The sequence below is a fragment of the Theobroma cacao genome, chromosome 4 (genome assembly GCF_053813885.1).
Source record: "Theobroma cacao isolate CCN51 chromosome 4, ASM5381388v1, whole genome shotgun sequence".
Classification (NCBI taxonomy): domain Eukaryota; kingdom Viridiplantae; phylum Streptophyta; class Magnoliopsida; order Malvales; family Malvaceae; genus Theobroma; species Theobroma cacao.
Genome location: NC_142642.1, coordinates 29,866,994 through 29,974,057, shown reverse-complemented (window position 1 = coordinate 29,974,057; position 107,064 = coordinate 29,866,994). Strand labels below are relative to the sequence as shown.

The 107,064-nt window shown below is 33.5% G+C and overlaps 9 protein-coding genes, 1 long non-coding RNA gene and 1 pseudogene across 14 annotated transcripts; 5 read left to right on the top strand and 6 right to left on the bottom strand.

The window, feature by feature from the left end:
- Positions 1-6,381: 6,381 nt before the first annotated feature.
- On the top strand, positions 6,382-11,813 carry TRM22 (DnaA initiator-associating protein). Its single transcript, XM_007033177.3, has 5 exons — positions 6,382-7,267; positions 7,362-7,426; positions 7,548-9,413; positions 10,417-10,546; positions 10,792-11,813. Exons 1-5 carry the CDS (start codon positions 7,111-7,113, stop codon positions 11,511-11,513), a joined length of 2,940 nt encoding a protein of 979 aa, XP_007033239.3. The 5' UTR covers positions 6,382-7,110; the 3' UTR covers positions 11,514-11,813.
- A 341-nt stretch (positions 11,814-12,154) lies between these two features.
- Positions 12,155-13,162, bottom strand: LOC18602034 (homeobox Hox-B3-like protein). The gene has a single exon (XM_007033176.3). The coding sequence runs from the start codon at positions 13,025-13,027 to the stop codon at positions 12,368-12,370; it is 660 nt and encodes a 219-aa protein (XP_007033238.3). The 5' UTR covers positions 13,028-13,162; the 3' UTR covers positions 12,155-12,367.
- A 1,034-nt stretch (positions 13,163-14,196) lies between these two features.
- On the bottom strand, positions 14,197-20,113 carry LOC18602033 (chloroplastic group IIB intron splicing facilitator CRS2-B, chloroplastic-like). The gene is made up of 9 exons (XM_007033174.3): positions 19,975-20,113; positions 19,289-19,496; positions 19,124-19,208; positions 18,903-18,970; positions 16,998-17,048; positions 16,817-16,890; positions 15,185-15,243; positions 14,970-15,046; positions 14,197-14,615 (listed from the first exon to the last, which is right to left on the bottom strand). The coding sequence occupies exons 2-9, from the start codon at positions 19,490-19,492 to the stop codon at positions 14,499-14,501; spliced, it is 735 nt and encodes a 244-aa protein (XP_007033236.3). The 5' UTR covers positions 19,493-19,496; positions 19,975-20,113; the 3' UTR covers positions 14,197-14,498.
- Positions 20,114-22,226: 2,113 nt separating this feature from the next.
- On the bottom strand, positions 22,227-23,185 carry ZFP6 (zinc finger protein 6). Its single transcript, XM_007033172.3, has one exon. The coding sequence runs from the start codon at positions 22,936-22,938 to the stop codon at positions 22,297-22,299; it is 642 nt and encodes a 213-aa protein (XP_007033234.3). The 5' UTR covers positions 22,939-23,185; the 3' UTR covers positions 22,227-22,296.
- A 12,551-nt stretch (positions 23,186-35,736) lies between these two features.
- On the bottom strand, positions 35,737-59,587 carry LOC18602030 (uncharacterized). Of its 2 annotated transcripts, none has more exons than XM_007033170.3 (12): positions 58,548-59,587; positions 50,854-50,912; positions 44,434-45,183; positions 39,016-40,906; positions 38,605-38,639; positions 37,982-38,035; positions 37,778-37,860; positions 37,354-37,450; positions 36,764-36,856; positions 36,546-36,650; positions 36,226-36,458; positions 35,737-36,130 (listed from the first exon to the last, which is right to left on the bottom strand). In XM_007033170.3, exons 1-12 carry the CDS (start codon positions 59,551-59,553, stop codon positions 35,959-35,961), a joined length of 4,578 nt encoding a protein of 1,525 aa, XP_007033232.3. In that variant the 5' UTR covers positions 59,554-59,587; the 3' UTR covers positions 35,737-35,958. The 2 variants fall into 2 exon arrangements, with proteins under 2 accessions (XP_007033232.3, XP_088661232.1); XM_088805106.1 differs by having other exon boundaries at positions 35,987-36,126.
- Positions 56,772-57,704, bottom strand: LOC148763252 (osmotin-like protein; annotated as a pseudogene).
- Positions 59,588-64,820: 5,233 nt separating the features above from the next.
- Positions 64,821-66,499, top strand: LOC148763251 (uncharacterized). Its single transcript, XM_088805764.1, has 4 exons — positions 64,821-65,293; positions 65,740-65,891; positions 66,165-66,196; positions 66,284-66,499. The coding sequence occupies exons 1-4, from the start codon at positions 64,821-64,823 to the stop codon at positions 66,497-66,499; spliced, it is 873 nt and encodes a 290-aa protein (XP_088661890.1).
- Positions 66,500-76,458: 9,959 nt separating this feature from the next.
- On the top strand, positions 76,459-85,765 carry PGLCT (plastidic GLC translocator). Of its 3 annotated transcripts, none has more exons than XM_088805501.1 (14): positions 76,459-76,556; positions 77,088-77,356; positions 78,414-78,534; positions 78,960-79,027; positions 79,417-79,549; positions 79,627-79,726; positions 79,798-79,910; positions 80,878-80,971; positions 81,076-81,229; positions 81,822-81,968; positions 82,087-82,160; positions 83,334-83,422; positions 84,950-85,064; positions 85,357-85,765. In XM_088805501.1, the coding sequence occupies exons 2-14, from the start codon at positions 77,098-77,100 to the stop codon at positions 85,537-85,539; spliced, it is 1,650 nt and encodes a 549-aa protein (XP_088661627.1). In that variant the 5' UTR covers positions 76,459-76,556; positions 77,088-77,097; the 3' UTR covers positions 85,540-85,765. The 3 variants fall into 3 exon arrangements, with proteins under 3 accessions (XP_088661627.1, XP_007033227.3, XP_017975387.2); XM_007033165.3 differs by lacking the exon at positions 76,459-76,556 and adding an exon at positions 76,623-76,922 and having other exon boundaries at positions 78,420-78,534; XM_018119898.2 differs by lacking the exon at positions 76,459-76,556 and adding an exon at positions 76,623-76,922.
- Positions 85,766-86,040: 275 nt separating this feature from the next.
- On the bottom strand, positions 86,041-88,777 carry LOC18602024 (uncharacterized). Of its 2 annotated transcripts, none has more exons than XM_088805502.1 (4): positions 88,518-88,777; positions 86,832-86,892; positions 86,554-86,716; positions 86,041-86,339 (listed from the first exon to the last, which is right to left on the bottom strand). In XM_088805502.1, exons 1-4 carry the CDS (start codon positions 88,641-88,643, stop codon positions 86,297-86,299), a joined length of 393 nt encoding a protein of 130 aa, XP_088661628.1. In that variant the 5' UTR covers positions 88,644-88,777; the 3' UTR covers positions 86,041-86,296. The 2 variants fall into 2 exon arrangements, with proteins under 2 accessions (XP_088661628.1, XP_007033225.1); XM_007033163.3 differs by having other exon boundaries at positions 86,554-86,743; positions 88,518-88,774.
- Positions 88,778-93,182: 4,405 nt separating this feature from the next.
- On the top strand, positions 93,183-94,634 carry LOC18602023 (Core-2/I-branching beta-1,6-N-acetylglucosaminyltransferase family protein). The gene is made up of 2 exons (XM_007033162.3): positions 93,183-93,803; positions 93,985-94,634. Exons 1-2 carry the CDS (start codon positions 93,183-93,185, stop codon positions 94,627-94,629), a joined length of 1,266 nt encoding a protein of 421 aa, XP_007033224.3. The 3' UTR covers positions 94,630-94,634.
- Positions 94,635-102,112: 7,478 nt separating this feature from the next.
- Positions 102,113-103,946, top strand: LOC148763250 (uncharacterized). The gene is made up of 2 exons (XR_016025745.1): positions 102,113-102,569; positions 103,403-103,946. It is a non-coding gene; the product is annotated as an uncharacterized LOC148763250 (long non-coding RNA).
- The last annotated feature ends 3,118 nt before the right edge of the window (positions 103,947-107,064 follow it).

Here is a 107,064-nt window from a genome sequence, read left to right as displayed (position 1 = left end):
TTACCAAGCTCTATATTACCGCCTTGTCAATTTCTTCTGAATTTCTCGAAATGATTGAGGAAAATGGCTAAAACTAGTATATTCTCTTTCAATCTTTTTTTCCCCCCTCAATATTACACGCACAAACACAAAAATAAAAGAATAACTCTAAATATATATGACATAATTATTTCATCTTGTAGAAGAAACTAAAAAAAACAAATAAATAAAAATCAATGTGAAGTTAGATCAAATCTACATTTAAAAGAATTCTATTTCAATTTAAAATTTTCAAAATCTTTCCATGAATAGAAGAGAAATTTTATATTTTAAATTGTATATTTCACGAAGAGACTAATGAGCTTGTACGTGTAACATTGTCATAATTGTTTCATAATCCAATAATATCGTAATTCTACTGATTTAGTTTATAATTTTGTATAATTACAATAATTACGTAAAAGCCCCTTCAAACTTAAGGGGGTATGGTAGATGTTATCTTAGTTTGTAAAACTAATTTTTAAAATCAGCTAGAAAGATGAGGTTTTTGTTTGATTTAAAGAGAATATAAAAGTCAAATGAAGAGTCCATTCGGTCACATAATGACACACAAAACAATAATCAATTTCAATATATTTTGTGCGTTTATGAAACACACCATTGTGAGTAATCTGGATAGCATTGTAATAATCATAGTGAAAGACAATGGCAGAAGATTGGACGATATCCATATCCTTCAACAATTGACAAAGTTAAAGTAACTCTGAAGTACCATCCACGAGAACACAATATGTAGGCTCAATATTAAAGCCGGTAGTTACAATTTGATTCTTGTTTCATCAAGAAGTGAGAGAATCATCCAAAGAGAAACAGCAACTAGTGGTTGAATGATAATTTATAGGATCACTTGTCTAGTCAAAATCAGAATATAATCAGATAGAAAATGAAGTCCATGAAAGAGTGTGCTTTTGATATAACAAATAATATGAAAGGTAGCTTGAAAATGAGATGAACGAGGAGCAGTCATAAATTGGTTGACTAAACAAAGGCCATGAGTATTATCAGGTGATGTCGCTATGAGATAAAGCGAACTCTCAAACAGTTGGCGATATAAAGTAAGATTACGAAGAGGAGTACTGCCCATGTGAATAAGTTTAGCATTAAATTCCAAGGGACTGAAGACAATCTTGTCGTCGGTAATACCAACTCGAGAATGCAAGTCATATGCATACTTAGCTTGAGAGAGCTAGTAGCCATTAGAGTTATATTAAAAAGACTTCAAGTCCTAAAAAAAAAAAAAAAAAAACTAAGAGAGCCAAGATCCTTCATTTCAAATTGTTGACTCAGATATTATTGTAATTAGAATATGTCCATGCGACTCACTCATGTGATATAGGTAAAATAATGTTTGTTTAAATATATCTACATTTCAATAATCATAAAGTATTCACTTTACATAAACAATTATAAAGTTATTTGTCAATTGTAATGTGTATAAAAAAGGTTAAAAGTTGCATAATTGTTTAAGTGATAATCCATTTTAAGAGTTGTGAATGTAGACTGCACTATACAACTTAGGAACATATAAAATACATGATAAGTGACTAACATTTCAACGACTTTAACATTTGACTCATTGGTTTAATTATGAAAATAATAAAAATTGGATAAACAAAAAATTATGGAATTAATTTTCATTTATTATTTTTTTATTCTTATGCAGTTGAGCATTTAGTTTATTGGTTAGTACACGATCTTCTTGTTTAGAGAACAGGTTTGAATCTGTGCTCCCCAATTAAAATAATTATTTTTTTTATTCTTATCATTTTTTAAACTAATTTCATAAATTTGAATTAAAGCATAAATTAAAACTAAATAAATAAAATAAATAATTAAAAGGTAAAACAATGGGCAGGGAAATAAGATGAAAAATAAAAGAGAAAAATAAGAGAGAAGACGGTTTATCTCTATCTAATATGTTCAATCAATTAAAAAATCACAAATTTAAATTTGTATTTATTTCTGTTCTCTTTGTTCATACCCTTAACTCTCTCTCATGCTTGATCTCTCCTCTTTTCTCACCCCATACTTATATTGTTTCTCCAAATTTTTCCTCTATCCAAGAGAGAAAGCAAGAGAACACTCCAATGAAGAGAAGAAAATTTTGAAACCATGGCATTAGGAGAAGACGGAAATGGCATGGGCTCAAAAACACAAAAATTTAGAAAAAAAAACCTTCACTTTTTCAAAAAGAGCAAGCATGTCCAAAGACTCAATTGGCCATATCATGTGGCAAACAATTAGACCTTCAATTATCTGTTGGGGCAACTTTTAATGTATGTATGTGTAAATTCTACAATACAAGTCTTATCATGAGAAGTTATAATCATGTCATCCATATAGAGACGAAGAAAAACAATACCATGATTAGTATGGTGAATAAATAATGCATAATCATAAGGGTTAGAATTAAAACCAAATTGAGTAATAATGGAATTATATGTTACAAACCAAGTTTTAGGTGCTTGTTTCAAAACCATATAAGACTCATTGAAATTTACTGACTTTATGAGGAGGATGGTAGTAACCATATAAGATTCATTGAAACTTCTTCATGTACATTTTAATTTCGATTATTATTTGTACTGTTTATCTTATTTCAAAAATTAATAAGTTAATCGTTGACATAATACTAAAAAAAACCTTTAAATTATTTAAGAAATTTTTAAAAAGTTATCATTCTTTTATTGCATTTAATCATATTTTTTGTATTTTTATTTTGAATTAAATAAGCTTTTACCAACGAATGTTTTTACTGATAAAGTAATAACATTGTCGACGAAATATATCGATCAAATGACAATACCCACAACTGCTTTCTTGACCGCTTTAATGACGAAAGTAATCCATTGGTAAAGCTCAATATCGATGAAATTTAGAGCATTATCGACAGAATATTTCGTTGATAATAATTAATTTTTTTGTAGTGTTAGTTTATAATCTATACAATTACAATAATTATGTTAATATATATTTTTTTTTACAAAAAAGAGGGTGTAAAGAAGAACAAAGATTCAAATTTTAAACTTTAATTTTCTTTAAAAGCGTAAAATTCATTGGTTGAATATAAGTTTTCAGAACTTTGTCTTATGAGGTATGATTTCATAGGCTGCTATGTTGGTTCAACGGAGACGCCCTTTTATTGATCAAGCTGGCTTCGTAACTACTTAGTCCACCGATCCTAACGTCATTCTTACTCTTTTACCTCCTACTTCCTTTAATTTTTCATTAAAAGACTTACCTGCATTTTTAAAATAATTGTCACTAGAATTGATGTCTCAAAACCGAAATTAAAGGGAGTTGTCATTTAACTGAATACAAATTCATTGTTGTTGCCACCACAGATTAAATTCATTACAACATTTATGTTTATAGGATTAATTTTTTTTTTTTTGAGATTTGAGAAAGGTAGATTCGAATCTTACTTTTTAAATAAAAAATCTTTTTAAATAAAAAATCATATAACAATTAATAAACCGAATACTCGAATGCTGGTTATACGACTAAATTAGTTTCATTTTTGTTCACTACATTATATAAATTTAGAACTTGGAGAGAAAATTTTTGAAGGGTAGGTTTCCCATCCAAAAAAAAAAATCAAATTAGGTAAGATATTGTAAGAGATGTAATTAAATACAAAATCAATTTAACCCTATGTCACCGATGAAATGTTATTGAATTTTTAGCAAGAGTTATGTTGAGGACAATTATTGTTATTATTTATTATGTAGAGGGTGATGATCAAATGCAAACCATTTTGTGCATGGCTAATATAAAGTTGTTAGTGGCAAAATTCAGACATAAAAATGGCACATGGATTATTGAAATTAACTAAAGTGTGTGTTCCTCGTTATTTACGAAAGTTGAAACTTCAAACTGATTTCAAGTCCATGCCAGGCCAAGACAAATCAATGGTCAAACCAGCTTAATTACCCAATACTTAAGGATCTAAGTTAGAATACTTTTTGTCTCTTAGGAGACATCCAAACAACCTACGAAATACTAAAATCATTCAATTAAAAAAATTGTCACCTTACTCCTTTCAATTGCTTCCTCAACGTTGCTATCTCAATTTGGTTAGACTTTAATATATTATGGATTCATAATTAAGTTGGATTCCTCATTTATTGTCAAATAATTTTTGGTTGGGTATTTAATATTTAATATATTAATTATAATAGTATTAATACTTTTTTTATTGGTAAAATTTAGAATAAGATAGACGTAAGCTGCTTAACCAGTCAAATTAAGATACAAATTTGTAGTTTTATTTTGCTAGTTTTCTATAAATGATTATATTATGAGTAGATAATATTATTTTATTGGTATAATACTTTATAAAAAATTTTAAATTATTCAAGAATATTTAAGTAAATTTTTATCTTTTTATTGCTTTCAATTAAATTTTTATATTTTTATTTTGAGTCAAATAAACTTTTATAACTAATTATCGATTAAAAAATTACTTATTATTTTACACCTAAGCAACGTTAACATGACACTGCTCTATATGAAAAGTGAAAATGTTACGTCATCATACTATTATACTATTTTAGTATATCATATGATATAAAATGATAATTGATATTTTAATTAATAATAATTAATTAATTATAAAAAATTATTTTATTTAGAATAAAAGTACAAAAACTTAATTGAATATAATAAAATAATAAGTGTTTATGTGAACTTTCTTAAAAAATTAAAATTTTTTATAAATATTATGTTTATTTTATTTAAATAATTAAATGATCCAAATGCTCATAAATAACATAATAATAATTACACAATCAAATTATCAACCGCTTTAATATTTTATTTAAGTCTTATCATAAATAATATTAATGAAATGCCATAAAAGTAGTGAAATGAATTAATCAATGAAATCAATGCTTCCTCCATATATATACATATAATAATAATAATAATAATAATATTTTGATGTCACCCAAAAGAAGCCTTTTTTATCATATTCATATATTCAAATGTAGATAGCAATTCAGCATAAACTTGGACGTCGGTTCTTTTAAGACCATTGCCGAGGAACATGGAAACTCACGTGCGTATTTTAATATTATCATTATCACAACAGCTTAAGCAAAAGCTAAACTGTTTTGCTTTGTTTTCACGATAAACCCACCGCTTCGACCCCAGCCACTCTGGCTTTGAGGATATTCAGATAATTCAAAAAGCTTAATTTTGTCCACGTGGTTGCGTTGTAGGGCGAGTATATGAACTTGTTGTACCTGTAAGAGTAGGGTATGACAGATTTGGCGATTTTTTTTCTACTTTTTGGGTTTTTGCAGAGTTGAAAAGAGAGTTTGAAGCTGAAGCTGAAGCTAAAGCTGAGCTACGGGTAGTGACAGCTCAAGGTGGCAGACAGACATAGACTCGAGGGCACAAGACAGCCAGCCCCTTGTCTGTTTTCACTCTTGTCTCTACTTCCATTTTCTTTTTATTTATTTATTTTTTAAGTCTAAATCTAATGTAGTTATGTTCGGGTGCAATAGGGAAGAAGCTGTTGCTCGTGGTTACTGCAGCCAAAAATCGTGCTGTTGTTGTCGCTGTCTCCGAGTTAACTTGGATCTAATCACTACTTTCTGAGTTAAGCGTTACAATTTTATTTGCTCCTTTCAGGTTATTGCGACAACCTATGATTGTGTTAAAACCCAATTTATCTGTAATAAGTTGTTGTCTCTTATATTTACTTGTAATGTTAAAGAAGATCACTCTTCATCATACGTACTAATTACATCGATAATTTAAGTTTAGAATATAATTTTACTATCTTCCATTATATTTTAGAGTTTGGCTATATAATAAAACCAAGATTACGCATAACTCGAAGTAAAAAAAAAAAAAAAACCAGAGAGCAATGACTTCGTATAAGGTCCATTTAGTTCCTGGTGTTCATTGTTGGACACTTAAATGGAGTGGCTCATTCTACTACTTATAGATAAACCTAAAAAGGTAGCCATAATTGAACGAGGAATTATGAGAAGAAGTCAAACATCTTTACTTTCTGTAAACCTAGCTTTTTTTTCTGCTTAGAAATCTCTACTATTTTTGGCTAAGCCTAAAGAAGCGGCCATTATCGAAGAGCAATTGCGTATTGAAGTCAGAAATTTTTTTTTTCTTTTGGGAGAACCTAATTTTTCCTCTTCAAGTTTAATTTTTTTATTTGTTAATTGCGGTTGAAAAAAAAAGGGGATATATAATCATAATTCATTGTAATAACAACATACTAAGTAGCATAATTCAAACCACAAGAAATATTTATGTGTCACATTTACGTAAAGGTGTCGTGTGCATTTGATCCCACTATTTATAGAATTTTTATTATTGATTTATATGATTATGTTCTGGGATTCTTGAGCTTAGCTGCAAGAGCGGAAGAAATCTCACAATTTTGTTCATTTGAGAGACCATTTGACCACAGACAAAAGCTTCTGCAATGCGCGTCAAGCTGCTCTGCGCAGCAGCAACAGCTGTAGATTAGTCCCTTCCAAAGCTCCCCCTTTTCACTGCCAAATGCCCACTTCATCCAATCCTTCAAAAAGCCTTTTCTTTTCCTCGATCTTTTCAAACAAAAACATCTCATTTCTCCCTTACATTCTCACTATTTTCGCAGTTACTTTCTCTTCTCCCCTTTCCCTATCTTTCCTTTCGCTTTTGTTCTTCTTTTGGATCCCATCATTCCTTCTTTCTGAAACGAATCATTTTGCCTTTGCGTCAAGACATGTAAATAAAAACTAAAACCCTTACTTCTCTGCTCTGTTCCGTCGCTTTCTTACTCTCCTTCACATTATTGCAAGGCCTTTTCCTCTTCCTAGATTCCTCCTCCTCTCTTGCTACATTGCCCATTTTCATCAGTTTTCAGACCTTTCTTTGCCAAGCAGACTAAAGAGTCTTTCTTTTTTTTTTTTGGGTTCTTTCATGGATTTGTTTTTGTTGTTTTGGGGGGTTTGGATTGTTGAGTGTTTGTGAATATGATTAAAACTTGAGTTTTTTTTGGATTTATTTAAAACTCTTTTTCTGGGTTTTTGTTGTGAAGTGTCGGTGGTAAGAGAAATGAATGAACAGTCCGGTAAAACGGCGTCGACTTTGGCTATAACGGAGAAGAAGCCTCATAGACCTGGTGGCTGTGTTGGCATTTTCTTTCAACTCTTTGATTGGAACAGAAGATTTGCAAAGAAGAAACTTTTCTCCGGAAAATTACTTCCTCCTGGTAACTTTTTTTTTCAATTTATTTATTTTTTAACATGCAAAGTTTTCCTTTTGACTAAAAAAGATTGATTTTTTTGAACTGTGTTGTTTTTCAGCTCGTACAAAAGCTTCAAAAAGATTTGGAGGAGATGAAAAAATGCCTAAATCCAAGCCTCATTTGGTGTGTGTTGGGATCTTTACTTTTCTTTTTTTTTTTGTATTTTTTTGTTTTATTTAATGGATTAGTTACTAATTTTGCTTATTTAAAGAAAATAAATTTCATGTTTATGTGAAATTGATAGATTGCTGATGAGAACAGTGGGGGTTTTCCAAATGTGAAGAAGAATGCTAAGCATGGTAATCGAGAAATGGAGCAAAAGCACGAGATGCGATCTCCGGGTTTGGTTGCTAGGCTAATGGGATTAGAATCCATGCCAGCTGTGAATAGGGATGAGTCTAATAGGAAAGCTCCAGTTTCAGGTAGTAATTCTGATGTTAGAGATGAGAAAATGGTGAATATTCAAAGTGTGGTTAATGGGGAGGTTTTGGCTTTGGAGAAAGGTAGTGCCAAAGTTGAGCCAAGGCCTCAGAAGATACAGAAGATAGAGTCCTATGATAGACGGGCTGTTACTAGGTTTGGAGCCGAGGCATTGCAAATTAAGGGTGTTTTGTCACGATCCAAAAAGCATCAACATCAAAAGTTTGTTTCTCCAGTTAAGAGTCCCAGGATTTCTTCTGCAAGGAATGCATCTAGGGCGTCTAGGTTGATTGATGCTGCTGCTAAAATTCTGGAACCTGGGTTGCAAGCTACAAATAGAGCAAAATATGCTCTTGCTTATTCAAGTTCTATGCATTATTCGGCTAAGAATGAGGTTGTAACTGAGGGAATTGGGGTTGTCTCACCAGATGTGTTGAAACAATCTGCTTGTAATGTTGGCACTGCTAAGTCTTTGATGGGCCATACATCTTGCAAAAACTGTGGCAATTTGCTTGATGTAGTGGAGTCTAGAGCAAAGTTGGAGGAGCAGCCATTTGTTTGTCCATCCTTTGCTCCAAATTTGGTAGATGCTTCTTCTCAAGGATTAGAAAAGAATTGGCCAAGGCCTTCCCCATCCTCCTTAAGTCAAGGGAAAGAGGTAATTTTTCAGAGATGCCATGAGCAACCACTATCTTTTACTGGTCAAGAAGAGAAAAGTGTACAGTCCGGCAGTGATTCCAATACATCTAGAAAGCCTTTATCTCAAGAAGTTAAAGCTCAATGGCATTTGTCAAACCAACCCGGCAAACCTCAAAAGAATGAAAAGTCTCCTATTGCTTTCAAGCCCAGGAATCAAACTCAAAATCATATATCTCTAGACAGGGATAGAATCCCAGCAAGGGCTAAATTAAATAATATTCAAAGTAGGAGAGCTGTTTCTGCTGCAAATGCTGTTAGTGGAGCCAAGGATTTTGTTTCCCTGAACAGAAGTTTAAGTAGTCGCACCAGACTTAGAGTGCCAACCAAAGTGGATAGTTCTCTGATTGAAATTGAGAGAAAACCTTCTAGCCATCGAGATGATTCCTTGTCACAGTTAAGGTCTCCAGTAAGAAAGAGGAGAACAATTAGTGTTAATGGGCAAGCTGAAAGTGCAGGTTTCATCAATTCAGCAATTGGAAAAGAAAGAAATGCTAAATGTAATCCAGTGACTAGAAGAGAAATAGTGCGTGGTGCTCGCTCCTTGGACCAGACATGTGTTGAAAGCAGACCAACAAGCCAGGAAACTGGTAATGGAGCCAATGACAAAAATGAAACTGATATTATTTCTTTCACATTTAATTCCCCATTAAAGCAAAACCATGGCATTTCCACGGAAGTGAAGGACAAAAGAAAGGATCAAAATCACATTCATTATGGAAGCACTTCCCTCCAGCGAAAAGAAATATTGGAAGACAATTATGGAGAAACTTCTTTGCAGAAGAACATGCCACTGACAGGAGATGCTCTAAGTGTTCTTTTGGAACAAAAATTGAGGGAATTGACTTCTCAAGAGGAGGATGAACTGAAAACAGGTTGTAATCTACCAAAGAGATCAACTGCCATGATTCTCCAGGAGTTAATTTCTGCTTTAACTTCAGAGCAGACTATCACTCAGAATGGTTACCTGTTTAATTCAGATATGGCTTTCCAGGTTGGTATTTGTATTCTGATGCACTTAAATCTCCGTTCTTCCTTTGGTTTTTTCAGTTCTTGATTAAATATTTAATCTCTTATATATGGTCTTTTTTGAATTTGATGTTGTTGCCGTTGGTCCCAACTTGCATTTTTAGTTCTCTGACAATGACAGCTACCTCAGTTATTTTGAAGTACTCTTTATCAGGGATAAGATGCGTGTAGAAAGATATAAGAATGCCTTTTTCACCAACCCATTACCTGGGTGTGGCCCAGCAGTTTTTGTTCCCTGAGTGGGATCAGGATTCAGGGTTCAACACCCCCTCCCACCTGAAGGAATGAGAAAAAAAAGAAAAGAAAGTCTAGTCTTGTACTGATCACTGGAAGGTTTGAAGGACCTTTTCCACATTATTGCAATTGGACAATTAAACTGCCTAATTGCTTCTGAAGTACTAAATTAATTGAATTGAAGAATTCACACTGCCATTAGGTATTAGATTTATTGGATTTCATAAAATATGCAATTTAACACAAAATAGGGCCCCAGATTCAACCCAATTGAATAGAAACAAAATTGGTGTACCTTAGCATAAGTTGTTTTACATTGAAGTTCAAAACTTGAACCCTTCTTTTTACCTTTGTGGATGTTGTTCTTAGTTGGTTGCAAGGGTGGAACTGTCAAAGAGTTATCAATGTATATTTTTTGTTTACTTTTACTGGGAAGAGAAATTGTTCCCATAAACATGATGGCCCCTGATTTATTACCATTTTGTATATTTTATGTTGCTTTTACATTCTTTTTCTTGCAACTTTGTTCATTCTAGTTTGATTGGCTTTTCTTTGGCAAATATTAACTAGGATGCAATTCTTTTGGCTGTTAGTATGTTTATCAATGTCCATCTGGCCTATATGGCTGTATGCCTCTTATTAATCCTTTTAAATTTTGTGCTGTGCTTAAGGTTTTGTGCCTAAGACAACAGCTATTCCTGGCATTTGTAAGTTTTGACCTTTTTATTTCTTAGACTGAAACGAAGGGTGAAGCAACCTCGGTTGGATTTGCGAGTCACGGTGATCATTTTAGCCCAGGTTCTGTTCTTGAAGCTTCATTTTCAAATGATAGTTGTGTTTCCAGCAGCCTGGATGAGAGCTTAGGTAAAGAACTTAAATCCTAAGCCTCAAACAATGCCCTTTAATTTTCCTGTGTGTGCTACTCAATTCTTGGTATTGTTGTAGTAGAAAGTGCAAATTAGATGAAGTCATGCACAGCTCTTATTAGATCGGCTTAGGAATATTCTGCACCACCTCAATTTATTATGCTTTTTCAAATCTCCTTTCCTTCCTCACAAAAAAGAATGGATGATTCATTGTAGATTTTGCATATATACTTCTTGTTCCAGGACATAGGTTGCATCTGGATTCCATGGACTACTCATATGATGAGCCACAACCAACAGAACTTGATGCAGATCTTCTGGATTCTGCAACTTCATTGGACAAAGATATGAATGGTAATGAGATGGTGACTGATCTTGTCAACCGAATTTCTGCTATGTTGCGTGTCATCAGTAATGTCGGTCTCGGATTATCTGGAGACAAGCTTATCCATGTAAAGGAGGCTATCTTGAAAGCAGAACTGTTGTTTGGAAATGTGACTCCCCGTGATTCAGATGGGACAGATGATTTTCTCTTGGGGCCCTATATACATGATGAAGTTGAAACTCTTGCTGGTGCTATGTGGGTAGATTTTAGTTCTCTTCTTGGTGTTGATCAGAGTCAGACCAAAGAAAATAATCAGCTTAGAGTATTTCTGTTTGACTGTGCAATAGAGTGCTTAGATTCCAAATATGGTCGATACTGTAACTCTGGATTCAGAGCATGGAGAAGTCTGCCATTTTGCATGAACTCAGGAAAGCTAATTCGAGATGTTGCGGGGGAAGTTAGAAGGTGGACAAAGTTGGCTGGGATGGTTCCTGATGAAATAATAGAATGGGAGATGAGTTATTCACTGGGTAAATGGACAGATTTTGATATCGAGGCATTTGAAACTGGTGCTGAACTGGACTGGGATATTCTTCAAAATTTAGTGTTGGAAATTGTGGTAGACCTGGTTTCCCCTTGAATTACATAAGCCCTGTGATTTGTGGGTATCTGTTGTAAATCATGTTGACATGCAACCACTTAATTCTCCTTGTGATCAAATCAAGATGGTAATTATTTGTACAAATGAGTTATGGGTGAGTTGGTGGTATTGCTGTCTGGAGCTAATTGATTTTGTAGATGAGCATTGTACCTGTATAATCTTTTTTCTTTGATGTAACTTGTTCTGAATAGCTGAACAGCTTGAAACGGTCTGATGATTAATGTTTGCCTACTGAAGTTGGAAGGTAAAGATCCTTTCATTTGATGTTTTCTTCTGCAACTGTTTTGCCTTTCATGTTAGTGAGTATTTGATCAGTTACTTCCTGGTTCAAAAAAATTACAAAAAGTAAAAATAGAAGGAAAAAAAAAAAAAACTCTCCTTATTCATTTTGGTCTTTTTCTTCCTAATGATTTCAGCAGCAAAGTTAAAGGAAATGACATACAGCCATACACAAATTAATTGGGAAGTGGACTGTACATATTGAATAATGCTTGGCCTGTCTATATTCAATCTTGAATATATTGAATAAGTCAAGTTAGTACTTCCCATTTTTGTCAAAGAAAGATCAACAAACCCCATTACAAACAACACATTTTCAAATTGCAGATGGACAAAAAACCTTCAATAGAATCCTCTAGTTATATTACTAATCATATATGTTAAAAACATGATTTCATCCAGAGCTTTACAATAGAAAACGAACTTAGCAAGAAAAGAATTCATAGCCTCGAATCTCTCTGACGTGGTAATAGGTAATCAAATCCTTGTAAAAAAACAAATCCAATCAAGAAACTCAAGAAAAACCAAAATGAAATGAAATTCAAAGCTTTTTCTCAAAACTGTCTATACCCCAAAACAGTTTTGTTGTTACCGACAACTCTGCCACTACTCTTCCCTCCCCTGTTTTCACCACAAATAGCATTCGCTGCAGCCATTGAAATCCCTCTCAATTCTACAACACTAGCATAACTCTTCCTAGCCATCATCAACCCTCCTTTCTTCTCCCCTGCATTTGCAGACTTACTCCCCCGTGAATTTGACAACGGAACCCCATTCCCTTTCGACCAATTCTTCGATGTTGGTGGTGTCAATTCGATCCCACTGGTAGCCGGCTTTCTGTTCTCTTTCCTCAAAGTTGCTGAAAAATCAGGCACTGATTGAGCCAAAATGGAGGACCCTTTCCTAGAACTCCCCAAACTTGGACAAAACTTCACTTGTTTCTTCGTTGGAGTTCGTTTAAATTCAATTTCTTCACTTTCTTGTTGCTTTGCACTCTTCATCCTCAGCTTTGTTTCTCTCAACTCTGCATATGCTCTGTATCTTGGGCCTCTTTCCATGATATAACTCTCCGTTGTAAGCCTCAAAGGAATTGGGTTACTGGGGCTTGAATTTTGAGAAAGAATGAGAGAAATAGGGTCAAGGGCATGAAAAAGAGACTGCAAAGCAGGATTTGGCTGGTGGATTTGCCGCAGAGAGTCACTTGTCTCTGCCATTTTTTAATAAAAGCTTGAAGGTTTCCTCGACTTTCTGGCTCTGTTTTTGCAGAGAAAGAGAGAGAGTTGAATCAGAAAAAATGGGATTCTTCTTTGTAGATTTGATATTAGAAGGGATTGGAGTTTGCAACGGTCTAATAAAGAGAGAGAGGGAAAGTCTAAAGACTAGTTTTTCCTCTTTTTACCCTTTTTTTTTTTCTTTGTTTTTGTTTATTTATTATTTAAATTTGTTTTTCTTTTTGTTTCCAACGTTCTTATTTAGAAGTGGGTCCCAATGCAAAAAAGGAAAATAAAACAAAAAGGGTTGGGGGAACACATTGGATGCCCTGATCAGCCGTTGATCAGAATCACATTGATCGGCATATTTCTATGATGGGCTTTCGCTTTGTGAAAATGCGGGAAGGTTCCTCGGCTTGGGCTACAGCAATGTGCAAAATAAAATTAGGGTTTATGAAAAGGACTTTTTTGTCGTTGATTTTGACAAAAACCTCTTTCACCATAGCGGCAATGCCAAGGCTGTACATTTGGATCCAAATCATGTGTCCTCCCCCCCTTATCCATCCAATTCCACCTCATTTTCCTTTTCCTTTATTATTATTATTTTTTTCATAATATCACATATTGAACAATAACAATTATATAATATAAACGTATAAAATTTTTAATCTCCACAAATGGGTTTTCCAATTAGTAAATATTTGTTTAGATAAAATTAGGTACAATGAAGAGTTAGACAAGCGTGCAAGTAGAGAATGATTTTAATGATGGTTAAAGCTAAACAAAAGATGAGAGTGAAAAATGGGGATTTTTCAACTTTGATAGCAATAATTAATTACCATTTTTATCTTTATTTTAGGGTTCAATAATGGAGTGCAACTCAATGTGATTAAATGAGGCTCTTCCCCTCCTCCTCTTACAGGTAAAAGGTAATGCCTTGTCAATCAGCTGTCTCCTACTAGTATTCAAAGCCTCACCAAACCCATGAATAAAGGGAGATGTAAGAATACCACCGCATTTCAGACATGATCTTTAACCTTTTTATATTGGGGTAACAGCCACCCACAAAAAGCAAATTTAGGTATGGGGACTGGATTTTGTATCTTTCTGTTTTCTGCCACCAGGATGATCAACTCCATGCTGTTGCAAGTGTAGGAAATGGAAGCAATGGCTTTCAGAAGCAGATATGATAATAGACCATTTCTGGTAATCATTCAGCTCTATACCACCACCTTACTATTTCGTTAAGACTACAAGAAAACTTTTTAACACATTATCACCTTTTAAAATTTTCAAATAAGGGGAAAATGGGGGCTTTCTGGATGCTACTAGTACGATTTAAATGGTTACACTTACTACACCAATACGGCTGTTAGTGCGAGGAAAGGCAATGGAAACTTCATCTCTTCATCCATCGGTATGTAACATGTAACTTTTGATATAGTCAAACAAGTTGAATTTTGTTTCTGCATGATCAAACTTTGTGATACTTATACTTCTGTCCTAAATTAAATCTTGTGATTTTGTGGCTGAATCCATTGAGCACTATGGTCCTCACAGCCTCAACTCCTTGTTCCAATGCTGCATCAATCTGTCAAAATAGTGAACGACAGTTCACATTATCAGAGAGAGAGAGATACAAACTTAGAGATTAAAACAGCCAACTAAACTGCCTAACACATCTCATCCAAGTTTGACTTATTTTACTTTTTAAAATTCAATTGAATCAGATATAACACACTTAATAGAAAATGTATTGCATTAATTCTGAATAGGAACTATGAAGGGACAGCCAGAATAATTATGAAGAGCTAAGTTTCCATTTGAGCTTATAATTCATTATACATGCTCAGGGAATACACCAATGCAACCCAACATCGCTTTTCCAAGAGATAGGCAAGAGGCTACTAAACCTTACAGAATAGTTGAATCAGTAATAGTATACCTGATTTCGCTCCACTGAACTGAACTTCTGCAGAAGATAAGCTTTCATGTCCATACTGCCGGGTGGATTTCCAATGCCTGAAGCATAAATAACTCTTTGAGAAATATGGAACTGTGAATTAGTGTAGGCAGCTAATCTACCTTTAAAAGGAACTTCTGTTTATGATGCAAAAACTTCATCGTTAAGAAAAAGGTGATGGTATTCCAAGAGCCCACCTATGCACAATCGAGGAAATTCACGACAACCATCCAAATGGCCCATCACACTCTTCACTCTGCAACAAGAGAACACTAGTTCATGTTTTTGAATCTACATTGTTTAAGGGGGGAGATAGGTGAAGATGCACTTTAAGAAACAAAATTTGAGATTTATTCATTAGTCCTTCACATAAAGATGTAAATACAAACTAATATTACTCAAATCCATAAGATCCAGATAGCTAAACGAAAATTTGGAATGATACCAAGGAAGAAATGTTTTGGCCATAACTGAGCTATGTCAAAGCAACCAAGGCCTTAATTACTTAGATTACCAAGAATACAAGTTAGAATGAAACAATATCTACCCTAACCAGACTTAAAACTCCTGACCGCATGGAAGGCAATGAGGCATAATATAAACCAAAAATGACTCAAACTATCAACTGCAAATGACTGTAAGCCTTATCTTAAATTTGGCTTCTAATTTCAGAATCAAAAGCATTTGCAAGTTCACTCAAACCACGGAAAGTATCAAATACATGGAGCCAAGTTACGATTATTAGATCAGATAAAATACAACCAATTATGCCAAGTCTTGGACCTGTGCTTGGTATTCACATATGGTTTCTTGATTTAGTACTGCTTAGGTCTCAACTCTAGTTAGACCATCACTGTTATATTTTTCTGGCCAAGACAGTAAGGCCATTGTTAGTCAGTAAATAACATGCTTTCATGCCATATTTAATCAATGGGAAATGACAGAACAATCTGATGGAAGCAAAATGGATATTGAAGATCCCAAACTCGTTACGTGCTAGTTTGTCACTGGATTGAAGGTTAAAAAGCAAAAAAAGCCATGGCATCCCAGGATACAACATTCTTAGAGAACAAATATTACAGACAAAGTAAGCCATCTACAAAGTCATATAGCAACTCATTATCTACTATTGAAAGAAATTTAAGGGTATCCTAAGCCTCTAATAATTGGAAAATTACATGTCCCTCGAACTACAGTTTCTTTCAAAAGGGGAGAGGGCCGAAAGAGACCAAAAAGGTGGATTCTGACATAATTTTACACTTCTCTCCTCTCTTCGTCTCCCCACTAGAAAAGACATAAGATCAAGATTCCTTTTTTTTATAATAAAAAAAGGCTATATAGGAGAAGCAGTATTCTATTTTCATCACCATAAAGGCTAGTAGTCTATCTTTATCACCATAGGACAGACACAGACACTAGAATATGATGGAAAAATAACACAGCACATAGGAATGTTTTACAGATCAGGAGAAAGCGCCTTGAGCTCAAAAAATGCAACTGCTTGAGCAGCAAATTAATCTCAGGATAGACATCTCATCCACTAGGCATTTTTCTCATAAACGTTATCTAAGTGATCTCATCTTATAGCTGTTTGGTTTCAGAAAGGTAAAGGTTCATGAATTAGACAGATGAACTCCAAATGCTGCTTCAGAAGTTCTTGAATGAAAAAGAAGTTTCTTAAACAACACAGTTAGGTTCATGAGTTAGACAGATAAACTTATATGCTGCTTGAGAAGTTATTGAATAAAAAAAGGCTTTTTAAAATATCCAGCTTGGTGCAAAGGGAGACTTATAGAGATTCTGTCGCTGGTAATATCTATGGAACATACCCATTATGATGACCATGTCCTCCCTTCGGCTGAAGCCTGAGAACACCATTTGGCAAGCTCATCTCATCATATATCTACATGGGAAAGCTCAAAGTCAAAGTGTTCTGAATATTTGTAATAATAATGATAAAAATATATATATTAAACTTCTTCTGCTTGATGGGTATGTAAGACTGCCTACCAATAAAATGTGACGCAAGGGTACTTGATAATAAGCAGCAAGAGGCCCAACCTTAACAATAGTACGAAGAAAGGAAAAGTCAGAGATAGAAATGATTAGAAGGTGACTTAAATATATTATGAAAATCTCACTTACAAAAATGAAAAAGGATGGGGGAGAAGCTATTTATATATTTATATTGATATGAGAGAGAGAGAGAGAGAGAGAGAGAGAGAGAGAGAGACATCACCATACATTTGCACACACATTCCTTATTAATCGTCATACAAACATCTTAAATCAGCATTGTGATATGCTTATTTAGCTGCCTAGATGCCACTACAGACGTTTGATCACAAAGATGTAAAAACTTGAAAAATGATATACCCTGTAGCCACACAAAAACTGTGCCACTGTTTGAAAAATACCCCTCCAGTAAACCACATGAATTTGGCCGTTGAAGGGTTGCCTAGCAGGTAGAGTCCATAATACAGGATTAACCATTACATAAAAACCTCTATCATTGTTTGAAAAAACCCCTCAAGTAAAACATTAGTTAATAAAAATGAATTCGGGTGTTTCAGTGTAGTCTGGCAGCATATAGAAGTTCAGAATACAGGATTAACCAGAAATACAAAGTGGAAGGTCCAAAACAATAACTACAAAATGAAACAGGGTAATTTACCTATCAATCAGATTTAAGTAGGTGCATGGCTTGACATTCAGCACAACTTAATTATAAAATGATTCTCAAGGCCTAAAATTATCTAGTAGCATCTAGCAGAATCTATCACCTATTTATCCCTAATTCAAACATACATGATTTGAAATTCAGGACACATGTTAAAGGGAACAGCTTAGACCTTATACACTCATTGCAAGCTGCAAGTTTCCAATCGCTTTTCTGCTGCTTCTGATAGAGATGAGGCTAATTCATTTGCCTTTTCAAGATCAGGAGGTTGCTTAACTACTTAAATTATAGACCAAAAGTTGACTGTCTAGAGTAAGTTTTGAAGTGACAATTTTCTCGTCCAAAATGTCACTTGTGAACTACTTAAACACTCACTCTAAGCAGTAAAGTTCCAATTACATTTTAGCTGCAGCTAATCCATGAGAATGCAACCACTTGCCAAAGAGACTTTCCAAGTGTATCACCTCATTTTGTAGCCTTGATGGTCAGCCAGCAATTGGTAAAATAAGATAGAAAAAAAGAACTGTTACATGAACCGTGAGAGTTGCTGCAATACTTCTCCATACAATATAAATTCAACATTGCAGGCCTATTTCTACCAAATTTCAAGAAGAACTTTCCATTTCTGTAATTTTCTTTCCAAACACTCCCCTATTCATAACAAAGCTTAATTAAGGAGAAAAACAGGGATCGGAATAGAATCTCACTAGCACTACTGGAGTGCTTTTGGTATCAGGAATTGAGGTGATATATCCATTTTCATTGCTGGCATTGATGAAACAACCAATTTTGCTTGCAAGATACGCAATTCATTGATATGCCATTAGCTTTCAATAAATAAGTGGCATTGAAGACACTACACAGTAGTTTGTCTTTAAACTCCTAAATTATATAATGAGAATAAAATGAGTTCGAGTTTTATTCAGAGTCATAATATGACCCCTGTTCCATTTCATGAGGCATCTAAGAAAAGGTTTCTTGTCCACGAATCACTGTCATCAAGCTATCTGGTGGAAAATGTGCAGCTGATTCAAGAAAAAAGACATGACTACAAACTGTTTGCAGCCATGTTACAAACAAGTGCAGATGTCTTTGTTTTGCTAACCAAAATTATGGGGAGCTTCTTCAAAAGGACATATAAGTACAGCTGTCTTGATACTTCATAAGCAAAACTTATACCCTGCTTTATATAACTGAGACGATATAAGGGGAAAGCAAAAGATACGAGGACTAACCGACTCCCCACAGAAATTCATGTATGCCTGAGGCTTTGCCAACAAAATTGGTACTTCCCCAATGGCACCTGTGCTGATCACACAAGGAATCTAAGTAAACCATCAATCATAACTGTGACTCTGGAAAGACAAAAATGCACTGAATTGCAGGCACCAAAAAAAAAAAAAAAAACAGAAGGAAAAGAAAAGACCTTAGCAACACAAATGCTAAATATATATACCTAATCCAATTAGAGCTTTTGACTGTATAGTATTCAACGCAATCCCCTCCACTTGAGAAATTTGATCAATCATCTCAAAACCAACCTGATGTATTTAACAAAATCAATAACATATAACCCAAAAGAAAATATAAGCTATCTGCTTCATAATTTGTAATTGATTACATTGTGCCGAGTTCCATGGTACTTATTTCCAGGGTTACCCAATCCAACAATCAACCAAGGTGTATACTCCACTTTAAATCCATCATTATTATCTGGCAACGAAGCACGCACACAGAGCCTTGTTGAGCCTCGGTTCCTTTGACTAAAACACCGGCTTCTTGGATACGGAATGCAAGTGTTTGGGACAGAGATTGCATGCAACATTGACCTAAAAACGCACAGTACAAACTATTTATTCATAAAGAAATAAAAGGAATATTTGGTCTTCTGTTACTTGTTTTTCCTTTATCTAAAAATTCAATCATAAATTCTAGTTTTTTGTAAATCATAATAGCAAAAAGGAAATTGACAATTCATTATTTCGTTTCATTTCAGTTAAATTTCTACATTGTTTTCAATAGCCAAATTAAGCTTGAACCCGATAATGATAAAGAACGACTACTACTACAGAATAGAACATACAGTAAATTAAGCAAACTAAACAAGAAATACCCAACAAAGAAGAAAACTTCAGAACTTAAATGCGGAATAACTAAGATAAAGTCACTGCTCTCTAGTTGGTACCTAAATACCTCAAAAAATATCTCAAAAATGGAAGAAAAAAAAAACACAAGAGCAAAAACATTAAATAAGGAAAACTGATGTATAGAAATTAGAAGTGAATGGAAAAAAGTTAAGGAACTGACCTGTTTGTCTATTGGGTACTTCAATTCAATAATAATAATAATAATAAAGAAGAGCTGACAGAGAGAACAGGAGAGGGAAGAGCTAAGTTCAGTTTGAGGCTTTGGTCGTTTCTTTTACCTTCGGTGGTTAGATATTTCATGTTCGGATGATTGACATAAAAAACATTAATATTATGAACAATCTGGGCCGCCTATAGATAATTTGGGCTTAGCCCAAATTCATAAATTTGGTTCAATATTTATAGAATAAAGTACAATGTTTATAATTAAAATTTTTAATTATAAAAAAGTTAGTTGATTCTTATTAAAAAAAATAATATTTCAGGCTTTAGTAGAACTGAAATTTGTGACATGACATAGTCGGACAATATGTAATTGTAATTAAGCGAATTAAAATTTTACACTACTGTATCCATATCATAATTGCTATGCAATAAATGAAAAATATATTAAGATTTTAATAAAAAATATTACTCCAATAATATTCATATTTATTTGATTATGACACAAAAACATTTTTGTCTGACGTGAGTTGATGCGATGAAAGATAAAAATATATAGAAAACCCAAAGGTATAATAATTTGTTCATAATGATCCTTTAAATTCAACATTTTTTTCCTTAAATTTTGGGGAAAATAGAAAAAAATATAATAATTTTTTCTCCACTTCGTTTATCAAAAGAAATTTCCCATCTTTGTAATAGCTATATAAAACTTCACGATTTTAATTTATGAGTTCCAATTGGAATCTTAAATTGGAAAATGAATTAAGTTTATAGATTAAATTATGTAATTAGTCCTTATATTTTGCCATAGTGATGGATTTAATTTTTATATAATTTGTAAAAATTGAATCTTTATACTTGAAAAAAAAACAATGGCAGTCAAATGGTTAACGATATTAAAATTTTTTTGTAATCTATGCTAATATAGTGTTTGGTTGTATTTATATGACATTTTCTTGTTGATACAACATTAAATTTGATGACATAGCATGATCATGAAACATTTCATAAATAATGCAATGGTAGTATTGACATGACATGATCAAGTATTGACATAAATTTTATACAAGTGCTGATGAGAGATTATTCAATGTGAGGTTGCTATTTAGATTATATTATTGTCAAATGGAAAGAAAGCCTAAATTACCCAAACACATTGTAAATAAATCTTTTTTCAACTTGACAAGTTAGTATTTAGGTAGTTTATACTTTATGTTTAGATTGATATTTTTAATTTTAAAAAATATAATAATTAATTTTTATAAATTAGTATATAAAGATTAAATCTATCACTTTGACAAAACACATGAACTAATTACATTATGAAATAGAAAATGAGGAGCATTGCCTATTATAGTTTAATACTCAATAAGTATATATATTTATATACCGAAAAGCAAAAAGTTAAATATATTATACATGATGGTGTGTCCAAGAAATTAATAATAAACTAATTCACTATAAAATGCATAAAAAACCTAAGATCAAATCTTGCATTCATACATATTTTGGAAGTAGATTGGCCGGAATTATTTGGAGACAGAGGATCTTAAACCCTCATGATCCATATGGTATTATTGCCTAAGTAATTAAAAATTGGCGTATTTGGTAGGAACCTTGGGAAGGAAACAAAAACTCATATCCCAAAAGTACTTACAAAGTTAAAAAAGAGGTGGTATAATTACGCATTGGATTAAAATATTCTTCATTATATTAATCCCACCGGCCACCTTTTTCCTTCCTACCAAAGCATAGGTGCAGTTGGAAAAACCAACATATGTGATGATGTCCCAATAATTAATGTGCCAACATACTAAACATGTAAATTGTCACTTGGGATTGCAAAATTATTCTATGAATTCGGAAAAACAGTTCATTACAAAACAACAATATATGATACATCAGGCTAATAATCAAAGAAGAACAATCCCTCTATATATGGAAGATCATCCGTACTAGAGAGATGGAATAAATTCAACTGAGTTGCTATTTAGTTGTTGTCGTATTGACTTTCCTGTGTACATAGATAAACTCAATTTTTTTTTTTCAAAATACTTAATTAATACTCGCTGCTGTTATATCTCATACATGAGATTATAATAGATTAAACTAAGGGAAACAAGGCTGAAAATTAAAAAATAGAGCAAAATCCATAGATATATATATATATATATATAATATAATTGCGTTACTTAGAAATTAAGTTCACAGAGATGATTATCATAAAAAATTAGAATACCAAAAAAATTTACATGTCCAAAGCAGTCCAATTTTATAAATTTGAAGTTTGATCAAGCCCCGTGTACTGTATATTTAATCATGGCACAGCCGGGCCAAGACTCAGATGCAAATCCAAACCTAATCCCTTATCAATCTTAGGCCCACCATCTTCTCCGGTGAACCGCATCACCGCCGGTAAAACTCCGGCATGAGCTCGGACATCACCGGACATCGCCGTCACCATGGTCTCTCCTTCTTCTCCTGTATATACACGCCGTCCAAACCCAGCAGCCGGCCCGCAAAGGTACGTGCCACCATGCAACATATGCAATGGGGCCGCTGCTGCGGCTCCTCCTCCTCCATGTGACATGTAAAATGAAGAATGATACTGCGGCGACTCAACCGCCGGAACAACGGCCGGGGCAAGGAGGTGTGGGGGAGGTGCAAAAGCCGATAGCATGGAGTTGTGCAGGTGTGGAGATGAGAAACTTCGACTAGCCTGCAACTGTGCACGCTTTAGTAGCTGCCTTTCCTTCTTGTGAGCATTTTGGTGACCCCCTAAGGCTTGGGAGTTAGCAAATTCCCTGCAACAATATTGACACTCGTATTTACGGGCATCGGCTTCGAGTTCCGGTGATCCCGTCGGAGATTTGCTCGAATCATTGACGGTGTTTTCCACTATGTTGAAGCCAAAGAGCTTCAAGGGTTTTGCGTGGTAATCAACATCATTATCAGCCATGGGAAAAAAATGATGAGTAATTAGAATTCCAAGGCAGTTTGAAGCTCTGTCAAGTTTCAGCCAAGAACTGATACAAAGCAATAATCAGCTGGTGGGGTTTCATGAGCTAAAGTTATATAAGGGTAATTTACTTGAAAGGGAGAGAAGACAGGCAAGAAAAAGGAGAGAGTTGGTTGTGACTTGTGAAAATAATCCCAAGAAGAGGAAAGCAAGATTAATGCCCAGAGCAAGAAAACTAAATTAGGTCCCTTGGGGGTTTTATACTTGAAAAAGCCCTTGTCATGACTCTAATCTTATTGTTGATTAATTAAACCTGTATTTCTATATATTTTATTTGTATCCAACTGTTGGGAGTTTATAGTTTCAAGCTGGATACGATTATAAATTAATTAATTACCTCTCACATCAAAGCTCCATGATGCACGTGTAATCACTGTGTTCTCCACGTTTAATTTCTCAATCTGACATTATAATCCGGATCAGATATCCATTAATTAATTAAGAATGTAATAGGTTAAGGATAGAGAGATGTTAAGGAAATTAAGTTAGCTTGATGAATCAAGTATTGCGCCGGCGGGGCCACCGTGACGCACAGCGTTAGATATTATAAATCGAACATGTTTGCGTGATTGACGTTGAAATCTAAGCTTTATTTATTAAGGGAAGATCTTTACGAATCTTACTAACCACCACAAATTGGGGGAGGGTTTAAAGTAAGCCTCTCCGTCTCTTTCCCTTTCTCCCCCAAAGTCTTCACCTTAACTTCCATGACTTTGAGTCATCACCATAAATTATTTAGTCTTGTCTACTAGTGCTCTGCAAAATTAATTATGAAAATAGTTATGATGTTCCATAAAGGAATTGTTCATCAATTTGTTTCAAGTTGAATATGAACATATTTTCGCTTAATTTGAAAATTACAAACAATACTTTAATTTTAATGTATCTAACTTTTTTTAGAAAAACAAATTTTATAACATTGATATAATTTTGAAAATATTAAAAATTAATACAAAATTTAATTAAAGATGTCCAATTGCTGAAGAAATTGGCATGGAAAGTTACTTTTTGTGTTAATAGTGGCATTATTGGATATTTTCAAATTATTTTACTATATATTTAACCCTTTTTGGTTGAAGTTGTCCCAGGCATGTGTAAGAAAAAACTGTTACTGTCCACTTCTTTATGTTGCACGGTATCATGATTGCAACAGAATTTATAGAAATTCCATTTTAAGAAATGGATCAAAAGTCATAGCCATAATTGATATCAACATACAAACTTGGATTTGTAGATCAAGTGGCCGAGATTCGAAACTGAAACTCGTTAGGTTCATGCACCTCCCTTTAATACGTACCATGGGATTCATCCATCATGTTTTAAATACTAACGAAGCACACTGATTTCTAATAGCAAATTTAAAATCTTCTCTTTATGATGTAGGTTAAAACAGTACTCAAATCTTACTGTATTTTTCCAAATTTCTCAAAAAATTTATATCCTTTTATTGTACTTGGCTGAACTTTTAAAATACTATTTTTATTTTACATAAAAACTACTGAAAAAATGGGTTAATTTTGTCACCTCATTTTTTTGTGTGGGCTTTATCTTTACCAAATTGATGTCCACATGGCAAAATATAAATATTCATGTTGAGTTAGCACTTACATGGCATCTAACACTAACTTACGTGGCATGCCACATCAACGTTTAGAGTCTTTTTTGTCACAAATGGGTCATGTAGATTTTTATGGGGTAAAGATAACAGATACTAATTTCTTCAATATAACAATCACAACAAAAATAATGGATTTTAGGAATTTTCATTTAAAATAAGGATTTAATTAAATAAAATTATATTTCAAAGATTTAATATAGTACAATAAAAAAAGGATTTAAGTGAAAATTTAAAAAATGTACAGGAGGTTTAATAACATTTTACCCTGAGGTATAGAATAAACTTTTATATATCCCATATGTCATAATGTACTCACTCTATGCATAAATATTCAAAAAGACATTTATCATAAGTATATTTTTTATTATCAAGTGCATATATATATATATAAAGAGAGAGAGAGAGAGAGAGATGATAAAGTTAATAAACATGCAACAACGAGCATATATATCTCAAAGAAAATCAAAAGATCTGCTTATAATCAATCTGATGTGTCTTTAATAATTTTAACTTGCAATATGTAATTTAGTTGTTTGTCTGCATGCCTTGTGACAGTACTCTTCAATCTATCATCTTGATTGCGGAATGAGGATATAAGAAAATATATATTTGACTAAAAGCAATGCTCATTTTGGCCATGAGGGAGAATAGTTAATAAGGATGTTATGATTATAGCAAAATCGATTTTGGGAACTAAAATTTAAGAAAAGCCAATGGTGTAAAGAGAGTTGAACAAATTAAATATTTTTAAATACTATCTTCTGTTCCTGTCTCTAGCTTACATATATTTCTAATTTCATTATAATTAATCATGACATCATGAGTTAATTCATTATCTTTTTTTTTTTGTTTTTGTTGGGAACAAATTTCTTCAACTCTTTTGACATTGTTGTTTCTTGCTCTTTTCAAATGGTTCCCTGAACTTACCCAACAATTCACTCTCTGGTCAATAGGGAGACAGAAAGAGTAGAGAAAAAAAAAAAAGAAATGACATAAGAATGCACACTTTTGACATGCTTCATATTGGATTTCACTTTGGCCATTTGTTTCATTTCCACTAAGTAAACACTTGGGTTTTTCCCTCCTTTTTTTATTTTTATCAATCCTTTGTGTGCATCCAAGCAAAGATACATAGTCTCCTTAAATAATCTTTGTCATAAGTTTTATGACATTGTGTTCCAAATCTCGAACCAAATCAAGTTATTGTGTTTGTTACTTAGGTGATTTTCTTTCCACATAATTTTTGTATTGGTAAATAAATATTTAAAGCAAATCGTATTTTATTAAAACCAACCAATAACTGCACTATATATGGTATATATTGAATAATATACCTTTTCATTTGCTTATCTCTAATTTTGAGATCTTAATTTTTCAAAATATTTTTTTTACTTTCAAGTACTCTTATCATTTTTCTTTTCTTTTCATTTTTATCAAATTAATGAACAATAAAAAAAACAACAAAATGATCCTTAAACTGCACTTGAACATCATATGTCTTATAATGTTCAAAGAGTTGTGTTCTAATTCCCCACTTTTTCAAAAAATGAAAAAAAATTGAAACCTTCAAACATTTTAAAATTGTATGGACTTGCTCATCAGTTAAACTATATATAATTAGATATGCCTAATCCATTTTACTCACATGAAATTTGGTACTTTCTCTTCCTCTCTCTCTCAGAAAATTTATAATTTATTTAAACACCAGGATTGAGTCTAAGCAGCAAAAGCCTGTACTGTTTATTGTCCATCTAGAATGATATGACCTTGTCCCTACTCCCTACCTTCAAACCATTCACATCATCTAAGCTAATGTGGTCCCATGCCAAAACCAGTTATTGAATTTACTTGGACAAAAGGAATATCCCAAATTATATACACATACGATATATTCATACATAAATAAATACATATATATATATATATATATATATATATATTATTTATGGAGTTATCTTTCCATGCATGCGTGGATGAAACTTATATGAATGGAATAACCCGCATCCGCTCTTTCTTGCAATCATTGAATTATATGGTCTCTTTTCCACATTGTTAGTTCATCAGCAGCTATTACCTGACAAAGTCTTTTTCTTGTAATAATGCCTCCCACCTAATATGAACACTCTTTAATTAATTAGTTAATTAAGATCCAGGTTTCGTGCTTTTCTTGTATAATTTGATTGAAGCAGACGCTTACACTTAGAATTATTTAAATCACCAAACATGGCCCACACCAAGTTGCACTTCAAGATGGAAAGTTAATATAGAAGTAATTAATATTCACTTTAACATAAGATTTATACTTTGGGCATGTCTTTTGTTTCTTTCTTGATGCTTAGCATATGTACATCACATTGACTTTAAGTATGATTTGTGCTTTCCATGGATGAATTCAAGGTACCTTTTATATCTCGCATTTATTGTGATTAAGCTCTAACCTAACTTCATTTCATGTCATTTAAGATATATCAATTCAAATCTCACTCTCTAGTTTAACCAATACCTCCCTTGGATCATGCAACTTGTTGACTCATAGTCTTCAAACTAATAAAAATCATATGTACTTTGGACGGTTCATTTTTCTTTCCACATACAAGACTTCAAACCAACCTTTTGTTCAATAGTAGACTAACTAATAATAGGGGTAACTTTCTCACTTAGTAGAGTAAAATTCACCATAGGTCCTTAGCATTTCAATAAAGTTTCATTTTGATCTCTAACTTTTCAATTGTTCCATTTGTATCTAAAGTTTCTTCAAATTGTTCGAATAATATATTTCCATTAAATCACTCTATTTAAAAATAACGAAAATGTTCTGGTATCAAATACTTAATTGCCCTCATCCATTTTAAGCAAACCATTCATATCCGATTGAAGAATCAAATTGTAATGATTTGAATAAAAAATTTGAGGTTATATATGGATCAAAACAAAAGATTATTCAAAGGTTAAGGACCAATAATGCATTTTACTCAACTTTTTTATATAACCCTTGACCTTAACTTTTAGGTAAAGTGGGATTTGAATCTCCTAAGCTACATTAATGAAAAAAAAAAAGAAGAATATTGAGTACAAGAAATACGTAACAGGTTCACCTAATCACTAAGACCAGTTAGAATTAATTTAGAATCCGTGTTGAAATTCAAAACTGAATGCATTGTAGCTTGTTCACGAGCTGGAGTTTGGTCTAGAATGTGATGACCTAGAAACTTGAGATAATTAAAGTCAAGTTGGTTTAGAGTTTAGACAAAGGACTTAGTCATCATGGCATAATTTTCGTTAATTTCTTAATCGAGAGAATTAGGTTTGCTTAAACTATGAGAATTAGTTGATGAATACCGCATAATTGGTCAGGTTTGTGAACAAAGCGAAACCCTTGGACGGCTATGAACGCACATGGATGAAGACAAGGTAGCCAAAGACATGTGTTAAGAGGCTGATTAAACAAAGAATTAATAGTTTGGTTAATAAGTAGCATTAGTTAATTAGCTAAATTATATTGATTCGTATGCATGAATTATTAATTAATATTGGTACCGCCGGGCGACTGCTATAAGTACAAGGTATATTAATTATTTGAGGGTAAGAGCTTAGATAAGCCATCTTGGAAAATTGGAGGTTCTTGTCTTTGAAGTATTAACAATGGTAGATGCTAAGGTCTTAACAATGCGCAAGACAAATATAAACAAAAGAAGAGAAGTTTTCCAAGTTTCAAAGATTACATTAAGAAGCTTCTTAACCAATGAGTGGAGTATGATTTTAGCTAATCATTTAAGTTGAAACTTATATAGATGAGACAAAAGATATTTTTCAAACGGACGGGCTAAGCTGAAGATAGTTTAATTGATCAGATTACTAATTAGAAACTAATTGGCAGAAGCTAAAGATGACAGCAGATTGGCTCCATCTGTAAGATTGTTGGCCTTGATGTGAGTAGTTCTGGGTTTCAGACTTTTTTTTTAAGTAAATTTTATTATCATCCCTCTAACTAGTATTCCAACTCAAGTCTTGAACGTTGAAAGTGAAAGACTTCTAGTGGCATAGGACTTCTAGCCTTGGGGTAACTGGAACCAGTACAGTTACAAAATAAACCAGCTGCTCAAGAGGCGATCGACAGCATTTACCTAAAATATTGCTTCTCTACATTAGTAGCAACAGTTTGCCCTGTAACAAAAATTCTGAACTTACAAATATCAAATGACCGGAAATCTTATTGAAATAATAATAATAAAAACCTTGAGATTTTACCTAACAATGAGGTCTCTCTTGCTGCTCTCCGTAAAACCTCATGGCATCACATTTGTCACTAGCAAGCATTAGCCTCATAAGGCATCCTTCTCCCTTTCCTACCTCCACCTAAAAACCTACTTCCTAATTAACACAAGCACTCACTCCTGCCTCATCTTAAGTGCCTTTTAGTGATATCTCATAAGGTTTCTATCCCACATTATTTGAGTACAAAAGATATTAGTGCTTCATATAAACAAATTTATTATGAGGATGTTGAAAGTTAGAAAAGAAAGTAATTTTGCGCAAACACGAAATCGAGCCAAGCCTTGAGAGAATGTGGATTTTCTTCACCGCTTAGAAATTGTCTATTGAATCTTGGGAGATAACCATTTTAATCCTTTTGCTATCAAGTCTTTTATAGTTTTGCAAACTAATTAGAAAAAGTCTTTTATAGTTTGTGCAAACTAATCAAAAAGGGTATTTTATAGTTTGTGCAAACTAATCAGAAAGAGCCTGTTGAATCTTGAATGCAAACTAATTAGAAAGAGTCTTTTATAGTTTGTGCAAACTAATCAGAAAGAGTCTGTTGAATTGGCTTGATCAAGCCTTTTATAGTTTGTGCAAACTAATTAGAAAGAGTTTTTTTATAGTTTGTGCAAACTAATCAGAATGAGTTTGTTAAATTTTGGAGGATAACCACTTTAATCTTTTTGCATCGAGTTTCATACTTCGAAAGGTTAAAAGGTTAAAAATTATCCTTAAGATAGTTTGTGTAAACTAATCAAAAAGAGTCTGTTGAATCTTGAGGATAACCACTTTAATCCTTTTGTACCGAGTTTTATACTCCGAAAGGTTAAAAGGCACAAACTAATCAGAAAGAGTTTGTTGAATTTTAGGGGATAACCACTTTAATCCTTTGTGCAAACTAATAAGAAAGAGTCTTTTATAGTTTGTGCAAATTAATTAAAAAGAGTCTGTTGAATCTTGGGGGATAACCACTTTAATCCTTTTGCACAGAGTTTCATCCTCCGAAAGGTTAAAAGGTTAAAAATTATCCTTAAGATAGTTTGTGCAAACAAATCAAAAAGAGTTTGTTGAATCTTGGAGGATAACCACTTTAATCCTTTTGCACTGAGTTTCATACCTCGAAAGGTTAAAAGGCACAAACTAATCAGAAAGAGTCTATTGAATCTTGAGGGATAACCACTTTAATCCTTTTGCACCGAGTTTCATACTCCGAAAGGTTGAAAGGTTAAAAATTATCCTTAAGATAGTTTGTGTACACTAATCAGAAAGAGTTTGTTGAATTTTGAAGGATAACCACTTTAATCCTTTTGCACCGAGTTTCATACTCTGAAAGGTTGAAAGGTTAAAAATTATCCTTAAGATAGTTTGTGCAAACTAATTAGAAAGAGTTTGTTGAATTTTGGAGGATAACCACTTTAATCCTTTTGCACCTAGTTTCATACTCCGAAAGGTTACAAGGTTAAAAATAATCCTTAAGGACACTACATCATGCCTCAAACTTATTCAAATTGTTTTCCTGCTTTAATTTTTGCCAACACTTTTAAGGATAATTTGGGATAAGTTTTATTTTTTTATTACTTCCTTTCGATGTTATCAATTTTATTTTTTCAATGATTTTTATGTCAATTCCCAAGTGCAATTATTTCATAAGTTTTTTTTTTTTTGTAATCCTTATAAGTTGATTTTAAGTGTGTAGATTTCTCGGTAGAAAGATTATTGTTGATTATCTTTGAGATCATATTTTTTATCTTTCAAAAAAGCAAATGGGAATCTCTGTTAAATTCTGAAGAATTCATTTTTGAAAGTTTGTTCCCGTCAACTCTTCCTCGATAATAATGGCGTTAATTGTGATGACCCCTCTTCCATCCTGATGGCTTACTTCATTCTTCCCCTTCTCTACCAATTGTTCATCCATCTTACCATCACTTTTGGTCTCCCACGTTGACTGCTTAGTTGGCTTTGTGCTCCATTCACTTGTAATCTTAACTGAAGCATTCTTTCTTCTGTGCATAATTCCATTCCCTAAGACAACATCCTTGAAAGACTTGCTAACAATGGCCCGGACCCTATCTTTTTCTGTGTCTCTGTTATCCACTATACTTGCCTTACGTCCCTCTTTTGCCATCTTCTTTATTGGCACAACCCTTCTAACCATTACCCATTTTTAGTCTAGCCACTAATGCCCTTACCACTTCAACACTTTCTCCATCTTGAACCTCTCTTTATACCTTATGAAAGCAAAGCCTATAATTCTCTCATCTTGATAACTCTTCCTCGAAATATAGATGTCTGCCACTCTACCGAAGGCCCCTTTGATCACTGACCAGGTGTAGACACTAAAATTGTAACAAAATGAGAAACAAAAAAACAAATAAGAATAAAAGATTAAAAAAATGAATGATGAAAAAAGAAAAGGGGAGAGGGTACGACTGGTCCGCACCCTGCCAGACACCTCCCTCACCCTGCCAGACGCGAAAAATTCATGTCTGGCAGGGTAGTGGAGCGTGCCCCCCCTAGTGCCCAAGAACTGGGTATAAAGGGGAGGGGGCACTATAGCATTCAAAAAAGGGGGGGAACCTGCAAAAAAAAAAAAATCCACAGAAAAAAATTCTAGCAGCCAAGAAACCACAACAAAAAATTCCTAAGTTCTCTAGCAGCCCGAGGAATCCACAGAAAAAAAATCAAAACAAACAATACCCAAATATATGTGTGTAGTGAGAATGGGTGCTGTCGGTTAGGGAGTAAATTAGGGAGAGAAATTTGGGTCTTTGGGTTGGTTTAATCGGTGCCGAAGATAGAGAGGAAAGAGAGAAAGAGCTGTCGGCTGCTTGGTAGAGAGGAAGGGCCCGATCGACGGTAAAGGAAAGCTTTAGGTGAGAGGGTTTTGGCGCCGGCGGTAGAGAGGGCAAAGAGAGAGCAGATCTAGGTGCTGGCAGAGGTAGATCCAGTGGGCTAGGTGGCTGGCAGTGGGAAGAGAGAAGGGAGAGAGTTTGGGTTTAGAGAGAGAAGTTGAAGAGAGAAAATGAAAAAAGGTGAAGAAGAAAGCCTTTTTATACTTAAGGTTAGGGCCTTAAAACGGCGTAGTTTTGGCACTTGGAGGTTGCTGGGCAGGAGACTAGGCAGTGGGCTTTGGAGTGGGCCACGGGTCAGATCCAGCGGTAGTCTGGGCTAGCCAAGCCTGATCAGGTAAAGGGTTTTATTTTTGTATGGATTTGTGATGGACTGTTTGTTTTGAGGGCAAGCCCATTTTTTTAGTTTGATTAAGCTTTGTATTTAGTAAAATTAAATGGTTGGAGCATGATATTTAAAAACCTTTTAATAATATTTTAGAGGGTTTTAAAGGATTTAAATTGACAGAATAATGTGAAACAATAATATTAATAGTAGAAGGTCGCAAAAAAGGGTTTAATTATTTTTTTAGTCAACACAACAAATCCTTTGTTTTAGAACAATATTAATAGTTTTAATAGTATATTAAGTGAGCCTTAAGGTACCATAATATTAATCATGGAAAGAATACAAAATTATACCGATGATGGAATGATTGGTCGGAGATGCGAGGAGTCGCAATCCCGGGCCGATATTCCCTAGGTTCAGAATCCGAATCAAGACTCCACCAATACTATGGGAGGGCTTCGATTTCAAGATTCTGAAATTCTTAATAAATAAAGAGTTTGATTATACCAAAAAAATTACTTGATAAAAATAATGATAAAAAATAATAATAATTCAAACATATAATAAATAATTAATTTGTGAAAATACAATATACATGACATTAAATAAATAAATAAATAATAAAAAAACAACTAATTTAAAATTAAGCATTGAATATTAGGTGGTATAAACTATATTATAAAAAATGTGAAGATAAAGATAAAAAAAATAATAAATATATATATAAAATAAGATCTTAGGCATTAGGTTTGAATAAAAGATTGCTTATAAAAAATATAATAGTAATAAAAATATAAAAAATATACAAAATAAAAATAGTATAATAAAAAATATAAAATTTTTGTTCATTAGAATAACATAGAATTATAAACAATTTGTCTCATTATAAATGAAAAACATAAGAACTTAGAACAAAAAATGTAAATTATAAAAAAAAAATAATAAGAAAAAAGAATAGAAAATATGATAATAAAAAATATAATAAAATAAAAATAATAATTAAAAAATATAGATAATTGCATTAGCATAGCATATATATATTGCATCATACATATCATTGCATATAAATATTTCTGTTTTCGAGTTTAAGCCCCGATGATAGGATCTTCCGAGGATCTTGTGAAGGCAGGTATTCCTCGAAAAGTTCCTTAGGTGAAAATGTGTCCCCGGGTCCCACTAATATGATAGGAGGGCTCGAGAGACATCTTTAATAAAAGACTTTCGCTCGAATTAGGTTCATTATGCACGAAAACATTATTTTAAAAGAAAAACGTATGATAACTCCGATGATAGGAATTATTCGTCAAATTTACGAAGGCGAATTTCTCGGATAATTCCCTAAGTGAGAGAATACCCCGAGTCCCACCAGTATGATAGGCGGATTCGAGAAAATATCCTTGATAAAAAGTAATTCGTCCGGTATTTTTTTCACGCCATGCATCTTACCCCGCATTTGCATTCCATTTTAGGTCAAATAGGAGATAAAAATAAGTGAATAATAACTAAGAAAATATAGCTAATTTAAAAATTAAAGCCTAATAGGATAATTTAAGAATGGTACCGTTCATGGAACGAGCGTCCCGGGGGTGCTAATCCTTCCCCGGGCGTAACCGTACTCTAGAGCCTAGATCTAGAAAACCGTAGATCAGTTTAAGGTTCTTTTCGGTGGGCTTAAAATTAATTTAAGTTTTCATCGATTAGAATCGAGTCAATAGGTGACCAATCGCACCTAGTAAAAAAAGATTGGTGGCGAATCTTAGTTTAATTTTTTTTAGTGAGTTTTCACATACGCGTCTGGCGATCGGGTTTTCGGACCCGCACGTTACGACACCATGTCACCTTTTTGTTAAGATTATGAACAAACACCGAGTACAAACTATCCAACCACGCCTTCGCTTTCCCATGTTTTTAACATATAACTAGCTAGCTACATAGTGAATTACTTGGCATAGTAGAATCACTTGCCTTGGTTTGAGACTTATTAGTGACATGTCTTGATGCTATTTAGTAAAGGAGGTCATTCAATTGTAGAAGGAAAAAATCCGGCCAATTGTCACATGTCTTTTGAAATTTACCTTAGATTTTATATGGTTATCCATTAAAGTTTTTTTAAAATTAATTAGATATTTGGTAATTGAATTATAATGAAACTATTAATTTTGTAGCTAAGAAAAATTCGTAATTAGGTATTTTTCATATTTCCTTCCGTCAAGTAGATTGCACATCTCATTAACTTTGTTAGTTAAATTTAAATATAATATCTAAAAAAGCTTCTAAACTATTTGAAAAAAAATTCAAATAAGCTCTTATACTTTTATTACATTTAATAAAGTCTTTATATTTTTATTTTAAATCAAATGAACCTCATCTTATTTGTATTTATAATATATATAAAAGTACAAATGTTAAAAAATCTTTTAATTAACTAAAACATATATTTTTATTTATTATATCTTTAAATTAGCATTAGCCATTTTAAACAATTTTAATTTATTGTATAAATAATACTTAAAATTGAACATAGTAGTATCATAATTGAAATTCAAATTTTGAAGTAAGCACAGTTTCTAAATGAGATAAAATGCAATCTTATTTCTAAAATCGTCATTTTAAATTCTAATTGCATTGAATTACTTTCATTAAAAATGTTTTTCTTAATTCTAATATATTGAATAGTTTATAAATTAATATTAAAAAATTTGAATTATTTATACTTTAAAAAAATTATATTTAAATAAAATTATTATTAAAAATAAATAAAAAATATTCACGTACAATACATGTGATAACAAATACTAATTATTATGAATATGCGCGATGTGCATATTTTTTTTTGAATGAAGAAGCTGTAATATTAAGCTGAAATCATCATAAGAAAACATATTCACATTATATCATATAATAATAAGTTTTTAACTCCTACAGCAGGAGTATTATGAGCAACATAAGAAACATCAAAAGAGAATCCCAAATTGGCTAAGAAATCAGAAACCGTATTGGCTTCACAATATACGTGGGTGACTTTGACTTCCCATTGTCTCTGTAACATCTCCTGAATTGCTGTGAGTAAGTCCATCTTGTTATCCACTTGATGCCAAAGTTTACGAATCCTTGACTCCCAAGCCAATTTCAACCCATAGTTTTCTCCCCACAATTCCACTCTATAAGAAGGATGTAAACCCAAATTTATTACAAATCCATTTATCCAAAAGCCTTCATGACACCGAATAACCCCACTAGTAGTGGCTTTACGGATTGAGTGTTGGAACGCCCCATTTGTGTTTAGAGTTACCCATCCTGAAAGGGGAGTTTGCCAGCCAACAAGAGTCTCTTTCTTATGTACCAAAGATCCAATTAAACTGTCCAGCTCAGTAAAAGAGATACGTGTTGAAATCGACATACTTTGAATCAAATGCAAACGATTCACAGAAACGGCTTTGGCTTTAAAAATAAAAACATTGCGCCACTTCGACGTAAGCCAACAAGTAATGCCAAAGATGGTGACCCACGAACAAACAAACAGTTGTCATTTAAATTTGCAGACAACCAGTGCGTTAATGACAATGTAAAAAAGCACTTTTTGTCTCTGGAAGGAACAAGCCGAGACCACACCATCAATCTATATCATTTCCACTTAGGGAATTTCACTTAAATCTTACCCATTTTTTATAAGTAACAATCCCCTAATATCTCTGCAAGAAATTTAATATATCTTCGGTAGAAAAATTTCTTTTAGAAATAGTTTTGGTGTTGCAAAATATTTATCTTTTTTCACAACATAAAAGGTATTTTGCCACAACAAGCGATTACAAACTCCATATTGTAGTAAGAATGGACACATAAATTGTGTCACAAATACTTTTGATTGAACAATACTGACTGCAGTAAAAGGTTACAACAACTGTACCTTACTTTACCGTCTGTTTTGCTCTAAATTCCGGTTGAAAAAGACTTCCCTCGTAAATGTCAAGTAAGGTACGATGTCGAAAATGAGCCATGTCTTTTGGGGAGAAAGGAAAACAATCACCATGTGTAAGGCAATCCGCATACTTCATCACAAAGAGGGCACAATCTACCTGACTATCATATTCAGGAAAAGATCGATTGTTAGAATAAGATACCAAAAGAAAAAGTGGCATGTTCTAAAATTTGGAAAAAAGAAAAAAAATGCTTACTTCTCTTGCATAGGAATATCAGTTGGCACTTGAAATTGCCATTCATTTGCATTATCATAACCCAAAAATGGCAGCAGAGATCCTTTAAACCACCTTGAGATTTTGTCCACTACATCTTTAGTGAACATTTGTATCCAAAAAGAGCGATATGAATCTAACCATACTAATTTCTGCTTCTTGGTATCCACATAAAAAAGAATCCAATGGCTCAAAAAACACAAGGGTAGAAACAGCTACAACCACGAAAAGTACGAGCATATAACTACATATACAATTATACATAGCCAAAGAACTTAACTATGCTCAAACATGAAGCTCACCTTCTCTGCATCTTTTAACTCTACAATCTTGTCTTGTTTCTTTTCGACCGAGGATTTCAACTTGTCTAGTAGTACGGAATCTGTTTTGCTTTCTTTGATTAAGCGCTTCGGATGCGTGCATAAGAGATCGGTTGTTTATTCAGTACTAACCATAATAATACGTAATACCAATTTCAATTCAAAAAGTAATCTAATTCAAGATCAATGAAGGTCCTTACTGCTATAGAAGAGTCAAATGAATAGTGCTTCACGTACATATCAGGAAACCTCTCAGTCCTCCTCTTAAGCAATTCAAAGAATTCATTAACAACCTTGAGACATATCAAAAGCATAGTTAATTATTACTTTTTCTGTCCCATTTAACTTACCATAATTGTTTTGACTTTTTGTGATTATAGAATTTTCAATGTGACGTTTATTGCATATCTAAAAACTACTTCATTTAAATTTATTTAAAATATAGGGGGACTTGAATTTTGACCATATAATTTGGACAAAAGTGGGAACAAGTGAAAGAAGGGGACAATCAATATATCTGCAACCATCTTTAATTAGGCATAACTATAGGTACTATAGGAAGAGGAGTATAAATTGGTGCCTGCAAAAAAATGGGGCATACCAAATATTTTGAATGAAATCTAATTCATTTTACCACCCTTCACCCCTAAAGACTCAAGTCTATAACATTGTCTAGTTACAAGCATCCTCAGTCTTGACAGCCAAGCTAAGAGCCCTTTTCTGGTTGATGATTTGGCTACCACATGTCAAATATTTGCTTAATGTTATACTATAGCAAGTATTCACTTACCGAATCATCAATATAGTATTTATGTCGAAATTCTTTGTCATGAGGGATAATGAGTAATGGTTCCACGTTGATCATCTTATCTCGTACAACCGAATCCCTTTAAGAAACAAATTTTGTAAGTAAGTTGTTCAATAAAAATTACCCTAAAGGTATCATAACAATCGTGCCATATTTAGCCTTCATAGGGCTCCTTTTCACTCTTACTTCACCATCTTTATTATTTTTATCTCTCTATTTACTTATTGATTTGATCTTTGGTGAGTATTTCCAAGAACAAACTCTCGTTATTCTCTAATTGTTTCTATTTTACATACAAGTCATTCGACTAAGTGCCACTGTGAACAATTACAATAATAATTTGACTTTAAAATAAATGATAATCACATTGTATGTCATATTAAAGCTAATAATAATAATAACTTACCCACTCAATCCGGAACTTTCCCATCTCCTTATTTGTTTTTCCTCGTCTGGTGTAAAAGGTGAAACTAAATATGCCCGAATATCCTTTAGAAAGAATTTGTCAACAGGCCACAACGATTACGTAATAATTAATGTATTGGTATATTTTGCAAGTGTTTTTTTTCCTTAAATAACAAATATATATAGTATAAAATAGAGTACAAACCTCCTCAGACCACGGTCTTGGCTCTGTTTTTCTCCATGTTGCTTTATCATCAGGCTTGAAAGAAGACCATGGTAAAAGATTAACAATATGACTGAATATCGTTTGTCAGTTATAAATAAGGAAAATTATGTACCATAAAAAGTATAAATAGCCAAAAATTATAGTTCAACTACCATTTCTAACATGAAAATAATATATATTATTACATGCGTTCAAGTAAAGTTGTAAAAACCTAATCGTAGTTTAATACTTGCATACCATTTATCATTTTCAAACTATAAAAAACGTGAAGTAAATGTTATATTATGTTTCCCACATCAATAGAATTTTGAAAATCCACTTACTAACCTAGGAAATTGAGAAACCAAATTATCTTATTTGAGAAGGAAAAATTGTTGCGAGACAAACAAAACAGCTGGTATAAAATAAACATATGGCTAAAAAATCAAGGCAAGTAATAAACAACTAAACAAATGAAAGCACTAAAGCTTCCCAAAACAGGCCTAAAGAGAAAGGGGGTAACGGGCAGCTAGCCAGTTGAAACAAATTAGGGGCAAACATTGTTGTGGTGGCAGTTTGTCTCAAAAATTTACTATTGTTCCCAAATTCACAAATGTACCTACCATGATTTGCACATTTGCATGATTTGATTTGTTATCTGCAACAAAAAGTATGAAGGTCAAAACTATTGTCTCAAAATTGTTTTCTCCAGATCTAAACAAAAATGTATTGTTGCAACATTTTATGCTACAATGACTATGCGACATCATGAGAGTATCTAATATCTTGAAGTTGAGAAAGAAAATTAATCCTGTCGGTCTACAAACTAATATGTTGTTAATTGGGAAAAAAATGAAAAAGATTTAAAATACGAAGTAATATTCCTAATACATAATTGTTAATGGGATCCTCATAAAAAGATGATTTCACAAAAATATATGCCATTGAGGACAATTTCGAAAAGATCTTATTCTTAGATATTTAATCAAACATTAGATGATAAGAGGATTTAAACAAATTTAAATTGGACATACCTGTTTGAGGTGTCTCTAACCAATCCTGGCCGCATACAAATGCTTCTATGATCTCAGGACCCAAGTCACTATTCTTTGGATTTGTTATCAGAGTGCTAAAAGAAGAATGAGGTGGAGCGGTAGATACTCGAATTGCTAGGATATCACGAGCCATCCTACCAAGTCTAGGAAACTTTAGGGTATTGCTGCGCCACCAATCTAATATATCAAAGAACTCATCATTGTTATCTAAGGGAACTAATAAAGGCTCTTCTAAGTAACAATCAAGCTCTGACTTCCATGAGGCCACATCATCAAATTTTTTCTTTGATGCATATCTCCAGAAGGACTTCAAGATAGAATCATCAGCACTTTGTGTTGTTGAGCAGCTAGAATCACCAAATATGGCAGTAGGTGATATTTGGTTGTCAAGTTCATTGGCATAATTATCATAAACATCCATTAGAAGTTTATGAAATTTGTTCAACTCCATCTTGCTATTACGACCATAAATCTCACCATACATAACCTCCACAAATTTAAATTTTAACCGTGGGTCAAGAACAGTTGCAATAGCAAAAACCAAATGATGGGTGGTCCAATAGTTATCAAATTTCATCTTCATCAACTTCATACGCGGATAATTGGTTTTCTCCAACTGAAGAAACTTCCTATACATACCACAGAGCTTGGGAAAGTACACATTTGCAGTAAGAGATTGATCAATTCCCCCAAAACAACTTAAACTTTCCTTCAAACAACTGTGCATCAATAGTGCCTTATCCCATTCCTCCTTGGACAAGATTATTCCGAAATTATCATCACTTTGCTCTACTTGAAAAAATACTTCTCTTGATTCCAAAGCCCAATCAAGCATTTCAAAGCCTGAATCCAACCTTAAAGGACAATCATCCCTTGATTTGCCACCTAGCAACTTTAGTTGATTTACTGCATCTTGAAACTTCAATCTCTCCGATGGCTTTTCACTGACATATTCAATCAATTTCCTTATTTTTAAAAGTAAATCATCTATCTCATGTAATCCGTCCTCAATGAGAGTGCAACTATTGTAACAACCACCGGAAGGAAGGGAAGCTTGGCCAACCGCCGGAAGACAATTTTCTTTTATTTGTTCAACTATATCATCACTCAAACCTAAGCTATTGACAGTTATGGAGCATATTTTCTTACTGATATTCCACTCTAAAAGTGAGCTTCGAATGATTCCACTGACAGTCTGACTATCATAGACACGGTCTAAAAGTTTGAAGGCAATAATGTTCTTTTTCAATTCCCAATCATCATTAATAAAGTATGCTACCAAACAACAATACACATTCTTCTTAAGATTGTCTTCCCCAAATCTAATCGCTAAACTGTAGTTGCAACCAAGCTGATCAAAATATTGGCGAAGTTTCTTTTTCTCTTCCTTGTAGATGCGATCTATGTCAGATAGAATACTTTCTCGTGATTGAAGTTCAAACATTGGCTGTAAAGTCCTCAAAAAGTTTTTGTAACATTCATCTTCAACCACATCCAATAGACATTGATTCTTGATGATTGTTGTAGCAAATTCAAGGCGAGTCCTTTCTGGATCAAAAATTGAGTTTCCTTCATTAGCACCTGGACTTGTTAAATCACTACTAATTTGTGTTGGAAATTTGATTTTCTTAATTGGACATCTCTCCAAATGATTTTTCAAGTGTGTGGTTCCACTCTTGCTTGACCCTGTAAACTTCTTATTACAATATTTACATTCAGCCCATTGTAATGCATTTTCTTCAAACTTAGTGAAGTGTTCCCAAACCTTAGATACTAGTTTTCTTCGTTTGGTGTGTGGGACTGTCAAAGTACCCCTGTTTTCTTTCACCATCTCGGGGTTAATATCCCTGCGATTCTTTTTTTTGGCTCCCTTTCAACAAGTAGAGTAGACAAAGTGAAAAATAAGATGTCTAGCCAAACACAAAAATCAGATTACTACCAGAATTACAAAACAATGAACTTGTTAAACCATTCTTGCTAATTGAAAGTCAAAAGTACTTAATTACAATTTGTTAAAATTGTTGATGAGTAATGTGCTGTCATATTTATTGAAGTTAGCTTTAGTTAATGTGACTTGAATAAATGAATGAAAAACTAGAGTTAAGTGTGTAGTTCAATTAAGTTGGGTTTCCTAGTAGGTTAAGAGTCATTTTTGTAAAGTAAAAATAGGAGTATTATGTGTTGGAACATTAAGCGAAGTTTTTGAATGAAGGTTTAAGACACCATTCTCTATTTTATCCTCTCCTTACTGCAGAAAATTTCAGCGAACAAAAATCCACCAAATCCAATATAATATCGTGTGTTTAGATAAAAAAAAAAAAATCATCTCATCAGAGTAAAGAAAAGTGAAGAATAGAAGAGAAGTAGTTTGAAGACGGATAGTCATGGCCACCACAAGTAGTCCATCAATCATCAATAGCACAGTCTATTGCAACGTACATGTTCCTTTGTTTGAAGTAGAAAATTATGATTTTCGGGTCATAAAAAAGGAGATTTTGTTCTTATCTTTGGATGTCCTAGATTTAATTAAAAATGGGTATGAAGAATCCTGCATCGACTGCACATCTGTTTTAGATAAACAACTTCATGAATTGAAGAAGCAAAAAATCACAGATGCTGGAGTTCTTGGGATAATTCAAATGGGAGACTCTCCAACTATATTTCCATGGATTAGGAGAGCAAAGAAATCCAAGGAAGCATGGGAAATTCTTCAACAAGAATTTGAGGGACATTCAAAGGTGAGAATTTTAAACTCTAATCTCTTAAGAGAGATGATTTGGAGAATTAAAAATGAAAGAGAATGAAAGCTTGAATGATTATCATAATAGATTGTGTGACTTGGTGAATCAAATGAAATCACATGGGGACACGATTGAAAAACGTAGAGTTGTTGATAAAATTCTTATTAGCTTGATTAAAAAATTCGACCCTATAGTGGCTGTTATTGAAGAAACTAAAGATTTATCAACCACGATTGTTCAAGGGTTGATGGGTTCTTTGAGATCCTATGAGCAAAGGCTGTTATGTCGATTCGAAAACTTTGTTGAGACTGCATTTCAATCTAAGCTCACTATTCATTCCAAGAATATTGTGAATAAACATTCAACCCAAAATAAAAGTGAGTCTGCTAGAGGTGGCAGATTTGGAAGAGGTAGAGGAAGAGGAAGAAATTCACGTGGAAGAGGTAGAGGAAGAGGAAGAAATTCACGAGGAAGAGGTAGAAGCAATTATGGGGGACAAGGTAGCGATGAAGGATCCAAAAAATGGTGTGGAATTTGTAAGAAGAACAATCATGAAGAGAAAGATTGTTGGAACAAAGGAAAGGCACAGTGATATGATTGCAAGAAGTTCGATCTTATGCAGAAAGATTGTCAGTTTGGCAATCAACAACAAGCTGCGTTTACAGAAGAATAAAAAGATGATGGGAATATATTCTTTGCTTGTCAAAAGGCTTTTGAGGAGCAGAAAAATGTATGGTATATGGACAGTGGCTGTAGTAATCACATGACAGAAGACAAAGAAGCTTTTCTTGACATGGATTCATCATTCAGCTCAAAGGTGAAATTGGGCAATGGTGAAAATGTTGAAGTTAAAGGCAAGGGGAGCATTGGAGTTGAAGCAAAGCCATTCAAGATACTCTTTATGTGCCAAAGTCGGAAGAAAATTTCTGAACATTGGATAACTTTTGAAGCATGAGTGTTCTCTTCAATTTGAGAATTGGGAGTGCAAAATTTTTTATTCAAAAGGAAAAATTGTTATTGTCATTAAAATGACCAAGAATAGAAGCTTTCCACTTACTGTCAAGTATGCGAAGAATGTTAGCTTGATGGCTAGAGAGGTTAATGACTCTTGGTTGTGACATAAGAGGCTTGGGAACTTAAACTACAATAGTCTTAAGTTGCTTTCTCAAAAGAACTTGCTGTATGGGTTGCCAACAATTGAAGAAAAAATCTGTTGTGTGTGAAGTTTGTGTGCTTGGCAAACACCACCGCCAACCATTTCCAAAGGAGGGTGCATGGAGAGCTAAACAAGTGTTGGAATTGGTACACACTGACGTGTGTGGTCCCATGAACAGCTTGTATCATGCTCAAAACAAGTATTGTTTATTGGTGACTATTCTCACATGACATGGGTTTATTTCATGAGACAAAGATATGAAGTATTTGTCATTTTTAAGAGGTTTAAAGCACTTGTTGTGCGACAAAGTGGTGGTTTATAAAAGTGTTGAAAAGTGATAGGAAAAAAAGTACACCTCCAATGAATTTGATAAATATTGTGATGAAGAAGAAAGTGTGGAAGGCAACTGACTGTTGGGTATACATCACAACCAAATGGTGTATCTGAAAGAAAGAATCAAATCATGATGGAGATGGCTAAGTCCATGTTGTTCGAGAAAGGGATACCCAAAAGTGTTTGGCTTGAGGCTATTAATAGAGCTGTGTATTTGCTGAATAGATGTCCAACAAGAGCTTTGTGGAATATGACTCCAATTGAAGTAGGGTGTGGAAGAAAACCTTCGAAGAACCACCTTAAAATTTTTGGTTGTGTTTCCTATGCTTAAGTTCCCAAAAGAAGAGAGCAAAGCTCGATGGAACTAGTGACAAATGTATCTGTATTGGCTATAGCTCCATGTAAAAGAGCTATAGTGTATGGAACTTGAAGACTAGCAAAGTGATAATTAGTCGGGATGTGATATTTGATGAGAAAGCTTTGTTGAGTGGTTGTGGTATTTGCCCTGCTACTGAGCATTCACTGATATGTAGCAAGATTATCAAATTTTTATAAGATTTTTTTATAATAAAATGAAGATGAAATCTGTAGAATATTAAAAAAGGAAAGAAAGATTGTTATGCGTTGTCATCTATGATCTTTTGAATAAGAGAAAAGTCTATTTATAGGTATAGGTAATTGTTCTTAACAAATACAATTGACTTATTTCAAACAAATATAATTATCTATATCCAATAGCCATAACCATTGATTTTACAACCGACATGTCTGTTTATTTTTAATAAATATAATTGTCTATTTTTAATGATCATAATAATTAGTTGCATAAAAACTTTCGACAACAATTAAAAAATAAATTAAAATAAATAAATGCAATTTATTATTTAATCACTTACAAGTGTGAAGTGTCAAATTAAATATTTATTAATTTTATTAATTTCAAGACCAACTACAGGTTAGAAAGCTCATTCCACTTTGGTCCAATTAGTATTAATTCATTCTCCTATTCATTTAAAGAAATTTTTTTTATCCAACGTGAGATTGTGTCTCACATTTATTATTGTTGAAAATGTTCATCAGATTTTACTGTCATTGATTAAAAATATGGGTGCTAATCTAAGATTAAGAATCAAATGATAACGTCAACACAAAATTTAAAAAGTGTACCTGCTTAGCTTGAAGATTCTCTGTTCCTACGTGATGATGGTCCTTTGCGTCAGTTGTATTCAGTGATCTTGTTTCATTTGAATTGAACAAATTATGACAAGTAGCTGAAGCTGGAACTGGAAGAGAGGTTCTTGTAGCCAATGTCACTACCGGAATACTGTTTGAAATGGTTTGTTTCCGGACACCCACTGATCCAGTACCATTAACTACTCTTGGTGCTACAAACTTTTTCTTCATATTTTCCAAGTTGTGTAAGATACGGTCTTTCAACAATTCTTTGTCCTCTAAATTCTTCTTAGAGGAAGGGAAATAGAATTCTAGCACATAAACATCATCACCAACATAACGGTTGCAAAAACTGATCGCGAGAGCAGCTCGAGAACCAAATTCCCTTGCAGCAGCAGCAAATGGGTACTCACTTCCATCAAGCTCCGTAATATCTTGAATGAAAAGGCTCTCATTTGATTGAAGCAGTTTTCCAGCAATAGCTTGCCCTTCTACCAACTCATGTGCGTCACATGTATCCATGAACTTTTGAGAAGCCTGATCATCACTATCATGAAAAGCATGATATGGGATGAATAGAGTACCTTTCTTGTATGAGTCAGGCATAATTTCTGTTGGGAGTGGCTTTATATTAGCCCAAGAAGTCCACGTTAAGCCCAGTGGCAGCTCATATTCCAAACATACATATTCCAGTATGTCATACATCTCAGCAACAGCAGCAACCCGGTTCAATGTAAAACATTGCTAATAAGTTATTAGAATGGATATCTTTAAAAATAATAAAAGAAAATATCGTTTAGGAAAAGCATATCCTATCCTCAAGTTAACACTTTTTCCTCATCTAATTTCACATCCAATTTCTAATTTGCAGTATGCAATACCTCCCGATATATATATATATATATGGGATATACACAATTTAAAAGGAAAATAAAATACTTTTTGCTAGGTTAATATTTTCTTTAGAACTGTTAAAGATTATGCTTCTATCAAGAAACCTTGCAGATAATCTAGATAAGTCATTGTCTTAGATAAGTGACATAGTCTAGATAAATTAGATAGCTTCATGTTTAGCCATAGTTTTTTTGTATTTGAAATATGTTTTATCAACAAAGTTTGTATATATATCAACAAAATGCCTATCGACATAACAATATAAATAACCCTTGTATAGCTTTGAAGTGAATAAGACTGAACAATCAGATTTTTTTCATTCTTAAACTCTTAACCTTTTCACATGATATCAGAGTTAGGCTTTGCCTCAGAGATGGAAAAATCTTCTGCCTCAAAGTTAGTGAACTGACCTTCTACAGACCCACTGTCACCTTACTCTCTTCATCACTCTGATCATCATGGATCAGTAGTGATAAATCCAAAACTAACTTCAACCAATTATGTCCCTTGGAGCTAGTCCTTTCAATTAGCTCTATCCATTAGAAATAAGTCTGGTTTTATTGATGGCACCATATCAGAACCAGCCAAAGATGATGAATCATATGTGCCATGGACAAAATGCAACAATTTGATTGTTGCCTGGTTACTAGAATCCATTTCGCCTCCTATTGCTTTAACAATCTTTTACATGAAGTCTGCATCAGATATTTGAGAAACTTTAAAAAAGAGATTTTCCCAGTCAGATGATGCACGGGTATGTAATTTACAATTCACACTTTCAAATATATCACAAGGCACAAGGTCTGTAGATGAATATTTTACAGAACTTAATGGGGTTTGGGAAGAACTTAGAAATTTTAGGCCAATGCCTCGTTGTTCTTGTGGTGAATGCAATCAAGAGTGTTTTCAAAAATATGTTCAACAATGTCAAAAGGATAATGTCTTTAAATTTTTGAATGGACTTAACGAGAGTTATGCAGGTTTAAGATCTCAAATTGTGATGATCAAGCCTTTTCCTTCACTAGATGAGGCTTATAACTTGATCTTAAGAAAGGAATCTTAGAGGAGCATCCATATACAATCACAGCCCCTTATTCAGACATCTGTTATGACAAGTACTTATATTGATGGGAAAAAGAAAAATAAAGGTGATCTATCATGCAATCATTGTGGTAAAAATGGCCATACAAAAGATAATTGTTATAAGCTGATCGGTTTTCCTCCTGACTTCAAGTTTACAAAAGGTAAAAATAATCTTAGGAAATCTGTCAACAATGTTGTTCAAGATTCACACACAAAACAGGGTGAACATGATACTGTTAGTGCTATGTCTCAATTGTCATTAATCAAGGATCAAGTTCGAACACTCATGTCAACTCTCAATGAGAATGGTGAAACTAGTATTAATAATGATAACTTTACCTTAACCAGTGAACAACCAAAGGCCTTATTAGTCAATTGCACAATTGCAGGTTTGATTTCTAACTGTATCAGTTATATGGATCAAAATGAAAAGGTAAATAACTCATCGAAAATCATTGCTTCTATCATAAAATCAGACTCTTGGATCATTGACACTAGTGCATCAGATCATATAACCTATTCTTTAAGTTCTTTTACACAAGCCAAACCTATTCATAATGCATTTGTGCAAATGCCAGACAATTCTAGAGCCTTAGTGAGTCATATAAGAGCAGTCAAAATAACATCTTCCTTGACACTAAAAAATGTTCTTTATGTTCCATCATTTAGATTCAGTTTGATATCTGTCAGTAAATTGACAGAGAATGAACAAAATTGTTTGATATTTACTGATTTTCACTGCATAATTCAGGAAATCAAATCATGGACTATGATTGGTCTTGCTAAGATGGAAGCTGGACTTTATTTTTTGCAAGGAAAGCCTCAATCAAATGGATTTGTCCAAGCCATGAAAATATTAGCAGATTTGCCTCTAAGCAGTTTTCACCAATTTCTTTAGATCATTCTTCAAATTTTTCTGGTATTTATAATTTTGTAGTTGAAAAGTTTGATATTTGGCATTTGAGGTTGGGACATGCTCCTCCAGCTATAATAAGAAAAATTCAAATGATTTATCCCTCCATTTCATTTGTTGAAAATAATTTTTGTTCAATCTGTCCATTGGCAAAATAGAAAAAACTTAAGTTTCCTATTCATTTTAAAAACACTGTCATGCCATTTGAACTATTACACATGGATATATGGGGACCATATGCAGTATCCACTATCAAAAATCAACACTATTTTTTAACTATAGTGGATGATTATTCAAAATTTACCGGGATATATCGTATGAAAGCCAAGTCAGATGTTTTGACCATTGTCCCTGCCTTTTACAATTTGATAAATACACAATTCAATGTTAAGATCAAGCAAATCAGATCAGATCATGGAACTGAATTTAATTTGAAAGATTTTTTATTTCCCATGGCATACTGCATCAAACATCCTATGTTGAGACACCTCAACAAAATGGGGTGGTTCAGAGAAAACATAAACATTTACTCAATATTGCTAGATCTCTCATGTTTCAAGTTTCTTTACCTTTAAAATTTTAGGGAGATTTTGTTTTAGTAGCAGCACATACTATAAACAGAATACCTTTTCCAGTTTTGCAAAATAAATCTCCTTATGAAATGTTATTTAACAAAAAACTAGATTATTCTCATTGTAGGGTGTTTGGATATTTATGTTTTGCCTCAACACTTGTTCATCAAAGGAAGAAATTTTATCATAGGGCAAGAAAATGCATCATGATAGGCTACCTTGTGGGAATCAAAGGTTACAAGTTGTATGATCTGCAAACTCATAATATTTTTGTTTCTAGGAATGTTAGTTTCTTTGAACACATTTTTCCTTTCAAGAATGTTGATTTTGCACCTAATAGTCATGAATATATTCAATTCTTTTCAAAAATAAAACCTGGTTCTAACATTCCATTTCCAATTTCTCATCCAGATTCATCTTGCTATATGGATTATGACATTTCTATGCATTTTCCTTTTAATGCATCTTTATCTGATCAGCATGTTCATCACACTTCCCCTATGCATTTTGATCGTATAACTCGATAGATAGACTCTACTAATAATGATGCAGTTGTTGATAATCACCAAATCATTGTTTCTGATCATTTTAAAAATATGGACCAAAATGCCCCTGATCAACCAATAACTATTCTTTCTGATGATCCTACTTCTCCTTTGGATTCTAATCACCCCCCATCATCGAGAAGAAGCACAAGGCCAAAACACTTACCCAAATACTTAGAAGCTTACCAGCACACTCTTCCCTCACACACAAACACAGTGACAACACATCCTATTACCAAATTCATTTCCACTAATCAGTTATCTCAACCACATAAGGCCTTCACAACATCTCTCACTCATATTCATGAACCTAAAAACTTCCATCAAGCTAGTCAACATTCTCAATGGCAAATTGCTATGAAGGAAGAGCTTAATGCCTTAGAAGATAATGGGACATGGTCTATAGTACCATTACCTACTGGTGCTCACACTGTTGGTTACAAATGGATTTATAAGGTTAAGTTACATCTTGATGGTACTGTGAAGAGATACAAAGCAAGACTGGTTGTTAAGGGATACAGTCAAAAGGAGGGGTTTGACTTTAATGAAACTTTCAGCCCTGTTGCAAAGCAGACTACAGTGAGAACACTCTTGGCCATAGCTGCAATTCGACAATGGCATTTGTTTCAGTTGGACATTGATAATGCTTTTCTCAATGGAGATTTAGATGAAATTGTATACATGGACATTCTAGAAGGGTACAACCTAAAAAGGAATATCCTCAAACCTCTAAATTGGTTTGCAAATTAAACAAGTCCTTATATGGACTGAAACAGGCTTCCAAGCAGTGGAATTGCAAATTTACTGAGGTTGTGCTCTGATATGGTTTTCAGCAGTCAAGGTTAGACTACAGCTTGTTCACCAAAGCAACCGATAATGGTGAGTTCTTAGCTCTTTTGGTATATGTTGATGATATTTTGATAACTAGTTCTTCGATGAATTTAGCTGATGATGTGAAATCTTTCCTACAAAGCAAGTTTAAACTAAAGGAGTTGGGAAATCCTAAATACTTCCTTGGCCTATAAGTTGCTACATCAGATGCTAGAATTACTGTGTGCCAAAGAAAATATACACTTGACTTACTATATGACTATGGATTTCTTGGTGCAAAACCACTCTTAACACTTATTGATTACAACCATAAGTTGGTTAGAGATGATGGTAATTTGGTCTTGGCAGACTGTACATTGTACAGGCAGCTCATTGGCAAACTAGTCTATCTTACCTTCACCAAACCTGACATTACTTTGTACAAGTATTGTCACAATTTATGGATAGGCCAACTATTGATCATTTGCAGGCTACATTTAGGGTTCTTAAATACTTAAAGAATGCCCCAAGACAGGGCATTTTATTTTCATCTAAATCTACCTTACACTTGACAGCATTCACAGATAGTGATTAAGCAGGCTGCAAAGATACTAGGAGATCAGTGATAGGCTTTGGAGTATTTCTTGGAGACTCACTTATCAGTTGGAAGTCTAAGAAACAGGCTGTGGTTACTAGAAGCTCCACAAATGCAGAATATAGAGCTATGGCAGTTGCTGCTTGTGAAGTTATTTGGCTACTTTGTTTATTAAAAGACTTTGGAATTCATCACAACAAAGCTGTTGACTTATTTTGTGACAATCAATCAGCTTTGCATATCTGTAAGAATCCAACGTTTCATAAGAGGACAAAGCACATAGAGATTGATTGTCACTTCATAAGAGACAAAGTTCAACAAAAGATCATATTACCTCTCCACATTTCTATAGTCAACCAAGTTGCAAACCTATTCACTAAAGCTTTCCCACCAGCACAGTTCTATGGTTTATTGAGCAAGTTGAGCATCATTGACATCCGTGCTCCAATTGAGGGGGGTGTTAAAGATTATGCTTCTATCAAGAAACTTTGCAGATAATCTAGATAGGTCATTGTCTTAGATAAGTGACATAATCTAGATAAATCAGATAGCTTCATGTTTAGCCATAGTTTTTTCGTATTTGAAATATGTTTTATCAATAAAGTTTGCATATATCAGCAGAATGCCTATCGGCATAACAATATAAATAACCCTTTTATATCTTTGAAGTGAATAAGACAGAACAATCAGATGTTTTCCATTCTTAAACTCCTAACCTTTTCACAAGAACAGGACAGTTGAAGCATCAAGTGAGTAAGTTCTAATTTGTTTTATATTTTATTATATATCATTGGAAGAAATTGCAAATAATATACATATAGTACTTAATTATGAGTATAGAAGGAAAAACATATAGCAATTTTTCAATCTCATTTTAAATTATAGTAATATAATTAAAAAATATTACTAGTTTTGCTTTTTAAAGTCAATTTGAAAGTTTGGGCAAGTGTCATTCTATTTTAGGATTGAAAAAGAAAAACAAATGAGACAAAAAGATAATACCTCGGTTAAAACTTCAAAAGTTTGAAGTACATTGTTGTTCGAAGATTTTTGATGAAAACCTGAAATAGAGGTTAACAAAAAATTTATCACTAGAAGAAAGAAAAATTCTTAATTTGAATAAGCAAAGAAAAGTTTTACGATATTCAAATTTAAATATTAGACAGTAACTTTAAAATTTCAACTTGAAAATCTCAGTTCAGAAGGATTTATATGATAAAATGGCTACCATTAGTACAAAAAATAATATTTTCAAAATTAAATTTCATAACATTTATACTTTGGAGATTTTTAAAGTAAATTTTCAATTAATTTAATAAAAGAATTTTGACTACTTGTGAAATCATTTCAACTACTATATTCTTATGATGGTGTAGATGGATCAATGAACTTCTTATCGCTTTATAACATATTGGTAGTGGTTGAAGCTATTAATTTGGAAAAATATATATCCATTGTAAATAAATGTATCATAGATTTTGTTTTTACTTGTTATTTGTTATTACTATTTTAAGGTAAAGTACTCCTACCTCTTTAGGTTTTGATCATAATTCACTCTTGGTCTATTAATATTAAAAATGGACATTTCACCCCAAAACTCCTGATGTTGTTAATATAGTTTATAAAAAGACTAAAATACCCTTATGTTTGTTCCTTACCTTCAAGGACCAATAGTAAAACCATTAGTGTAAATTTATTGAACTCAAAGACAGAAGTGCCATGTAAGCATATCACCACCATTATTGAACTCAAAGGCAGGACTGCCATGTAAGCATATCACCACCATTCATAACCATGTGCACATGCATGGTTGGAATGTCAACAAGCGTGTACACCACAAGCGACCTTACAGCATCTATGCATGTCTCATCTAGTATCAACATGCTGCTCTTACTTGCATTCGTGGCACTAGTGTTATGAGCCCACATTTTCAATCTAAAAGACATGCCTATTAAATAGAGTAATGTCCATATTTACATACCTAAGATCCACCTATCTCTTATTGATGTGAGATCCGTGACATTTTATCTCACCCAATTGTGCAACATCCTTGTTACATTGGCTTTTTACTCATAGAGGAGAAGGATCCTTATACTAGTTCGAGTCTACCCAATTCTATCTCTCATAGGGCTCACACATCAATGAAGATTTGGATCTGCTCTGATACCACTTGTCACGAGTCTATGTTTTTAACCTAAAAAGCATGCCTGTTACGTGGAGGAAGGTTTATATTTATATAATCAAGACCTACCCCATTTTTTATTGTTATGAAATTAATGACACTAGCATAAAGAAGGGAGACGCAATTGCCATGATCTTCGCCGTTGGTGACGTGGGCCATTTCTTGTGTAAGGTTTAGGGTTCGACAAGAAAGCGAGAGTATAAATTAAAGACTTTCGATTCATTGAAAATGTTCTTGTAATGAGTTATGCTAATAGACAACAAAAGACCAAGTTTTCAAACTGGAGGGAGAGGTAAGAGATTTAGGTATGATTACTTTAGCTTCCATTCAATGATTGAGTTGCCTTATAGCTTGGTATATTATTGTTGAGGAAGTTTTGAGTAAGAAAAGAAAGAGAAAGCGAAAAAAAAGATGAAGACTGTGGACGATAGTAACAATGGCAACAATAATAATTGGTTAGGTTTCTCTCTTTCGCTCCACATGAAAATAGAGGACTTTCTAAGTGATGCAACCATGGAAACTCATCAATATATGGAAGCCACAAAAGTGAGACAATGGCTTTGAGCTTCGACAACATGTACTACCATTAAAATGCAAACAAGAAAATCATTAGGCAACATTCTGTTAACCTTTTTTTTTTTTTTTGAAACAAGCTTTTCACCATTACTTTTGAATGAAAATCAACTCAAGTCTCTCCATTTTATGATCAATACAAATTAAATGCCCATACACAAAATTAAAAAAAAAAAAAAACAACATGCACCTCATTTATACATAGTCCAACAATTACACTTCAACACCATTGATTCTTAAATCCTAACTTATAGACATACATCAGGTACCATATAACACTAGAAATTAACATAACTAAGGTTCCCTCTTTTTTTTTTTTTTTTTTTGCTTAAAATCTCTCAAGAACTCAAGGTAAAGCAAGAAAACTAAGTTAATTATTACAAAATATATGAGTATCCTCAAATCAAAGAGAGAATATCTTGGGAAGAATATTTCCTTATGTAATCTTCTCTTATTTACTATTTACTTTACTTACATACCAAGTAAGCCTTTTGGATAGTTTTTTATTTTCATCAAGCAATTTAATTCCTTACTTAAATCTTATATATTTTCTACATGGCATTAGAGTCTAGTTATTTTTTCTTGTGAAAATTTTTTTATGGCAGAAAAATGAATTAAAACTCTCACTAACAACTTTGTTGGTAAAATATCTAGTTCTCAAAATTGGATTTTGGATAATGGGGCATCTAATCATATTGTATCAAATTCAAAGCTATTCAAATGCAAAAATCTAGAAAAATCTACTATGGAAGTTACACTACTAGATGAAAGAAAGTTACAAGTGAATTGTAGAGATATTCAACTAAATCCCAAAAATGTTTTAAAAAATGTTCCTTTCGTACCAAATTTCACTTGCAATTTAGTTTCAATTAGTAGAATTGCTCAAAATTTAAATTGTTTAATAATATTTTTTCGAATGGATGTATTTTATAAGGTTTTCTCGCCAAGAGACTAATTAGAGCAAGTAGAATGGAAAGGGGGCTCTATTATTTTGAAGTGAAAAAAAAGATTTGGGCAAATGTTGTGATATTAAAGAATCAACTAGAATTGTTACATAAAAAGTTGGGACATATCCCATTTTCTAGATTGAAAGGTTTATTTGATGTTCCATTTGAGATTAAAAGCTTTTTTCCATGCAATGCATGTCACAAGGCTAGACAAACTCAATTATCATTTCTTATTAATAGAAATAAATCAAGAAACTTATTTGAATTAGTCATTGTTGATGCTTAGGGACCATATGAGACTAGCACACATACTAAAGCTAACTATTTTGTTACTATTGTTAGTGATTGTTTGAGAGGTACTTGGATTTACTTAATGAAAACTAAAAGTGAAGCTCCATCGTTGTTTGATTAATTTTTGAAAATGGTGCAAACTCAATTTGGTATGCAAGTGAATTCAATTAATTAGATAATGCACAAGAGATCAAATATGGAGATTTCAAGAAACATGTTTAAAAAAAAAAGGAATTCTACATCAAACTAGCTGTACACACACACCTCAATAAAATGGGGTGGTGGAAAAAAAACACAGGTATATATTGAAAGTTGTAAGAGCATTTCATTTTCAGGCCAATCTACCTTTAAGATATTAGGGAGAATGTGTAATGACAATAGCATATTTGATAAATATCCTACCCTCATCAAGACTTGATGAAAAATCTCATATGAGCTTTTATTTAAAGAAAAACCCTTATATGATCATCTTAGAGTGTTTGGATGCTTATGCTAAGTCTATGTTAAACCTAAACCAAATGATAAGTTTATTGCAAGATCCAAAAAATATATGTTCTTAGGCTATATTGTGGGAAAAAAAGGCTATAAGGTAATAGAACTCAATACTAGAAAGTTCTTCAAATCTCGAGACATAATATTTTATAAGGATTTTTTTCCTTGTAAAATTGTATAACCTTTAGAAACAACAAAAATGCAATCATCAATAAACATGATTGAACCTAAAGAACCAATATGTGCACAAAATCAGCCTGACGATGTAGGAGACTCAATCAAGATAAAGGAAGAAGACATGAGAAAATCTGATCTTGAGATAGAAAATGAATCAATTGAAAGAGAAATAATAGTTGAGAACTCAAGACCACAAAAGGAAAGAAAAATGCCACAAAGATTTGGAGATTATGTAATGACTTGTAAGAAGATTATAGACCTTCCAACCAAGTCTACCACTCTTATCAACCAATTGTATGATAAAGATTCTCAAAATTCATTCATTTCTAAAAATCTCGTACTATCTTTTACTAACAATGCAAGATTGGAAGAAATGAATCTTAAGCTAGATACTGGTGAGAATGCTGTAAAAAATTCAGTGTGAAAAAAAGTAATGAATAAAGAGCTAAAAGTTATTTTTTCTAACAATACATGAAGCCTAGTTCAATTAGAAGAAAATGAGTTTTCAAAATTAAACGAAAAATTGATGGAACAATTGAAAGGTACAAAGCTCGATTAGTTGCAAAAGGTTACAGTCAAGTGGAGGGACTCGATTATAATGAAACATTTGGTCCAGTGGCTAAATTCACTATAGTGCGATGCTTGTTGGCTATTTCAGCAAATAAAGGATGGGAATTATATCAAATGGATATTGACAATGCTTTCTTACATAAGGAACTCAATGAAGAAGTAGCCATGAAACCTCCTTGAGGTATGAAAGTTCCTAATGATTCACTAGTTTGTAAGCTACATAAGTCCTTGTATGGACTCAAACAAGCACTATGATAATGGTTTGGAAAACTCTCCACTTTTCCTCTTAATTATAGTTTTAAACAAAATCCATGGGATCACTCACTATTCACACTTTCAAATGGAGATAGTTTCTTAGCAATATTTATCTACATGAATGATCTTATACTTGCTAGGAATAATGGAGATAAATGTACATAATTTAATAAATATTCCCAAACTTGTTTCAAAATAAAAAACCTAAGACCCTTGCATTATTTTTTAGGTTATAAGTTAAAAAGATCAAGATGGAATCTATGTGAATTAGCATAAATATGTAGGAGATATTATCAAAGAAGTAGGTTTTGAAGATGCAAATGTGGTGCAAACACCAATTCCACAGCAACACAATTTATCCAGTGAGATAAGGGACTTACTTTAGGATGTGACTACATACCGGAGACTTGTAGGGAGATTAATCCATTTGGTAATGACTCGATCGAACATCTCTTATGTTGTACAAGTCTTAAGCCAATCCATGCAGGCGCTAAGAGTTCTTTATCTTGCTATGGCAAAAATATTGGTTCTATATATCAAGAAATCTTCTGACCATGGTTTTTTTTATTCCAATATGAACTCATTTGAATTGAAGGCATACTATGACTCAGATTAAGCTACTTGTCCTACTACCCAACGTCTAGTTTCAAGAATGCTTAATTTTTTGAGAGACATTCTCATTAACTGGAAATCAAAGAAACAACAAACAGTATCTAGATCATCAGCTAAAGCTGAATATCGAACAATGATAGTGACAACTACAAAACTAGTTTAGTTATGTAATGTTTTAAAAGATCTGTCCTTTTCTATTACAAAACCTATTCTTCTATTCTGTGATAACAGTTAGCCATACACATTGCATCCAATCCAGTTTTTCACAAACGAGCTAAACATATTGAGCTTGATTGTCATTTTATTAGAGAACACGTTCAACAAAAGCTCCTAACTATCAATTTTGCTCCCTTACATAATCAAGTTGTAGATTTGTTAATCAAGAGACTCAGTGCTGAAACATTCAACTTATTGTTAAATCAACTCTCCACCAACTTGAGGGAGGCACAAGGCAAATACCCATAATATCAATGGTAAGCTTGATGAAGTTTGAGCTGATCACCCACATCGACTTGAGAAAGGCTATTACGAAATATACAAATATCTTCAAATCAATGAGAGAATATCTTGGGATTCCTTATGTACTTTTTTCTTATTTTCTTTTTACTTTATTTGTATTTCAAAGAAGTTCAAAGTTAGAATACTTCCTTACTTGTTATACTTTACTTATACACCAACTAGGTTTAGAACTAGTTGGTTATTATAAATAGCTTCTTAAGTAGCTTTTTATTTTCATCAAGTAATTTAGTTTTTTGCTTAAATCTTAGGTATTTTCTACATTAATATCCATCTATCCATCTCACTAATGACCAAAAATAACCTTAAGCACACTCGTGCATGAGCAAAGGGTTATCATGAGCATATGTAAACATGACAGGACAAGCATGCTTGAAAAACTCAAAGCCTTACATGTTTGAGGGCTATTGTAATGGTTTCAACAACAAAGCTCTTCTATACCGAAGGCTTCACATCTACTCTTACAATCCACGATTGGACCATAACTTGGCAATAATCGAAGCTGCAATTTTTTGTGACACATGGTGCGTAGATTAGCCTTACAGCTAACGACAAGGCAAAGGCCTTCACCTCTATGTGTGGTCATAGCCATGAGGAGGTTGAAATTGTTGACAAGATTGATAGCATAGGAAGAAAGGTCTTTGTGGCCACCATAATGGAGGTTGAACTGTGTTTGCATGATAGGGGTGGCCTTACCAAGGCCATTACATTCCATGTAGTGGCACAATCTCCTTTGACACAGTAAAAATGATCGTTGGAGTGGGTGAAGCCGATTTTAGCCCAGAGATGGTCAAACTAGTGGGCGATTGGTGCAGGCAAGGAAGAATGGGTCAAGGGTTATAGGGCAAAGGCACCTTATTTAAGGGAAGTTATGAAGTTAGAATAGTTAATTGGGTAATTGGGTACCATGAAGATGATTTTAATAATTTTTTTTATCTAATCGGGTATTTAAACGGCTTAGCGTAATTATAGGGTAGTGGGAATGTATTATGATTAGGGTTAGAGTAGTAATTTTTAAAATTATTCGGGTAGTTATTAGAGTTAGGGTATTTGATTTTTAATAAGGTTAGGGTTCGGGTCTTTCCAAATTAATGGGTATCCTACTCATTAATATCCCTAGTTAGGGGTAATTTACACTACTATTTATAATATATTATAATCTAATCACCAAAAAAGATTCTACTACAATCTTTCAAGAAGGTTAGAGGGGAAATTTATACTTTGAGATGAGTGTTCATTATTCATGCGCTAAGCAAATTAAAGATGAATATTCAGAATAACGACTTATTGAACCTTGAACAATTACAATAAATGGAAAGTTATTAAATCTAAGAGAACTATGAAATTATAGAATATTTTTCATTTTTTCAAAGTTATGTAGTATTTTATTTTATGTAATTACTATATATCATTTAAAAAATGCGAAAGAAGTAAAGTTCCTTTAGCAAGTTCATAAAATTATTTATTAAAATAATAATAATAATGAATATTAAAAATCAAAGCCAATAGATTGACAAACTTTATTAAAAACTTAAATATACAAAATTTTAAATAACTTAGACAAGTTTTAATCCATATTATTATAATCAGCATATTGATTAAAAATTATGATTAAATTTTTAACATCTAATAAAAATTTATAAATTTTTGTTTGTAAATACAATTTTTAATTCATTTTCATATATTTTGATCTAATCATAAAATTCTATTAATGTATCAATTTTGATTTTGACTTTACTTCGTATTTGGAGTAAAATTTTAGGAGGGCTTTTGAAATCAAACTTGTGAGGTTTTTCATTAAAAACAATTGAATAAAAATTATAAAAAAAAAGTACAACAGATTGAAAAAACTTGTTATATGAATTAAGTAAATATGAAATAATTTGAATAAATTTTTATGTTTATTTTATCTAAATATAATTATATTTTGTTTCCAAAAAATTGTGCAAAATTTTTCACAGTTTAATAAAAATCGATTAAATTTTGTGTCTAAATATTATTTTTAATTAATTGTTTATATATTGTTATTTTTCATTAAACTCTGCTAATTAATTGACTTTTAAAAAAATAAAGAAAAATACCTTGCATAGAGATTGAATGGTGTACGGAATCTGTGAATTTCCAAGCCGATATGATCACTGGTGGCCATCTCTCCACGCTAACCACCAAACACCCATTTTCCTTTTGGACAAAGCCGCCAGTTGGCTCTGACTGATTGAGTGGAAATGGAAGAAAACCAGCCGCGTGCAGGAGGGATCGCAACTGAGCCATCTCAACCCCGTTCATGCCATCACACTCAACCGCACACATCGATAGCGAGGTATAATTAATCGTTGAAAGATCTTCAAATTCTTCAAGTAATAATTCCAGGGGATCGACGAAATTAGAGTTATGGTTGGCCTCCTGCTCTACTGTAATCACAAATTCTGGCTTTATCTGCCCCAACTTAAACAATTCTCTCTCCATTGTTCCTGGCTGTGCCAACAATCTCTTCATTTTATACGCATACCTGACGATTACAATCTCATCCTCTGTTCGTCTGAATTCCAGTTCAGATGCGTCCACATCAGCCAAACTATTGGCGATAACCAGCTTAAATTCCCACTTAACGTTGACCCAAAATACCCGTAAAGCAAAACTCGTAATTGCTTCCTCAAAAAATGTTGCATATACATTTTTCAGCAAGGGTGGTGCGATAACACTTAAACGGATTGATGAAGGGCGGTCGGGTCCACGAGATGAGTTTTCAAGTAGGTCTTCCCAATCATCTGGATTTGGCAGAAGGAAGTCAATGATGTGGACTCGCTCCTTTCCCATGATAACACTGAGGATGGCCTTTTCGCAAATTGAACGATGCGGGTGTGGAAAATATACGAAGGGAATATTAGGATACAACCGGTAAGCTCGGCGGACTAAAGCTTCCGCCCAGCGTTTCCTTTTCTTAACGACGCTTTCTGCTTCGAGGGATTCCAGTTCGTTGGATGCAGGATTCCAGATCCTGTCCATGAGCTGATCGGCAAGTTTCAGGTTTCCATCTCGAAATGCTTGAGCGCAGGCCTTTAAGTAGACCAACACAGGAGACCTCATAACTATAAGCAATCCAATTGCCGGTACATCAGATCCGATCAGATAATATATATGAAAGGAAGAAACTTGGGGCTTCCCACAGACTAATGACAGACCAAATTCAAGCCAATTAAAAGGCGTCCAAGCAACATTTTACTTTTATTTTACTTTTAGTTCCACTTGTACATGTAATGTTTGACTCCGTCGTACATATGTTGGATAACATAATACTGTTATATACATTTGTTGAATGTTTACACTGTACAACAATGGATCCTCTCTTTAAGAATGTTTTTGACACAGGAGCTGTCCCACTCCCCCTCCTATTCTTAGACAGCTTTGCTGTCTGCTTTTTGTCTCATTCTCCTTTTACCTCGTGAAATTGAGTTCGATAAAGGGAGACACTGTACGCACCGACTCTGAGTTAAATGTTTGACTTTTTATGTATTTTTAGTTTAATTAAATTGTATTATGACATATTGTAACATCTAATATATATAATTAGGTTTTTATACAATAAATATATATTATTATGTCTTATGACTTTTATAATGAAAAACATAATCATTTAAAAAGGATTTTGTGAATAACTCATTAATTTTTTTTGAATTCATAAATGATAAGGAGAAGAAAACTCATAACATATTATTATAAGAGGAAATTGTAAGAAATGACCTTCATAGTAAGGTGATTTCAAAAATGATCGTCTCTATAATTTTAACCATTTTTAACCTTTTTTTTACACGACTTGATAAGAATACCCTTTAAACCAATCAATTCCAATGAAGGCACGTCTCAGTACCTTTTTTCTGTTCTCTCGCCATTCAACTTAAAATTCTAAAATTAAATCTCGATTTAGGATTAGCTATCCCTTCGTCTAGCTTTCCAACGCTATCGAGGTCTATATCGGCAGCCAACTTTCTCACGATCCCAAAGTGCAGAGATGACATCAAGGTATTTATTATGAGTTCTTGGGTTTATTTCGGGTTATTCATAGAACGAAAAAATTGGGTTTAGAAAATTATATGAGTTTGGAAACTCAAATCTGGCCGGGGGTAACGAAATCAATCAGTTTATAGGCGATGTGTGAATATTTGTTAGGTATTGAGTCACTGGTTATTAGTGTGTGTGACTAGATATTAGGAATCGTTACCTATTTATTTGACATTAGGTGCATGAATATTACGTGACTGAATATTTGTTGAACATTACGTGACTTGTTTATAGGCATTACATGACTGAATATTTGTTGAGCGTTGCATGACAGGCATTACGTGACTGAATGTTATGTGACTGAATATTTGTTGAGCATTGTGTGACTTGTTTATAGGCATTACGTAACTAAATATTTGTTGAGCGTTGCGTGATAGACATTATTTAATTGAATATTTGTTGAGCATTGTGTGACCTATTTGTAGGCATTGCGTGACTTTAGCTACCTAATGCTGAAGGTGCTTATCTACTGATTCAGCCCCTTTAATAACAAATTGTGTAAAATTAGAAGAGAAATAGGCTAAAGCTGTTTGGTAAACTGTTTACCAAATTAAATTATATAAACTGTAATTTCAGTTAAAATTACCATAAAAGATGTTAAGTGTCATCTTCAATAACCTAATAAGCTATAATGTAATGCTTAAAGTTTATATATAATTTCAGATGTTAAAATCAAAGAAATCAATAAAGAAAGGGAACAATTTTCAGACTTGTATAGTAGTAATAGTATAAGATTTTGGTTGGTCTACCAAGCAATCGGACCATGATGCTTGGATTAAGAAAAAAGAAGATCGTTGAGGAAATGATATATATGTAACATTAAAATCCTTTTGATTAGTGAAAAAGAGAGAAAACCTTTAGCTGCTTTTCATTAAGAATCTATTGAAAAATGATGTTTGGCCTAGCTTTTGCTTGCAAGAGGTAGATAAGATGAAATGCCAGGCCAAACAGGTACTTAATAATCAATTCAGCCCCCCTTCATTGCAGTTATATGGGTGTAGAAAATGGAGAGTCAGCATTCATGCCTATAAATAAAGGAAAATTTTGGTTGGTCTACCAAGCAATCGGAGCATGATGCTTAAATTAAGAAGAAAGAAGAAAAAAGAGGAAACGATATATATGTAACATTAAAATCCTTTTGATTAGTGAAAAAGAGAGAAAAGCTTTAAGCTACTTTTTATTAAGAATTTCTTGAAAAATGATGTTTGGCTTGGCTTTTATTTGAAAGAGGTAGATAAGATGAAACGTCAGGCCGAACAGGTACTTAATAATAACCAATTCAGCCCCTCTTCATTGCACTGATATGGGTGTAGAAAATGAAGAGTCAGCATTCATGCTTATAAATAAAGGGAACCATTAACCATTTGAATCAAATTCAATTATCTAAATCAATATCAAATTATTGTAAAATGGCATCCAGAGATCCAAGAGGCGATAATGGGGAAGAGGCGGCCTCCGAAGAGAAGGAGATGCCTCTGAGGGAGAAGCTAGAGATATTCCAACAAGAGATGTACACCCTCATAGAAAAGTTGATGGCCAGGACTTTTGAATTGGAGGCTGACATCTTGAGCAACAACAAGATTCTCGCGGAGATATATGAAATAGTAGATGAACTTAGGAAGAAATGAACTATGGTTCATTTTTTTGTATCATCTTCTTTTATTTAAGAAAATCTAATAAATAAAATTTGAAGAAATTTCATTGAGCATATATTTTCTTATGTCTTTTCTTATTTTTATTTTCTTTGTTTAAGTTATATTATGCTGAATAACTTCGTGAGTGGATGTTAGGCATTACGTGACCTATTATTAGGTATTAGGGTTTAAGGTTATATGCGGTGCGTGAATTGTGCAATGCATATCTTCTGTTGAGACATTGCGTGAGTGATTTATATGTATATGGAATAGAGCACCTATGGTGACGTTGTTATGTATTGTGTGATGTTGGGCCAGTACAGGATTGTTTAAGTTGGCATAACGTGAGTGGATATTAGGCATCGATTGACTTATTATTAGGTATTACGAGACTGGTGGTGCGTGACTTGTGCAATTCACCTCTTGTTTTAAGGCTTATTATTCATTGAGTGACTTATTCTTAGGTGTTGTGAGCCTGACAGTGCGTGACTGACTTGTGCAATTCATGTGTTGTTTTGAGGCTTTTGTTCAGTAGTTTTTTAGGCAGTGCGTGACTGGTTTTTATATATTGCATTACTTGTTGTAGCGAGAGTGGTGGCGCATGACTTGTGTAATTCATGTGTTGTTTTGAGGCTTTTGTTCAGTAGTTTTTTAGGCTTGCTAATTGGTTTTTATATATTGTGTGACCTGTTGTTATGTATTGTGAGAGTGGTGGTGCGTGACTTGTGCAATTCATGTGTTATTTTGAGGCTTTTGTTCAGTAGTTTTTTAGGTTTACGTGATTGATTTTTATATATTGCGTGACCTATTGTTATGTATTGCGAGAGTGGTCGCGCGTGACTTATGCAATTCACCTTTTGTTTTGGGGCTTTTGTTCACTAGTTGTTAGGCATTGCATTAATGTGTATTAGACATTGCGACACTAAATTTCTGTTAAATTTCTGTGGCCAGCCAAATGTGACTTAGGTATTGCATAAGTGGTTTCTATGCATTGAGGGGCAATTTTTGATAAATTGACTGATTGTGACACTTATTTTCTGTTAAATTTTAGCGGCTTGCCAAATGTGAAGCTTATGATTACATACGGTGGTCATTAGGTCGATGACACTTACAAGGGTGCTGAGACACGAGTGAGGGGTGTTGGGAGTGATTTGTCATTTTTGGGACTAGTGAAGCTGGTTGAAGAGGTTGTTGGGGTCAACTCACATAATAATAAAATTGAGCTACATGCATCGCTCAGCCATGCCGCAGGGGTTTCGCGCACAGTTATCAGGGATGATGAAGATATAGCAAGTATTTTGCGAGATGAGAGGGTAGTTGTTATGTTTGTGACAGTTAAGGCAAGAAATGCAAACAATATTCCACATGAGCACGGTATCCAACATAGTAATAACCAAGAACAGAATGTTAATTATTGTGACATACCACACCATTCATTTCCTAACAAACAACTGTGGCAATCACGTTTGACGTATCCTCATGAGTTTCAGTAGCCCGACGCACACATGAGGTGTCTGCAAATGATGTCTGCACAATTTTGATCGGAATGTACATCGAACGAAATACTTGGTACTTTGTAACAAACACAACAGTCGGTCGAAAATGCATTGGGTCCATTGTCATTAGCAAACGACACTGTGAGGGTTATGAATGATAACGATGCATCTGATCAAATTAAAGATGATGTTGAAGAAGATGACACTGCGGATTGGAACGATGAATTGCGTGATGACTGTGAAGATGATTACATTGGCGGACATGAAGAACATTTAGAGGATGACAGGGTTGAGCAGACCGACATTCTTGATTGTAATCATGCAGATGGCGGTAAAGGTCATACTACAACTATTGTGTTAAAAGAGGTTGAGTTGGACGACCATGGCAGAATTGTTGAATTAGAAGATGTTGAAGGTGCGAACCCTATTTACGAGAACGCCATTGCACTTGAGAATGACATTCGTTCGCCTGATGATAGTGATCAATAAAGGGTAAATACAGGGGTATCTCGTCAATGGATTATTCCTGGACTAGATATGATATCCTTCCAAACAGTTGGGAGTGAGGAATCCAACTCAATAGACGACCACTTATATCGCAGAAAAGTGTTTCCATAGAGGGCTGAATTGAAACAAGCTTTGAGCATGTTGGCACTAAAGAGCATTTTGAGGTTAGAGTTAAAAAGTCATGTCACGCTTGTTTTGAGGTTGGTTGTAAGGATAAGGCATGCAAGTTTGCTTTGCGTGCAACGAAGTTGCCTGAAGGAGAACATTGGCAGCTTCAAACGTTTCAGAAGGTACACACATGAACTGTTGATGGTTTGCAATGTGGGTACCGAACTGCAAGCGCGAGGGTAATTGGTGACCTTATCTCCAGTAGGGCGCAAGGAAATTGTGTAACCCCATTGAGATCAAGGAAATAATGGAAGAGATGAATCACAAGTGGGGATTGCAATGCCTATATGGTAAGGCTTGGCAAGCGAATGAGTATGCAGAAAGTCTTGTGTTCGGTTCATCGAAAGAGTCATTCCAACTTCTCTCCTCGTATTTCCATATGTTGGAACGTGAAAATCCTGGTACTGTCACGTGTGCCACTACTGATAGGGAATGATTCAAATATTGTGTTTAAGCATTCGGGTCATGTATTCGGGGGTTTAGTGCTGTAATGCGGCCTGTGGTCGCTATCGCTGCCACACATCTAAAAGACAGATTTAAGGGTATTCTGTTTGTGACGATATGCAAAGATGCGAATGAACAAATATATCCATTTGCATTTGGCATTGGCCACGTCGAAGACGAAGAGTCTTGGTCATGGTTTCTTAACCAATTGCGTCGTGCGATTGGTTGTCTTGAAAATGCAATGTTCATTTCTAATCAGCATCTTGGCATTAAGAATGCGGTTGAGAAAGTGTACAAGGACACTCATCACGGTTTATGTAATTACCACTTATGGAAAAACGTTAAAAACGGGTTCAAATGCGAAGATGTTGCCACGATTTTCACCATGGCTGCCAACTGCTATAGGGTCACCAATTTTGATAGACATATGAATAAGTTGAAACAGCTTTGCAAACCTATTTATGACAGCCTTATGAGATTAAGCCTTGAGAGATGGGCACGTGCACGGTCACCAGTAAGGTGATACAAGCTAACGACATCCAACATTGCGGAGTGTATTAACTTCTGCTTGAGGCATACAAGAAAAATGCCAATAACAGTGTTGATCGAGTACATCAGAGGCATGCTTCAACGTTAGTTCCATGACCGGCACAATGAGACATTGAATTTGATCACGCCCCTCAACCCTTGGGCTATCGATCTGTTGAACAGATAGTTCAATGAAGCATGTCACTTTTCCATACAAGCAATCGATCGGGTGAAGTTTCAAGTTATAGGCGAGACTAAGGACAGAGTAGTGAACCTCTCCACCAAGACGTGTTCATGCGGTGAGTTTCAGACCGATCTACTCCCCTGCACGTATGCCATGGCAGCAATAAGGTATGAACAATCATGTTTTGTTATATTGTGCATGATGAATTGAATTTTTACATTGTTCGCCAACTGTGATTTCATTGCATTGGCAGTAAGTGCAAACATGCAATCATTGAATTATGCTCAGACTATTACAGGACTTGGTCTTGGGATGAGGGATATGCGATTCCCATTCGCCCGGTTGGGCATCCAAGTGAATGGGACATCCTTCATGACGTTCAACAAATTGTTGTCTTGCAACCAAGTTGGTGAGGTCAAGCGGGAAAACCTAGGAGGAAAAGGATTCCATTAGTTGGGGAAAGTAGCGAACGACGTAGATGTTCATAATGCAAGAGCTATGGTCATAATAGAAAAAATTGTAGGACTTTGGTTGCAGCTCCACCGATAAATGAGGAAACATCATCTACTCAACCGACGGCTCGACGACGATGACCCAAGGCATGTGCAATTTACAAACAACTTGGGCACACATGAAACTGCTGTCTAATGCGGACTACAAACTCTGATAACGTTATAGGTGTTGTACCTGAAGATAGTGGCTCTTCAGACGTCAGTTGTTAGGGATTGTTTCAAACTGGCCATTGATAGTTGCATTCAATAATACTATTTCAACTTGATTTTAACAGAGTTTAACAGAGTCTGCAGATGATATTTGCAACAGATGATGTTGCAGCAGCAATGACCAGAACAACGAAGCAAAATGACTGTTGTGATTGGGGGACAAGCAAATCTAAAACACAAAATGTTGTAGCAGCTGTGACCAGTACAATGAAGCAAACTGAGTGGGGTGACTGGGGGACAAGCAAATCTAAAACACAAGATGTCTCTCTCAGAGTGGATGGAACTTTATGAAAGAGCAAACTAAACTGTCTGGTTGAGGAATGAAAAGTTAGATACGCAAGATGTCCATATGGATGACAAAACCTTCAAGTCCAATGGTGGGGACGGTGGAACTAGTTGGGGAACAATGAAGGAAGAATGTGAAAAACCTTATGCTAGTGAAACACTGCCACAGTCTGGTTGGGGAACAGAAGATGTCATTCCTTCGAAAACCTTAGACGATTCTTCCAAATCTAGTGGCTGGGAACAACAAAAGTCACCAGAATGTTATGAAGGTTGGGCCTCTCTTGATGAGCCAAATCAACCATCAAGTTCAAATGGCTAGGATACACCAAATGGTTTGGGTAGCACTCAAAGTGAAAAATAGCATGAGTCATGTGACAGTGTAGGGGCTCACGTCGTTGGGCTTCAGATGCTAGTAAGAAGAATCATCCTTGAAGTCAGCTAGACTCATGAATGATGATTCCAGTATGGTTGCAATGAACACTGCTACAACACAAAGATTAGACATGTTTCCTTCTGATCAAAAAGATATATTATATGGCGTTTTTTAAGTTACCTTACTACAAAGGTTATTTCCCACAATTTTCACTTATAAATATATTGATAGCTACCGTTTCATCTTTGAACAGTTCCAAATTTAGTTTAAGGGTGAGAGAAGTTGAATAGAGAAAGTTAAGGAAAGCTTGAGGGTGACTTATTTTCATTTTTTTACATCCAGCTACTGAGAGAAAGTATTGAGGAAAGACTTTTGAGGATCTTTGAGGTGAAAAAGTGAAAGAACACAAAGAGTCCTATGAAAAAGTGTACCAAAGTATGAGAATTAAAGTTACTTTGACAAAGTTATGGAGGTTTCAAGGGATGGCTTCCATGCAATATGGAAAACGTTTATTGAGGAAGAAGGATGGGAAGAAAAAGAAGAAGCTGCTGGAAGTGAGGAGAAAGTGCTGAAAAAAAATTAGATATTTATCTATAGTTGACTACAGTTCCCTTTATTTACAAAAATGTCATTGCATAGTTGGATCATGAAATTCCAATTACAGTACTTAGCCCATTTGTTGGATAATCAAATTCATTGTATTCCTTCATAATTTGTTTTTCTTTGTAAACCATTAAATAAAGCACAAAATATTTAATAATATTTGCATGGTTGATTTTGGCATCCTGCTTCATATTTTTCCCTAAAAAATAATGTATAATAATAGCATTGTTTGGATAGCTATAGTACAAGGGTTTAGGGTTTTATGGTACTTGCTTTTATGGTAATTGTTCTTAATGTCAACCGTTGTAATCAAAAAACATAAAAGGCATAAGATAAACAAAAGACAATCAATTAAGCGAAACAATCTCACATCAAAGCATGGCAAGCAGCAATAGTTCAATGTACTCGATACATGAAAGATACAAATATTTGTAAATACAACCAAAATCTATCATATGCGGGAATATCTATCCATAGATGATAAATATATCGATAGATGATAAATATAGATAAATATATCGATAGATACCATTTCTTTCATATGCTAGTATTCCCAATATCTATCCATAGCTTATGATATATCGATAGCTGTTGTTTCATCTTCCAATCATTCCAAACTTAGTTTAGGGGTGAAGAGAAGTTGAACCCCACGGAGCTGAACCGTTTTGCACTATCTTAAGCAATAGTCGCATCTTCAAGCAAACCCAATGTCTGTGACAATGGAGACCAAAGTATGGGTGATAATGAATACTCAAGCCTATGATCAAGGAAGAAATGGAAACTAGATCTTCAACTGTCTGTCACATCAATTGGTCTTTCAATTGAACCAGGTAATGATTTGTGCTCTTCCTTATTGTTTAGGGACATATCACATGGTGGTAGGTATTGAGAAATAGAGAATGCCATCATATCGTGCGGGAAAGTGGTAGATTGGGAAAGCTTAAAGGAAAACATATACCTTGAGGGTGACTTATTTTCATTTTTCGACATGGGTAAACTTAAGGGTCTAAATACCTTTCCATAATTTGATTATAGTGTTAAGGAATTTTACTCCAGCATTCGCCAGAGTGAAAATGAATTTGAAAATCCTAGAGATTTTGACCCATTTGTTTTGAACGTGTTTTTAAGAGGAATAGAGTTTACAATTACTCCCTTTAACATTGGGAAGCTCCTGAAAACGGAGTACAGACACGGATAATACAGACCTCCCTCATCATATGACCCGTCCCGCATGTGGGCCTAAGTGACAGGTAGAAAAGAACCATACATTGCAGAGTCATGTTCTGCTCGTCATTTGAAATCTGCACCAGATAAGCTGGTATATAATTTTCTGGCATCCACATTATAGGGAAGGAGCAGTCATTTAAGACATGTTAGCGCTGAGGATCTGTGGATGATGGAAACAATTGGAAGCCAATTTGGCGTGAATATTGCAGAATATATGATCATGAGAATGAGACAAGTTGCCATGCGGGAAAAGATGACCCTTCCATATAGGAACATCATATCGACTATAGTTAAGAAGAAGGGGATATGGAGCAATAGGTAACTAGCTAATTGGACCAGTCGCAGGCCTCATAATCTCTCTTTTAGATGGGTCGTGAAAAAATGATGTGACTTGAGTCTTGATGAGCCATTGAACTCTGTCGAAGGCAGCCCAGTTCATCCTGCCTATGATACTCCATCCAGACAACCGTCTAGAGTTCCTGTTTCCAATAATGTGATGTATAATATGTTTATGAGGATTGATGAGAAACTCAATAATCAAACTGCTAGAATGCAAGCATTGGAATTAAGGATACAGAATGTTGAGAATCTTCTAATGTAAAGAATAGATACAACTATTCAGGCAGCAAAAGCGCAGCAAAATTGACTGTCTATAGATGAGTTTCTCCGACATTAACCTCAGAGACAAAAGGAAGTCAGTTGTCATTAGTTGTGGTTGAGTCAACCATACTAGATGAACATTCATATTTGAGAGTTGTGGGTTAACTGGATTATGGATATGGATACTGTTGTTTGTATTTTTCATAATTGACTTGTGGTATTTTGTTTTCTTTAAATTCTCTCAACATGTGCTTAACTTTCATCTGTTTGAGGGTTTAGGGTGTTCAACTCAATATTTTATTATGATGGTGCCTAGGGTTGAGTTATGGTTTGATATTATCCATGATAATTGGCTTACCCTTATTTGAAGAACATGACACACAATGAGTGAGTCACGCAATGCAAGATCATCTAGTCACGTGATTCAATAAGAATTTGTTATGCCACTCCATATATACTACTCACGCGACTCCATATCAACTAGTAACGCAATTCCATAATAGCCAGTCACGAGACTTAATTTTTTAACTCATGCAATTTTAGAATAAATACTCACGCCATACCATAATAACTAGTAACGCCACTCCACATATATTACTCACGCTAGTCAATATCAACTAGTGACGCGATTCCACAAAAAAGTCGTGTCACGTGCTTCCATATTAACTAGTAACGCCACTTCATAGTTACTACTAACAGGAGTTAATATCAAATACTTACACGATTCTAAATCTTAACAGTTCACGCGATCCATATTTATTACTCACACGATTCCAAGTGGATTAGTGACGCGATTCCATATTAACTACTGACTTGATTCAAAATTTAGTACTCGTGTGACTCCATAACAAATACTCCTGTGAATCAATATCAACTGGTGATACGATTCCATCCTTACCATTCACACAATTCAATAGCAACTGCTTACAACCCTATGTCAAGCAATGCATTCAACATGTCATATAGGCTATAAAGTAAAGAAGTCAAGGGGGGTTGGCATATGCAAACGAATGAACTCTGTCATGTAAATTGTGTAAAATACTAACAGACTTTACTACTTGAATAAGAAAAAAAACAATGTTGTTCTTATTGGACCTGTATGCTTATCACATGAATGAATACAAAGAATAATATGTAAATGATACAACAAAGAATAATATGGAAATGATACAAAATAATGTTAATGTTATTTACAGATTGAAAAAGAATAAACAAATTAAAAAATTTAACAACTTAAGCTATTGGCAAAAATCTCAAGGGAAAACTTTGTTCGAATGCCTTCTATGGCGTTTGCCTTCAGCGTCTGATCCTCCGAGCTGATCAACCATTGCAACGAGGCTATAACCTAATCCTAGCAACTGTGCGAATCTTGCTGTATCGGGGTCTTCTCATTTAACCTATATTTCATCTGCGTCAAAGCTCGTTTTTAATGGTGCGAGCTAACAAAGTACCTCACCTGGTGGCATATAATGATGTTAGTGGACTCATCTGCTTATCACGCAAGTCAAACTTCAGTGCTTCTTTCCAACTGTACGATGAGTCCACTAACATCATAGTCTATTTCAGCAAGTTAACGTGCACTACCACCCTGTGGCAGTCGAAAAAGAACGATACTAGAATTTAGTCAACCTCATGCCATGGCAAACCCCACGGAGGTCTCCCACCCCTTGCATACTCAAGCACATCGTCTGGCATAACCGCCTCACTCGGCTTTAATGTCTTCTCGGTGGGGGAAGGTTGCATTTCTTGGCTCAGATTGAGCAAAATAAGTTGTCAATTACGTTAAGCACAATAGTTATATGCAATTAAGTAACCTTAAACCCCATACATTTGAATGATTACAACTCAGTAAAATATAATATACTTACATAGAATGCGGTCTTAACGATGCATATTCTCTACTTGTAGTGTTGTGGATGGTGCTCGTGTGCCTGCTTACACAACACACTGATGCATGCATCAATTTGTTGGGTGTCCATCAACTCCGTCTGCATCTCTAATTGCCGAAAAAAATCAAGGCCCTTCTGCCCTTCGATGCCCAGAATGTTAACCCTGCATATTTAAAATAGAGTTAAATTAAAATTATTGTGAAGTCACTTTATTACGAAGGTCATTTTTCATAATTTCCATATAATAATACCTATGTCAAAAGGTCTATGTAACAAATACCCTAAAACCGTTAACCCTAATATGGTCTACTGTTTTCATTTTACCTGGCTTGGTCGTTTTTCAAAAAGGACTCATATCTGTCCTTCAAATCATCCTTCACTTTGAGTTGGACTAATAGCGGGTTAATGTATGGGCTTCGCAAGTATTTGCTGGTTAAGATCACAAGTGCATTTTTAGTCTCAGGTTGAGGTGGAGCCTCAACAGAAGGTGTAATCTCACCATGCGGGGGGGCTTCTGCTAGAGTTGGGATAGGACCAAGACGTGCAAAAGTTATAGTTCGACTACTCGCAGGATGAGGTCCCTCTTCGACCTCAGATGGAGGAGGTGGAGCCTCAAGAGAAGGTGTGGGCTGAGAATGCTGGGCTGCCTCTACTGGAGATGGGATAGACGCAAGATGATGTTTAATTGGGCTACCAGGAGGTGAGCTTCGGCCCTAAATGATAAAAAAAATCAAACACATTAGAACACTGTATACATCGTACATGTTATAACTCACGTGATGAATAACATAAAACCTCATATCTCAAAACGGTCGATCAACTGACCGATAATCTGATCCTCCAGCCCTTACAGTGAGCGCTGGATATGCTTATACAGTGACTGCATCTGCATCTGCATAACCCGCTGGATATCCAACTACATTAACGTCTAGATCTCCAAATGCATTGACTGCATCTGCATGTACATATTCGTCTACAATGACTAGAGGTCTTTCTTCCACTGTGTCCATATATTTTGCAGCTCTCACTTAATGCTCGTAGTCATTTATGGATGTAGCACCCGGTTGCATGGCTCAGCATGAGAGGCAGCACCTAAAGTAGGAGGAGGGGCAACAGCAAAAGCAGAAGGAGGAACAGCAGGAGTAGTAGCATGATGAGCAACAAGAGAAGCACCATGAACAGCTACAGGAGGAGAATGAGGTGCCTTAGTAGCACCGAAATCAGAATGGACCTCCTCGTCCGTGGTGCGTCTCAGCTTAACTGCTCATCGTACTGGACTTTTCCTTTTATGGTCCATTATTTTTCTCCTTTGCTAGGGACCGAATTCTGGGTGACCCTCCAACTTCCATAATGGAATGTATTGCTGCCCTTCGGAGATATTGACCTTAATGTCCACCCAGTATGAGGTCAACATCTCTTCTGCCATTGGCTCCAACGTCCTCACTACCTATAACTGCACCAAAACGTACATTGCCATTAGGTATAACCCTCGCTACCCTATGACAATAAAAATAAAATTTAATAAAATAAAAAAATATGGTTCTTTACTCACCTTGCTCTCTCTCTCCAAACTTGCAATATTAGCGTGGAAGTTTGTAGGCTTCTCGTCACATTCCCATTTAAGCATTCTTGGCCAAACCTGTCCAGACTGTCATTGCCTTCTGAACAAGCTTCTGATTTCAGGTATTGCTTCTAATGCCCAAAACTGCACATCAATTGTGTAGCATTTTTACTCACATCATAAATTCTTATGCAAAAACAATAATGATAATGATAAACATTAGGCTATGGCAGACTACCTAAAACGCCTATATGAATCCGTAGAGGTGGTAGCGCTTCTTATCTACTTCACTCGCAATAGGAGGTTCGAAACCCCTCAACAACTAATCCACAATCAGACTCCACATGTATGTGCCCCATGGGAATGCATTCCACTCGTCCATGTTCTCGACCAGCGACAACAACCATGGAATCACAGATCGTCTGTAGTCTTGACCGAATAAAACATTGGTCACGATCAAGACAAGGGTCATCTTGCTCACGTCTCCCTCCTGCTGAAACTGCCCTCCCTTGAACGTATCTAAAACCTGTTGGATCTTCACCTCCTTCCCAAGTCCCCAATATTGTAGGTGAATTCCTCTAAGGAGGGCCTCGTAGGGATTGACAATGAAGGCCGGTAGGGGACCAAACTTCAGTCCTGTCACCAAACAGAACTTCCTCTTAGAAAAGTGGGCCTTCGTTTTTCCTATTGCGAACCATAACTCTGCCTCCGTGGCATCAAGTTCGTTGATTCTACGCAACATTAGATTGTGCAAGAGACTGGCGCAGAATAAACTCTTGTCTGCTTCGACATCCGTCATGTGCCCGAAGCATGTTTTTTTAAAGTTTTCCAGCTCGTTCACTTGACACAGCATCTCACGTATCATGTGCAGATGCGACCACTTACAGTGGATGTTAATGCCCGCATTTAAACCCCACCGGTGCCTCGACACACAAAGCAAAGACTCCACGTCTTCTTGCTCTGTCTTGGCCATCTGTAACATAAAATAGATAACATTCTCATTTTAGTCATGTCAATACCATCATTGTAGATTAACAAAAAAACTACAAAAATTTCTTAGAAATAGCCCTCCTCATAAGCTCACTCAAAAAATAACCTTAACAATATTTTTAACTGTTTTAGACAACCCTGAAACAGAATAATTAATCCAAGTGTGGAGCATGGATTATTAAATAAATCAACATATACACATTAAAGCATTACAATTGACCCAAAATAATACAGAATGAACCCATGCAAATAAATTTCATGCAGTTATGACACTTGTGCAATTTCCTACAACAATAGTCACGCAATGCCTAATCAATTAGTTATGCAAATACTAACATTAAATCACGTAATGATTTATAAACAAGTCACACAATTCTAAAAACAACTAATCGAATCACGCACACATTAACTGACGCCATGCCTACACAATATTCACGTAATAACCTAGAAACCAGTCACGTAATGCAATGACCTAGAAACCAGTCACGCAATGACCTATCAATCAGTCACACAAAGTTAAACCCATTTACAATCACACAAACCCTACATGACCCTATGCCAAAATCCACTTACGTAAAAGGTGCCAACCACCTAAGTACGCCCTCACTCATGCATTATCTAACAAAGGGTCATAACACATACATATCAACCAGTCATGCATGGTTAGTCAACTTTCCACCCTAACAACACCAATAATACCACCTTCATGTTTATATTCAAAAATTTCAAACAATAACAATATCAATATGAACAAGCAATATGTATAGATTTATGCTCAAAAACCTTAACCCTAAACATGAACAATAACCATTATATCAAAAACCTCCACATGGTTCAAAATAAAATAAAAAATTCATAAAAAAATATTATACCTTTCTCAACGTAATGTCAACTTCTTCACACTGCTCAATATGTTAACTACCTTTTTGCGAATAATAACCACTCCAAAAGGCTCCTACCACTGTCAAAATGATCGAAAATTAAACTGTCGAGAAATGCTTTTGACAGACTTGCTTCTGAGGATATGTATGGTCTCTTGATGAAAATCGAAGAGTTGTGGTCCATATAAAGGACATACTTGACCCGTTAACAGGTTTCGGATTGAGGCGCTGCTCCTAGTAAATGGGTCGGTTTCATTAAGGATAATTTTATCCAATTTTTTTTCTTTGCTAAAAACAGATAAAATTATAGGAAGGACCATTCTCAAAAACGCCTTATGCCAGATGCCCATTTATGAAAAATACTTTTATTATAATATTGGTGATTTCAATATTTCATATTCTATTAATTAATTATTTAAAAATAAATTTTAAAAATAAAATAAATTAGTTAATTTTATTTGAAAACCTTTATATATATATATTCTACTAAACACTTAATTTAACTAGAATTGTATGAAAAAGAAAAGTTCTAAAATATTTTCATATTGGCTTCATTCGTTTCATATTCTATTAATTAATAATTTGAAAATTAGCTTTTGATAAAAATGATAGGGATAGGAAAAATTCTAAGACGTTGTCATATTCATTTCAATCCTTTCATATTTCATTAATTAATAATTCAAAAATCAACCTTTGACAAAAGAAAATAAATCGAATTTTATACTCTACTAACTACTGAATTTTATTAAAATAATGAAAAATCATAAGATAAAGATAAGTAGATCAAGGCCCAAAGATAAAGATAAGTAGATCAAAATGAGAATCCAATTGGGTCCTAATAAATTAAAAGATGCGATCTAAATTTTTAAAAAATAAAATTAACTAGGTTAAATGTTTTGTTATCCTTGCTTATCCATCAATAAGCTAAATTGAATCTAAATCTAGCTTAGCTAACATTTAGTTTGATCATGTCAAAATTGAACGTGATATGTACTTAGTGATTAGATGTTCTTATTTACAAGAACTCTTTAATCTTTTTTGGATAAAATACTTTTTATTTGAAGTAGAATAAATTTATCTTAAAAGTTCAAAATTACAATTAATTACTCCACATTTATTTCAATTATCTTTTTACTTAACACCTTTGATTTTAGTTTCAAGAATTTTCAATTTTTATTTTATTATTAAATATTAGTTTAATAAATTAAATAAAATTCTAATCATTTTCAAACTCTTTGATTTTTGAAAACTTTACAATTATGCCTTTTTGAGTAAATTCCATCCATGATCGTTAATATTTATTTTAATTCCATTTTAATCCTTAACTTTTGAATTATTCCATTTGAATCCTTAACCTTTTAAAGCAATTTCATTTTGATCCTTTCATTACATCATTTTATTAACAATTAAAGAAAATGTTCGTGTGAAATGCTAAAAAAAATAATATTCACGTAATGTGCCACATAATCTACAACGTGGACACTACACCAATAGGAATGAAATGATTTGACCAAAGGATTCAAATGGAATAAGCATAATAGGTTAAGTATTTAAATGGAATAATTTAAAGGTTGGGATTTTTTTTAAGAATTAAAGAAAAGGGATTTAAATTTTATTTTTTAAATGAAAAATTATATATTAATTAATAAGTTAAATACTCGACTGTAGAGGTTAAGAATTAAAGTGGAAAGATAATAAAAGATTATGAATCATAGATGTTAATTTATTGAATTTTTTTTCAATGTTATTAAAGATAATAATAGGGGAAAAGAATCAAAGCATTTTGTGGGTAATTTAAAAGGGGAAAACAAAACTTTGTTGCATGTGTCATATATTACGCTTAACGCACGCAGCAGGCATGCGGCGTGGAGGAAGCGGCCCTCACGTGTGCCCACGCCATCTCCAACGCGACTGCAAATCTAATCCAAAATCCCCCAACGTAATCCATTTTTCATTTTTTTTCCCTATCTTTTAATTTTTACTCCTTCGAATCTTCAAGAAATTATTGCTAGTGTGTATAATAATAAATTAAATTTAAATTAATTAATTTCAAATCCTAAAAGGAAAAAGAAAGAGAGAGAGAATAATAGATTTGATTGAATTCTCTACCAACTTGGTTCTTCTGGTAAGCTCTTAGTAAGCAAACAGTCACTCACTTTCTCTCTCAACGGATTATCCGAAGTTTTCCATCAACATTCCACTTCAAATAAAGTTTCGCCTTCCAAACAGCCCCAAAAACTGGCTCATCCTTTCTCTTTCTCGGTCTCTTGGTTTCCTCTCTCTCTCCACTCCGCCTTTGAATTCGGTAAATCTTACTCTCACTTGTCACTCAACCCGTTTTCAATCTCTAAACGGTTACGTTTTGATCTTTAATTCTGGATTTTAATGCTTTCTTTTTTTCTCTTCTTTTTTTTTTACGCTGTTTTGACTTGCGGTTGAATGGACTTTTATTTTATTTTGGGTGAATCAGGTGATTCAAAATGCAGGCGTCAACTCATTTAATCGAAGGAAATTTAGGATTTGATCTTTCAAAACGGAGAGAATTACCTTGTTGTGGTGAAGTTAGGGAACGGAATTTAACTTTGAATCGTAATCTTTGCATTGGAAGTGGTTCCATTTGCAGTGGTTTACGCTCTGGTGCCGTTTCAATGGGAGCTGAGCTCGCACGTGCCAGAAATGGCATCGAAACTGTGGTTCGCTCTTCGGTCAAATCTCGATCGGTCAAAGCTCAAGCTTCTGGTTTCTCTCTTTCTTTTTTTTCCCGCATTTTCTTTAATTTTATTCGGTTAAACTTTTTAGTGAATTAATTTGAGATTTAAAAAAAAAAAATTTTGGATGCCTTTGTTTTCTTTATGTAAGAAAAATTGCTTAATGAATGCGTTGCATGTTAGGTTAGCTTGGTTTTTCTTTGGCTAATGATAGAAAAAGGCACAAAATATTGGTCTTGTTAATTATCTGCATTTTTTTAAAGTTATTACTCACATGTTTCAAATTTTTTGTGTGCAAAAAAGCTTTGGAGGAATTGCACCGCCGGAAAATTGTAAGATCATGTAGAAAAAATGAATCCTTTAGGCTTGGTTTGGTTGTTAATCTGATACTTGCTTTGTTGCTTCTTGAAAAATTGATGGAAAGTAAAATCTTTTTCGAATGAAACTGAAATGTGGCACACACTCAAACACTATCGTTCCCTATCGAAGAAAAATCATGCATTTTGGTGTTTAAAAAGCATATTTTTAATTTTTAATTACTTAGGAATATTACTTGATTTTGTATCAAAACATGCTTTTTGCTTTCTGCTACTAGACACAAAATACAAATAGCAAAACCAAAAGAACCCTTGTTTTTTTGAAGTGATAGAGCAAATTGTACAACTTTTATTTCATGAGGTTGCTGCTGGTATTATATCTTTTATAACACCATGGTGATGATGTAGATGATAACCACTCACTTACTTTATTCTTGCAGGTGTGACAATTTGATGATTTGTTGTGTTAGTTTAATTTGAACAGTACACTCTTTCGGCTAAAATCTATTAACTGGTGCATGGTTTTGTTGGTTATGATGGATGTATGCTAGTCACATGCTTGTACTAGATGTGATTAACTGATGTCATAGTGTATTAGTTTTGTTGGAAGAATGCATTCTTCCTATTCAAGTGTATTGGCCTGCACATAGGTCATTTGCTAAGCATCTGCATCTGAGTCTTGTAATCAATGTAAAAGAAGTTAGTCTTTCTAACCTGCTTTAGTTATTTACTCATGTTTCTATGTTCTTACAAATGGCAATTGGAATTAAGCTGCAGGTGGAGACGTTGAGGACTTGACACCAATCAACCCTCAGGGGAAATCGTCTGGGATTGTTCTGCCATTTGTTGGTGTTGCTTGCTTGGGAGCTATATTATTTGGTTACCATCTAGGGTATGTCCCAGTTCAACTTAGAAGGAACGTGCTCCTATTTTTGGCTCTACATTTGTCTTTAGCGATTTTGACATCTCAATGATATACCTAGGCAATCTGCTGTAGAAACAGATAATTATACTCTCAATATATCAAAGCATTAGAAAGTATCACTATGGTTCATTTATGTGGGTCCCCAAAAATATATGGCGCCTGCAACAAGTGATGATTGTGAATGTTTCCAGTATTTGTAAATATTTAAACACTGGAGCCATTAGTTATATTCTATTTTTAAATTGTTGTGGAAATTTAAGGAAAGAATCCATTATCAATATTTTGGCAGTTGGCATGCTACAATTTTTATCATATGGGTTTTTTATTTGCCATGTTTTTTGATAATGCTACACTTTTCTAATTTTCTCTCCCATTTCTTTTTCTTTCTTCAGGGTGGTAAATGGTGCTCTTGAGTATCTATCTAAGGATCTGGGGATTGCTGAAAATACTGTCTTGCAAGGCATGTATTGTGATCTTTAATTACTATGCAAATTCGATCTCTGCTTTTGTTTCTTTTCCTTTTCCTGTTCATTTTCTTTGTTGTTTGTTTCTAAAATATTTTACAGGCATATTCTGGTGTCTGAAAAACCAAATTTCCATAACATGTTTATTGCTTGAAGATTATTTAGTGAAATTTTACTGAGACAGAGGGTATACAACCACTGTATACTGTGCTTTTCATTTATAAGAGTGAAGTGGCTTAACTTCTAATAATTCAAGCAATGTAAGAAGTTGATGGATTGTTGTTTTTGCTTTTTCTCAATTTGGTTTTATTGTACGCCTAATTTGTTAATCTTTAAATTGCCCGATACTTGCTAACTTATTATTCTGACTTGTTAAATTGAATAGGATGGGTTGTCAGCACACTCCTTGCTGGTGCCACTGTTGGTTCATTTACCGGGGGAGCACTGGCAGACAAGTTTGGCAGGACAAGGACTTTTCAATTAGATGCTATTCCACTTATCATTGGAGCAGTTCTTTCGTATGTATCATTTCATTAACTATTAGCTCGTCAACTGGCATAGTTTTGCTCAAAACTAATGCTTCAAATGTTTTCAGTTCAACAGCCCAGACTATCCAGACTATGATAATTGGTCGCTTACTGGCTGGTATAGGTATCGGTATATCATCTGCTATTGTGCCACTTTACATATCTGAGGTAATATTTTCTGATCTTTGTTCTGCTTCTAGTTTTCTGGAAACATTGCTGACATTCTTTCTATCGGTCAGATCTCGCCAACCGAAATCCGTGGTGCACTTGGATCTGTAAACCAACTTTTTATATGTATTGGAATTCTTGCAGCGTTGGTGGCTGGATTACCTTTAGCAGGGAACCCACTATGGTATATTTTCCTAGCACTTTTTACATTTTGTGTCACATGGTTCATTTACTATGCTAAATTTCATTTTTGCCATTTGTGTGGACACTATTGACCATGCATTCAATCATGCATCTAAAGAGATTGTGCCCTTCTAACTTCTTGTAAGAATTTAGTTCAAAGTTTCTAAACTATGGGCTTCAATTTGGTATAATAATGGGCGGTGCTTAAAAATTCTTTCCTTTTATGATAACTACATTTGGTAGTAAAATTTTTCTGTACAAGTGTTGAAGACCTTTCTTCCTCTCATTGGCACCTGTTCATAGAATTTTTGGGCTGATTTAATCCCTTTTCTGCATTACTTCTTTTTCTTTTTTTCTCTCTTTAAGTTTGCCTGGAAAAGGGTGAGGGTAGACAAATAAGACATGGGTGAAAACTCTAGAAAAATGACCTTGCTTTACTAATCATGTCCAGGAAATGCACAATCATGTAATTTGATTCATGTAGTAAATTCCACATCATGGTGCGGGATTAGGCTTCTTTGTTGTCCATCATTTGCTGTCATTATACCATATTCATTTTGCGACTGTCCTCCCTATGCCCTTGAGCATTTGACTCAATTAGAGGTGCATGCATCCCTTTGCTCAAAGAGCTGGGTTCAAATCCTCCCTTTATAAAAAATTTTGTTATAAAATAAAATTGTGCTCCATCTGACTAGGATTATATGTTTGAACTTGCAATTTCTAACTTTTTGGATTTTGGATTTTTTTCTGTCATAGTGTGATTGAGTGAATAAGTCAGGAAAATGCTTTCATCACTATTTGTTACGTTAAGAACTGGATTTCTTTTGCAGATAAACTGTTGTGTCTACTTAAGCTTTCATCATTGTCATATCACATTAAAAACTGGATTTCTTTTGCAAATAAATTGTTGTGTCTACTTAAGCTTTCACCCTAACTTATTGTATCTTCTTTATATTTCTTTCTATTAGGTGGAGGACAATGTTCGGTATTGCTGCTGTTCCTTCTATTTTATTGGCATTAGGAATGGCTTTTTCACCAGAAAGCCCTCGGTGGCTGTTTCAGGTTTCTAATTGGACTGCTCAATCTCTCTATTTTACATTTATGTTCATCTCACATGGATATACAAAATATTGATTACTTATTGTTTAAACACATCAATTTTGCAGCAAGGGAAGATTCCTGAAGCTGAAAAATCTATAAGAACACTGTATGGAAAAGAAAGAGTCGCTGAGGTTATGTATGAGTTAAGAACTGCAGGTCAGGGTTCTACAGAACAAGAAGCCAGATGGTTTGATCTATTTAGCAGCCGCTACTGGAAAGGTATAGCTCCATTTTGAAAGCTACCATAATTGGACATGAAATTTATAGTGCTATAAGGCCCATTCATAAGCATGCCCTTACTAGAAATGCTATTTGACAATACTAAGAAGGATCAGATGGTGATGTAAAAGATGCAGAATATTCTTGTATTGCTTTTTTATACTGTTGTTCAATGTGAAGTTGAACTTGAAGGTCCAAAATTCAAAAAAAAAAAAAATTCTATTAGTATCTTCCTTTTCTCTGCACCAGTCCATCTAGTGTTTCTTGATTACCACATGAAGACACAGGTACTTAATGTGCAAGGCGCTTAGGTTTTTTGTTCAACCTTTGATCACTGCTTTCCTTGTAGTACCTTATTCGGTGTTGATGTCTTGATGAATAATAGTGATGAGCTCAAAGATCATGGATGTAATATAATTCCTTTTGTTTGAACTCATTTCTTACTTTTAATTAGTATAGCTAATGTTGTATTTCTTCTGTTTAGTAATCAGACTTTTAAACTTATTATTCTGAAAGAACTATGGCTTCAAGTTTATAATGCTTTGTAATGTATCATGGTAATATTCTTTCTTGATTTTATGTCCTGCTGCAGTTGTGAGTGTTGGTGCTGCACTTTTCTTATTCCAACAGTTAGCTGGGATAAATGCTGTGGTATATTATTCTACAGCCGTGTTTCGTAGCGCTGGAATTGCATCTGATGTTGCAGCAAGTGCTCTTGTTGGGGCATCAAATGTCTTTGGTTAGTATTTAGTTATTCTTCAAAAGCAGAAAAAATCCAAAATTTGCATGACATTTAAGGTTCCTGGCTTATGATGTTCTTGCACAGTTAACAATCCTGGCTTGTGATGTTTTTGCAGGCACAGCTATTGCATCCTCTCTGATGGATAGACAAGGAAGGAAAAGTCTTCTAATCACAAGCTTTGCCGGAATGGTAGGCTTGTTATTTGTTTAGAAGTTCATTTTTCCAAAGCAGAGAGTGTGGATTTTATTGTTAAATTTTTTAAAACATCTTCCTGCATTTGCATTTTGGGCTTCATATAAATAAACTAGCATCTCTTATATACTCACTACATAAAATTTCTTACTTTTCCATTTTTTTCCCTATTTTGTATCAAGCTTCTTAGACTGCATGTCTTCATATTGATCTTTAAACCTTGATGGAAAGACTTCATCTGAAAGTTTGAGACAATTTTAGAGATAATAAAATATACTTTATTTTGTTAAGGGTAGCAATTTATTCTGTCACGCAAAACAAAGTGGTGTCTTATTTCACTTAGCTAGGTATGGATTGAAACTCTGACTATGCTCCATTCTATATACCTAAAGGATGTTTCTAGGTCAAGTTCCTCTACTTTCCTTTTTTTCAACTAAAAAATTGTGCTGAAGTATTGAATGTTGAAATTCTCAGCTCATATTCCTAATGTCTCTATTGTTTCAAAAGCATAGCCACTCAAATTATAACAACCATCCTTGTTTATATAATGGCCCTTAATATTACTTGGAAGGCCATATTGGAGAACATTCTTTTATAGCTGGCTTGGAAGTAGTGCACTTAAGTATCTCAGATCAGAGTTCTCATTTGGTTTTAGTAAATGAGTAGTTTATGCAAGCTATATAGCAATCAACTTTTTCTTGCATGTAAAACAACTCCCACAAGAAGCCTTCATTTTGCATCTGCACTATTTTTCTTTTGATTTCTTGGACACTTGAATGGATGATACTTTTCTCAATATATTCAAAATAGCAATGCTACGACTGAAACAGTGGTTTTCTTGATGAGCTAGGATGGTAGGCACCATGTATGGAATGCGTATTTCACAGTGTTGTTATCATTGATATTATTTCTTTCCAATATGATGGCCCTAAATTTTGTTACATGATGGTAGCATTTCTAGAGAGCTGTCAGTTGGGCTGAGAGGAAATGCCAAAGACCTTAACCCTGAAAACTTTGTTAGACCTGCTGCAATCAACGAATGTTTTGTCCTTTGTTGTTACTTATTGCACAGTGATGTCATGCCCAATTTTCTCATCCGATGTTCTTATAACTAATAAATCTTTTCATTTTTGCTTGTCTTATTTTTTTGTTTTCTTTTGGCTTGTGAAGGCTGCTTCAATGTTGGTGCTTTCTTTGTCATTCACTTGGAAGGTCCTGGCTCCCTATTCTGGCACACTAGCCGTTGTTGGGACTGTTCTGTGAGTTAACACTCTATTATATAATTATAACACGTTTGGTTCGTGAAATAGATTGGAATGAAATAAAATAGTTATTGTGTAAAAATAGAATGAGATGAGAATATAATAAAATAAGTATTACGTAATTTGATATGACGAATAAAATAAAATAGGAATGATTATTATGACTTGTTACAGTGTTTGATTGGTAACAATAATTTTAGAACAAGAAAGAAATAAAAATAAAAAGATAAAAATATCTTTTATGATTATTTAATTTTATATTATTTTTTAAATATTAATATTTTATTTATAATTTAATCATTAATATTATAAAATATTAATATTTTATTTATAATTTAAATGTTATTATGATTATTTATTTTTAAATTATTTTATTTTTAAACATTAATAATGTATAATTTATTTTAAATATTAAAAATTGATAGTTTAAATATTAATATTTTATTTATGCTTTAATCATTAATATTAAATGTTATTATGATTATTTATTTTTATTTTATTTTATTTTTTAAATATTAATAATTTATATTTTATTTATAATATTAATAATATATTATTTAAATATTAATATTTTATTTATAAAGGAGTGATTAATTTTTTAAATATAAATATTTTATTTATAATTTAAATTTTATTATTATTATTGTTTATTTTTATTTAATTTTATCTTTTAAATATTAATAATATATATTTTTAAATATTAATGCTTGATTATTTAAGTATTAATATTTTATTTATAATTTAATCATTAATATTATAAAATGTTACTATTTTATTTATAATTTAAATGTTATTATGATTATTTGTTTTTATTTTATTTTTTAAATATTAATAATTTATAATTGATTGAAAATATTAATAATTGGTAATTTAATTTATAATTTAAATATTGTTATGATTAAAATATTAATACTTTTAATTAATTTTTAAATTCAGAATATTTTATAATATATAATTAATAACTTAACCTTTTTATTATAATAAGATTTATTTTTCTCTATTTGTATTTTTCATTTTTTAATTTAAATTTCACATAATAATTTAAAAATTAATATTTTAAAATATTAATTTTTAATTTATAATTTAAAAATTAATATTTTAAAATATTAATTTTTAATTTATAATTTAAAAATATGAAAATATTAATATTTTTTAATTTTAATTTAAAATATTAATTTTATAAGTTTAAATTTGTAATTTTTAAAAATAAATAAGGACATTTTAATCCAAAATGTTTAAAGTTTATTCCCATAAGTGTGGAATAGCTAGTACCATGGGGGAAGGTGGTATTAGCTATTCCAAGTTTTTGCCCAATTTTAAAGAATAGCCATTCTTTTTGGAATGGCTATTCTTTCTCCTAGAGCAAACTAAACAAGAGGATAAAATTTTGTAAGGAAAGCCATTCCCCCAACCAAACATGACCTTAATGAAGCCCCTTAAAGCTTCTTATTTTGATGCCTGCACTTCTTGTCACTTCCTAATGGCCAGGGAGATCTAAACCTAGCTTCTGTTTCTTTTTCACAGCTATGTATTATCCTTTTCACTTGGCGCCGGTCCTGTGCCTGCTCTTCTTCTGCCAGAGATATTTGCTTCCAGAATCAGAGCAAAAGCAGTGGCTTTATCACTTGGTATGCATTGGGTAAGTCACGATAAAGAACCTGCCCAAAGATGTTTGATATGTATGTACATGTGCATGTATATTCCTGCAAGCAAATCCGCATCTAGATACTTTGCTTGGATGTAGTAGTAGTAGTACTATGCCAGTGGTTCTTCCTTAATACGGCTTTCTCTGTTGCATATATTTTCTTTAAAAGAACATGATCTGAAAATTTTTGTTGATTGTTTTCTAGTATTCTTGATGTTATCTTGCACTCTTCCATCGATTGGGTATTTCTTGCTTTGGTGGCTGACTTGTGTTTCTGTTCTAACAGATCTCCAACTTTGTCATCGGCCTGTATTTCTTGAGTGTTGTAAACAAATTTGGGATCAGCTCAGTGTATTTGGGATTCGCCGGGGTCTGTCTTCTTGCTGTCTTATACATAGCTGGTAATGTGGTGGAAACAAAGGGGCGATCATTGGAAGAAATAGAGCTTGCTCTTAACCCGGTGACTTGATTTGTACAAATCTCAAAGGCATCCCGAAATAATCTCTGTATCTTATTTATGTCCATCTGATGATGCGTGGTCACATGGAGCATTCCATTATTAGGCTAAGACTATTTTGCATCTTTTGGTTAAGCCTAGAGCATTTAGTGGAAGTGGAGTGTCCATGTCTGTATAAAATCCAGAATTGTAGCACTTTGTAGAAACTGAACGAGATTTTCCAACGGGATTTTTGTTAGTTTGATCTCTCAGTTGATTTATAAATAACAAGATGCTGCATAAAAAGGGGAGTGGTCCTTTTCAATCATACATGTATCGCTAAGATAAGTGCAACAACAGAATGCGGTACATATTGTGGCTAGAGAAGTGGTTCCTGCTTTTAACTTTGTCATCCCCCTTTTAACTTCAAATGGTTTCACATTCTTTTCTCCCTAAAAATGGTAAACAACCTTTGGATTTGCATGCCATCAAGTGCAATCCTAGTACTCAGGTAAAACACTAAAAGAGACAAAATAATAATAACAAAAGATTATATTGCAAAATAATTAGGACAAAGGATTGCTGGTTCTTCTTCCATTTCCCATCTCTAGCATCCCTTAACTGGCCCGAAGTATACATGAGATACACATTACAGTGATGTAACTTTTGCATGGTGGACATTTCTCAATAAAATTTGTTAGACTGCATGCCCTTGTAGAACTTTCATCCACGCATATGCGATAACAGATCAGAGTTCACTTTGAGAATGCTGTATTTTCTTCTGAAATATCTACATGTTGGCTTTCCTTTCCCACCTTTCCTTTGTATCAAGTCTGCAAACAAACAATAACGTAGGAAGGAAACTATTAAAGATTAGACAAGAGATATCAGATGGAGCAGCAATCCACGACGCAAAACAACCATCAACTGTTGAAGAACATTGAAGCAAAAATGTTGTGACGTATAAGGGCATCAGGTGGAGCAGCAATCCTTTGCTTATAAGTTCATTTTGCATTTATGTTTTAGGAAAGCAAAGGTGAAACATACCCCCAATGCAATTTCTGCCGCTTTTTTGGCGCATCCTGCACAACTACATTGTCTTGCTGTGCAAAGGGATTATCATCCTCACTGTGGCTCTTCAAGTTGGGAACACTTGAATCTTCAACTTTGGTGTTTGAATCTGCTTCTTGAGAATCTATGGTATTGAGGTCTTCAGCATGAAATTTTTTGGTTTGATCTACAATTAGAACAAAAAATTGTGGAGGAATGAGCCAAACATCCCACAATAAAAAGTTATCAATGATAATAGAATCCACGGTAGGTACCTTTTGGCTTCTTATGTATCTTTGATTTTGCTTTTAATTGTAGGCGCCTCCTGTGCAGCTCCTGTTACATACAATATTCAGATAGATAGAGGCAATATGCAGGGGAATTACAGGAAGAAAATGGAGAGTCTTATAAATGGCTCATTCAAAAAAGAGAACCTAAATGACAAAAATAAAAGTTTTGCCTCCAGCAGAGTAAGATGCCTAACAGCAAACAGTGTCACATGACTGCAAAATAGAGATATCCTTCTAAGAAAAGAAAAAAGAAAAAGAAATACAAATATTTCTCAATCAGTATTTTCTTCTGCTACAAGTGAGAGGTTAAGACTAAAGATACTGTTGTCGTCTCGACCCCTGGCCCTTGTGCCTCCTGCTGTTAAGTGCTTAGGCTGGTTTCTACATTCTATAGTAACTATCAAACAATCAATTCGCTAACAGAATCAAAAGGCAAGACCCAGTTCAAGAGACAAACCAAGAACCCAATTAGTAAAGCAGAATCACCCCCACCTCATAGCTCCAATGCCAGTTGCCAGTATAGACCAAAATAATTTTAGTTGTCCTATATATATATATATATATATATATATATATATATTTTAAAAAAGTTGCCTTATACCAATGACAACGAGAAAGAAAACAATCAACACTATAACATGTGACCCTGTAACTATTGACCAACGTCTTCAGCCACTTCATCAAGAACCATTCTAGAGCATTAACCATACAAAGTAAGGTTGCGTGTGTTCCCTTGGAAGCCTGTACTAAAATTGTCTTCAAATCTTCATGACAACCTTTTAGTTCAAAATATCTTCATGACAATCTTTTAGTTTAAAACACTGAACTGAGGAATAGAAAGACACATAAAATGGAAATAGTCCCGTGCCAAAAGGTTGCTGTATTTTGTTCCATGGAGCTTAAGAGCTATGACTTGTCATTGTCATACTAAATCAACTGAATGAAACATGAAACAATCTAATATGCAAAGCAGATATACTATCCATGAGAGACCATATTGCTACACCATCACTGTCAGGCTCGCAAGAATAAGGTGTTAGTAGTGTATGATTCAAATTAAAATATCAACAAACTGGAAACAAGAAAATAGAGACAGAGAAAAGGGAAGAAAAAGAATTAGATTCTCTCATTATGATACAAGAAAAACTGTACCATAATGCCCAAAAATCGAATAAAGTCATGGATGACAACTAGAAGCAACAAAAGGTTTCAGTCTTCCATATATGTAACTGCAAGATGATTTTTCTCAGAAAGAACCTCAACCATCCAAAAGGATGAAAAAGCCTTAAACAAATATATCTCAAAACCAAAATGGAAATAAAACACCAACCTCCATTACCATAATGCCAGTTACCCAGTATGATAAGGGTCAACAAAATGTAGATTTTAAAAGTTTTGAAAATTTTAATCAAGTAGATTTCAGCACAAAAAAAGTTCTCTAACATTGCCAAGTTCAATCCCCAATCTAACATACCAAGTTGACAATTTAAAAAATTTGATAATGTCAAAGATCTTTAATCATAATTAAATAAACCTAAGATTTCACTGCCCATCTCAATTCCCATAAAAAAAAATCTGCTAAAGATGATAAAGGGTTCCAATTCACTCATATAAACATCCATATAAAGCATGAAAATAAGCTTGAAAAAGAAAAGGTGATGAAGATGGTACCCGGAATTTAGAAAGCTGTTGATGACTGACACCAACAGGCTTGAAATTGGGTTGCAAAGAAAGGGTTGAAGCTATTGCCGCTTCTCTTCTATTGTCTTCCTCTTCTTCCTCCTCTTGCTTTCCCATCCCTCTCGCGCTTTTCGGTAGCAACCTCTCTGGTTCTCTTCTTCTGTTCCAGCTGAAACGGTGCGTCTAAAGCGCCCAAAGTTTGAAACACCGAGGCGTTTCGATTGAAGAAAATTGTTAAGAAAATACCGGTATAGTCTATAAACTATATATAAATTATGAATGTTTTTTCATTTTTATTGAAGCCGCGAATAATTATGAATATGTTACTCATCAATAATTATTTATCAACATAAATTATTTTGAATTTTAGTAACATTCAACGTTGTTATTAGAATTACAATATAATACTATCTATAAACTAAATCTATATTTTATATATATATATATATATATATATATATATATATAAAGCACAAATGTTGGTAAAATTATGTTGGTAAAATTTTTTATTGACTAAAAATAAACATATTTTTTCATTATATATCTAAATTATCATTTTAAATATTTATATTATAAATATGAATAAAATTTATCATTTTATAAGTAAGCATTCTAATTGTATAAAATGATTTTCATTAAAATATTTTTTATTATAAATATCAATAAGAGTTATCCAATTTGTAATAAAAAAAATTCTAATTGTATTGAATAGCTTTTGTGAAAAATCCAATTTATAAGAAAAATTCTAATAATAATAAATAATTTTCCTTAAATTTTTTTTCTTAATTTTAAAAATATTGAATAATTTATAGATAAATATTACAAAATTTTCATTATTTAAATTTCAAATTTTACACTTTAAAAATAATTATATTTATATATAATTATTATTTTAAAAAAATAAAAATGAATATTCACGTGTAATACAATAGCAAAAAATATTAATCTATATTTACTTTAGCATTCTTTAAAATTATCTAAAATTGAATCTACTCTCATGTAAGCATCTGCCTTCTGCAACTCTATTCGTCATAGTCCAAGGGTGCTCTGGGCCAAAGGCCCAATACAGTGATCCAATCCAAAAGCTTCTTTAGGGGCCTTTAAAGTATAAGTAAAGTCCAGGATGGACAAAAGCAGCTCTTCTTTCATGCCAATCTAATTACTTTTCTCACTCAACTTGTATTGTAGCTTAGTGGACAATTTTGATACTAATGAGTATCCAACTCTGAGTTCAATTCCACTGGTTTTGGAACTACATATCCACTATCTCCCATCAGTACCATGCAGCCCTCTTTTCCTTCCCTTTAAGAAATTATGTAGACTAAAATAGCATAACATTCATTATAATCTAATCTAGAATTCAAGGTTCATTCATGAACTTCTCTGTTATTCATTGTAATTCTCATGACAATAGCCCTAACGATTCAATGAATGAATAGTAAGTAAATGAGAGACTGGAAACGTCAAAAGTCAGTTCATTTAACGGGAGATGCTTTTTTGTTTCTTATAGAATAGGTAGAAACTATTCCCTTTTGTCAGGTAGCTAACCGGACTATCAAAATGTTTAGAAACTGGTTTGCTTGGTTCAGAGTAATTGTGGCTGTGGTTTCAGCTGTTCAGCTTGTTGGGCAAATTGTGCAGGTGGTTTCTCTGTTTAGTTAAACTCCATTCTCTAGTGAGAAATGAAGCAGAGACAAGAGGACTCGAGTGGAAGGCCGATCAATTATTGCTTTCTGAGCTCTTTGCAAGGATATGAAATATAATGTTTATATAGTTATATGATGTTTGGCCTAAGTATTATGGAAAAATAAAGTAAATTGGGTTTTCTTCTAGCGATCTTTTTTCTTTGATGCAGTTTATCTGAACTTACCAATATTCCATATCCCTAGTTTACAAACACAATTTAACTTGATATGTTTTGCCGGTTAATTAAGTCACTGCAGATATAACTCAAATGCCAGCAGCAATAGCATATAAAAAACGTTTATAAGCTGGACTAAACCCATTACTTCCTTCTAATACACCGAACATAGAACAAATGTATGTGTATGTATACTCCACTGTAGATAATTAAGTCACTTAATTCCGTTTATAGCTCTAATTCCTGGGCTTTGCCTCATGCTTAGAATTTAAAAGCCCCGGCTTGGTTTGATTTCATATATCGAAGGAGGAAGATAGTAGAACCTTTTTAAACCTTTGAAAGTTATTAGATAGATAAATCAAATGATCGATCAATCATATATATATTTCTTCATACTATTGGTTTCATTTCGTTTTAGTAATTATTTATTGCATAAAAACTAAAAAAAACATAATTAATTTATCTATTGCATCAAGTTGATCAAATTATTCGTAATCTATTAAGATTAGTTTTTGTTTTTATATTTAAAATGAAGAGATTCAAATTAAATTTTTACTATAATAATAAGTTGAAAGCATAGTATATAGAGGATTAAGTTAGTCAAATCCCCGGCTTTGCTTCAAGACTGCCTTGCTTTCCTTTTGGGTTGCTGGATTAGACAGATTTTCTTTTTGGGAATGGGTAAAATCGATACTAAAATAAAGAGAAGAAATGGTGAATATTTGACCCTAGCTTGGCATTACAGCACTTTGCTTTAACAAGTCTTTCAAATCTTGGCTCATTCACTATACAAACCTTACATTATTGTCAAGTCAACCAAGATCCTAGTCTTCTTTCAATTCTTAATGAAATATCTGGCAAGTACTGATCAAACCTGACCAACTTCTTGAGAAATTCCCATTTGAGGAACTGCATGTAACAATTTTCACAATTGTGCAAAGTTTCATGCATCCTAGGTAGAATTTTTCTTTGGTAACACTCAAAACGTAAAGAAATCATCAATCTTCTTAAACTAAATAACTTTTAAACTTCTACATGCACGTAAAGTCCTCATTAGTTTAACATATTGACTAGCAATAGCTCTCCAGCTGTAGTAAAAATTAGTGCCTAATTAAGCAATTGCACTTCCACCATTTCTTATGCTAGAAATGATTGACTTTCTTTCTAATTCAAACACCTGTCCAGCCATTGAGGTTTTAAGGCAAACCTGTTTTCATGAGCAAGTGAAAATAGTCAAATGAATAAGAAATTGTTTATATTTAAGTATAGTTTATTTAAATAACAAGAAATAAAAGTGCCGACAAAAAATCAAGAAATATAATAGCAAAAGTTGTTAAGATGAGTAATTAGTGGATAAGCCAAGCCCTAAGCACATGCCTAACACAAATTAGTTTTCATCTTTCTAAGGTTCTCAGGATTTTGTTCAAAGGTTTTTGACTAGGAAAACAAAGCAGCTAGCTAGAGTTTACAAAAACAGAAGCAAAAGTGACCAAGAAAGCGGATTGGAAGGAAGAGTGCCAATGTGGTTACCCACCTAAATCTAAGCACTGATTCCGGTGTTCTGCTTCTCATCTTTTCTTTAGCAGTTGTGGCAGACCATTATATTATATTCTTGTTCTTAGACGAAGACAAATCAATTTGGTCTAATCACATTAAGTGCTTTAGTTTCTCCTTTGCAATTCTGTGTTCGATGCATATAAAATAAGTTATTTCATCTGTCAGGTTCTAATTACATACCCAAACTACTAGGCCAGATAATTTTTCAAACAGTTCAACTCCAAGTATGATCCGGTGCAAATTCTACTGGTACAAAAACACTAAAGGCCAAGACATAGTGATAATACTTAATTATAATAGTTGGACTTTTTTGTATCAGATTTTTTTTTTTTTTTTTGATAACTGGATACAATGAGATTTAGAGCAGACTGTGTCCCCCTTCGTTGGTCTCTGTATATGTAATGAGCTTGTTATGTTTACGTGCAGTGTCTATTTTACCCTCTAAACTTTGCTGTTATTATATGTGAGGAGAGTGTATTATATGGTTATAATTAATTAAAATGATTCTTACATTGAGAAATTTTGGAATATATCATGAGTACGCAGTTAATATAAAAAGGGTTTTTCAATGTTAAAGTCGATGACAGGTATTTATTTTAAAATCAAATAATAGGAAGTGAAGTGATCTTTATGATGTTTATATATTTAAGATGTTTCAAATCTAAATTTATATTATATGATTCATTTTATCATAATTTAACTTCCTCTCACCTGTAGTTTAGCTTACTCAATACCACTAACACATGCATAACATCACTCAGAGCAATGAAGCACATTTGTTTCTCTTATTTAAAGGTCATGTTACACAATAAAAATAAACCATTTCCCTTCTTTTATAGACTCCACCTCCGTATATTTAAGACTTAAATCCAATACCTTACACTTTCCATTTTTGTTCTAACGAAAGATGTGCCACAGATTCTTGAATACCATGCATCTTGTCAATTAGTCCTTCAAACCAAATTACTATATTTTCTTGAATTACCTTTGCTATTCAAAGAAGCATCAAGTGCATTTTAATTATTAGCAAACCGAGAAACTCAACGCGGCTAGAGCCACTCTACGGAATTAATAGGGAATCAGTCCGATCTGAAAGAAGTGAAATACATGCAAAGAGGCCTTATCTTAAGTTCTAATTATCCCGTCCATCTAGCTTTTCAATTCAACTTTAAATTGCTCAATGACCAAATTAGAGATTATGAACTTTCTCTCCTTCTCCCCCGCTCTTGTCAACAACAATGGCCATTGAGCAACATATTGTTCAACCATTTTCCAAGCCATTTACTACCCGTCTGATGCGTAATCTTGTCTTTCATGCCATCTCCTTTGTCATTGGTTTGTCACTTGGTATTATAATTAGTTTAAATCTTAAAAGCCTCCCACTAATTTTTCAAGCCTCCTTGGTCTCTACTTCTCCATCAATACCACCAGGTTCTACTTCTCCACCAATTCCACAACCAGCAACACCACCATTATCGCCACCGCCGCCATCACCGCTGCCACCTCTCTTGTTGAATTCGTCATCGGAGCAAGTCCTATCTTTTTCAACAAATGGAACATCCAACTCTAGCAGTGTTTGCTTGGAAGAACAAAGATCTCTGATGCACAATATGACTGAAAAGGAGTTGTTATGGAGAGCATCTATGGCTCCAAGAATTGAAGAATCCTCTCATGATCAGCATGCCCCAAAGGTAGCTTTCATGTTCTTGACAGCAGGGCCACTTCCCTTGGCTCCATTGTGGGAGAAGTTTTTTAAGGGGAATGAAGGCCTTTATTCCATCTACGTACACTCACATCCTGACTACACTGAAACAGTTCCTGAAACTTCAGTCTTCTATGGTAGAAGAATCCCCAGCAAGGTTAGATTTTAGAAATCAATAACTTGCAGCTGTTTTTCTTCTTAATTTGGTTAAATACCCAAGTTAGGATTCAACGGCTTGCACAATATTTCTTTTGAGGATTTAACATATCATTTTAATCGAATTAAAAATTGCATAAACTTTTCCCAATTGCTGAGCATTATTTTTTTGGGTGCTACAGCCAGTCTACTGGGGAACTGCAACAATGATAGATGCGGAGAGGCGTCTCCTGGCAAATGCACTTCTTGACATCTCCAATCAAAGATTTGTTCTTCTCTCGGACTCATGCATTCCATTGTTTAACTTCAACAAAATCTACGACTACCTCATCAACTCAAATTTAAGCTTCTTAAGCGTATTTGATGACCCCAGGAAAGCTGGGCGCGGGCGATACAATCCCCAGATGTGGCCTGCGATTAACATCACCGACTGGCGAAAAGGGTCTCAATGGTTTGAAGTTCACCGTGACATTGCCCTGCACATTGTTTCTGATAAAAAGTACTATTCAATTTTCCAACAGTACTGTCAGCCACCATGCTATAATGATGAACATTACATTCCTACATTGGTGAACATGTTCTACGGGGAATTAAACTCGAATCGGAGCACTACTTGGGTAGATTGGTCGAGAGGAGGTCCACATCCCAGGAAGTTCGGATGGCCCGATATCTCAGATGAGTTTTTGAATCAAATTCGACACGGATCGGAATGCATTTACAATGGCAACACAACTTCAATGTGCTTTCTATTTGCTAGAAAGTTTTCACCAGGCACCTTGGAGCCCTTGCTACGGATTGCTCCCCTGGTGCTTGATTTTGACCCTTAAAAGCTTAGCTCAACATTGTTAAAAAATGTTCAATGAAATTCCAAATTGTGATTAGGCTTGCTCTTCTTTTTTTGTTTTTCCACAAAATTCCAAGCATTTACAACATTTCCACTGTTTGGTTTTTGGGTTGTTAGTTTCAACTCCATGGAATTTTCTATCGCTGACATTTGATCTTTCGCATTTATGCACACTTTGAAACCGTCAATAGGAGACCACATGATATGATAGATACATGAATCAATTCAAATCCTACGGCGAAAATTAATTAATGTTTGGTAGACATTACCTTAACAAGCTGCAAAGTGTTAATCAGATAAAACAATATTTATTACTGGAGAGCATCTTGGTGGTGCTTGTAAGATGTGATTACAAGCTTGGGAATAAACGTCCATAGAAATTAACAGGGGATTTAAGAGAAAATGATTCAGCATTTAGTTAATAATAAAACACTTTGCATCCGAATGGTTGGTGCTTCATCTTCTACATAAGAAGTAGAGTTTGTCTTCTCTTTTCTCTAATAAAAAATATATAAAAAAACATTGAGGTAAGAAGTACAATGATATAATTGTTATTATTACTATATATAAAAGTACAAACTCCAAAAGTGTAAATAGTGAATAGTATATATACTTTCAATAATTTGGTAAATTAATAACTTTCTTATGAAATTAGGACATTGAATAATTTTTATTTATTTCCTTGTTAACATCAAAGTGTAAATTTTCCTTAATTGATAATTTTTTTATTAATTTAAATATAGACTAATTTATCTATCTATTTATATACTTATTAGTCTTGAATTCTTGATTAAAGTAGACCATTCTTAATAAAATTTAAATTTATCTAATCAAAAACTAAAAAATATTTTCATCCCATCATTTTTGTCCCACCTTATTGATTTAATTGTAATATTTCATATTTAAATTCATTGATTAACTCATGAATTTATAGATTACATTTTTGAATTTATCCAATAACTATATACTATATAAAAGAGTACAAATATTTTGGACAAAATTGATGAGGCAAAGTAATACACTCATCAAAAACTAGACTTAAAAATTTTGTTGCTAATATATATATATATTGAAAACATATGGACTCAGAAGTGAGAACAAGTCATCTCTTATTTATTACGAGTCATCTTAGACATGTCAGGTTATTGCTTCTTTTATGTACCATCAGGGTCGGCCCTTGGTTGAAGCCACCCAAGCAAAGGCTTTAGGCCTCCAATTTAGGAAGGTCTCAATTTTAAGTAAGATTTATAATTTTATAATAATTATAATATAATTAATTTTATTAAAAATATATAAAAATAAAAAAATAATTCATAAAATAATTTATTTTTTTATTTTTTTAATTATGTGTCTAATCAATCTTAATTTTTTATTACTTTTTTATTTCTAGAATGCTATTAATTCTCAATTATATTCTCTTATTTCTAATCAACTAACAATCATATGTATTTAATCATCTTCAACAGCTATTTTTTTCTTACTTATTTCTCTTATTTCCAATCAACGTGTTTAATAATTTCCAACAGCTATTTTTTTTTATATATAAAATCAATTATTTTTTTCAATGTATAATATCTACTTTTGAAATCTTCATTTCTCATTTGTTCTTTCTTCCTTTATCTTCAATTTTGCTCCAAAGAATACACAAAAAATCTGTTCTTTTATTATCTTCATAAAGCTGTGAGCCTCATTTGCGATTTGCAATAAATATTCAACAATTAGGTACTATTGTTCTAATCTTTACATATTTTTTTAGTTTAATTTAGATTTATATTATATTGTTATATTATTTTTATTTTATGTGATAGTTGATTTATTTAAATTAAAAATTTTGATTGTTGATTTTATACTAGCCATTTAAAAAATATAAGATAATTATAATCGTTAAATATTTTTAGAATAATATTAACAATTCCAATAAGTGTTGCTTCAGGAGAAATAAGTTTTTCAAAACTGAAATTAATAAAATCTTATTTAAGATCAACAATGTCTCAAGAAAGATTAAATTGATTGACTATATTATCAATTGAAAAAGAAATATTAGAAGAACTTGATTATAAAAGTTTAATTAAAAATTTTTCATCTCAAAAAGTTAGAAGAATAAAATTTTAATAATTTTTTTTAATTTCAATAAAAAAAACTTCATTTGAATATTTCGCTTTAGGCCTTTAAACTTATTGGGTCGTCCCTGTGTACCATCAAGCCAAGGAGAATGATTAACTTGCATAGGGGGGAACCACCACTACAAATGGCAGGTATATACGGTGTTTGTCAATAATTTACCAGATGAGGTGCATTACCGGTGGCTAAAGAAGGTGTTTCAGTAGTATGGTAACGGAGTGGATCTATTTATAGCAACGAAGAGGAGCAAGGTGGGGAGAAGATATGGCTTTGTTAGGTTCGAACATTTGGTAGAGACGAGGGATGCTTGTGTTGACAGTTATGAGGCTGATACAAAGTCAGTAAATAAGTCTTCTGAAGTTTATTTCCGTCTTTCTAAAATGTGGTCTTTTATAGTTAAATTTGTTTAAGTAATTTTGTTTATTTTAACTATGTCAGTTGCTATGTAAAGCCTATATAAAGATTGTACTATTTTGAGTTTGATAATGCAATGTGGATTGATTCTCTAACTTTAATCGTTAATTAGTCACAATTCATCAACATTTTTTGTATCATAGCCAATTTCTAAGTCAAGTGAGAAAGTGTGTGTCACCCACCAAACTGAGAGAGTGAGATTAAGTGTTTATTTGACTTAGTTTTTTTCAACTTATTTATCTCTTAAAAGTATAAGTTAAATCAAATAAGATTTTTGAGAAACTATTAAAAAATAATTTAAAAAAAACAAAATTAAAAAAAACCTTAAAGAAAAGCTCTAGAAAGAAGTTTTCTCTTCTTTTCTTTTATAAACACGTTATTTTTTCAAAAAATACCTATCTCTCAATCTATCTCCCTCTCCTCGTCTTCTCTCTACAAATCACCATCCTCCAATACAAATCGCAATCTCCTTCTCTTCTATCTCTCTCTACAATGATTACAAGAAAAAAAAAGAATTAAAGTCCTAGTAACAAAATAGCAAAATCTAGAATTTTTTTATTCTTACAAAGATTAAGAGAAAAGATAATTCAAAATTCAAAATTGCATTCAGATACTATTTAAAGATTTTTTTTATTGTTAGATACATCGTTTCCTCTTTACTCTTCTTTTATGAGAAATTGAATTATCATGGTTCGATTGCTTGCTAGATCAACAATAATCTAATACTATTACTATTATACAAGTTTAAGAGTTGTCCCGTTTCTTTGTAAATTTCTTTGATTTTAACATCTGAAATCATGTATAAACTTGAAGCAGACTTGTCCCACTTCAATTTATTAGGTGATTAAAGATGGCATGAAAACCCTTTATGGTAATTTTAACAAAAATTAGAGCTTATATAATTTATTTTGTCAAGCGGCTTATCAAATAATTTTAACTTAATTCTTTAAAACTATTTTTTTTATAATAGCTTTATAATAACTTTTAAGCTAAAAAAAAAAACTAAGCCAAATAGGCTCTAAAAAAAGAGAGAGAAGAGTGTTTCACGCAAAACCAAAAAGGTATGGCTATCAATGACATTGCAATGTCTACTTAGCCTTTGATTCCAACTTTCAAAGGTGACAGCTATGAGATCTTGAGTATAAAAATGAAAACCTTGTTCCTATCACAAGAGCTATGGGACTTGGTTGAGAATGGGCATAATACAGAGGATGAAGATAACAAGCTAAGGATGTAGCAAAATAGAAAAAAAAAAAAAGACACAAGGGCTATTACGTATAGACATTGCAATGTCTGCTTAGCACGTTTGGTTCACGGAATAAACAGGAATAGAATAGAATAACTATTACGTGGGAATAGAATGAGAATAAGGTGGGAATAGAATAGAATATGTATTATGTAGTTTGGTATAACGAATGGAATAGAGTAGGAATAATTATTACGATTTATTGCAGTATTTGGTTGGTAACAATAACTTTGGAATAAGAAAGGAATAGAAAATAAAAAGACAAAAATACCTTTTATTATATATATGATTTTTTATTTTTATTTTATTTTTTAAATATTAGTAATTTATAATTTAATTAAAATATTAATAATTAATATTTTAAATATTAATATTTTAGTATAATTTAATTATTAATATTTTAAATATTAATATTTTCTTTATAATTTAATATTATTATGATTAAAATATTAATATTTTAATATTTTAATCATATTAATATTAATAAGGTTTAAAGTATATATAAAATATTAATATTTTAAAATTTACAAATAATTTTTTCTTTTTTATTCTAGTTTTTTTCCTTTTTTTCTTTCTTCTTCTCCATAGGTCGGCCATTGGAAAGGTGACCGGTGTAATGAAACGTCGATCTGGTGCACCGTGTGGCCAAATCTGGCCACTAAGATGCCCAATCGACGTTTCCCGTGGCTGGATCCGGCCGTGGAGTGCTAGATCCTACCGTGGGATCTGGTCGAAAACACCAGATCCGGTGCTTCCCCCAGCCAGATCTGGCCGTGGAGTGCCAGATTTGGCGATTTCTTGGTTAAATCTTGTCGAAAATGACTAGATTAATGCTTTTCGACCATATTCGATCGTGAAACCACCGTCGTCATCGTCGTCGCCGTCCCCACCGCTAACGTCATCTCCGGTGATGAGTACAAGTTAGAGAGAGAATGAGAGAGGAAAAAACGTGAGAAGAAAAAGAAAGAATAAGGGAAAATGAGAAGAAAAAGAAATATTTATAGGTCTAGGGTTGTAATTTCTTTAAGTTATAATGGGTATTTTAGTCTTATCACATTTTAAGGCTATTCTCCCAGTCATGGAATAGCAAAACCCATGGGAGAGCTTGGGTTTAGTTAAGCTTGAGTTTTACCCCATTTTAAAGAATAGCTATTATCTAAGTAATAGCTATTCCTTATGACATTGCTGACCAAACGAAGGTAAGCATAAAACATGGGAATAGACAACCAAACATGCTATTGTTCCTATCACAAGAGCTATGGGACTTGGTTGAGAATGGGTATGATACAGAGGATGAAGATAACAAGCAAGGGATGTAGGAAAACAGAAAAAAAAAAAAAAAACACAAGGGCATTATTCTCTCTTCAACAATCTCTCACTGAGGTGATTTTCTTTAGAATTGTTGCAACAATTACTTCAACGAAAGCATGGGAAATTTTCTCGTCAAAGGTAATTGTTGTGAAACTTCAATCACCTTACGGAGAGTTTGAAACGTTCTAGATGAATAATTTTGAAAGTGCACAAGATTATTTAAGTAGAGCATCTGCACTCGTTTCACTTCACGAATGAGGTCATATGTTCTTTGCAAGCTCATGAGGATAGGTTGAACCGTTCACCAAAAAAAAAAAGTGAGGAACGAGCATTTCAAGTGAAAAATGAGTCTTCTCAAAAGAACAAAGAAGAAAATCCAACTAAAAGAAACCAAGATAGAGTTGGATTTCACGGTAATGGCAAAGGATCTCGTGGCCGAGGTTGGGGCAAAGGATGATATGGTGAGCAAAGGCAATCCAGCGAACAAAAGTAGTTCAAAAGCTCCATTCAGTGTCACTATTGCAAGAAGTATGGCCACAAAGAAGTTGAATGCTAGACCAAGCAAAGGGATGAGGACAAACAAGCAAACTTTGTAAAAGAAAAGAGTAAGTTATTCATGGTCCATTTTTATGATAAAGATGTTTTTTATGATGTACGATTTTTGGATAGTGATTGCTCAAATCATATGACCGACTCCCAATTGCTGTTCAAAGAATTAAATGAGACGCAAAAATCTAACATCAGATTTGGTGATGATAAGCATCTTCAGGTTGAAGAGAAAGGTACCATTGCCATTCAAACAAACCATGATAAAGTTAAATGTTCATATGGCATAGAATAAAACATTTCCTCTTGAAGTTTCAAAAGATGAACATTCTACATTTGTTGTTAGTAGAAATACCGAGTCCAATTTATGGCACTTAGGTTTTCGACACTTGAATGAAAATGGTTTGAAGCTATCGAGTAAAAATGAAATGGTTATTGGGCTGTCTAAAATTGAATCACTTGATTTTTGTGAAGGTTGCATTTATCGAAAGTAATGTAGAAATTTTTTTTTTTTTTGTTGGAAAATCATGGAGGGCTTCTAATTATCTTGAACTTGCGCAAGCTTTGTTAAAATTCTCAAACATATATATGTACCCATATAAATAATGGAACACAAGTGTAAGCAAAAGTACATAGGTTTGGAGGAATATTAATTAACTTCAACAATAATATAATATTTTGTTCATTGGCAGATAAACCTACCAAATTATCATTCAATAAGGATCATGACACTAATCTCCAATTATAGAAAATATCAAGCTTCTTCTTTCACAAGCTCCAACCCTTTTATTCTAAAATTCTTCAAGCTTTTCCTTTATGAGTTCTTCCTACCCAATAGCAGTTTTCAGTGATGGTAACAAGGCGTTTATTTTTACTAAAAATTGCCTAGGTTGGGGATGTGTACATTCTTTTATTTAAATAAGCAAAACTCCTTCCATCAAAGAGATAATTGTTGCCTCAAAATTAGAGAATTTTCAAAAAATAATGAATAATTATTACAATCTCATGCAAATAATGGGTAGTTATTACAATCTCATTAAAACCATACCACTTATTATGAAATTTAAAAGTTACGACCATTAAAGATAATGAGACATTTAAACTTTCAAAAATTGATTCCTACTCTCATGAAAATGGTTTTGAAAGAAGTGAAAATGAGCCCACTCTATATTTAAAGAAGGAATGTATTGATTTTCTTAAAATATATCTTTATTTTGATGACAAGATATTCTTGGGTCATGTGAATCTTTTTTTGCCAACTTTCATTCTTCTATGATCAAAAAATTTAAAATGTCAGATTTGGGGTAGTTGCAACATTTGCTTAGTCTAGAGGTGAAACAAGGAGAAGATGGAATTTTTGGCTCACAACAAAAATATGCAATCGATCTTCTTAAGAGGTTCAATATGTTGAATTGTAAAGTAGCCTCTACACCAATGAATGTTAATGGAAAATTGCAATCTAAAAATGAAACTAAAAAGGCTAATGTAACTTATTTTAGGTGATTGATTTGTGGATTGAATTATTTGACACATACTCATCCTGATATTACATTTTTTGTCAATATTGTATCCAAAGTTAATGCATAGTCCAACAAAACAACACCTTGATGTGATGAAAAGAATCTTGCGATAAGTTACTAGAACAGCTAATTATAGTACTCCAAAGTATTAGATTTCAAATTGTTTAGCCTTATTGATAGTGATTGGGTAGATTCTTTGGATGATAAGATTACCTCAAGTTAGGGGTAAACAAACAGAAATAGAATCGAACAACCGAATCGAACCGAAATGAGTTTGATTTTTTTAGTTTGGTTAGTTTGATTTTTTGGTTAATTCGATTAGTACAATTATTTTGATTCAATTTCAGTTAAAAAATATTTAATTGAACTAACCGAACTTAAATAAGGGTATTTTGAAGATTTTACGTCAAAAATTCCTAAACCTAAATATGAATATCTCAATTCCCCTTTCTGATTTTTGCCAAGTGTCGACTGCCGTCCCGGGACTCTAGTCTCCACTCACGCCTTTTCTGGTTTCTGCCGACTACCTTCTGACCGCCATCCCGTCTCCACTCTCGCTCTTTCTGGTTTTTACCAATTGTCGTCCCGTCTCAACTCTCGCCTTTTCTGGTTTTTGCCGACTGCTGTCTGGTCTCCACTCTCGCTCTATCTAGTTTCTGCCAACTGCCCTTTTTGGTTTCTGATTTCTGGCTTTATCTTTAGCAAGTCCAAGTTGTTTCCATCCTTGATGCTACACTTTCTGGGCCTTCCCTCATCAAGTGACTGGTAAGTTTTTTTGGGTTTTTGCCATCGTTCATCTTTTGATCCTTCACCATTATTTTTAGTTTTTTTCTGTTGTTTACTTTTTACTTTTTGGGTTTTCTTCATCATTGAAAAAGAAACGGTCAATGAAAATTAGTTGGGCAAATCCCCATTGGTCTCCCCACGTTCTGCTACAAAACAGAGAGAAGATTCTTTGCAAATGTTTTGTGGCCTCTTAGACTTGTAAAGGCGGAGGATTTCTTGATGAATTCATTACACATATAGGGTTCAACTATTACTATAATATGTCAGTCTTTTGATGACATTATCCATTGTTTTTTAATTCTATTGTTCCCATCTCCGAGAATCAGTGGAGGAATTTTGCTGCACCTAATATCCACGCTGTGATCACTCTTTACAGAGAAGATGGTGAGAACAACTTTAGTATTATAGTAAGGCCATCATCAGCTTGATCAACTTGATCAACATCTATAAATCAAGAAACCATCGATTTTAAAGGTCCTAAGTTTGTTTGCTTTTTCTTTATTCACGTAAAGGTGTGCGAGGAATTTAAGTATCCATTTGCTATTGTATCTTTCTTTTTTTGAGAAAATGCTTTTGTATTTTCTAAGTACTGGTTGTGTTTAGTACTATCAACTATGTTTCAACATTGATTATGTTTCTATAGAATTTTTGCAAGGTTTTTACAAATTCATAGTATTCTTTCGTTTCTTGAACCTTTAATTAATCTGAATGCATGTCTACCAATTACAGAACAAAGTCTAATTTTGGACTACCATTTCTTTTGCTTTGGTTCAATCCTTTTTTAAGTTAATTATGTTTTTGTATCCATGCAGGACAGTGCTTGTCTTGCAATTCCTTTGGCAACTTAGAGAGCCAATGCAGTGAATACGAACAATGGGCTAAATGGAGAGATAACTTGGGTAGCACTTGGTCATGGAAAGAACCTAGCACCCCAACTACCATGTTTTCCTTGTCTTGCGGGAGAGAGGTAAAGAGGGTGTTAAAATCATTGGTGGATTGATCATTGAAAATCACTTGAAATTCAGGCATTTGAGATGCAGGACACTGAGACATATACTTCTTCTTTACAAACTCTAGTAAATCATGCATATCAGTTATTGTATTTGATCCAACTCCACAACCAAAATCTGCAAGACGAATTATGTTGGAAGTGGAAGAGAAGGATGCCACATCTAGCTTCATCATAATTGCATCTTCAATCTTTTTCTTCACAACATTTGCTGCTAATTTTTGTAAATAGGGTATAAGTAAGCCCTTCATTTTTTTTTAGGGTCATTTTTAATATTTTTGTAATAGTGATTTATTTTTAAAAAAACAACATAAATAAATATATACAAATCAAAAAAATTTTATTAAGTTCGATTTGTGAAAACCGAACCGAATTAACCAAATTAGTTCAGTTCAGTTAGTTCGGTTAGTTATTTTGTTCGGTTCGATTCAGTTCGATTGTTTTTATATAAAAATTCGGTTAGTTCGGTTATTGGATATCCAGTAATCGAACTAACCAAACTAACAGATTGCACAGCCCTACTTCAAGTTATAGTTTCAGCCTTGGATCAGATGTAGTATCATGGAGTTCAAATAAGCAAAGTACTGTGGCACTGTCATCTTGGGAAGCGAAATATATTGTTGCAACTTCATCAACAAGTCAAGCTGTTTGGTTAAAAAGAATTCTTGTTGATCTTAATCAAGAGTAAGCTAAAGCAACAAAAATCTTTTGTGACTATAAAGCTATTATTGCAATGATAGCTTTCCATGGAAGGACAAAGCATATTGAAGTTCGTCATTATTTTATTGGTCAATTGGTAGCAAATGGGATAATAACTCTGGAGTTTTGTGGTACAAATGAGCAAATTGCAAACATTTTAGCAAAGTCATTATCTTAGTTCAAGCATAACTATTTTCGACAGCAATTAGAAGTTTGCAGCTTTGAATCAAGGGGGAACGTTGATCGTTATGAGACTAATTCAAAGCCAGCAAATGAGTCTTCCGAAAGTTTAGTTTCACATCTTTCTAAAACGTGGTCTTTTTTGTTAAGTTTGTTTAGCTAATTTCTTGCTTATTTTGCTCATTTTTATTTATGTTAGTTGCTATGTAAAGCCTACATAAAGGTTATATAAGCCTACATAATGGTTATACTATTTTAAGTTTTAAATATAATATGAATTGGTTTTCTAACTCTAATTGTTAGTCACTATTCACCAACAGCTTGTGTAAAAATGAATGGAATACGATGGTTGAACAAAAGGATAAACGTGAACTTAGCTCATTTTAGGGGGAAAAGTTCCTTCTAGAGGGTGAGTGGAAACAAAAGAGGATTGAAACAAACAATAATGGTAGCCAAGGAAAGAAACATTAAGGGTAAGAATGAAAACAATCATGATCGAGGCAAAAAATCCTAAGCCCAAGTTTTACAGGGGGTGGATGGAAACTAGTGAGAAGTGTAGTAACAAACGGGTCATTGTTGGCAGTAGAAAAAGAAACTGCAAAGGGGTCCCAAGTGAAGAAAACCTCCATTGATTAAAACGAAGTGTGGTGGCAATAACAGACGAGAACACCGACGATGAAATAATCAATGACAAGATGAGGATGATTAGGCATATCGATGTAATAGTGAAGAACTTGTCCCCTAGACACTTTCTCATAACCTTCATTAACCTAGAAAAGTTCAAATAAATGGAAGACAATAAGTGGGGATGGCTTAATATGCGGTTTATTGCTATCAAACAATGGAAAGATGACTTCAAAACCAAACTCAGAAAGAGATGGGTGGCGGTGTGTAGGGTATCAGCTCAAGCATGGACATTTGACATCTTCCTAAACATTGCATCATGTTGGGGTACTTAGGAGACTTTAGAGGACAATGCTTTAAACGGAGACTAGTTTCACTATGGAATTATATCAATATCATTTAATCTAAAGGAGAGAGTTAAGGAATAGTGGAGCTCGAAGAGAAAATTGTGAGAAATAACTTTTCTCATAAGCTCAATTTAAAAATATCATTTTTTATAATTTTAACTTTTTTAGCCAATTTTTAGCATGAGTTAACAACAATACCCTTTAAACAATTTCAGACAAGTTAAAATGATTTCGGTTTTCTCTATCTTGCCATCCATATTGGTCCCAATAATATGTATTAGAGGGAGGGTGAATAGCACAAATCGACTCTTAACAAGATTGGAAACAAATTTTCAAAACAAAGAAAACAAAAAACAGAGTAGACAATGCACAGCTATTTAGAGTGGTTCGGTCCAAGACCTACATCCATTACCTCGATTGTTCAACCAAGGATTTTTCAAAACAAATCACTAAAAACAATGAAATTCACAAGCTTCCACCAAGCTTTTACAATGGTTTTTCGCAAGCTCAACCACAACCTTTAGCAATGATTTTTCACGGGATCAACCAAAACCCAAAGTGGTTTTTCAAAGGCTCAACAACAACCTTTAGCAATGATTTTTCACGGGATCAACCAAAACCCAAAGTGGTTTTTCAAAGGCTCAACCACAACCTTTCACAATGGTTTTTCACGGGATCAACCAAAACCCAAAATGGTTTTTCAAAGTCTTAACCACAACTTTTCACAATGGTTTTTCACGGGCTCAACCAAAACCCAAAGTGGTTTTCCAAGGCTCAACCACAACCTTTAACAATCAAGCTATCCCAAGCTTGAACAATCCCTTAGAGTGACTCCCTCACTCTAAGAATATAAAAGAAGTTATAAAAAAAAGTATCTATGATCATTTGTTGATCTAATTGGTACAAGATTTAGTGTTAAATACAAATGCAAAGAGTAAGCGTTTAAGTGCCGACAAGTGCAGTGAAGCTTTTCTGGTTTTTCTTCTTTCTATAGCTCAAAACTCATTCAAAGCTTCAAAAAACTACTTTCTTATTATTAGAAGACCCTTTTATACTTGAAGATTCAACTCTGATGGCAATTTGGCAGTTTATATCCGTTGAAAACAATTGAGGATGAGTTCTAACCGTTAACCTATCTTGTAGTACTCTGGTTCAAATTGCAAACAAAGAGCTCTTAGTCGACTAACTTGGTTGACTAAGTTGGTTCTGTTTCTGGTTTGCAGATTCTGGCAGAGAGCACTTAGTCGACTGACTTGGTTGACTAAATTGATTTTGTTTCTCAAGCTCTTTAGCCCACCATTTCTCCAATTTGAAATTTGGTCAACCAATGTTCCTCCTTGTTTCACCAATAAGCTTCCTCATTGTTATTTAGTTACATCTTGTTGATTTTATCCTTCTTTTTCTTTCAAGAAAAACCCTTTGAAGAGTTAATAAATTAATTTTACAAATTACTTTCCTGCACACTCAAGTAAAGGTATTAGACACACATAAATGGGAATGTTTTATTATCATCAAAAACTAATGGAGCCAACAATCTCTCCCTTTTTTATGATGATAAAACACTCCTTGATTAACAGTATAGTGTCATTTTAATTCTCTTTAGTTTTCTGAAAAA

Bases quoted from the DNA above. Each gene is read 5' to 3' on its own strand.
- TRM22 (XM_007033177.3), top strand. From the start codon at position 7,111: ATGAATGAACAGTCCGGTAAAACGGCGTCGACTTTGGCTATAACGGAG. The intron at 7,268-7,361 runs GTAACTTTTTTT...GTTGTTTTTCAG, and splicing joins CGGAAAATTACTTCCTCCTG to CTCGTACAAAAGCTTCAAAA. The intron at 9,414-10,416 runs GTTGGTATTTGT...TTTATTTCTTAG, and splicing joins ATTCAGATATGGCTTTCCAG to ACTGAAACGAAGGGTGAAGC.
- ZFP6 (XM_007033172.3), bottom strand. From the start codon at position 22,938: ATGGCTGATAATGATGTTGATTACCACGCAAAACCCTTGAAGCTCTTT.
- LOC148763251 (XM_088805764.1), top strand. From the start codon at position 64,821: ATGCGGCCTGTGGTCGCTATCGCTGCCACACATCTAAAAGACAGATTT. The intron at 65,892-66,164 runs GTTGGTGAGGTC...ATAACGTTATAG, and splicing joins AATTGTTGTCTTGCAACCAA to GTGTTGTACCTGAAGATAGT. The intron at 66,197-66,283 runs GTCAGTTGTTAG...AGAGTTTAACAG, and splicing joins AAGATAGTGGCTCTTCAGAC to AGTCTGCAGATGATATTTGC.
- PGLCT (XM_088805501.1), top strand. From the start codon at position 77,098: ATGCAGGCGTCAACTCATTTAATCGAAGGAAATTTAGGATTTGATCTT. The intron at 79,727-79,797 runs GTAATATTTTCT...TCTATCGGTCAG, and splicing joins TGCCACTTTACATATCTGAG to ATCTCGCCAACCGAAATCCG. The intron at 81,230-81,821 runs GTATAGCTCCAT...GTCCTGCTGCAG, and splicing joins TAGCAGCCGCTACTGGAAAG to TTGTGAGTGTTGGTGCTGCA.
- LOC18602033 (XM_007033174.3), bottom strand. From the start codon at position 19,492: ATGTTGCATGCAATCTCTGTCCCAAACACTTGCATTCCGTATCCAAGA. The intron at 19,209-19,288 runs GTAATCAATTAC...TAAATACATCAG, and splicing joins ACCATGGAACTCGGCACAAT to GTTGGTTTTGAGATGATTGA. The intron at 17,049-18,902 runs GTTAGTCCTCGT...ACTATTGTTAAG, and splicing joins TGAATTTCTGTGGGGAGTCG to GTTGGGCCTCTTGCTGCTTA.
- LOC18602024 (XM_007033163.3), bottom strand. From the start codon at position 88,643: ATGGGAAAGCAAGAGGAGGAAGAAGAGGAAGACAATAGAAGAGAAGCG. The intron at 86,744-86,831 runs GTACCTACCGTG...TTCTAATTGTAG, and splicing joins GATACATAAGAAGCCAAAAG to ATCAAACCAAAAAATTTCAT. The intron at 86,340-86,553 runs GTATGTTTCACC...GTTTGTTTGCAG, and splicing joins CGGCAGAAATTGCATTGGGG to ACTTGATACAAAGGAAAGGT.
- LOC18602023 (XM_007033162.3), top strand. From the start codon at position 93,183: ATGGCCATTGAGCAACATATTGTTCAACCATTTTCCAAGCCATTTACT. The intron at 93,804-93,984 runs GTTAGATTTTAG...TGGGTGCTACAG, and splicing joins GTAGAAGAATCCCCAGCAAG to CCAGTCTACTGGGGAACTGC.
- LOC18602030 (XM_007033170.3), bottom strand. From the start codon at position 59,553: ATGAGGTCTCCTGTGTTGGTCTACTTAAAGGCCTGCGCTCAAGCATTT. The intron at 40,907-44,433 runs GTACACTTTTTA...ACTTGTTGAAAG, and splicing joins AGAATCTTCAAGCTAAGCAG to GGAGCCAAAAAAAAGAATCG. The intron at 38,640-39,015 runs GTATGTCCAATT...TTTTTGTTGCAG, and splicing joins GTTAGAGACACCTCAAACAG to ATAACAAATCAAATCATGCA.
- LOC18602034 (XM_007033176.3), bottom strand. From the start codon at position 13,027: ATGGCAGAGACAAGTGACTCTCTGCGGCAAATCCACCAGCCAAATCCT.